The sequence below is a fragment of the Ovis aries genome, chromosome 20 (assembly GCF_016772045.2).
Source record: "Ovis aries strain OAR_USU_Benz2616 breed Rambouillet chromosome 20, ARS-UI_Ramb_v3.0, whole genome shotgun sequence".
NCBI lineage: Eukaryota > Metazoa > Chordata > Mammalia > Artiodactyla > Bovidae > Ovis > Ovis aries.
The window spans coordinates 8,644,656-8,766,551 of record NC_056073.1 but is presented as its reverse complement, the minus strand read 5'-3'; the positions used below and the strand labels follow the sequence as shown (position 1 = coordinate 8,766,551).

The 121,896-nt window shown below is 54.2% G+C and overlaps 2 protein-coding genes across 4 annotated transcripts; one reads left to right on the top strand and one right to left on the bottom strand.

Annotated features, from left to right (window-relative positions):
- Window positions 1–22,839: 22,839 nt before the first annotated feature.
- On the top strand, window positions 22,840–42,074 carry SPDEF (SAM pointed domain containing ETS transcription factor). The gene is made up of 6 exons (XM_027958937.3): window positions 22,840–23,245; window positions 34,376–34,834; window positions 37,078–37,275; window positions 38,961–39,008; window positions 39,124–39,270; window positions 41,404–42,074. The coding sequence occupies exons 2-6, from the start codon at window positions 34,399–34,401 to the stop codon at window positions 41,580–41,582; spliced, it is 1,008 nt and encodes a 335-aa protein (XP_027814738.1). The 5' UTR covers window positions 22,840–23,245; window positions 34,376–34,398; the 3' UTR covers window positions 41,583–42,074.
- Window positions 42,075–44,949: 2,875 nt separating this feature from the next.
- On the bottom strand, window positions 44,950–110,364 carry PACSIN1 (protein kinase C and casein kinase substrate in neurons 1). 3 transcript variants are annotated; one of them, XM_015102662.4, is made up of 10 exons: window positions 110,206–110,364; window positions 54,271–54,395; window positions 53,228–53,384; window positions 51,858–52,093; window positions 51,298–51,453; window positions 51,025–51,200; window positions 50,558–50,678; window positions 50,332–50,459; window positions 48,344–48,531; window positions 44,950–47,688 (listed from the first exon to the last, which is right to left on the bottom strand). In XM_015102662.4, the coding sequence occupies exons 2-10, from the start codon at window positions 54,331–54,333 to the stop codon at window positions 47,579–47,581; spliced, it is 1,335 nt and encodes a 444-aa protein (XP_014958148.3). In that variant the 5' UTR covers window positions 54,334–54,395; window positions 110,206–110,364; the 3' UTR covers window positions 44,950–47,578. The 3 variants fall into 3 exon arrangements, with proteins under 3 accessions (XP_014958148.3, XP_042092759.1, XP_042092758.1); XM_042236825.2 differs by lacking the exon at window positions 110,206–110,364 and adding an exon at window positions 77,607–78,633; XM_042236824.2 differs by lacking the exon at window positions 110,206–110,364 and adding an exon at window positions 74,624–74,821.
- Window positions 110,365–121,896: the final 11,532 nt, after the last annotated feature.

Below are 121,896 nucleotides of genomic sequence, written 5' to 3'. Positions count from 1 at the left end.
CCTGGCAGTTGAGCATGCTTTAACCAGGAACCACGAGGGGATGGGCTTGGGGCTGGGGCAGTGGTTACCAAGATAGGTCAAGATGGCTCTGTGTGTCTGTGTGTCTGTGTGTCTGTGTGTCTGTGTGTGTGTTGAGCCTCTGCCAGGCTCCCAGATGTGGGTCCTCCAGGGCTGATGAAGAGGTCAAGATGGCTGTGTGTGTGTGTGTGTGTTGAGCCTCTGCCAGGCTCCCAGATGTGGGTCCTCCAGGGCTGATGAAGAGGTCAAGATGGCTGTGTGTGTGTGTGTGTGTGTTGAGCCTCTGCCAGGCTCCCAGATGTGGGTCCTCCAGGGCTGATGAAGACACATCCCTGAGTGGGAGACGGAACATAGACGGGCAAAGTGGGCCCGGTGGGGTGTGGGGTAGGCTGAGTGTCCTGTGAGAGGAGCCCGCGCAGGAGGATCTAAGGGAGCCAGCCCTCCCTCCAGTGCCTTGGGTTGGGAATAGTGACCATTCAGTGTATCCCCAAAGGTGAGACCGGAAAGGGCCCAGCGAAAAGGGGCCTTCTCTCCCCAGGGGCCCCTGGCTACCCCGCCCTGGCTACCTCCAGGACACCTGAGCCAGCAGGGGAGCCAAGGTTCCCCGGGGAAGAGAGAGAATCTGAGGTTGGGAAGCAGGAAGTGACTCCAGCTGGCTCTGATCCCCAAGCCAGGCATCCAGGCTTGGGGGGTCCAGTGAGGCCAGCCATGGTGATGGTGGTTGGGCCCCAGGGGAGGCAGCCTTGGCTCTGGGGATTCATTTGCATGGACCAAAGTGGAATTTGCATCTTTGAGAAGTTCCAGCTGAGGGAAGGGAGTGGGCGCCAGGAGCTCTTAGTCAGGCCTTCCGTCTCCCACCTCCCTCTGGGTGGGGTGGGCATGGGGGAGCAGCCCCTGTGCCAGCCAGCCGCCACCTCACCCAGGGTGAAGAGCTCAGCTGAGTCCCAGTGCCCTCGGCTCAGCATTCAAGCTCTGTCCTGTGTGGAACACGGGTTCAGAGGAGCAGAGCCGTCTGCGCAGCTGCGCACGCATGCCTGCACTTGCAGCATGCGATCCAACGTACATGTGCAGTCCTGCGCACCACTCACGCGGGAAGGTGTCTTCACACAACGTCTGTGCCCTCCGTGTACTGACACAGGTGCAGGGACACGACCTTAGTTCACACAGAGACACACCCTCGGGGTCACGCCCTCTCACACCAGCATGTGCCCACACCAAAGTTCACACCTGTTTCCCACACTCATCCTTAATAATAGTTGATGGTTTTTATGTTTTCGCTCCAAGTCAGGCATGCTTGAAGTTCTATTCCATCCTCACAACAAACTTCCGCAGCACTGTTTTTCCCTTGTCATTGATGTATACCGTACACACAGTAAGAAGAACATGAAACTCGATGGGTTTGACTTGATGAACTCTTTTTTTTTTTTTTTTTTTTCACTTTAACTGTTTGGCTGCACCGGATTTCCGTTGCTGTGCACGGGCTGCCTTGCGGTGGCCTCTCTTGCTGTGGAGCACAGGTCTTCAGGCACTCGGGCTGCAGCAGTTCTGGCACACAGGCACGGTAGCTGCAGTTCTTGGGCTCCAAGGGATCTTCCCAGACCAGGGATCGTAAACGCATGTCCCCTGCATTGCAAGACGATTCTGTACCACTGGACCACCAGGGGAAGTCCAGTGAACTCTTTCTTAAGCGCACGAGTCGTAACTGTCATCTCACTCAAGATCTAGACCGTGTCCACTCCCCCAGGAGGCTCACAGGTGTGCCTTGTCAACAGCCCACACAAGAGAAGCCAACGTCCTGGTGCAGTGAGTGTCGTTATTATTCCCATTTAAGAGATGAGAAGACTGAGGCTAAGGCTTCTGGCCGCATACTAAGCAGTGGCCAGACTGGAGGCTCTGACTTCAGACCACCACACCATATAGATGGCTGTTCTTACACAGTGCACACCTCCCTGATAGAGGGCTGTGGTCGTAAGAGGGGTGGACGAACCTATTTTGTTTTTTCCACGAGGAAAGCAGTAGAGACAATTTAAGCTTTGCTTTCAATCTGCCCTTAAAAGGGCACAGCTTGGCTCAGGAAGGATCAAGGGATTGGTGAACTCAGCTCAGAGCTGCTGCTCCTGCCCTGGGGCACCGTGTATCCATGGGGCGGGAGATGCATTTGAAGACACTTCTGCCCCAAAAGAAACCACCTGAGCACTTTCTTCGTGCCTTCCATCAAAGGAGCACTCGTGGCAAAGCTTGATATTCATTCATTCATTCTGTGAATAGGTACGTAGTGAGTACTTACCTACCCGGTGCCCAGCCCTGTCCTAGGTACTGAGGATGCATCAGTGAAACCAACAGAATATGCCTGCATCACGGAGCTGACAGTGAAATATATGGCGTTTGGGGTAGGAGAAAGGGAGAAGCAGGACAGGATGGGGTAAGAGAGGGGAATGCAACTTCTTTTTTTTTTTTTGGCTATACCATGCAGCACACAGCATCTTAAGTTCGCTGACCAGGGATTGAACCTGTGTCCCCCTGCAGTGGAAGGACAGTCCTAAACCACTGGACCACCAGGGAGATCCTGAAGTGCAGCTTTAAATAGGCGGTCCCCATGGAGAAGGTGAGGTTTAAGGAAGGATACGAAGCAGCTTTGCAGCTATCTGGAAGAGCATTCCAGGCAAGGAGAATGGCCAAAACAAAGGAAAATAATGGCCCCCTTTTAGATGCCAGTTGTGGGTCCTGTGAAGTGCAGACTGGCATCTGAACCCCTCGCCCATCAGGGCCAACTCTTCCTCTCTGGGCTCCGTCTCTTCACCCACAAGAGGCGAGGCCTAGACAACGAGCTGCCCTGTCCGCCTGCACACTCCGTCCTCACGGACCTGCCCTAACCAGCAGAGGGGCATCTCTGCCCACCCAAGTCCAGGGCTGGCCACAGACTCTGGTCCGGGACCAGACACCGTAGATGCAGGGGCCAGGGGTGGCAGTCAGGGGGCCGCTGGCACAGTTCCGGATATTACAGCATTTCCAAACACTGGCTTTGTGTGTTTGGCTGAATGGGGTGGAGCTACTGGGGATTTGTGCGCCTGGGTGTCATGTCCCAAACATACGCCATAGGGTTATTTGCATATTTATTGTTGAAGGCAACAGTGGATGTGTCTGGGGTCCCTCCAGACTCCACCCTCCCTGGACACTCCCGGGCCTGGCTTGTCTCTGGAGGATCTCTCTCCTGGGGACCCCCTGACCACCTCCCAAGGTTGGCTTCATGTCTTGGCCCTGTTCTCCCTTCCTTCAACACCCTTAGCTTCGCAAAGTCCTTAAGGGAACTGCTAACCCAAGACCATCTAGACAAAGCAGGAAATGGCACAGAAGGAGACTCTGACAGGCCCTATTGAGTCATTTAGGAGTTGCGGCTAGCTCTGAGTAACAGACCTGAATGGCAGTGGCTTGAACAAGATAGGGATTTATTCCCTCTCCGTAGGAGGAAAGCCTGAGGCTAACGACAGGGCTGGCTTCTAGCCTCAAGGCCATCTTACTGGCAGAGCGTAGCCACCACAGCTCCAGCTATCACATTCCAGTTCCAGGCAGAAAGGAAGAAAGATGGACTCAGTCCCCTTTTAAAGGAACTGTCCTGGAATTCCTACCCAAGAACTTAATTTATATCCTGCTGGCCAGAATTTGGTTAACTTCCTTCTGTCTCCAAGTAATGCTGGTGTGATTTCATCCAAGGTAATTGGGATTCCGTTAGTAAGAAAGGAGAGAATGGATCCTGGGGAGACAGTTAACAATTTCTTCTCTGTAAACGCCCTGAACTTGTCCATCTCTTCCTTGAAAAACCTTGTGCTGGGACTTCCCTGGTGGTCCAGTGGCTAAGACTCCACACTCCCAAGGCAGGGGGCCTGGGTTCAATCTCTGATCAGAGAACTACATCCCACATGCCAACTAACAGCATTCTGCAAGTGAAGATCCTGCATGCTGCAACCCTGATCGAAGCTCCCGAGTGCCGCAGATGAGACCCAGCACAGCCAAATACACGCACACATACAAACTGCTCTTGCCTCTTCTGTGAAGTCTTCCATCCTTACCCCGCAGTCATCTGTTCTCTGGTAAGGAGCACACAGTACATTTTCTGAACTTACTGGGTTTGTCACAACAGAACGCTCCTGGGGGTCGCTCAAGTGAAAGGGGGAGGGTGGAGTTAATTCTCAGAACACAGAATACCAGCCCTGGCATCCATCAAGAGGAAGAGGCGAGGCCTCCCCACCCCCTGCTCGACAGGGGTCAGAGCAGTGGATAAGCCAGGCCAGTCCCAGCCTCCAAGGAGCTGACATTCTGAGGGAGAGAGACGGTCATCATACAGACCAAAACCTAACGAAGGTCGGTTCAGGGACTTCCCTGGTGGTCCAGTGGGTAAGACTCCACGCTTCCAATGCAGGGGGCCTGGGTTCAACCCCTGGTTGGGGAACTAGATCCCGCATGCCACGCAGCTGAGTCTGCATGCTGCAACTAAGACCCAGCGCACTCAAAATACATCAATTAATTACTTAAAAAAAGATCAGTTCAGACTGCCCTAAGTACTGAGAAGATAAACCAGAGAAAGGGGATAGATAGAGATTAAGCAGGTGGTCGGGAGCGTCAGGCACGCACTTAGTGAGTGTGTTGAAGGAAGCCCTCAGGAAAGTGGCCCCAATTCCAAAGGCTGTAGACCCTTGAGGAGCAGGGGATGAACACGGCTCCAGATGAAGAGCCCCAGGGCAGGTGTCAGGTGCTGGGACTCTCAGCCCAGGGGGCCTGGCCCAAGCCTGGAGATGAGACCAAAAAATCTCACGAGGGAGTGTGTGTGGAGGGGAGGTGTCCTGCGCGGTACCAGAGCTGTTTAGAAAAGCTAGTGGAGAGCTTCCCTGGTGCCCAGTGATTGAGATTCCTCCTGCCAGTGCAGGGGACGTGGGTTCCATCCCTGGTCTGGGAAGTTTCTGCATGCCTGGGAGAAGCTGCTGAATGAAGCCCATGAGCTCTGAGCCTGCGCTCTGCAACAAGAGAGGCCACCACAATGAGAAGCCCTCACGCCACAACTAGAGAAAGCCTGCACACAGCAATGAAGACCCAGGGCAGCCCAAAAATTAAATAAGTAAAATTAAAACACACACACACACAAAAACGCTGCTGGATCCAGACACCTAGTGAATGCTGAAAGTCCAAGGCCATGGTCCCCGTAGGTTCCCCTGAGTGGCCCTCCCTAGCAGACCGGGTCTTAGATGTGTGGCTGAATGGACTCCAGGAGGCCCCAGACCCTCGCATACCAGGCAGACCTCCTGGCAGCCCAGCAGGCTTGCATGGAGCCAGCCTACCCCCAAACCAGCCATGTAAGAGAAGCGACTTTCAGCACTGCGGGCAGAGATGCTGGGCCCGGAGCGCTCTTCTCCCTAGAAAGAGCGACCTCAGGGTGCTGGGGGAGGAAGGAGACCCAGCTGGCTCCCCAAGTCCCTTCCTGAAAACCCTGCTGCCCCTGACCTTGTCTCTCACATTACATCTCTGAGGCCCTTAGGAAGATGGAATAAACTTCTCACTAAGGAGCTAAGGGCAGACCCCGCTTAGGGGCGATGCCGTTATTGAGTCACAGGACACTGTTTCAGTTCAGTTTAGTCGCTCAGTCGTGTCCAACTCTTGGTGACCCCATGAACTGCAACACGCCCGGCCTCCCTATCCATCACCAACTCCTGGAGTCTACCCAAACTCATGTCCATCGAGTTGGTGATGCCATCCAACCATCTCATCTTCTGTTGTCCCCTTCTCCTCTTGCCCTCAGTCTTTCCCAGCATCAGGGTCTTTTCCAATGAGTCAGCTCTTCGCATCACGTGACCAGAGTATTGGAGTTTCAGCCTCATCATCGGTCCTTCCAATGAACACCCAGGACCGATCTCCTTTAGAATGGACTGCTTGGATCTCCTTGCAGTCCAAGGGACTCTCAAGAGTCTTCTCCAACACCACAGTTCAAAAGCATCAGTTCTTCGGTGCTCAGCTTTCTTTACAGTCCAGCTCTCACATCCATACATGACCACTGGAAAACCATAGCCTTGACTCAATGGACCTTTGTTGGCAAAGTAATGTCTCTGCTTTTGAATATGCTATCTAGGTTGGTCATAACTTTCCTTCCAAGGAGTAAGCGTCTTTTAATTTCATGGCTGCAGTCACCATCTGCAGTGATTTTGGAGCCCCCTCAAATAAAGACACTATGTTTATGATGTCTTTTCTCCCACAGGGGCTCCTTGGAGCCTTCATGGACCCCCTGCGAGAATGTTATCTACCCCCTCCACCTCCATCTGATGCAGGAGAAACACTGAGGCTCAGAGAGGAGATGGACTTGCCCAAACTTCGCAGAGGGAAAGGGGCAAGGATGGAGGTGGAAGGGCCTGAGCTACACTCTGCTGGCAAGGGTCTTAGATGCCGAGGTCGGGCTCTACCCTGTGGGGTCAGCCCCTGGAGACCAACGTTCATCCCGGGGACTGCTGTCCTCATGCACAAATACTGTCACCCATTTCTCCCACCAGTTGGCCCAGAAGGTGTCTCCATTTGACGGTACAGCAAAGGGAACGCTGTGGAGGTGGAGAGCCTGGCCCAAGGCTTCAGGGCATCTGGGCCGCGTCCTCTGGTTCCAGGCCTGCCCTTGACACCCAGCACTCCTGTGGCGGTGCTGAGAGGCGGGTGGATGGGTGAGACATGGGCTCCGTGTCACTTACACCCGGCCAGGTGTGATTTGGGGCAGCTCAGTGATCCGCTGGGCCTCAGTGTCCCCCGCCCGTGAAATGGGGCTAGTTCCTGATTCACAAGATCTGCAGACAGTGCCCAGCTCATGCCACCTGAGGCCCCCACCCTCCTCGTGGGGCCAGGCAACAGCTGGGGGGCAGCTCCTCAGTGTGCCCTGGTGCCCCCTCCCCTCCCTGGCCTGTGGCCAGCGAGGCCCGCCCAAGCCACATTGTCCAGATGGTACCATAAAGCTATCCCGAACCTGGGCTGCTCAGGAACAAACAGCCCTTCCCGGCCCCTCCCAAGAGGCCACACCCCACGGAGCCTCACCAGGAAGACGCTTCATCCCTGCCCCAGGGGAGGGCAGCTACTCAGGGCCAGCTGCCCACTGTTTTTTTTTTGTTTTTTGTGTTTTTTTTTTTCTAAGAAAGGGGAGGGAAAGCCAACCTGGAAGGCTGAGGCCAGGGCAGGGAAGTGTAAGGAGGAGGACCCCTGAGACCGCCCCCTCCCCTATCTCCTCTGCATCCTCCTTCCTCCTGTCCTCAGCTCCTTCCCCTTCTCAAGAGAGACCCACTTCCGCTCTGCTGTGTGACCTCGGGCACTTCACTGATGCTCTCTGAACTCTAGTTCCTCCATCGGTGAAGTGGCCCTCTCCCTGGGCGGGTTCTGGAGGCTGACGGGTGCTTCAGAAGGCATCTATTGAAGGACAGCCTTGGCCCCTCGTGTTGCCCGTGGCAGTTCGGAATGGGGGAAGGGTAGGCCTGCCGTGGATGGGCAGAGACTGGAAGCTTGGAGAGGTATAGGTCCCAGGCCAGGCAAGGAAGGCCCATGTCCCCTCCATCTGGCCCCCCAGGAACTCCTCCCTTCGGCTTGATACCCCCAGAGGGTCCTGCTGGACAGAGCTCAGGCCTCAGTTTTCACATCTGTGCAATGGGAGGGGCAGGGTTGGTGTGGGGATAGGGAGGTGGGCTAGGGTGGGGCCCCCGGTATCTCAAATGGATCAGGCACCTATATGGGGAGACCAGTGCCTCAACCCCGACCCACCCTTCCCAACCTCTTGGTCACTGGGACTCAGGCTTCCTTCTCTGAAACGTTGATCACCTCCCTGCTCAGCTTCCCTCGGGCACAGAGAGTTTGTCCTGTACAGTGAAATCCTCAATTACAGATCTCCTGTCCGCTATTGTTTTTCTTTGTTTCCTGGGTGCTGGGAGGGTTGGAGCACAGTGGTTTCCGGGCCAGGCTGCCAGGGTGCAGCCGTCACTCCGCACTTGCTGCTGTGTTACCAGGAGGTAGCGTGGCCTCCCCTCTCTCTCAGTTACCTGATCTGTAAAATGGGCTTGATGGTAGAAGTGCCCATCTCATAGGGTCCATGTCCAGCTTGAACGTCAAACGCGTAAACTGCTGGGGACCTACAGGGTCTATGCCTGGTCTCAGGCTTAATTTTCTCCTCCACCTGCTCGCAGAGGGCTCACTCTGATGCCCGCCACCAGCCCCTGCGTGTGGAACAGCTGAGCCGTGGGAAGTCGGCCCCAGGCGTGCATGGCCACCATGCAGGTGAGTGAAGACCTGGTGGTCGGAGGCCAAGTCAGTGGTGGACTCTGCCGGGCCAGGTGGCCACCTACTCTGGGAGGCGTGGAGATCTGGGCCCCTCATTCTGCCCACTCACCTCCCCTTGGCTGCCCCCTTGCCTTCTCTGGGTCTCAGACTCCTCATCTGTAAACAGGAAATAAGAACTTCCTCTCAGGGGTGTGTGGAGATGAGACGACGTGTGTGAAGAGCCTGCTGGTCATCGTGAGTGTTGCTGAGGACGCTGACACGGGAGGGGAGGGGGCCCGGGGGTGCCCTCCCACAATAGTGGGGGACTGCGTGCAGGTACAAGGAGGGCCCCCAGGTGGCTCTGGTGGTAAAGAACCCACCTGCCAAGGCAGGAGACGTTAGAGACCTGGGTTCGATCCCTGGGTTGGGAAGATCCCCTGGAGGAGGGCATGGCAGCCTACTCCAGGATTCTCGCTGGAGAATCCCCACGGACAGAGGAGCCTGGCAGGCTACAGTCCATGGGGTGCCAAAGAGCCGGACACGACTGAGGCGACTTAGCACAGCACAGCGCTAGGAGGGCCCACAGGGACCTAGTCAGCTTTCGGAAGACCAGGCTGGGGCCCAGAGAGGGAAAGGAACTTGTGGAGGCCGCACAGCAAGTCAGACAGAGGCGGGACTCCAGCCAGATCTCGAGCCCCCTGCCCCAGGCTTCCCACCCACACCTACCTCAAATGCTCTAAGACGCCTGGTTAGGTAAACCCTTGCTCTAAACAGCTCTGCTACTGCCCAGCTATGAGCAGGTCGCCTCAGTTTGTTTATCTCTAAAATGGGGGTAAGATGAGGACTGCGCAAAAGATAGTTGTGGGTGCCCATCAGGTGACCCCCTACAAACACACACACGTGTGTGCACACACACATGCACACACGGTACACACCCTACACACACACCCCCTACACGTGCACACACACACGACCCCTACACACACACTCCCTACACGTGCACACACACACGACCCCTACACACACACAGCACACACCCCCCACACACACACAGGTGACCCCCTACACACACACACAGTACACACACACACACCCTACACGTGCACACACACACGACCCCCCCCACACACACACACACAGGTGACCTCTACATACACACACACAGGTGACCTCTACATACACAGCACACACACACACACACACAGACACCCTACACACGCGCACACACACACACACACACACACAGAGGTGATCCCCTACACACATACACGGTACACACACACACAGTACACACACACACAAGGTACACAGGCACGCACGCACACATGCGTGTGCGCACACACACACACGTCTGTGCTGAGGCCCCGGGAGGTGGGCGGACTCGCCTAAGCTCACAACGCTCTTCTTTACCCCGTCACTCGTCACTCACGCATCTGCTCATGCAGGAGAGCAGAGCTCAGGGGGCCCTGGGAAAGTTCCACACCATCCCCCACTCCTCTCCAAGTCCTCGCCTGAGTCCCAGCCCCGCCCTCCAACCTCCCCCACCCCCCCACCCCCCCACCCGAATCCTTCCTGTCTGCCCGTCTGGGCTGCCGGCCTGGGTTCCCCAAGGGCATGGCGCTCAGCTGGGCACACAGTTAGGGCTGAGTAAGAAGTGGTGAGGGAGCATGGTGGGGGGGCTGGCGGTGCAGGGAGCAAGGGGGTGAGCCTGGACTCAGGGTGAGTGTTCCTGTGTGACACCTGAGATGCTGGGCGAGTCCGCTTCCTGCAGCTGCTGCCAATTGCGTCCAAGGCAGGGCGCGGGGATCCTAGCTTCCCCGACGTGACGCAGAAGCAGCATCCGGTGGCCAAAGGGGGCAAGGGTCACCAGTTGGGGGTAGGGTGGCTTCTGGGGGCCCCGAAGCTGCCGAGCCCAGCAAAGGGTGCACGTGGCAAGATGTCCACTAATGTGGAGGGAGGGTCTGGGCAGAATGACCTCCAGGGGGCTGACTGACTCTGGGACCCCTTGAATATCCCAGCCCGTGTACAGGCCAGAGGAACCAGTGATCAGATGCTGGGCTTGACTGGCTTTGCATGCTGGCTGTTTCTTACTAGATGTGTGTCCCTGGGTTAAGTAACCTCTCTGCCTCGGTTTTCTCATCTTCAGATGGAGGTGTGACACCTACCCCATCGGGTGATGATAATTAAATGACACTATGTAGAAAAGGCATCGTTCCCATTGCCTGCGCCACCGAGATCTTCCGCAAGTGCAATAAGTGACATTACTGTGTTTGTTAGTCACAGGCACAGAGACTACGACAGGGATTGAAGCCACACAGCAGGCGGAGCTGAGGAGGGACGAAGACTCCCGCTTGGTAACTTTAGCAAGAGGTGACAAAGTGCGGGGCTGTGCCTGAGTCAGGCTGACGGCCTGCAGCTTAGCCCTGCCACTCACAAGCTCAGTGACCTGAGGCAGCTTCCTAAGTTTCTCTGTGCCTCATGTTCTCCATCTGTAAAATACAGATTATAATAGTGCACCGGTCCCCGTAGGGTTGCTGGAAGGAGTTAATTTGTGTCCAGTGCTTGGAAGGGTGCCTGTATGGAGCACCGAGAAAATAGTTCAGGTAGTGCTGTGGGACCCTGAGTAAGTCCCTTCCCTCTCTGGGCCTCTGCTTCACCCCCTGTAAAACGAACCATTAGGCTAGTTCAGCCGGAGGTTCCTTCCTTCCGGCTTTGACGTCCGTCATTCTGGGGAGTGGAGGCACGGTCCCCAGAACCCTGCTCCCACTGTTTCTGCCCTCACACCCGTGAAGGCAGGGCCCCTCTTCAGCCCCGTCTACCCTTCTCCTCTCCCCTCTTCCGGAGAGACGCCAGAGGAGGGGGCAGTGTTGGCGGTGCAGGAGCAGCGAGGTGGCCCAGGCTGGGGCAGTGGGAGGGGATAGACCCCTCCGACCAGCCCTCTTTCCAGTTCCCACTGCCCTCCGTGCCCCGGGGGTGGGCAGGCCCCTGCTCCCCTCTGACCCGGGGGGCGCCCACCGAGGCAGGGCTGGCTTGCCCTCTCCATCAGGAGGGAGGAACCCCCAGGGGAGTGCCCTCCTTGGCTCAGCAGAGTCAGGCAGGCTTTGCCCAAGAATGAAGACAGCGGAGACCAGGAACCGAGCCCTGACAGCTAGGGGGCCTCAGGCTGGGGGACCCCCGATTCTCTGGGCCTGTCTTGGGGTCTGAGCACAGACTGGGCCATGTCTCGGGCCCTCCTGGACCTGGTGACACAGAGGTCACAACCCAGGGAGGTAAGAGCTCAAAGTTCTCGACTGGAAACCCCGGACCAGGAAGCAAATGCTACTCTCCGTCAGCCCTCCCCTGACCCTCCTCCCCGCACCTGCGGCCATTGTTTCCAAGGAAATCAGGCCTCAACCAGGAGGAGGGAGCCTCCCTTCCACCCTCCCCACACCCTCTGCCCTCCCCAGGGACGTTCCCAGGCCTCCCTCAGCCCCGCGCCATTTCCTTCCCACTCCCTGGCTGGTGCCCCCAGCTGCCCCTCGGTCCATCTTTCCATCCATCCATCAATCCCTTTATTCCGTGCATAGCTTTTTGCTAGACACTGCACTCGAGGCCAAGGAGGCCTAGAAAATCTGACACAGCTTCTGTCTCTATGAACTCCCTGCTCAGGGCGGGAGACGAGAAGCAGGACTTCTCCCAGGGCCGATCCCAGAGCCCCCGACACTGGCAGGATCGGGGAAGCTTCTCAGGGGAGCTGATGCCCGTGCTGGATTCAGTGAGTCAGCATGAGGGCACGTGGAGAAGTCTGGAAGCAAGTCTGTCAGCCCCCGAGCGCAGGGCCTGTTGCACTCGCTGTTGGTCACTAGTGTCTGGAACAGCGTGACGTGCAACCGGTGCTCCGTGTGTGTGTTGTGTGCTTAGTCGTGTCTGACTCTGTGTGACCCCATAGACTGCAGCCCACCAGGCCCCTCCGTCCACAGGATTCTCCAGGCAAGAGCACTGGAGTGGGCTGCCACTTCCTGCTCTGGTGCTCAGCAGGTGTTGGAACAAGTCACAGTGTTTGGGGACAGCGTCCCACGGCTCTTGAAGCTGAAGCAGCCACTGTGCCTGTGAGCTGAAGCATCGTGGGCGCTAGGGGACAGGACCACGTGGAGCCTCCGGGGCCCCAGAGACCCCCACACACTTGCTCTGAGGGCAGTAGGGGGCCACGGGGGCCATAAGCGGCCCAGGGACACCCGCCTCACCCTCCGTTCCCTTCCCCAATCTAATCCTCTGATCAGCCCTGTTGCAGCTGCCCTTTCTCTCAGCCAAGTCCATATCATCTGGTGATCTGTGGAAATAAGCACATGTTAAGCACCTACTGCATACCAGATGTCTTGTTGGGAGCTGGAGATGAACAGTCCTGCCCACACATTACCCACAGTCCAGGGCTGAGACTCTTCATAAGTATAGTTGATTTATGACGTCGTGTTAGTTTCCGGTATACAGCAGCGTGATTCAGTTTACATATATGTGTTCTTTTTCATATTCTTTCCATTATGGCTTATTACAGGATAGCGGCCACAGTCCCCTGTGCTATGCAGTAGGGCCTTGCTGTATCTGTTTTATACGTAGTAGTTTAGATCTTCTAATCCAAAACTCCTACTTTGTCCCTCCCACACCCTCTTTGGTCTTTTGTTACCGGAAATTACCACAGAACTCACAGTTCATGCCTGTGAGGCTGTTTCTGTTCCATAAATAAGGTCATTTGCTACCTATTGTAGATTCTGCATACAAGTGGTATTATAGGTTTATCTTCCTCTTTCTGATTTCCTTCACTCGGTATGATCATCTCTAGGTCCAGCCATGTCGTTGCAGATGGCATTATTTCATTCTTTCTATGGTGAGTAAATGGAAAAGAAAATGGCAACACACGCCAGTATTCTTGCCTGGTGGATTCCATAGACGGAGAAGCCTGGCAGGCTACAGTCCATGGGGTTGCAAAGAGTCAGACGTGACTGAGCTCATAGGACAGGACATGGTGAGCAATATTCCACTGCGTATACACATCTTCTTCATCCATTCATCTGTCGATGCATGTTTGGGTTGCTTCCGTGTCTTGGCTATTGTAATTAGTGCTGCAGTGAACATAAGGGTGCAGGTGTCTTTTTGAATTAGTTTTCTTGGCATATATACCCAGGAGTGGGATTGTTGGGTCATATGGCAACTCTGTTCCTAGAAGGATGGGGCCTCTTAATTTGGGGTTCATGGGGAGGCTGCAGGGGGTCTGTGAGCCCCTGGAATTGTGTGTGTATTCTCAAGTAGATTCTCAAGAGTGACCAGCTCCCCTCACAGGTCAAGACCCACGTGTGTATGGAAGAAGGTTGCTTCCCCAGCATTGTGTCTGAACTCTGCTGAGAGAGGTTAGGCCTCAGGACCTTAACCTGACCCTGACTCTGCCCAGGACCCCAGACCCTCCCAACCCTACGTCAAGTTGCTGGCCATTCCTGGCAGCAGGCGAGGGCCCCGAGCACTTCCTGCCTGGTGGTGCGGCTGCCCGGCAGGGGTGTGCCACCCACAGTCCCAGCCCCTGGAGCAGCTTCAGCTGTATCAGCTTAGGATGGTTCTGGGAACTCTGCAGCTGCCACTGTATCTGGGAAGTCACCATGGGGGAGGGGCAGGACTCAGGTCAAGGCCTGGGCAGCAGGATCTGAGGGTCAGATCCACACTCAGGGGCTCCCTGAGTGCAGCAGCTGGCAAAGGGGCATCTTTCAAGGCCGAGTCCTGCCTCAGGCTCCTCCCACCCCTCCCCCTGCGCTCTCAGAAATGTTGTGTGTTTTTCCCTCCATATCCCTTTGCCCCTTTTAGCATCTTCATTCATTCATTCACTTGTTCATTTCCTTCATTTATTCTTGGGCTCCCAGAAGGAGGATCAGAGAATGGCTGGGGAGCACCAGGCTCTTGCATCACCAAGCTGGGCTAGAGGGGGCTCGCAGGGGGTGGGGGGAGGGGAGAAGAGGCCCGCAGAGAGCATGGGGCTTCCCCAGACATCAGAGGTGGGGCTCTGCAGGGAGCTGGGGGCTGAGCCCATGGCTGTAACCCCCTGAGCTGAACTACAGAACGTGGCAGGGGTGGGGTGGGGGTCATGGGGAGACTAGTCATCAGGGGCTCTGGAGCCCAGAACAGGAAGTCAACTGGAAAAATGTATCCAACGAATCTCCAGCATCAGTGGACAGGATGTACTGAATCCTCAGTTGTGCCTCCATTTCCTCAGCTGTAAAATGGGGACATGTTGGGATCAAACGTCTGGGAGGGGGACTTCCCTGGTGGTCCAGAGGTTAAGAATCCGCCTGTCAATGCAGGGGACATGGGTTCAGTCCCTAGTCTAGGAAGATCCCCTGTGACATGGGGCAACTGAGCTGCTGCACCACAGCTACTGCGCTCACACTCCCAGAGCCCAAGAGCCACAGCCACGGAAGCCCATGTGCCCCGGAGTCCACGCTCCACAGCAAGAGAAGCCGCCACAGTGAGGAGCCCGAGCGTCCCAACTGGACACCAGCCCCCACTCACCACAGCTAGAGAAAGCCTGTGCGCAGCAGTGAAGACGCACAGCAGCCAAAAATAAAATATAAATATATAAAATTGAAAAAAATTTCAGTACAGGGGGATTAATGTGAGAAATACGTGAATAATTCAGTAGCATGGCTGGTAAAAACCTTGACCCTGGGTTAGCAGTTGGGTCCTTGTGTTCATTACATGATTAATAACCGAGAGGGTCTAGGGTGAGCGTGGGTCATAAACTCAGGATTATGGTCAATCCAATTAACAAGGGTCCTAAAGACAGCCTCTCAAGTGCTTGACACCTGCTCAATGCTCCCTAACCCTGGCCACCATCTAGGTGAGAGAGACTGAGGTCCCCACTGGGAGAACCTTCCACTGTCGACAGGTCCGGGCTGAGTGCCAGGCACTCGCACATTCTCTCGTTTGCTCCTTACAACATCCCTTTGAAGAAATTCTCGCTCCCCTTTCAGTGAGAAGAGAAACCGAGAGGCTGGGTGGGAAACTGACCTGCCCAAGGTCTCACAGCCAGCAGCAGCAGAGCTGGGACTTAAACTTGGTTTCCAGACTCTGCTCCTCCCAGATGCTTCTGCAGCACCATAAAAATGGCGCCCGAGGGTCTCTGGACCCTGCCCCCACCACCCCAGGGCCCTGAGCCCCCTCAGTTCCGCTTTCTCATCCGTTTCCTTAGAGCCTGTCGGGCCTCAGCCAGGCCCCGGGGTCCGCCCCTCCTGGACTGGCTGGGCGCTGTGCGGGTGGTCTGCGTGCCGCCCCTCCTTCCCTCCAGGCCACTCACCCTTCACCCCAGGAGCACGAGTGTGTGTCCTGAGGGAGCGCGGAGGCTAGTGGGGCTCCTCCTGGAAGGACTCACCCTCCAGGTCGGGCCATTGTGGACCTGGACATCCAGGGTCAGTGGAGAGCAGGGCTGGCGAGGGAGCCAGAGGCCCCCGGGCACTGGGCCGTCCCCACCACGTTGGCATCCACATACACCCGCGCCGGGCCGAGCCCTGACCCTCAGCTCAAACTCCACCCGGCGGGCCCCTGGTCTACAAAAGGCAGAGTCAGAGGGCTCCAGGCTCAGCCCCAAACTGTCTGGCAGGGGCCTACTGTCCTGCCCAGGGCCCCGGCACGGCCCCAGGCCAGGGAGCACGGGAATGCGGAGAAAGGTCCCGGCTGGGCTCAAACTGCTGCTGGCCCTGCTGCCACGGTGCTCTGTGACCTTCGGCATTTCATCGCCCTCTCTGAGCCTCAGTAAAAAGGGATCTCGGAGGACTGGCTGACCTCGCTCCTCTTCCTGGCTCTGCCCTCCTGTGGGATTCTAACCCCAGGGAGAGAGTTGGAAGCCTTCCGGTCTTGACTCAAACATCACCTTCTCAGACTCTCCCCGACCCCTCACCCCCTTTCACACACACACTTATAATTGCCCAACACTCCCCATCCTACACCCTTGCTTCGTTTCTGCCCCACTGCAGGGGTCATCACCTGCGGACACACTCTCTTACCTACTTATTTGTGTTTATTTACTGTCTCCCCAGCTCCAGGGTCAGCTCCGTGGGGGAGTGAGGTTGGTGTGTTCCTTCCGCTGGCAGCAGGTGCTCAGCAAACAAACATTTGCCGAGGGTGTGACGGGGGTCGGCGTGCAACAGGTGCCCCCGTCTGGGGAGGGGGTGAGAGAGTGGGTGCTGCAGGCGTGGGGTGCGGGGTCAGGGCAGGACGGGAGGGGCACCTTTCGGCCTGGGCGGTGGCGGGGGTCTGAGTCCTTGGTGGGGGGCGGCCCTTCCAGGACATGCCCCCATCCCCTTCTCTGGGCAGAGCGAGCGGAGGAAGGAAGGCAGCCTCCCGGATCCCCCCTCTGCCCCGCTCGGAAAGCGCGGCCCTGATAAGGTGGGTAAATTTCAAAGGGGCTGATAGCAGGCCCGGGGCGCTGCCAGCGGCCTCCCCGACTTCCCACCCAGCCCCCAGGACGGCCTGCGAGCAAAACAGGTTCGATTGTGCTCTTATCTGGGTCTGCGGTTTGGTCTGCCCGCGGCCCCGCACTAATGGGGGAAAGGCAGCGACTCGCGGGCAAGGGAGTGACGCGGGCCGCCGCCCCCACCCCCCACGACGGCGGGCCGGCCGGGGCGCCCCCGCGGAGCGGGCCGGGAGGGGCGACCGATGCCCGGAGGGGCGGGGGGGTCGGCCGCCGTCGGGGGGCTGGGCCTGGCTTGGTCTCCTGGCTGCCGGCTTCCGCGCCCTCGGCCTGCCTCAGTTTCCTCCCTGCGGTTTAACGCGGGCCACGGAGGGGAGACGTGATGCCTCTCAGGGCCGTGGGGACACTGCCGTTGAGTTAAGCGTGCAGAGAGCCAGGGTTAGTGCTGGGCAGGAAGGCCTGGGAAGCAAGGAGCCAAGACTCCCATTCCCCGCTGCCCTCTAGTCCCCCCTGCCCCGGGCCTCATCCCCCTCCTCTCCCTGTCCTCTGCTCCAGCCGCACCAGCCTCCAGCTTTGCCTCCGCCTGGAACACCTACAGGGCTCACATCTTCACCTCCTTCACGTTTTTGCTCAGATCTCACCTCTCCAAGGAGGCCTGCCCTGACCATCCTGTTTCACGTTGCCCCCCTGAGGCCCACCCAGCACCCAGGAGAGCTGTTTTCCATGGCCCTCATCAGTCCCTGCTGCTCTGTAATTCAGTCCCTAGCTGCTGTCCAATTCACGCCTTTGTTACTTTTCCTGTTGACCGTCTGTCTTTCTCCTCTAGAGTGTAAACCAACCAGAGTTCGCTGCCGTATCCCGGGGAGCCCTGCCTGGCCCACAGTAGGCCTGCAGCCCACATGTGTGCAGTGAATAGTTTCGGATGGCCCGGGGCCAGGCTGTGTCTTGGGTCATCACCCTGCTCTACCATCGCCGGGGCCTGGTGGGGGAGAAGCGGATGTTTCACGTGTATATACGTGTCTGTGTGTCGCCTGTGTGTGTAGCCTCTCTGACCCCCAGGGAGGCCTGCAAGTTTCCCCAGGCTTGGAGCCCATCTTTGGCAGGAGCCCTGTGTGACTCGGTTTCCAGGGAAGCTCTTGAGAGCTATGCGGGGTCCTGGGGTGGAGTGAGGCTTCCTCAGCTGCGTCCCAGGTGTGAATCGGTGATGGGGTGGATGGATGAGGCTATAGACAAGAGTGTGTCAGGGGGTGGGCCCCACAGACCTTAGACACAGGGGAGACTGGTCCATCTGCTCAGCCTCCGTTCACGGGAGAAGGTCTGGGGAGGAGGAGGGATGGCACTGATGAGGAAAAGCCTTTGGCGTCTCCTGTCGGTTTTTCCCAGAGTGGAGAGGGTCACGCATACAGTAGGTGTTCATGAAACCAGTGATCATAGATGGCTAGCCTTGGAAGAGATGCTGGAGGTAACCTGGGCCCTCCGAGGCCACCAGGCCTTGCACTCCTCCAGGACAGACTGTGCCCAGCCACCCTGCCCCTCGCACACGTACAGGGCCTGGCACAGAGTAGGTGCTCAGTGAATGCCTGCTGGCCTGCCTGGAGCACCATGTCACCACGCGGGGGCCTTGCATGCTCCAGGCGGTGGGAATCCTTGGATGCGTGGGCCTGAGGACACGGCGCCCCCGCAGCTGACCCCAGTCTATTTCTAGGCCTCTGGCCCCCCATCCAGCTTCAGTATGTGTCCTGGGAAGAGAATGCCGACAGACGCGGCCCAAATTCTGCCTCTGCCGCTTGCCAGCCTTGACTTTGGAGCTTGTGAGAAGGTCAGGGAAGCCCCCAGGTGCTTCTCGGTGAGATGAAATAGCGCATAAGCACGCTTGGGGTCTGGACTCAGATGCCACCCTAGTATGTGTCCTTAAACCTGTTCCCTAGCCTCTCTGGTCTCGGGGGCTTCCTCTGGACAGCACAGGCTGCCTGGTCTCCGGGTCCCATAAACCAGGCTTCCTGCCCACCCTGCCCTCACTGGGTGACCCCATTTGGGTGACCAACCTAGACTCTTCAGTAAGGGAGCCCCTCCCCCAGCCATTTCCCTTCTCATAGCGGGAGCCTGGGTCAGGGCAGGGCCTGGTGTCAGCCAGGCGGGGGAGGGCAAGGACCACTGGCAACCCTGTCTTTCTGTGGCTGACACGGGTCCTCGCTTTCTCCTCACTGTCACTCCCAGCCTACAGCTCCTAGGAGAGCGGGACCCAAGGGCATGGGAGCAGCAGTCTATTGACCAACAGACCAACAGACAGAGACAGACCGCCCACCCTTTCCAAAGTACATCCACTTCCTTTGTCAACTTTTCATCACTCATCACAAGGCCCCGCCAGCAGGATCAGCTGGGCAGGTGTTATTTCCATTTCACAGTGGAGGTGATGGAGGTCCAGAGTGGGCCAGGGGCTGGCAGCACCAAGCCAAGCCCTGGGCCCTGCCTCCCATCCATGCTATTGATTCTCTGATGGGCTTGGATGCAGGCAGGAAATCTCTGAAGCCAGCTCCTCCAGAAATCACGGACTGTGTTGAGTCTGAGGCTGCTCGAGCTGGGTGAAGTCCCTGCCCTCAAGGAGCCAGAGTCTTGGGAAGGAAAGAAACACTGGAAAACAGAGCAAAGAACTGGGACATGCGGGGTCTGTAGGGGCTGGACTGGACACGAGAAAACTCTCTGGAGTAGAGAGCTTTTGAGTTTGGGCTCAAAAGATGAGGATTCTTTCAATAGAAGTAGAAGAAACTCAACTCCATTTGAACAACAGGGAAAGGACTTTCCTGGTTCATCCGGGTGTTCAGGGGGTGATGGCTCCACCAGGCGCCTTCTCTCGCTGTCAGAGCTCACAGCCCGAGGGGGTGACAGCTCCCAGTGTACACGCTCAAGCCTGAGAAACCCCAGTGGCTGGAGAGAATGTTATCTCAGTAGGTCAGAGAAAAGTTCCAGGATGGAGTGGGCGTGTGTTGGACCCCAGGTCGGCAGCGGGTGGATGTGGGAAAGGCATTGCCCGTAATGGATGGGGGGGCGGGGAACAGGAGGGGGCAGATTTCACCCCCAGAGGGGCTGGCCTGAGGGGGGCTGAAGAGGAGACCAGCCTTGGGGAGCTGTGGGCAGGAGACGGAAACTCTAGTAGACCCGGTGAGCTATGCCAAGGACCTGGGACTTGACCCCAAGGGACTAAGATGGCTAGTAAGAGGGACTATCAGGCATAAGGTGATCGAGGAAACTTCAGATGTGAGCTTATATCTGATTCCCTTCTATAACCTCAGGCAAGGCATTTTAACCTCTGGGCCTCAGTTTCTTCACCTGGAAAATGGGCACAGTAAGTTACCTGAAAGGGCTGCTATGGGGAATAAGATGACATGGCTTTGTGGTTGGTCATCAGCAAGGCCCTGGGACAGGGCGTTGAGGTTTGCAGAACATTTTCACAACCTTATCTCACCCCTCACCACAACTCTAGGCTTCCCTGTTGGCTCAGATGGTAAAGAAACTGCCTGCAGTGCAGAAGACCTCCGTTGGATTCCTGAGTTGGGAAGATTCCCTGGAGAAGGAACATTTTAGTTTTCTTGTCCACTCTGGTTTTCTTGCCTGGCGGGCTACAGTCCAAAGGGTCGCAAAGAGCTGGACACGACTGAGTGACTAACACGGACTAACTAATGCCCCAGCTCTGAGAGTTCCTCAGAGACGGGGAAGGGGAGTTCGGTCGGTTCCAGCCAAAGTCGCAAAGGTGGAAGGTGACAGAACTAGGGTGTGTATTTGGGTCAAACCCTGAGCTGGTGTCAGAACTCCCTGCTGGATGGATCAAGGTGCGGGTAGCATGCGTGTTAGCCAGAGGCCCTTATTTGGCCCTCCCCCACCTGGAGCCCACAGGGAGGTTTGCCCCAGATGAGCACCCAGCCTGCCTTGAACCCACCACTGACAGCCCCCCAAGCAGCCTCTTAGCACTGCAGTCCATGTGAGCCCCAGCTAATGGATGGAGGGGCCTCTCCTTGCTACCTCTTAGGTCTGTCCAGCCTCCAAAGGCAGCTTTGTTTCCTTATTCCAGGCCTGGGTGGGTATAATCACTGTCCATTCTCAGCACAGCTTAGCCTGGTCCATCCACTCAGGCCCACCATTCCTGGGGACACCTGTGAAGTGCTCCTTTGGGCCCAAGGCAAAGCTGTATCAGCATTCAAGGAGCAGCCTTCCCAAGGTCAAGGTTTCCTGTGGTATGACCAGTTCCCTTCTCTGTGCCACCCAGCAGTGAAATGCCCTCTCTGGCTGCAAGAGTATTCTGTCTTCATCTATCTACCCATCTTCTGTTCTGTCTCATATAGAATCAGGCTTGGCTTTGAGTAATAAAGTCACCACTTAACAAAAACCGAAGGTCTGTTTCTCTCATAAAAGTCCTGAGGCATGCAATCCTCAGTATGGAGGTTTTACGCAGTCCTCAAAGACCTAAGCTCCTTCCAGCTCACTGCTCCACCGTTTTGTTTTCATGGTCCAAAATGGCAGCCAAGATTCCAGCCATCACAGCTGCATCCCAGGCAGTAACACAGAGGAAGGATAAAGAAGAAGGTAAATCATACATGCTAGTCTTTTTCTTGATAGTTTACTTTTAAGAAAGATTCATAGCAAATGACGCATGGCACTGCTACTTGGTCACAGTCACGTCTAGCTGCAAGGGAGCCTGAGATAGTCTTAATTCCAGATAGCCAAGTTCCCAGGTAAAGTAAGGGTTTGTGTATTGAGGAAAAGAGAATGGACATTGGAGGTAACTGTCTATGACATCCCATCCATTCAATGAGCATTTATTGGATGCTCCCTGTACTTACCCATGTTACAGTACTTATAATGTGATCAATGCTGTAGCGTCTTGTGAGCGATAAACCGTGCCTGGCACTTAGTAAGTGCTCAGTGACCATTACTATTAGTGCTGATATAAGCACAAGCTTCTGGGAGAATGGAGAGAAGGTCCCTCCTGGGAATGTTGGTGGTCTTTCTTTTTCTCTTGGTTCTGGAAGGCTGGGATGTTTGATGGTAGTCATTTTAGGAACTCGTGTTACCTCGCCAATTTCCATTCCATCCTAACTCCTTCTCAGGGAAATGACTCTGATAATTCCTCCTTACCAAGGCACCTGTGATAGCTAACAGCTAAGCACAAGCTCTCCAGGGTGAAAAGTGCAACCATCTGGAAGAGAATTCTGGCAACAGTTACAGTGAGGGGGCTAGTTCTGAAGACCTTGGAATCTTCCCGAAGCCCTAGAAAAACCATACTGTAGGTTGTCACACAATTGTGTGGCTGCAGTCACACAATTACTTCTGAAATGGGAAAATAACAATAAGTACTCTCTAAAACGCCTCCATCTGACACCGTCGGGGGTTGCAGATGCCAGGTGCCCTTCCAAGGTGATTTAGAGCAAGAGTCCCTGGAGGGCAGGGCAGCCCTCAACCCACCTGGCAGGATGAGGAAGAAGCTGAGAGCTCGGCTACGTGGCCTTGCTTGGTCTCTCGGAGGTGGAGGAGCCTGGGTGGGTGCTGGGGCTGGAGCTTCTGTGCCTCCCCCAATGGGGACTGTGGAGAACAAGCTGCTGCTGGCTGAGCGCCACTCCGGGCCTGGGAAAGCGAGCTACCGGTCCTTCCTGAGCACCAGGGTATGACAGGCCTGCGCCAGGCCCTGTGGAGCACACAGAACTTAGGGTGGGTGGGCCTATGAGCCTTGGGTCTCTTGCCCCAAAGCTCTCTCCATCCCTGACCTGGGGAGCCAGACAGCGCCTCCTCCAGGAAGCCCTTGCTGACTTCCTTTGCCAGATGCCCATCGTCACTGTTCTCCCACATTCCTCCACTGGGCTTTTTCCAATTCTGCCTGCTCATCTGTTCCCTGCCCTTAGCTGACCCCACTCGATATAGCCCCTGTACCTTGCACATAAGATGAACTCGGTAACGATATACCAACTAATGAATGAGTGGTGAACGCAGAGTTCCTGGGCTGCCAGGGGGTGGTTCCCCCAGCGAGGAGGGGGAGGCCTGCAAGGGTTAACCAGGAGCCCGTCTGTGGTCTGAGGTAAGCAGGGAGCGTATTTGTTCAGGTAAATACGGAAGGATTACTTATAATGGGAAATCAGGCTCCGGCCAACTCTTCATCTCATGCCGCCTAACTTCCTCCCAGCGCATTCCTGCACTCCGCCCGCGTCCACACTGCCCTGCAGACCCGGTGCCCTGAGCCCACTGCGGCCTCCCTCGTAAGCCCCCCGGCTGGGTCTTGCCACGGTGCCAGCAAGTGGCCCTGAGCTGGGGGCAGGGGCCTCCCTACAGGGCACGCAGCCCTGAGACCTCAGAGAGCTGCCCGTCGAGGGTGGCCAGGCCCCCGGGGGCCCACCCGAGTGCCACCTCTGCCCTCGGTCCTGCCGGCCCCTGGTACTGCCAGTGCCCCAGATGCCTGGCTGAGACCCAGCAGTGGTCCCAGCTGCCCGCGCCTCCCCCTGTCCCCCAAAGTTGGCACCGCCGCGGACGACTCCTTGGGCACCAGGCAGCTAACGGGTAAGTCGGGTGGGGGGCAGTGCCTGGCCATGGGGGCTTTCCCCTGCCAGCTCTGAGGAGGTGGGCGGTGGAGGGAGCTTTCAACGCAGGGCTCCCGAGTGTTGATGACTCTGATCTGGGTCCTTCACCCTCAGAAGCCCCCGATCCCTGTGTATGCTGCTGCCCGGTCTGCCCCCGACCCTGGGCTGACCCTAGAGCCCGGTTGAGCCCCTGGCCTGGGGAGGGCGGCCTGGGATGCCCCACCTCTGTGATGACCCCATCTGGGCTCCACACTGAGCCCACCCTGCCCAGCCTGAGGGGAGGCGGCTCTGCAGGTGCGGAGCCTCGGCCCTGAGACCAGGCTGGTTCTGCTTGGCTAGTGAAACACAAGCAGCCTTTCTGTGGCTGCCAGTGCGGCCGCTGTGCCAGGGGCAGGGTCTCTCAGAGCCTGGTCACGAGTGGGCAGGGCCCTGCTGGAACCTGGAGGCTCCAGGTCAGGGCTAGGGTCTGGGGTTGGAGCAGGGGCTATGGTCCCAGAGCCCACGGGCTTGGGGGAGTGGGGTGGGCGTTGTGAGCACGGGAACCAGGGGATCTAAGTGTTCGCCTTGGGTCCCTGGGGAGGCACAGGGCCTCTGGGCACGTGGGGAGAACAGTGCAGGTAGGGCAGGGGGGACCTAGAGGCGCCCCTTTCTAGGACTTGCCAGGTGCCTCCTGAGGGGAGGGAAGGACCTGGGTGGTGGGCATGACAATGTGGAGGGCTGAAGGGTCTTGGAGGCTGGAGCCTTCCCTGGAGCTGGACACAGTGTGTGTGCATGGGTGCATGCGAGGTGGGGGCAGTGCCCTGAGCTAGCCCAGGGCCCCTCTCCCCTGCAGCTGGGCCCACCCAGCAGCCCGTGGCCAGGCCTCAAGCGGGCTATCCCCTGCCTGACAGCCATGGCCTTTCTGCTCCTCTTTAGCCAGGGCTGGGACTTGGCCTCACTTCCTGCCCCTATCTCCCTGATAAGCAGCTTCACGGCCACCCCCTAGTAAAGCAACCATCTCCCCAGCTGCTCGCCTGAGTAACAGAGCAAACAGGCGCTGGGGCTGCCCCAGGCCCCAGGTGGCAGGCAGGAGATTACCCATCAGACGGGGCGCCCAGGCCAGGGCTCAGCTCAGCCAGCCAATCCGCTCACCCATGATCACTGGGGAGAGGGCTAGAGCCAGGGACTCCCCCCGCCCAGCTGCTCAGAGCTCCCCCCAAATTCAGAGGAGGTTGGGGTGTGGAGGAGGTGGTCTCTCTTGGGGTCAGGGACCACCTGCCTCTTTGAGAGCCGAATAGGCACCATGAGGGGCCCAGAGCTGAAAGCTCAGCGCCTGCCAGACTCGGGTATTGTGTTGCTGATTATAAAACACCTTGGCAGGTGCTGTCACTTGGTTGCCATAAGCCTCTGGATCACAGAAAACGTCTCTTGTCAACCAAGCCTGAGGAAATAGGGCAGAATTCAGTAGGTGCTCAATCAATGCTCAGAAAGTGTGACCCTGGCAGTGAGTAGAAGAACCAGGAGAGCCCACCTCCTGCCGCGGAGGTGGTTGCAGCCATAACGGGAATAACCCTGCAACAAACTAGAGCCCAGCTGTGTGCTGACCGATTTGGTGCAGCTTGAATGGAACTGGGGTCAAGGCCCTCTGGCGGAGGGCAAGAAGGGGCAGGTCAGAACCCGCAAGGTGTGACCTCAGGCAAGTCACTCTGACTCCCTGTGCTTGCAGCAGGTTAGACAAGGTGGTCTCCTCTGTGAAAGGAAGCTTCATGGAAGGAGCAACCTGGAGTGGGGTTTTGAAGGCTGTGTAGGAGTTGGTGGAGGCAGGCTGGCTGGCGGGATTTGCTGCTTTGCGAAACTTGAGTGCTTTCCCAGTCTGGTCTCCTAGGTTGAGGTCAGGGGAATTGGGGGCCTCTGGCTCGGGCTCCACCTAGAGGCCAGGGAGGAGTGAGTGAAGCCAGCAGCTGCCCTGGACCAGGCTAGAGAGCAGGCTGACCTTGGGGCAAGGTCCAGGCCTCTCCCATCACCATTTTCAACTCTCCCCCAGACTCCACCCTTTGGCCCTGCCCCTCCAGCATCACCACCTGCTTCTTCCTTTGTTCCCCTCACTATTCACCCTATTACCTTTCCCTCACTCTTCTCCAGCCCCATCCCCTCACCTGCCACCTTCCTGCATGCTCAGCCCATTGTAATTCACCAGGAATTTCCATCCACTGTCCCCCTCAATCTCCACAACCCCTTTAAGACCTGCTCTTAACAGCCCATTCAACAGACATTCAACTGAGTTTCTTGCCCCACTGCTGGAGCTAGGGTTAGGGCTCAAAACAGTGTGGGACCCTCCCCTGCCCCAACCCCACCTCCACCCTGTTCCATGCCCCACCCTGCACCCCCAGCCAAGAGAGTGGCCTGTCAGGTGGAACAACTCTTCCCAAAGCAAACTTTGCACAAGCTGAGTTGCCCTGGGCCCTTCCTGACATTTAATGCCAGGCTCCTTCCCCGGCCTCGTTTGCATGTTCCCAGTCCAGGAGGTGCCCCTGCCAGATTCTCCTCTCCCACCTCTCAGGGCCTCCAGGCTCCTCCAGGTCACTCCTCCTAGGCCAGGGCCTGAAGGGGGACTCTGCGGGAGTCAGATGGGCCAGAGCCCTCCCTGGGCTGTAGGAAGGGCCGATGAGGTCCATCCGGGACCGCCAGAATCCAAGGGGCCCTTCCTTTCCGCTCCAGCTCTGGGGTTGAGGAGAGGGGTCTGGGGGTGGCCGCCTGGGTCGGGTCCCAGCACCTGGACCTGGTAACAGGGTGGGGCCCAGGACTCTGCTCTCGGGGCAGCGAGTTGGCCTGAGGGCTGCTGGGACCAGTTCTTCCTGCCTCTGATGTCCAACCCAAGTCAGCCTGGTGGGCACGATGGAGGTCATGGGGTCACAGACTCCAGACAGTGTCTGGGGCAGAAGAGCTCTGGGAGCTGACTTACCTCCCAGGAGAACAGAGGAGGAGAATGAGGCCATGGAGACCAGGGGCTGCCCAGGGCCTCCGATACGGTGGAAACAGCAGATTATGAATCCCCATCTCCAGATGCTGAGGCCTCGAGTTCTTTCCAGGCCTCCCACCCCTTTGGAGCAAACTCGAATACAGGGGTGAGCTTGGGGCTGAGGGGGGGTCCCTGTACCTGCAGGCTTCAGGCATCCATGCCACCCAGAACCCCCAATGCGACTTTTGTGGGGCTAGCCCCGCAGGTAGCCTGGGCGAGGCAACAGGGGTGACCCTAGAAGTTGAAGGTGCCAAGACTTCAGCAGGAAAGAGTGCGGAGCTCAGCCTTGACTCCCAGTCCCTTCCCGGTCACCATGGACACATGCCCCCAGGCACTCACCGACCCTGCCTGTCAGGTGGGAACGATCCTGGCTGCCCCAGGAGACCGCGGGGGGGAGCCCAAGCAGTTTATTTATTTGGCCTTCACCTTGTCCCTGGAAGGGCTAGAAGAGGTGTCAGTGAGGCAGGATTGGGGGGGGGGCAGGGAACAGGAAGTGGATGCCTGTGATCCCCCCGTGCGGGAGCGAATGGGAGGTGGTGCTGGTACGTACTAACGCCTCGGGCTCCTGGCTGCCTATGGTAACAGTGGGCAACACAGAAAGTGAAGTTGCTCTGTGCGACCCCATGGACTGCAACCCACCAGGCTCCTCTCTTTCCCTGGGATTCTCCAGGCAAGAACACTGCAGTGGGTGGCCATCTCCTTCCCCAGGGGAACTTCCCGACCCAGGGATCGAACCCAGGTCTCCTGCATTGCAAGCAGACACTTTTACCATCTGAGCCGACCACAGCTCTTTGATGTCCCCAGACTCTTTTTGTTTCCCCCCCATCTTCCTGCTGCTTGGCCCTGACCCTACTCCCAAGTCTCCCTAGGCCTGTGGGCTGGCTCCCCAGGTCGGCCTTTTGCTCCTGCTAGTTGTTTCCAGCTCATTTCTTTCTTTCTTTTATGTTGGCCGCGTTGTGCGGCATGTGGTATCTTAGTTCCCTGACCAGGGATTGAACCTGTGCCCTCAGTAGTGAAAGCCTGGAACCCTAGCCACCGGAGAAGTCCCTGGATCTAGCTAGTTTGAAGAGCAGTCTCGGAGGGCAGGGGAGCTGCATTTTCCTGGGAGTGTAGCAGCTGTCCCAGGAGCAGTGAGGGGGCTGGACGGGGGCAGTGGGCAGGGTGGGAAGGGCCTGTCCAGGGGAGCAGGAAGGCTGCAGCCAGAGGCAGGGAGGCTTCAGACTGTAGCAGGTGGGCCCTGGGCGCTGGCCTGGGCAGGCCTGGGTTCTCTCCAAGGTGCTGACCAACAGCCTGGGGGTTGAGGGGACAGGCCCACGTGGCCCCTGCCCACTCTGCAGGGCTCCCAGGGGCCACACTCCTGAAGCCCCCTGATTCAGACCCATTCATGTGGACCCAGAGGCTGGGATGGAGGGAGGGAAGGGCCGACAGCGGTGGGGAAACCAGAGGCGGTCTGCACCCAGGTGCTGGATCGAGGAGCCTCTGGGAGGAGTGGCAGGCCTGTCACACCTTGTCCCAGCCCCTCCCCTCTCCTCCGAGGGCCTGCAGTCCTGGGCCCTGGGCAGACTAAGGCTGTGTCTCAGGATTGAGGTGGGGGCTCGAGGCATATTTCCACCCCCACCCCTCCAAGCCCACTGGGGGTAAGAGCTGAGCAGGATGTGAGAGACAGGCTCCACCCTCATGACCGCCCAGGCCTCAGTAAAGACCTCCTGGTGACTCCCTGGGGCCGTCTGAGCATCTTTCTAATGTCCGGGTGGCTCCGAGGGGCAGGAAACAGCTGCTGTAAATCTCTGACTTTGGGTCCCCCTGCCCCCTCTTCCCTCTCTGTCTTCCTGGGGGACCACGAGGTGTGGAGAGAAGGGGCCGAGGTGGTAATCCCTCTGGCTGTAGCCACGTGAGTCTGCCCTGTCTCTGGGCCTTGGTCTCCACCAGCTGTTACCAAACTTCTTTGTCTGGAATCAGAGGCAATGCCTCTTGGGCAGGAGGGAACCAGGACATGCTGAGCCTTAATCCAGAAAAGATCAGCTCGAGGTTTTGGGAGCTGGAGGCATCGCTCAGGAGACGGGCAGCCCCTTGAGCCTGGGCGGTTGGGAGGGACCAGGACCTGGCAGAGCCGGATTCGTCGCAGGACCCTAGGGCTCAGTGATCCAGGCTGTGCTGTGTGACTACGGATACCTCCCGGCCACTCTCTGAGCCTTATTTTCCCAGTGTCCCCATGTGGAGACCATCACCCACAAATGTCCTCATGGCTGAACTGCACAGATGGGGAGAGCTGAGAAGTCAGAGGAAGGGGCGGCTGGGGAGGACTTCGGGCTGAACTGTGATGAGAAGGAAGGGGCATTGTGGGCAGGGGGCAGCAAAAACAAGAGAAAATAGAGAAAACAAGGCGTGTCAGGCCCCCGGCTCAGGGTCCGAGGGAGAAACACCGCTCCCATCAGCCTGGATGTGTGCTTTGCCCCCGACCCTGCCCCTAACCAGTGAATAAATCTGTTTCCCGCTCTGGGCTCTGAGCTCCAATGCTCAGAGGCGGGCACCAGCCCCTGGGATCAGGCAGGGCAGGTGGTGGGGAACCATGGGAGGGTCTAGAGCCCAGGGCTGCCCGATGAAAGGGTGTTGGAGGGAAACAAGCTTGACCGTGCAGTGGAGTGAGCGAATAGGAGGCGCAAATGAACTCTGGAGGACCAAGCTGGCCAATCAGGAGGTGGGCAGGCCCTGGGGAGATGGGACCAGCCAGAGCAGGAGCCTCCGAGGGCACGTGGTACAAGAGCAGAGGCCGCCCATGACCAGCTGGGGCCATCAGGCAAGCTGCGTGGCCTCTGAGCCCTACTGTCCACACCCACACCCAGGGCGCCTGAGTCCCTGTAGGTAGTGAAAGGGTAACGTGTGCACACGCTCTGGTCACAGGAGGCACTTGATGTGCGTTCTCTGCCCTCCCGGGTCCAGCCCTAGAGCCTGGAGAAGACGCCAGCGTTGCAGGCTGGGCACACCAGCCCCCGGCTCATTGGCCAGAAAACCCAGGTCCCCTGGGCTGGCCTCAGCCTTCCACGCTGCGTCCCACCTGCAGGCCATGGGCTCTTTCCTCCCGCCACATGGTTAATCATTAACTTCTTTTTCACCAGGGAGGTGTTGGAGCTGGGACCAAGCCTTGGTTGAGAGCAGGTTCCTTGGCATTTAGGGGCAAGGTGACGGGGGGCTGGAATGTGGGGTGTGGAGGAGAAGGCGGGAGGTCTCTGCTGGTGAAGGCTCCCTGTGCCAAGAGCTGGGAGACCTGCTTCTGAGTTCTTCAGTTCTCTGCAGCAGCTTCCCCGCCACCGCGCAGGGATGGGCGCTCAGGCCCTCTCGGGAAGGGGGCGAAGGCGGGGGCTTCCGAAGTCACTTGACCAATGTGTCAGGGACGTGTCGTCATGTCCTCGCCTGGCCGATGCTGCCCCCAGCCCTAGCCATTCATCCTCACTGACCCCTCGCGCCACTGTGCCCCCGTCCTACCTGTGACCGAGGCCAAGCAAACAGGAGGGCCACGAGGGAGGCGATTTCTCCTGCCTGTTGGAAAAGATTCCGTCTCCCTGGCACACAGCCCAAGGTGTTGGCAGGGACTGCCCTAACGTGGCAGGTCGGGGAGTTCTGGGGACGTGGATGGGGCGGGAGGCAGGCAGGGGTGATGAGGGAAGGGTGGGGCTGAGGAGGCTCTCCAGCGGCGGGGCTCCCCAGGGGGTAGGGTGTGGGCACAAGCCGGGGTAGGGACCCAGGGCAGAGCGGGCTGTTGGCGCTGCCTGGGTAAATAATGTGGGCCCACAGCACACACGTGTGTTTGCACAGAAGGGCTTGAAATGATTCCAGGCCTGCCCTCTGTCCCCCGCAATCCTGGCCCCCCCATCCTTGCCCACCCCACCCCACCCCGACCTTTCCTTCCTTGTCACTTTTTAAAGGAACTTGAAAGGGAGACTTGAAATGAAAGGGAACACCTTTCTTTCTTGCTGGCTTTCTCTGTGCCACTAGGAAGAGCAGAGCTGCCAAGTCAGGTTGCGCAGGTTGGGTACTGCACAAGGGTAAGGGACAAGGGGGAGCTGAAGTTCCACTTGGGCTCCACTCACCGAGCCACACTACCCAGAGAGGAAAGGGCGTTATTTTCCGAGGGGCAAGCTGTTGCACTAGCTGCAGCCCTAGGTATAGAAGCCAGAACCTTCCAAACGGGGCTCTCTCTCTACCCCACCTGCACACTGCGGCTGAGCAGGTCTACAGGGCTTCTAGTAAAGCCTCCCCCTCATAATGGCCAGGTGCTTTCAAAGCAGCGGTTCTCAAACTTGAACCCCCATCACAATCAAAGGGCCTGTTGAAACACCTTGCTGGGAATTCCCTGGCAATCCAGTGGTGAGGACTCTCAGCTTCCACTGTAGGGGGTACAGGTTCAATCCCTGGTCAAGGAACTGAGTTTCCACAAGCGTGAGTGTGTGAAAATCTCTCAGTCGTGTCCGACTCTTTGCAACCCCATAGACGATACAGTCCATGGAATTCTCCAGGCCAGAATATTGGAGTGGGTAGCCTTTCCCTTCTCCAGGGGATCTTCCCAACCCAGGCATTGAACCCAGGTCTCCTGCATTGCAGGCGGATTCTTTACCAGCCGAGCCACAAGGGAAGCCCAAGCTCACACAAGCGTGAGGTGTGGCCGGAAAAAAAAAGAAAAGAAACGCCTTGCTGGGCCTTCCTCCCTACCCCTGAGCTTCTGATTCAGTAGCTCTGCTGTGGGCCTAAAAACCCGAGTTCCTCATAGGTTCCTAGATGGTGCTGATGCTGCTGATCCAGGCACATTTTGAGAACACTGTTTGCAGTATCAGTTCAGCTAGTTCAGTTGCTCAGTCGTGTCCAACTCTTTGTGACCCCATGACCGCAGCACGCCAGGCCTCCCTGTCCATCACCAACTCCCAGAGTTCACTCAGACTCATGTCCATCGAGTCAGTGATGCCATCCAGCCATCTCATCCTCGGTCGTCCCCTTCTCCTCCTGCCCCCAATCCCTCCCAGCATCACAGTCTTTTCCAATGAGTCAACTCTTTGCATGAGGAGGCCAAAGTACTGGAGTTTCAGCTTCAGCATCATTCTTTCCAAAGAAATCCCAAGGCTGATCTCCTTCAGAATGGACTGGTTGGATCTCCTTGCAGTCCAAGGGATTCTCAAGAGTCTTCTCCAACACCACAGTTCAAAAGCATCAGTTCTTCAGCGCTCAGCCTTCTTCATAGTCCAACTCTCACATCCATACATGACCACAGGAAAAACCATAGCCTTGACTAGACGGACCTTAGCCGGCAAAGTAATGTCCCTGCTTTTGAATATGCTATCTAGGTTGGTCATAACTTTTCTTCCAAGGAGTAAGCGTCTTTTAATTTCATGGCTACAATCACCATCTGCAGTGATTCTGGAGCCCCAAAAAATAAGGTCTGACACTGTTTCCACTGTTTCCCCATCTATTTGCCATGAAGTGATGGGACCGGATGCCATGATCTTCGTTTTCTAAATGTTGAGCTTTAAGCCAACTTTTTCACTCTCCTCTTTCACTTGCATCAAGAGGCTTTTAGTTCCTCTTCACTTTCTGCCATAAGGGTGGTGTCATCTGCATATCTGAGGTTATTGATATTTCTCCCAGCAATCTTGATTCCAGCTTGTGTTTCTTCCAGTCCAGCGTTTCTCATGATGTACTCTGCATAGAAGTTAAATAAGCAGGGTGACAATATACAGCCTTGACGTACTCCTTTTCCTATTTGGAACCAGTCTGTTGTTCCATGTCCAGTTCTAACTGTTGCTTCCTGACCTGCATACAGATTTCTCAGGAGGCAGGTCAGGTGGTCTGGTATTTCCATCTCTGTCAGAATTTTCCACAGTTTATTGTGATGCACACAGTCAAAGGCTTTGGCATAGTCAATAAAGCAGAAATAGACGTTTTTCTGGAACTCTCTTGCTTTTTCCATGATCCAGCGGATGTTGGCAATTTGATCTCTGGTTCCTCTGCCTTTTCTAAAACCAGCTTGAACATCTGGAAGTTCATGGTTCATGTACTGCTGAAGCCTGGCTTGGAGAATTTTGAGCATTACTTTACTGGCATGTGAGATGAGTGCAATTGTGCGGTAGTTTGAGCATTCTTTGGCATTGCCTTTCTTAGGGACTGGAATGAAAACTGACCTTTTCCAGTCCTGTGGCCACTGCTGTTTTTTCAAATTTGCTGGCATAAGGAGTGCAACACTTTCACAGCATCATCTTTCAGGATTTGAAATAGCTCAACTGGATTCCATCACCTCCACTAGCTTTGTTCGCAGTGATGCTTTCTAAGGCCCACTTGACTTCACATTCCAGGATGTCTGGCTCTAGAGGAGTGATCACACCATCGTGAATATAAATACCCCCAAGAAAGGACACTTATGAACTTGCCCCTATCAGGTTTATCTGTGTTACGGGGAGCGTGTACTTGTTGGTCATCTCCCACATCTGTCCTGACATGTTCTTGACTCTCAAGCCACGGAAGTGTCCCAGGGACCCCCAGTTCTTTGGTGTGCGTACACCTTGCAAGTCCCCTGCTTTATCCAAACCCCCAGTCTGGAGCTCCAGTGCTGGGCTCCAGTGTGGGGCTAGAGGAAAGGGTCTGCGGGCAGGGCAGCAGAGCCTGGGGACCGATGGGAGGGAGGCCTCTAGTTCGCGTTGAGGCCGAGCGGTGCCCCCTGGGTGGCCTTGGTGGGGCCAGGGAGAGTGGGGGTGACTTGCTGAGGGCCTCATTTGTCCCCGTGGGCCTCGGCCTTCTCTCCAGCCCCTGTAGTTGTGGGGAAAGTGGGCTGTTGTAAACATGCACGTAGGCACCTCCCACCTGGGAGCTGCGAGTTCCTCCAAGGCGTGAGGGGAGAGGAGAGGGCCCCGGGAGCTGGGAGAGGCCGTGGCAGCACTTTTCAGGGCAGGACGAGGGGGGCGGGTACCAGGAGCCTGGCCCTGAGTCGGAGTGGCACCACGCACACCCATACCTGTGCTGCTGGGGGGGGGGGGCCACCTCAGCAGCGTTGGGCTGGGAGTTTATCCATACTCTCCACATGACCCTGTGGGGCTTTCCTGGTGGCCCAGGGGTAAAGGGTCCACCTGCACTGCAGGAGACCCGGGTTCAATCTCTGGGTTAAAATATTCCAGTATTCCTGTCTAGGGAATCCCATGGACAGAGGAGCCTGGCAGGCTACAGTCCATGGCGTCACAGAGTCAGACACGACTGAACAACAGAACTCACAAAACTGGCCCTGTGCGAGGGGCAGGGGGCAGCCTACCCAGTCTGGAAGGGGCTTCTCCCTGCCACACCCTCACTTGCTCCTTGCTGTCTTCACCTGGCCCGTGGAAGATTTTTTTTTTTTTTTCCTACCTGCACTGTAAGCACTTTTAAGCCCGTGGAAGATTATGGTGACCTTTTCCCTTCCCTACCCTCTTCAAGGGCAGAACAAAAGGAAACAAGCTTTGCTCCAGCAGAAAAGATTAGGACTCTGCCTGCAGAGCAGGAGATCCAGGTTTGATTCCTGGGTAGGGAAGATCCCCTGGAGAAGGAAATGCCAACCCACTCCAGTATTCTTGCCTGGAGAATCCCATGCACGGAGGAGGCTGGGGGGCTATAGTCCATGGGGTCGCAGGAGGCGGACACGACTTAGCAATCAAACCACCACCAGCACCACAGAAGGAGCTTCCTCAACCAAACAGCAGACTGGGATCTGGGTGGGGGGCCAGTCGCCTTGTCCAGGCCTCAGTTTGCTCATCTGCCAAATGGAACTAATTGTGCCTTCCTTTGTGAGGACCGAATGAGATCAAGCACCTCAGGAGATTGTTTTAAACAGGTTACTTGTGTAAAAATACGCTGCTCCCAGCACCGCGGCTTCCCTGGGGAGTGAGGGAGCCGTCTGTTTGCAGCTCTGCACAGCCCCCCTCCCAGCCACAAGGCCCGTCTGCCCAGCCCTGTCTCAGCTGCCCAGTGACCCGGAAGCCCCGGCTCTCTCCCAGGCCCGGCCGCTGCCCACTGGGCTCCTCATCTCCGTAACCAGCTTAGCGGCCCCCATGGGGACAGGGAAGCAACCGGGGCCTGACTCTCCCTCCTCTTCTGCTTCTGTAGACACAGCCGCCAGCCCGAGGAGCATGGGCAGCGCCAGCCCGGGCCTGAGCCCCGGGCTGCCCGGCCGCCTCCTGCTGCCCCCGGACAGCGCGCTGCGAACAGGCCTGGAGAAGGCGGCCGCGGCGGGGACAGGGCCCGAGCGGCGGGACTGGAGCCCCAGCCCACCTGCCACCCCTGAGCAGGGCCTGCCCACCTTCTACCTCTCCTACTTTGACATGCTGTACCCTGAGGACAGCAGCTGGGCGGCCAAGGGCCCTGGGGCCAGCACGCGGGCGGAGCCATCCGACGAGCCCGAGCAGTGCCCGGTCATCGACAGCCAAGCCCCGGGGGGCAGCCTGGACCTGGCCCCGGGCGGGCTAACCCTGGAGGAGCACTCGCTGGAGCAGGTGCAGTCCATGGTGGTGGGCGAGGTGCTCAAGGACATCGAGACAGCCTGCAAGCTGCTAAACATCACGGCAGGTGAGCCCCTCCTCTGCCAGCGGAGGCCACCGGGAGGGGTGTGGGCACTGCCTGGCGCACTCTGGTCACCCCAGAGATGCTGGTGCTTCTCCACTTGCAGCCAGACCCTAACGCAGCAGCGGCGAGCCTGGGAGCCCAGGTTCTCAGCCTCTCTGCGCCCCGGCCACGCCAGCCTGGCGTCCCCACGTGGCAGGCTCCGGGTGAATGAATAGGAGCTCTGCACCATCTGGCCCACCTCCTCTCACACGTCAGTCCACGGTCCCCCGGCCTGTTCTGCTTCAGACTCTCCTGCCTCTGCCATACGCTCACACCTCCCGACCTTTGCACTCGCTAGTTCCTCAACCCGGAGTGCTCGTCCCTCAAATATCTACTTGGCTCACCCCTCACCTCCTTCAGGCCTTGACTCAAATGGCACCATCTCGATGAGGCCTTTCCTGACCCTTCTACTGAAACTGCTGCCCAGACCCCCACCTCTTATTCCTCCAACCTGCTCTCTTTCTCTGGAGGTTCCTACTGTTGGACATGCTGCATGTTTATCTTGCTCCCCGACTGTCTCCCTCACTGGAATGTACATGCCCCGAGGACAGGGATTTTCACTTATTTTGTTCACTGCGATGTCACTAGCTCCTGCTACCCCTGTGGCTCAGCGGCAAAGAATCTGCCTGCCAACTCAGGAGATGCCAGTTCGATCCCTGAGTCGGGAAGATCCCCCAGAGGAGGGCAAGGCAACCCACTCCAGTATTCTTGCTTGGAGAATCCCATCAGAGGAGCCTGGGAGGTCACAGTCCATGGGGTTACAAAGAGTTAGACACGACTGAAGCAACTGACCACGCACACACACACACACCCAGTTCCTTGGACTTAACAGATGCTCAACACACAATCGCTTAGTAAGCCCTTATCCCTTATATGGGGGATTCAGCGTGGACACAGCAGAAAGGCTCCTCTGTTCACGAAGCTGACGTTACAGTGACGAAACGGATCACAGATAAATAGATCAATGTGTCTCTGGTCCAGTGGGGATGCAGGCTTGAGGAGGCGAGGTGTGTGTGTGTCTGCTGGGGCTGGGAGGGTGTGGTTGTGGAGCTGATGCTGCCGGTTGAGGGGCTGCTGGGTCCCCATCCCCGTCCCGCCGTTGCCTCTCCAGCTTTGGGTGTGTCTGAAGCATCTCCTTGGCCTTCGGGCCCTGGCGTCTGAACCTCCCACATAGGAAAGGTCCTCAGGCCTGACTCCTCCTCCCCAAAGTCATCTGGGCCCAGCCCCTGCCCCACAATAGTCTCAGCTGGGGCTGCCCTTGAGGCAGCCTGTGCTCAGGGATACTACCCCCAGTGGCCCAGCGCTGCAGCCAGCCCCCACCCCGGAGGTTTTCCCACGGTGCCTCCGCTCCCACCCTGGACTGGGGAGGGCCCTGCCCTATGAACAATAGGGACAGAAACAAATGGCTTTGACCCTGGGGAGGAAAATGAGTCTATTAGGTGGGGGCAGGTCGGTCTGCAGGTCACCCGCTTAGAGCGTGGTGTTCACTTGGAGGCCCCATTGTGTCCAGGCAGCAGCTGCCCACCACCCCCCAGCGTCCTGCTGGGCTCACCCCAGGGCGGCTCCCCAGGGAGACGGCTGGAGCCCAGCCAGGGACGCCCCTCCGGGCCTCGGTCCCACGAGCACCCTGCCTGCGTCCTGCCCTTCACCCACTCGGTGCACGTGCGCTGAGCAGCGCCCTGACAGCCAGCCCTTTGTCAGGTGCTGGACGAGGGGAGGGAGCCCCCTCGGTGTCTTAGCTTCCTCCTCGGTGAAACATGATAGGAGGCGGTGGGTGGGGCCGATCCCTGGTTGGGTTTTTCTCTGGTCCTTTGAGGGTTTTGGGAAGGCAAGAGGAATCTGGGAAGAAAGAAGCTGGGGTGTCTCTGGTATAGTATCAATTTCCCCTCCAGGGCTGGGGCTCCCCAAAGGGTCCTTTGGAGGGGCTGGAGGGGTCTGGGAGGAGCTGAGGCCCAGGTGAGATGGAGGTGCAGAAGCTCCAGGCTCCCCTCCCCTGAGCCATGTTTGCTTTGGGGGCCCTGGATCCTTCCCCTCATCCCCTCTCTTCTTGGGTAATCTCCTCCACAGAACCCCTCAAGCCTCTGTCTGGCCTGGAGGCCATTCCAGGAGAGCATAGTTTCCCACGGGGGGCTCCATCAGGGCAGAGGGGCCCCTGGGGGCAATGCCTTCAAGCAGACTCCGGGGCTGAAAGAGTGTCTTTTGCTCAGACCCTGTGGACTGGAGCCCTGGCAATGTGCAGAAGTGGCTGCTGTGGACGGAACACCAGTACCGGCTGCCTCCCGTGGGCAAGGCCTTCCAAGAGCTGGGGGGCAAGGAGCTGTGTGCCATGTCCGAGGAGCAGTTCCGCCAGCGCTCGCCCCTTGGCGGGGACGTGCTGCACGCCCATCTGGACATCTGGAAATCAGGTGGGTGGAGCACTCCCCACCCCACCCCCAGGCTCCAAGCCGGGGACATCAGGGCTGAAGTTAGGCCAGGATGCCTGCCCGTGGGTTACAGGGGAAGCAGCCCCTTGTTCCAACCTGGGTTCTGTTCTGAATCCCGGCCCCAGTGACCGCTGCCTCCCTGGACCCTGGGTGAGTCCTCCAGCCCCGACCCTCTGCCTACCCTGATCAAGGCCGCAGAACCCAGGACAGAACATGCAGCAGGTTAAAAATATAACTCAGACTGTGAGGATGTAGGACACTGGATACTCGGAAGTCCTCCTTCCCTGTCCTTGTAAAAATTGTGTGTTTGTTTTGCGTTGTAGTTCATTAAAGCAGAAATAAGGCAATAAATGTACAGAATTTTTTTAAAAAGCAAACTGTTGTGAACCACAGTATACCTTGGGGGTACCCCTCCCTCGGCCCTCCCCTGGCCCCCCAATCCCCCTCCCTTGAGGCAACCACTGTGGCCCGCTTCTCGGGTACCTTGCCAAGGGAAGTCTATGCGTATACAAGCAAGAGTAAGTGTGACTTCTACCCTTTCCTAACACAAATATATGAGTATCACGCTGCTCTGTACTGGACAGTGTATATTGGACCTTTGTCCCCTTCTTTGTTTGTACAGCAGACCTATTTTTGATCGTTTTTTTTTTTTTGCGTGACTGCATGGCTTTTGGGATCTCAGTTCCCTAACCAGGGATTGAACCCAGGCCCTTGGCAGCAAAAGCACAGAGCTCTAACCACTGGACAGCCAGGGAATTCCCTTTTTTAAAATTTATCTGTTTTTATTAATTTTTGCTGTTGCCCTGGGCTGTCATTGCTGCCAGTGGGCTTTCTCCAGTCACGGCAAGTGGGGCTACTCTTCGTTGCAGGGCACAGACTTCTCACTGCTGTGGCTTTTCTTGTTGCAGAGCACGGGCTTGAGGGCACGCAGGCTCAGTAGCTGTGATACATGAGCTGAGCTGCCCTGCGGCATGTGGGATCTTCCCAAACCAGGGATCAAACCTGTGTCCCCTGCTCCCTGAGCCACTGCCCTGCCCCTTGGGGCCCAGGATGAATGAAGGGACAGGTCCCACTCTCATGGCCCGATCAGAGACCAGTGTCCAGCCCCCAGCCCAGGCCACTTGCCAGGGGCTGACAAGAGCAGTGGGCAGTGCCAGGCTGAGAGCCGGGTGGTGGCGTGGGCAGAAGGCAGCTGTCTCCGCCTCCCACTGCCTTTTCTGGGGAGGGAGGCAGGTGGGAAGCCGGTGGGGTGGAAGGGTGCAGGGAGTTGGCAGCCAGAGGGCAGGGAGTGTTTTTGTTATGCTGGGTTGTGAGTGGGACACCGTGCAGACCTCATCACCACGCTTCTGTGCAAGACCTGTGAGGGGTGTCCCAGGCCCGTTTCACAGGTGACCGGCAGGGCTTGACTTGCGCTCTCCTCTCTGAACCAGGGGCAGCACGCAGAAGGCCCCTCTCAGCTGCCAAATCCTAAACTTTCTTCCAGGAAGCAGCTCTGTAAGCAGCTGTCTCCCAGATTGGCAGGTGGGAGAGAGCCACAGGGCGGGGCGGGGGGGGGGGGAAGTGTCGGGGGGGGGACTTCTGTGACCCCACAGTTCTACCCAAACGCCCTCCTCCTCCCTTGGGGGGACGTCTCTCTGGGGTCCCAACTTCCCCTCCTTGCCCCGCAGCTGCCTGGATGAAAGAGAGGACATCCCCGGGGGCGATTCACTTCTGCGGTGAGTCGGGCAGGGCAGGGAGGCGCGCGGCCAGGGCTCCGGGTCTGGGGGGTGACAGGGTGGCGGCCACTGAGGACTGGGGCTCCCCGCTCACCATCACCTCTTGACGGCCCAGCCTCGACCAGCGAGGAGAGCTGGACGGACAGCGAGGTGGACTCGTCCTGCTCCGGGCAGCCCATCCACCTCTGGCAGTTTCTCAAGGAGCTTCTGCTGAAGCCGCACAGCTACGGCCGCTTCATCCGGTGGCTCAACAAGGAGAAGGGTGAGTGGTGGTGGGGTCAGGACGAGGAGGCTGTGAGATGCGGGGGGAGCTGTGGTCCTGCCAGGTGCTGGGCAGGGGGCTGCAGCTGCCCGCCCCCACCTTTGCCTTGAATATCACACACGCACTCTCACTGGACCCTGAACCACCCCAGGGTCTGTGCAGTCTGTGTCCACACCTGTCCCCTGCCAGGCTCTGCCTGCTAAGGGTCCCCAGCGGCCACATGCCCGGGACATAGCAGGGCCGTACAACTCCACTGAGCATGGGACATAGTCTCTGCCCTCAAAACATCAGCACTGCACTGAGGAAGCTGGTGGTGCCCCGTGATAAATACAGAGCAAACCACACAGGCAAGGTTAGATTTTCAAGTAGCCACAGTTTAAAATGCTTAAAAACAGGTACAGTTAATTTTAATAATACGTCTATCTAATCCAATATTATATGTTCTTCTAATCTCAACATATAATTGGTATAAAATTATTAATGAGATGTTTTATTAAGTCTTTCAAATCTGGTGTGTATTTCACGCTTACACTGCATCTCAATTCAGACTGGCTACTTTTCAAGGACTCACAGCCACAGGTGGCTCGTGGTAACTGCACTGGCCAGCACAGGGCTGGATGGTGTGCGGGTGTGTGTTTTGGAAAAGGCCCAGAGCCGAGAAACCTGGGTTCTAGGTCCCATTCTGCCGTTAGGAGCTATGGGTACCCAGACTCCAATCTTCGTATTTTTGAAACAGATTAAATTCAGTCATCCAACAAACCTTCGTTGAGCACTTCCTCTGGTTCCACACTTGCTCAGCCAACATTTATGGAGGATTATAGTGTCCTGGGGAGAAGGCAATGGCACCCCACTCCAGTACTCTTGCCTGGAGAACCCCATGGACGGAGGAGCCTGGTAGGCTGCAGTCCATGGGGTCACTAAGAGTCAGACACGACTGAGCAACTTCACTTTCACTTTTCACTTTCATGCATTGGAGAAGGAAATGGCAACCTACTCCAGTGTCCTTGCCTGGAGAATCCCAGGGACGGGGGAGCCTGGTGGGCTGCCGTCTATGGGGTCGCACAGAGTCGGACACGACTGAAGTGACCTAGCAGCAGCAGCAGCATAGTGTCCTGGAGCTGTGGGGAGGATTCAGTGACACCCCATCCTCTAGGGACCTACAGTCTTGTAGGAAAACCAGCAGTGAAATGAGCTGGTATGCAGAACGTATCTGACTGCGATGGGACCAGCTGTACCTGGGCTGAGGACCTCAGAGAGGAGCGACTCCAGGGCTGAATGCAGAGCTCGGGATGGGAAAGGGCTTAGGAGGGGTGGGAAGTTCCTACACGAGGTGTGGTGATCTCGTATATGTATTTGAGACAGAGTGAGCTGGTCCCTCAGGGAGACCATCCCACGATAGAGGACAGGGAGATCAGGGAACGCAGGGTGATCTGGGAAGCCTTCCTGGAGAGGGTGTGCGGACCTGGATTTTGCCAGGTGCTTTACACGGAGCCCTGGGGATATTAGTGAGTAATAGCCCCTTCCTCCTGGCTCTGCTCCAAGGACTTTCTGTGACCACTCACCAAGACGGTGGTCACCACAAACCCCTCTAACTGACAGGAAAAAGGGGGTCTCAGCTTCTAAAGCTGGAAAATGGCTGAGCCAGGATTCCAACCCAGGTGGGCTTGGTTCCCAATCCACTCTTTCAACCGTTTCTTACCAGTTCATCCTGCCAGAAATGGCTGCATAGGCCAAGGTGGCCGAGAATCCCACAGAGGTCTTGCAGGCTGGGAAACTGCACAGGTGACCTTGCGAAATGAACCGTGTCCGCAGCCTGGAGCCCCACAGGGCTTCAGTGCGGGCTGTTTAGAAGCCGGCGCTGGCAAGGCCCCGAGTCACCCACCGCAGGCTCACCCTGCACCCAGGCGCTCTGTGAGTCCACAGTAGGATCCCTCACTTCCCGGGACCCGTGCTACACCTCCCCCCACACATTGATTTAACCCTCAGCCCAGCTGTGGGAGACGGTCTGTGGTCCCACAGCCTGGCCCAGCCCTGGGGCGACCCCGGCTCCCTGACTCTGCTAGGCTGATCTGCTGGTCTTGGTCTCTCTCCCTCCTGCTCCGCTGGCTCTCCCTGGGCCCCCCGCTGCCCCAGGCATCTTCAAAATCGAGGACTCCGCGCAGGTGGCCCGGCTGTGGGGCATCCGCAAGAACCGCCCCGCCATGAACTACGACAAGCTGAGCCGCTCCATCCGCCAGTATTACAAGAAGGGCATCATCCGCAAGCCCGACATCTCCCAGCGCCTGGTCTACCAGTTCGTGCACCCCATCTGAGCGCCGGGTCCCGGGCCTGAAACGTGCCCTCGCCAGACCTCCCTCCTGCCTGCCCTGCTTTGGCCAGACCCAGAGCTGGGAAAGAGGGCAGTCTGTGGCATCCAGAGTTCAAGGTCAGGGAGGGGATGGCCCACTGTTCCCAGAGATGTCAGTGAGCTCTCTGGGAAAAGAGCCCCAGGGTCAGGCGGTGCTTCCTGCTTGGGCCTGACTGCTCCGCGGCCAGTCCACTGGAGGATGGAGGGAGGCAAGGCTGTCCTCGGTGCTCATGGCTCCCCAGGGAAGGGCCCTGCACTCTGTTGCAGCCTCTGACCTGAGATGTTCCAGAGCAGAGCCGACAGAATGGCAGTGACTTGGCCAAGGCCACTTGCCCTCCAGTGCCCTCTGTTGCCTGTCCAGCACTTCGCCTGGTGTGGTGCCAGGAGACATCTGGACCGCCGAGTTGGGAAGCCAGGGGTGCCCTGGGGATGGATAATAAAGATCCTAGGGAACTGATGTGGTCCCAGTGTCTGCAGTGAGTGTGAAGCACAGCCCAGAGGCCATCCACACTCAAGTCGTTATGATCACAGGAACCTGGGGTGGTCAAAGGAGGCTTCCCGGGGGAGGGGGCATTGAGCTGAGCCTCAGTGCTTAGGAAACAGGAAAGGGACAGCTGATGGGTAGAAGCAGTGGGAGAAAGACAGTGAGTCCTCAAGGCCCACGAGGAGCTGGAGGGGCCCTCGTCTCCCCTGGCCTGGTGTGGGCTGGAAGGAGGGGCTGGAAAGGGGAGCTGGAAGGGGGGTGGACTGGAGCTGAGGAGGGTCTCCCACGGGACTGGAGAGGTGGTGGCATCCTTCTGTCCTTGTGCTCTGTCGAGGGGTCAAGACATCCCCCCAGAAGGGCCGAGGGCTGCCCTTCCTGCGAGGGGACCCACAGCCTGGCCGCTGCTGGGCTAACCCGGGGGCTCTGGGATGGGTAGCCAAGCCGTGGGAGAGGCGGGCCTTCAGCCCTCCTCGTGGGAGGCCGGCCCTGCAGTGAACAGGGGAAGAGAGGCTGGCTTGTGGGCAGTTCCTCTCTCGAGCCCTCAGTGGTACTAAAGCTGTGAGCCCTGTGAGTGGGGTGTCAGGGGCCAGAGCTCATGATGGGAGGGGGCAGGTCTGAGTGTGTGTGAGCTGAGGGAGATGGGACCCTCTCTCTTGGGCAAAGGCACGCAACTTCCTCACACCCCGCCTCACGTTTATTCATCCAGCTCAGGTGTTCTGAGGGCCGACTAGGTGCTCCGACTGCTTTTTGCCATTTGTTGTCGTCATTCAGCTGCTCAGCTGTGTCTGACTCTTTGCCACCCCACGGACTGCAGCACGCCAGGCTTCCCTGACCTCCACCATCTCCCAGAACTGGTTCAAAATTGAGTCGGTGATGCTATCCAGCCATCTCATCCTCTGTCGTCCCCTTCTCCTCCTGCCTTCAATCTTTCCCAGCGTCAGGGTCTTTTCCAATGAGTCAGCTCCTTGCATCAGGTGGCCAAAGTACTGGAGCTTCGACTTCAGCATCAGTCCTTTCAGTGAATGTTCAGGGCTGATTTCCTTTAGGATGGACTGGGTGGATCTCCTTGCAGTCCAAGGGACTCTCAACAGAAACTGTGAGATTACCCCCACCTGCAACTTTGCAGCTGAGGAAACTGAGGCTCAGAGCAGTTAAGCACTCGCTCCTAGTCACATGGCTGATCAGCAGCAGAACCCGGACAGAGCCCACAAGGACAGGGCTCTCCCTGCCCCCCCTTGCCTCCTGCCCCTGCCCTTACCGCCTTAATGCTTGGCTTCCCGGGAGTCGGGAGTCTGGACGGGGGCCAATCAGGGGTGCCTCGACCACAGAGGGTTAAGCGCTGCCCTGTGCTGCGCCTTGCACCCTCAGTGACTTTATTGTCTCCAGAAGAACGTTTCCTTCTGGCAGTGAGCAAACAGCACCTTGGCATGTCAGCTGGGACTGCACCTGAGGAGGCGGGGGTGGGCGGCCTGCCCCAGGCCGGTGCCTCGCTGGGCCCCTGCTGTCTGCCCACCCCTGGGGAGGGGGCGGGCTGGGACCCCAGCCAGAACCCAGCTCGGCTTTGCTGAACTGGTTTTGTCTCCAGCCTTCCCCCGCCCCTCGCCCCCACCGGAGTCCCTGGAGCCACCTGCTCTCAGGTCCCTAGCGGGGCCTGGAGCACCTCCTATCGCAGGCTGGGGCCGGAGGGAAGGGGGGAGGGGATCAGGGCGAGGAGTGGGGAGCTGGAGCTGCTCCAGAATGGCACCCGCGCCGCGGGGGGCCAGAGGCCGCTCCCTGCTGGGTGGATCTGCCACGAGGCACAGAGGCACAGACGCATCCGGTGACACCCCGTGTGCTGGCAGCAAACTCCAGAAGCCTCTTCCTCCTGCACACGCACTGCCCGTCAGAGCCCCATCTAGCCTGGGACCTCCCCTGACCTTCTTCAGGGCAGCCCGCCTCCAGGGCTCTGCACGGAACAGCCTGTCCAAATACTTCGAGGTTAACTCGAGCCTTTATCCGAAGAGTCCTCTGTTCGACTCAAACCAGGGGCGTGTCCCTGGAGGTGGATCTGGGGATGAAGAATATGGGAGAAGCAGATAGTGTCCCCAGGTCAAATGAGCATGCCCTGAGGCTGGGGGAAAGCAGTGGGGGGGGGGGTGACGGGACTCTAGAACGATGACACCTTGAAGGCTGGTTTTGTGTCGGGACCCTGCCAGGCCGTTGGGGCCAGAAGGGCCTCAGAGAGACATCTAACCAGACAGGGGTAAGGGCCAGGCTGGTGACTGGGACACCGTGAACCGATGGCCAGACTGGGACTAGACCTGGGACTCCTGCCTGCCCCAGAGGGGGTCTGGCTGGAGTGGGGAAGGCTGGAGCAGAGACCGGGCCTGGAGCTGAAGCTGGGATGGAGTTAGGGACCCAGAGCCCCAATCCGGCCCCTGGAGGGGTCCCACACAGAAATGCTGTTCGAGGTCAGGCAAAGGTGCAGCGTGACTGATATTACAGGGAGCCTGGGACTGTGGATGGCCATGAGCCACAGGCATCCACAGTCACTTTTAGAATTTCACTTTAAAAACTGAACCTACTTGGGAGTCAAATTCACCCTTGAACCCTAAGTCTGGGACCCCAGATGCCCCAGCTCTCTTGGCCAGTGCTCATCACCAGGTGCCTGGGACTCTAAAGGCCACAGTCTTGGCGCCTCAGAGAGCATCTGGGGTGAGCTTCCCTGCATAGACAGGCCCCGGGGGCCCCCCACCTTGGTGGTCCCCCAGAATAGCACCCTGGGGCACCACCTCCCCAACGGACTCCAGCTGTAGAGAACTCACAAGAGCCTGAGAGACACACAAGACTCAAGAGGACACACGTCCAGCCAGGTTGACACAGTTCTGGACTTTATCCACAGTTGTACAATCACAACTTATATATATATATATCTGTATTTATACACCTTTAAATTACACAATCATGTACAAAACAGGTGCGTTGCTGAGACCACAGCACTTCTCGGAGGTTCACAAGTGTTGGACTAATGGAGTCAGGAAGCCTGGGGTGGCGGGCGGCGGGGCAGCCCCGGCTCCTCGCAGAGCTGGACCACAGAAATGGGGCTTCACTGGGGACAGAACACAGTACTCGCCACAGAGCCCTGAGCCCCGTGGGGCAGCCGGCGCGGCATCAAGGGGGTGGGCGGGGTGGGGTGGGGCTACAAGAGGCGGTGGGTGTGGGCACCCACGCTCGGTGTGGAGTGCCCGACGCCAGCACTGGCAGGTGGGGCTCAGGGGGACTTCGGGTGGGAGACCCTCCTTCCCTGGGGTCCTGAGGAGCCTGGGGATGAGAGAGAGGGGTCCCCAGTGGGCCCGTGGAGGTGGCTGCTCAGAAGGAAAGGGGTTTCAAGTCCCTGCCCTGGAGCTGGCAGCTGGAGTGTGGAGGGGGATGGGCCTGGGGTCCAGCCAGGGCCACAGCCCCACCCGGGTGCCAGGAGGCCGCGGGCATGGAGAGGGGAGCCCAGGCCCCAGGGCGCAAACGGGCAGGCCTCCTGCTTTTCGAGGACAGAGGCCCCCTGCCCCAATTCCTGCCTAGGGGAGAAGCTGAAGAGGCTTCACCTGGGGAGTTTGGAGGCCTGAGGGCTTCTGAAATCTTGCTTCAGGCTCTCAGGGGCCTGGGTCCCACCTCAGGCTGCAGCAGGGGCGCAGAGAGCAGACAGGGGCAAGAACAGGGGTGCTGGAAGTGGGGGGGTCCTCACACCTCCAGAGTCCCCTGCCCCCGAGGGAGGCCTGCCCCAGCGCCTCTGCCAGGGTCCTCTGTGCCCACAGGACTAGGCACAGGGCCTGGAGGCTGGGGTCTGGGACCTCCTGAGTGGGCTCTGGGCAAACGCAGCAGGGAGCAAAAGAAGACCGAGGGTGGCAGAGGGGCCGGGGGTCGTGTTGTTGTTACCTGGAGGCCAGGGCGGCCAAGCGCCACCCTGGCAGAGTGCATGGGGTGTCTGCAGGCCAGAGGCTCGGCGGGAGGCTCGGCAGGAGCATCAGCCCTGAGCAGCGGCCTCCCCTGCCACTGCAGGAAGTCTCAGGGCCTCAGAGACACCGCTTCCCGTCCTTCCCCCGCCTGCGGCTTCCCACTCTATGGGCCAGGCTGGTTGGGCCCTGGTACGAACACCTGGTAGGCCAGCACGGCCTCCATCCAACCACCTCAGCAGACACTGCTGCTCTCGGGAGGCCCTCGTCCCCTTCCCTCCCACGGAAGTCCTTTCCCTGAGACCCAGGCGTGCAGAGATGGGGGCCGCCAGGAGGAGGGGCTGCAAGGGGCCAGGGCTGGAGTTGGAGGGGGGCAAGAAGAAAGACCCGGTGACGGTGCTGTCCCCGGCGGCCAGGGCCCCTGCAGACCCAGGCCCTCCCTGCCGGCAGCAGGCTTTCCCCTGCCTGGTCCTCCGCGGAGTCTCCTTGGGCAGACCAGAGCAGGGGCGCGGAGGAGGGAGGCGAGGCCGGTTTAGCCAGGTGGATCTACAGTTTTCGGTGGACTTGGAGGGAGGGGAGGGAGGGAGAGAGAGGGCGGGCGGGCAAGATGCCCTCCTCCACAGGAAACGGGAGGAGGCTGCTACTGTTGCTGGCTTTGCCCTGGGCTTTGGGGCCCCCTCCCCACTGCCTGAGAGCAGGATGGGGCCTCTGCTAGTGACTAAGGGGCGGGGGTCTGGCTCTGGGGAAGAGACTGGGCCCAACCTGCCGACAGCTGGAAAAAAGGGCCCCAGTGGAGTCCCAGCCCCTCCCTGACCCCGTCCCTATTCACCCCTCCTCCTATGCCAGTGACGCTGTCCGCAACTCCAGCTAACGCCTCTTCTTGTCTTGAAGAGGCTAGGGACCCCAGAAACCTCTGTCAGAGAAGATGGGGGTGACTATCCCTCCTCCAGCCCCACCAGTCCTCAGGGACGAGGCTAGGAGAAGGGCATTCCCCCAGGCAGACTGGAAGACTAAAGGGGTTGGCCCCCTTCTCGGGGGTCTTCAGAGGAGGCCTCTGAGAGTAGGTGGTGGGAGGGGAGCAGGGTGGGGCAGGAGGCAGAGGGCAAGAAAACCAGGCCGGGAGACTGGGGCCAGGCGCTGGCAGCCTGAGGTGGGGAGGTAGGGATAGGGGTGGTGGGGGGGAAGGCTGGGGGCACCGAGGATGGAAGGGTCCAGGAGACACCCCTCTGGGCGCAGGAGACTCTTTGGTGGGATGTGAAGAGCAGATGTGATGATGTCGCTGTCGGGCTAAGTCCTAAACCCTCACCTGCCCTGGGGCCATCACCCCAAGTCCCACCACCCTGGCCTCCAGGCAGCCCTGCAAATGCTCCGTCTCTTTATATTTTTTGTTTTGTTCTGTTTTGACTTTTAAAAAAATAAAAGCTTGATCGGAAAATATGTCTGGAACTCTATGGCAGGGGTGGGGGTGGGGGGCAGGGGTGGGGAGCGGGAGGCGCCACGGAGGGGGGCGGCGGGTGAGGAGCGAGGGCTGGGGGGAGGGGGGCGGGGCCGCTAGACGGCCTCCACATAGTTGGCGGGGTAGAGGCCCAGCTGCCCGCTGTCCAGCCGCCCGCGGCACCAACCCTGCTCGTCCTCCTCGCCCAGCTTGGTGAGCTCGTCTCCTAGGGAGGGAGAGGACACGGAGGAGCTGATTGACCTGAGCCGGAGTGGGACCTCCACCCCCACCTTCCCCAGAAGCCCTCTGATTAGGCTGGGCCCACCCCAACACCCCCCCCTTCCCGCATTATTGCCCAAGTGCCGACCCGGGGACCAGCCCCACCAACACCTCGACATCCAGGTGCGGCCCAGTCACCAGCTAATCTGGGTCTCAGCTCCACCCAGGAGGCCTAGGCCGGCAGCGCCTCCAGCTTCATTTCCCTGCTCCAATCCCTCCCCCAGCCGCCCCTGCCTTCAGGCTCCCCCACAGTCCGCCTTCCGGCCCTCCCCCACCCTATTCTCAGGTCCAGATCCCACCCCTGGCACCCCGCTGCCATCCTTAGAGCCCGCCCCGGCACTCCAGTCCAGGTTTTGCCCCCCCCCGGGACACAGGTCACCCCCAGGTCTTGCCCCCGGAGCCACGGGTCACCCCAGGTCTTGCCCCCCGGGGGCACGGGTCACCTCAGATCTTGCCCTGGGGGCACAGGTCTCCGCAGGTTTTGCCCCCGGCACGGGCCCGCCCCTGGTCTCGGCCCCGCCCACCGGGCCCGCCCCTGGTCTCGGCCCCGCCCACCGGGCCCGCCCCTGGTCTCGGGCCCGCCCACCGGGCCCGCCCCTCACCGGCCTTGAAGCTGAGCTCGTCCTGCTCTTGGCCGTCGTAGTCGTAGAGCGCCCGCACACGCACTCCCTTGGCGTCCTCGTCGAAGGGGTTGGAGCCTCCGTTGGCCTCACTGCCCCCAAACGGGTTCCCGCTCTCATCGTCCGACCACTCGGTGGCGTAAGTCTGGCCCCTGTCGTAGCTGCTAACACTGAGGCGCAGGGAGAGGGCCCGGCCTGAGCGGCCCCTCACCTGGTCCCTAGGGCTGCCCCCTCCCAGCCAGGGCGCTGACCCCAACTCCCACGGAAGCCGGAGCAGGCCTTGTAAGAGGGAGCCCTCACTGAGGGCTCTTTAAACACACGGGAAGCAGGACTGACTATTAGCATCACTCAGCCCTGGAGTGAGGGGGTGCTGAAGGAGACCCCAGAGAACACCTGACCCCGCATCTGAGAGGGGCAGTACAACCCAGTGACCAAGAGTGAGCATTCCAGTAGAGGAGCAGCGTGTTAATTAATGTGCAACACGATAAATCAACACTGCTGTGTGTTATCTGTGAACATTAGGACAGTAAATCCTGAGCTCTCACCACCAGGAAAACAACTCTCCTAATTCCTTAACCTTGAATTTATAGATGATGATGGATGTTTTACTCAATTTAAGGTGGTAATCATTCCTGTCTATATGTCATGATGTCTGTAAGTCACATCATTATTTTGTACACCTTAAACTTAGTGGTGTATGTCAATCATATCGCATTAAAACTGGAAGAAAAAGATGAGCCAAGCTCATTTTTAGGCACTAAGTCATGCCCAACTCTTGTGGCACCATGAACTATAGCCCTCCAGCTTCCTCTGTCCAGGGGATTTCCCAGGCAAGAATACTGGAGTGGGTTGCCATATCCTTCTCCAAAGGCTCTTCCCGACCCAGGGATTGAACCTGAGGCTCCTGCACTGGCAGGTGGATTCTTTACCGTTGAGCTACCAGGGAAGCCATATATATACGTATTTAGTGAGTGAGGACTCTGGAGCCTGACCTCTTGGGCAACATATCTTGGCTCTGAGGCTTACTAAACCAGCTGTGTGACGTTGGGCAAGTCACTTACCCTCCCTAGGTATCGGTTTCTCTATCTGTAAAATGGGAATATTGACATACTCCACAGCGTGCTGGGAGACTTCAATGAGATAATTTATGGAAAACGCTTAGTTAGCACAGCGCCTCGCATCTCACAGGAGCTCTCACAGACTGGCTATCTCTATCTCTGAGAGGAGCACGAGGTTGTCCTAGTTTAAACCATTTCTTATCTCCTAAGGTAGGTGAATTCCGGGAGGTGGTGATGGACAGGGAGGCCTGGCGTGCTGCAATTCATGGGGTTGCAAAGAGTCGGACACGACTGAGCGACTGAACTGAACTGAACTGAACTCCTTGGAAGAAAAGTTATGACCAACCTAGATAGCATATTCAAAAGCAGAGACATTACTTTGACAACAAATGTCCGTCTAGTCAAGGCTATGGTTTTTCTTGTGGTCATGTATGGATGTGAGAGTTGGACTGTGAAGAAAGCTGAGCACCAAAGAATCGATGCTTTTGAACTGTGGTGTTGGAGAAGACTCTTGAGAGTCTCTTGGACTGTAAGGAGATCCATCCAGTCCATTCTGAAGGAGATCAGCCCTGGGTGCTCTTTGGAAGGAATGATGCTAAAGCTGAAACTCCAGTACTTTGGCCACCTCATGAGACGAGTTGGCTCATTGGAAAAGACTCTGATGCTAGGAGGGATTTGGGGACAGGAGGAGAAGGGGACGACAGAGGATGAGATGGCTGGATGGATCACTGACTTGATGGACGTGAGTTTGAGTGAACTCCAGGAGTTGGTGATGGACAGGGAGGCCTGGCGTGCTGCGATTCATGGGGTCACAAAGAGTTGGACACGACTGAGCGACTGAACTGAACTGAAGGTAAAACTCAGTGGCCCCAGTGTGGGGGCCCCCCAGGCAGCTCTGGAGGAGGCACTCACCTGCCACGGTCCCCAGCCTGAGACGTGGACTCCACCACGCCAGCAGCATTGGCCAGCGCTGCCCCCTCTGCCTTCTTGGGCTGTTTCTCCTTCTTGGCAGCAGTGTGAGGGAGGTCTGGGTTCCACTCCTGGGGGGCACCAGGGAAGGGGAGCAGTCAGGCTGGGGGGCTGCCCCCTGAGGCTCCTCCCAGCAGTTTCCCTCTACCCCATCCCCACACATCCTCACCTCAAACTGGGGCCAGTTCATGGGCATGCCAGGGCCGCTGGTGCTGCGGAACCATCTGAGGTCGTCCTGGGCATCGGCCCCCCGGATGGCCTGCTCCAGCTCCCGGTACACTTGGATGTAGCTGTGCGTGGGGGAGACGGGTGGCTCAGGGCAAGATGCACCTCAGCTTTGGTGAGGGCCCGTGCAGAAGAGCAGGGTGCTGGCAGCCAGGAATCAGGTGGTTTTCGAAGCATGATCTCTGAGTGGGCAGCTCCAGGCATGTCCTGTGGGCACCCTTCTCCATCCCCATCTTAGCCGCTTACCCATCCATCTAAGCACCTTTCCTGAGGGCCTGGTGTGCATCAGCGCTCACCCAGGCAGCCACCGGCCCCTGCAGCCCTGCCCTCCCTTCCTGCCACTAGAATGAGGGCCCAGGAAACCCTGCTGACCGCCCCCCCCCCCGCCCCTGCGCCGCCACCCCCAGCTACCTGCTGCTCTCGGCCAGGTTGAGGTGACGTTTGATGTCCAGCAGCACCTCCTTGAGGAAGACCAGCCGCTTTTCCTCGAACTGCTGGCACTGCTCAAACACCTGCTCCATGCCCTCCATGTACTGGGGCGTGGTCTTGCCCACGTCATCCAGTACCTTCTCATACTTCTCCTGCGTCTGTGGGCACCAGGGCAAAGGGGAAGTGAGACCCAGGCCTGCAGCTCTCAGCTGCCACCCACTCCAAGGGGCCCCGAGACCCTGGCCCGGCCACCACCTTCTGCACGTCCTGCTTGCACTTGTCCACTTTGTCCTGCAGCTTCTTCTGCTGCTCGGGTGTGACCGACTGCTCCGTCTTGCTGTTCATCTCCCGGGTCACGGCCAGCTTCTCCTCTTTGCAGGCCAGATGGTAGGCCTTCTTGGCTGCCTCTAGCTGTGAGGAGGGAGGTGAGGGGGCAGGGCGCCTACTCGTATGTAGGAGCCAACGAGATCACTGTCCTCCCATCCCTCCTGTCTGTTCTGCTGGGAGCTGCGAACACACACTCTCAAAAGGCAGAAGCGGTGCAGGCCCCGGCTCCAGGCATTCGGGGGCAGAGCCCACCCACCTGCGCATGTGGCCCTGCACTGCCAGCCCCCACGGACACCCTCCCGTTAGACCCTGCAGGGCTGGCCCCATCTGGGGATGCTTCCTCCTGGCAGGCAGTGCTGCTCCCTGGGGGCACAATCCCAGGGGGCAGCGCACAGCGTCTGCGGACGCCCTCTCGTGGCTCAGTCTCCCCCCCTGAGCCTGCCGCCCGACCTCGCCCCTTCCGTGGCAGCCGCCCGCCCAGCAGGCACCTCCTTCATCTTCTTGGCCCAGGGCTTCTGGGCCTTGCGGAAGCCGTCCTCAGCCTCCTTGGTCTCCTTGAAGCCGCCCATGATCTGCTTGTGGTAGGCCTCCTTCTGCCAGTTCTTGACCTTCTCCAGGTCCTCGTTCAGCAGGCTGTTCTTCATCTCCTGGTGCAGCTCGCTCACCTTGTCGGCCTCCGTCATTATGGCACCCCAGGCCCGCTCCAAGCTGCCATACTGTGGGCCTGAGGAAACAGCCCGGGGGTTCCCAGGTCCTCGCCACCCCCTGCCCAGAGGCCCCCTTCACGCCTCCTTTCTCTGAGGCTGTCCCCATACTTCCCATGGCAGCAGAAACGCCCTCCTCTGCTCTCCCTATAGCTTTATCCATCCTCCAGAACAGCCCAAGAACAGCCACTGCCTCCAGGAAGCCTTCTCTGAATACTCTATCCTCACAGAGCTCGGCCAGCAGCCCTCATAATTCTTCTTATATGTAGCATCTGCCTCTGGGCCTGCTGCCTGTCTCCTCCATTAGCTTGTGAGCCCCACGGGGGACAACTTGGACCCCATGAGTTCTCACAGCCCAGCTCTTGGTGCTCCAGGAATGTTGACGGAAATGTAAAAGTGAAGAACCAACTGGTGACGTAACAGGAAGCCACTGGAACCAGACAACCCACAGGATCTGGACCAGGGCAAACAATAGCTATCATAACATTTGCATATGGGTCACATTAAACGCCCTGAATTTGATAGTTGAACTATGATTACATAAACAAATGTCCTTATTCTTCAGCGATTACAGAAACAAATGTTCTTATTCTTCAGCAATACAGTGAAGGATTTAGGGTGAAGGGGCATGTCTCCAACTTAAATGGCTCAGAAAAGACATGCCTATAAATAGAGAGGGTGTGAGAAAACAAACCCGATAAAATATGAGCTGGTGAGTCTGGGTGAAAGGTAGGTAATTCTCTGTACTATTCTAGAAACTTTTCTCTAAGCTTAAATTATTTCAAAATAAAAAGTTTTGTAAGTTCCCTGGTGACCTCGTGGTTAGGATTCCAGGCTTTCACTGCCCCATGGACCCGGGGTTCAATCCCTGATCAAGGAACTGAGATCCTGCAAGCCCCGTGGCACAACAACAAAAAGTCTTTTTTCCCCTCTAAATTCAATCCAAAACTGCAGAAAGTGGAGTTGATCAGCGACAGAGAGGCCTGGGTAGTTTGGGAGGGGAAGAGTGCATGTGAGGGGCGGGGCTGGCAAAGGCCCAGTGATGGGAGGTTGCAGGAGTATCCAGGGGCAGGGTGCTCCCGGGACTGGGCAGTGGAGGGCCGGTTAGCTCCTGGGTGTGTGCTCGGGCCGGGCACGGAGGGGAGAGGGGGCACCTTTCTCGAGGAGCTGGCGCCAGCGCTTGGCCCAGTCGGTGAGCTGCTGCGCGTAGGCCTTCTCGATCTTGGCGCGCTCCTGTACGCAGCTCATCAGGTCGTTGCACAGCCGGTGCCCGTCATCGATGCGCTTCACCGTCCGCTTGTAGTTCCCCACCTGGTGGCGGAGTAGCAAGCATGACTCCCACGGGGCCCCCAGCGCCCCCCGGCCAGGCCGCCATTCCTGGCCACCGCGTCCTGCGTGGGGGTAGGGGGGGCCCCGCTCTAACACCCTGTGGGTCCGAGCCCTCACTCCCCACCATCTGGACTCTCTCCTTCGTCCCACTTTAAATAGAATTTCCTCGCTGTCACCAAGTGGGGAAGAATATTTATAATTTGGACTTGGACTCGGATGAATTATTCATTCTGTTCTTGCCATGCAAAATCTATTATATTTATATAGAGTCATATAAGTGTTGAGTTGAGCTGCAGCTTCTTGACATAATATTATGTTTTGTAGACATCTCATTAAACACTTATTAATTTAGGTTTGGCAGTTTGCGGCGCTTTGGGTTTTGGAAGCCAATGGAAAATGTCTTTCTGGGTCTCAAATACTTTCGGAGGCTCCAGTAATGCTGGCTTGTCTCCGCCTCTTGGCTGTGGGGTCCCCAGAGCTCACAACATGTGGGCACCAGTGCCCCGCCCCCTGCCCACAGCACAGGGAGGGTGGTGGGGAGGGTGGGGGTGTGTGTGGCTGTGAAACCCCAAGAAGCTGTAAAGTGCGCACTTGACTTTGTGAACTACTAGGAGTCTGAGCCAGGGGCCCCAGGGCAGGGTCAGGAGGGCCCTTGCTCCACACTGTGAATTCTACTGGGTCTCTGCAGGGGCAGCAGTGGTCTGTAGGGACCACTTCATGGCAACCACCATCTGCTAAACATGGAGGGCTCCCAAGGGGCCCCAAGGGCTTGAGGGTCAGGGGTTGAGGTTGTGGGTGGCTGGAAGCCTGGGTCTCCACGCAGCCAGGCTGTCGGGTGCCCGGGACCCACGGAGCACCTAAGACTCACCTCCCAGAAGCTGTCAGTGGTCTCTTCCGGAGCTAGCGAGGCCTCGTCATAAGAGCCAGACATGGTGCGGCCGTGGTGCGGTGGACAGGTGGGCGGTGGCAGTCAGCACGTGGGCTCCTCACGCGCTAGGAGGGCAGGAGAGAGTCCCCTGGAGACGAGGGAAGCGTCCCAGGTGCCCCACTCCAGGCCCAGGGCCCCAACGGGCTACGGGGACTCCACAGGCATGAGCCTTGAGTTGGCTGGGGGCTTCCTGTGTACAGACCGGCTCCTCGTCCCTAGGGTAACCCCAACATCCACCTGGTGGCAACCCCCGTGCCCACCTCCCAGCTGCTCCCCCATGAGCCCCTCACGTCATATCCTTCCCCTCTCCCCTTCCCCCAAGTCCATCCTCTAGCTCCAGTGTGGGCACCTCCTCTCAGAAGACTGCCTCCCCACCAGAACTGTGCTGTCCCAAGGGTTTTGTGCTCCTGGATTCTTAGTGATAACACCTCGGGCCACATAATTGCATATTCGCTTGACATAAATCTGCGTTTTGCTTCATAGACACACACAGCCCCTCAAAGCCAGAAAGCACATCTATTTTTGTGCACGTCCTACACCCCCTCCCCAGGACTGGACACCTGTTAGGGCCCCCTGGGACTCAAATGAACCCCAGAAGGCTTTTCAATATGCCCCCTTGGCACTGCCCACCTGGCACAGCTGAATCCTTGCACCGGGCCCAACAGACCCACCTCAGCTCCCCGTCCCTGCCCTGCCTCGCCATCCCCGATCAATGCAGAACCCCTGGTCTCAGCCCCTAGCATCCCTCTGAACCCCTACCTGGTACCTGGACCCAAGCCTGTCAGGAAGCCTGGTAGCAGGCCACCTCCCTCCTCGTGCCCAGGCTCAGCACCTCCTCAGTCCTCTGAGCTCCAGGGCTCTTGGAAATGCCCTTCTGGCTGCTCTGGTGCCCAGACTCAAAGCCTCCATTAGCCACTTATGTGTCTCCTAAGAGTCCTGGACATGTGGCTTTGGGCCCACAGTTCAGACCACTGTAGTCTGTGCAAACGCTGGGTGGCTCTGTGTGCCCTGGATCTGCTGGCAGGCATCACGGCTCTCCAATCTAGGCCGTGTGTTGCCCCTGGGCCAGGCCAGGCGCTGCCCGACTCCCACCCCCACCCAGCCCTTACTGCCACCTCTAACAAGCACGGCTCAGCAGTCAGGAGACAGGACACAGAGAGCCAGGGGCCTGGTCTCCAAAGGGGCAGCGAGTCCAGGACGGGCCTGACCCTGAAACAGAGCAGGACCCTCTGATCCTTGACCCCCATGTCCCCAGCCTGCCCTCTGTCTGTGGAAAAACTTCAGTCAACGAATCAGTTTAATCAGAGAAACAAGAAAATGCAGAAAATCTACAAGACTAGACAAGTTCAACAGACTAAATAATAATCATTTAGTCTTTAAGCAAAGTCAGAGTCATATAGCTCCTCCTCAAGGGCTATATATAACACTCGGAGCCATGTCCTGTGAGCTGTCTTATAGACGCTTACTGTAGCCATGACCTGCTGCTGCTGCTAAGTCTCTTCAGTCATGTCTGACTCTGTGCGATTCCATAGACGGCAGCCCACCAAGCTCCTCTGTCCCTGGGATTCTCCAGGCAAGAATACTGGAGTGGGTTGCAATTTCCTTCTCCAATGCATGCACGCATGCTAAGTCGATTCAGTTGTGTCTGACTCTGTGTGACCCTATGGACAGCAGCCTACCAGGCTCCTCTGTCCACAGGATTCTCTAGGCAAGAATACTGGAGTGGGTTGCCATTTCCTTCTCTAAGCTATGACCTAAGCTGCGCAGTTCCAAGAGTTGGACTCAAAGAAATGGGAATAACCTGATCCTGGAACTGAAGATTAGCTGTACTTAAAACAATCAAGATGACACTGGTCAGAACACCACATGACCAACTTCAGGATGACTGTCAGAGCTGACTGTGTTGTTTCTGCAAGTAGCCCCCTCCTTGCACCTGTAAAAGTTTTCCCCCACTGATTGTCAGGGGTGAGGAATCAGCCTTTGGATAGGAGTCTGCCCTCCCCGCCAGTTTGCCGGCTCAGAAATACGGCAAACTTTCCTTTCTACCAGCCTTGCCTCTTTACTGTCTTTAGAGCAGCAAGCACCCAGAGCCCTACATTTGATAACAGTTTTTGGCCCCCAACATGGGGCCGCTGCACTCTCACAGTATCTGGCTCCCTGGGGTTCTCCCATGACCACACACTGGGGTGGCTGTGAGGAGCCCGCTGCTTGTGGCCAACTGGCCCCAGGAGGTGGGTCTGGGGGGACATTCTTAGCAGCTGCCAAAACCATGTGTTTCGGGGATCGGCCCTATTTCTCCCCTGCTCAGCACTGGCTGCCAATGTACGTTTTTCCTGGGTGGAACAGGCATCTAGACCAGCTGAGAGGCTCCAAGACCTAGAAGTCCACCAGTATGCACCCAGGCAAACTTCTCTTTTCAGCTCGAACTACTATTTGGACATTTTGCCAATTGGTTCTGACATGTGTCTGAAGCTGAGGACAATTTGTGCTGGGAAAGTATTTATTTGGGACTCCATGTCATCCTCTTGGAAGATCTGTGACAGTTCTGTCTTCTGGTGTGTGAGTGTCCATGTGTGTGAACAGAAAAGTTTTAGCAATGAGGTTACTAAAAGGAAAAGATAAAGTTTTTTGTTCATTTTAATTTGTATTTTTAGGAAAAAGATAAATGTTTTGGCCACACCATGTGGCATATAGGATCCCAGTTCCCCAATGAGGAATCAAACCTGTGCCCCCTGGAGTGGAAGCACAGAGTCTCAACCATTGGACCATCAGTAAAGTCTCAGAATTGTTCAAGAGATGGGAATACCAGACCACCTTACCTGCCTCCTATGAAACTTGTATGCAGGTCAAGAAGCAATAGTTAGAACCGGACATGGAACAACAGACTGGTTCCAATTTGGAAAAGGAGTATGTCAAGGCGGTATATTGTCGCCCTGCTTATTTAACTTGTATGCAGAGTACATCATGAGAAGTGCCAGGCCGGACGAAGCACAAGCTGGAATCAAGACTGCCATGAGAAATATTAATAACCTCAGACACACAGATGACACCACCCTTATGGCAGAAAGCGAAGAACTAAAGAGCCCCTTGATGAAAGTGAAAGAGGAGAGTAAAAAAGTTGGCTTAAAACTCAACATTCAGAAAATTTTATGAAGATTATGGCATCTGGTCCCATCACTTCATGGCAAATAGATGGGGAAACAATGGAAACAGTGGCAGACTTTATTTTCTTGGGCTTCAAAATCACTGCAGATGGTGACTGAAGCCATGAAATTAAAAGACGCTTACTCCTTGGAAGGAAAGTTATGACCAACCTAGATAGCATATTCAAAAGCAGAGATATTACCTTGCCAACAAAGGTCCATCTAGTCAAGGCTATGGTTTTTCCAGTGGTCATGTATGGATGTGAGAGTTGGACTGTGAAGAAAGCTGAGCACCGAAGAATTGATGCTTTTGAGCTGTGGTGTTGGAGAAGACTCTTGAGAGTCCCTTGGACTGCAAGGAGATCAAACCCATCAATCCTAAAGGAAATCAGTCCTGAATATTCATTGGAAGGACTGATGCTGAAGCTGAAACTTCAATACTTTGGCCACCTGATGCGAAGAACTGACTCCTTGGAAAAGACCCTGATGCTGGGAAAGACTGAAGGCAGGAGGAGAAGGGGACGACGGAGGGTGAGATGGTTGGATGGCATCAGCCACTCAATGGACGAGTTTGAGCAGACTCTGGGAGCTGGTGACGGACAGGGAAGCCTGGAGTGCTGCAGCCCATGGGGTCGCAAAGTGTGAGATTGAGTCAGACTGAGAGACTGAACTGAACTGAAAGTCTCAGTTTTTAATTTTTTAAACAATATATGACAATAGTATTCTTTCCTCTGGATAAAATTGGTGAGATGAAACTCTTTTGAAATTCCAAAAGAATTTTGAAATTGTTCTTTTTGCATATGTAGTTAGAGAAAGCTAGCTTGATGAAATACTGTTTTCAGAATTCTGACAAAATTCTGAGAGAACAAAAATACGCCTGGGAGAAAACTTGAAGTTAACTCTCATCATGTCCTTGAAATACAAACAAACCCCACTTTGCCTGAGACTTCAGCCTTGGGTTAATTAGTGGAACTTCAAAAGATGTTGGGTTTATTAAACATGTATCTTGTACCATATTAAAGAGAAATTAGGTTATGAGAAAAATGTAAGTTCTTAGAGGTTATGGAATATGTTCTTAAGTTTGCCAATCAGTAAATGCTGGTATAACAGTTCAATTATTTGTTTGTAGGCTTTGTTAAGGTTTTTAATGGGTTAAAAATGGAAATATGTAATGAAAGCTACTAAAAATGAAGCAGTTCAGTCTGTAAAGCAAGTAGGATATCTGTTGTCAATGAGAAAAACCATAAAGAATGCAGATATTTTTGTTGAAGGAAAAATTATGATAATAGCTTTGTCCTAGAGCTAGTTGTTTCCAGATGGAGAAAATAAGGGATGAATCATATGGATACAAAAAGTGATGAAGGATTTGCAGGAAAAAGTGGAGGGGGAACTTGGAGAAAAGACTTTTGTATGCTGTCAGGAGTGATTTAAGATTAGATTGGATTTAAATGAATCTTTGTTATTAATAGTAAGCTGGTATAAAACTAGACTTTGGTTTTTGTTCTCCCCCAAATTTTCCTAGAATATCGAGCTCCTTTGAACAGACTTCAAGTTTCTTTCTCTAGCTAACTCTGAGTATTCCAAAGGGCTCCTAGACACTCAGAAGAAATAGTGAAGTAATCAGGGTTTGTCATGCTTAGTTGCTCAGTTGCTTCAATTCTTTCCAACCCCATAGACTGTAGCCCACTAGGCTCCTCTGTCCATGGGATTTTTCCGACAAGAACCCAAGAACGTCCATCGGTTGCTATTTCCTCTTCCAGGGGATCTTCCTGACCCAGGGATGGAACCCACGTCTCCTGCATCTTCTGCACTGCATGAATCTTCTTTACCCGCTGAGCTGTCAGGGAAGCTCTAACTAGGATTATTTGGTAAGTTAAATAATATGGACAACACTTAATAACTTTCAGATCATGTTGCTGAACTAGGCAAGAAATTTAAAGAATTCTAATGGAAAGCTGGGATTCCCAGATGGCTCAGTGGTTAAAGAATCCGCCTGCCAATGCAGGAGACACAGGTTCAATCCCTGGGTCAGGAAGATTCCCTGGAGTAGGAAATGGCAAATCACCCCAGTATTCTTGCTGGGACAGAGGACAGAGGAGCCTGGCAGGCTACAGTCTGTGGGGTTGCAGAGAGTCGGACACTACTGAGCACGCACAATGGAAAGTTATTGTTTTGCTTCAAACCATATTTTTGACCCCAATGTTCAGGATGGAAAAAATTGTCTACTGGAGTTATCACAGAGTACAATTACTTATGATATGTATCACTGCTGGGTTTAAGTTCAAACTACCACACAATTGCACTCATTTCACATGCTAGCAAAGTAATGCTCAAAATCCTTCAAGCTAGACTTCAACAGTATGTGAACCAAGAACTTCCATATGTTCAAGCTAGATTTAGAAAAGGCAGAAGAACCAGAAATCAAATTGTCAACATCAACTGTATAATAGGAAAAGCTAGAGAATTCCATAAAAACATCTACTTCTACTTCACTGACTAGGCTAAAGCCTTTGACTGTGTAGAATCACAACAAACTGTGGAAAATTCTTAGAGATGGGAATACCAGACCACCTTACCTGCTTCCTGGGAAACCTGTATGCAGGTCAAGAAGCAGCAGTTAGAAATGGACATGGAACAATGGACTGGTTCAAAATTGGGAAAGGAGTACATCAGAGCTATATATTGTCACCCTGCTTATTTAACTTCTATGCAGAGTACATGATGAGAAATGCCAGATTGGATGAAGCACAAGCTGGAATCAAGATTGCCGGGAGAAATATCAGTAAACTCAGATATGCAGATGACACCACCCTTATGGCAAAGTGAAGAACCAAAGAGCCTCTTGATGAAAGTGAAAGAGGAGAGTGAAAAAGTTGGCTTAAAATTCAACATTCAAAAAATGAAGATCATGGCATTTGATCCCATCACTTCATGGCAAACAGATGGGGAAACAATGGAAACAGTGAGAGTCTTTATTTTGGGGGGTTTCAAAATCACTGCAGATGGTGACTGCAGACATTAAATTAAAAGACACTTGTTCCTCGGAAGAAAAGCCCTCACAAACCTAGACAGTGTATTTAAAAGCGGAGATATCACTTTGCCTACGAAGGTCCATCTAATCAAAGCTATGATTTCTTCCAGTAGTCATGTACAGATGTGAGAGCTGGACAATAAAAAAGACTGAAGAATTGATGCCTTCAAACAGTGGTGCAGAAGACTCTTGAGAGTCCCTTGGACTGCAAGGAGATCAAACCAGTCAGTCCTAAAGGAAATCAATCCTGAATATTTATTGCAAGGGCTGATATTGAAGCTGAAGCTTCAGTACTTTGGCCACCTGATGTGAAGAGCCAACTCATTGGAAAAGACCCTGATGCTGGGAAAGACTGAAGGCAGGAGGAGAAGGGGATGACAGAGGATGAGATGGTTGGGTGGCATTATCAACTCAATGGAGTTTGCACAAACTCCGGGAGACGGTGAGGGATGGAGGCCTGGCATATTGCAGTTCATGCGGTCACAGTCAGGGATGACTGAGAGACTGAACAGCGAAAACCAACTAAAAGCGTATGTTCAGTGCTGTGTTACAGCTGAGTGTTAGTGCTAACATGTGTAGCCTGTCAAATGTTTCCCCGTCAGCACACCTCTGTTCTTGTTTGTTGGATCCGATTAGTTTTCCCCCATCAGGGATAACTAGGCCAATATATAAACAAAAAGTAGGCCTAGCACCAAGGGACCCGAAAGGACCCAGTGCAGGCAACTGAGCCACGTCCGGCAATGCTGGAAAAATATATTGATTATCAATGCTTTCTATGGAAAGATTGGTAATTAAAGGGGGAAACATACATTGTGTATCTTGTAAACAAACACTGTATATATGTTTGATATACAAACAAACATTGTATATCTGCTTTAACCATTAAGGGGAAAACAACACATTCAGAGAATAATACAAAGATGCATTTTGATTATCACCCTCATTGTAATACGTCTACTGATTTTCAAATGTTTGTCCAGGTATTATGACAAAGTAACCAAAGAGAGAGGTAATGGTTTCACAATACAAAATGTTGATGCTAAGTTTGGAAGTTGAGATTATTTCCAACTCTGTGTCCGTTCCCCAAATTACGGAGGACGATGCCCCACTTTGGGCTTTCCCCTTGGCTCAGATGGTAAAGAATCTGCCTGCAATGCAGGAGACCCTGGGTCAAACAGATCCTCTGGAGAAGGGAATGGCTACCCACTCCAGTATTCTTGCTTGGAGAACCCCACGGACGGAGGAGCCTGGTGGCTACAGTCCATGGGATCGCGGAGCTGGACATGATGGAGCGACTAATGCTTTCCCTTTCACACCCGCCCCACTTCAGTAGAAAGTCTCCATAGCAGTTGTTAGCCCATTCCCGCAAAGCTTTGGGGAAAACTGGAACAGAAATGGAGCTACAACAGAGTTCCTCTGCCAGGTCTGTGATTAACCTCTTTGTCCAAAACTTTATTCTCTTTCTTCTTCTGTACCTGTTCCTCCTCAAGACTGAGGAGTATCAAGGAGAAGAGGGTGCTGAAAGGCAGCAGAACCCTATGGTTTTTGTCCCGCATGTCCTCAGCCTGCTTTTTGTCTTCCAAAAAACTTTAACCAATGAGCAAGTTTAATCAGAGAAATGAGAAAATGCAGAAACAAAGGAAAACAGTCAACAAGTTCAACAAGACTAAGTAATAGTGGTGAAGTCATTAAACATAGCCAAGGACCATTAGCTCCTCCTCAAGGGCTATAGATAATATTCTGAGCCATATCCTGTGAGCTGTCTTATAGACACTTACAGATAAAGCCCCCACCAGGTGGAAGAAGTTAACTACATGATGACCGACTGTAGCCATGTCATAAGCTGCCACAGTTTCAAGAGCTGGCCTCAACGAAAGGGGGACAAACTGACCCTGAAGCTAAAGATGAACTGTACTTAAAACAATCAAGATGCTCTATGTCAAAAAACAAACAACCCAATCGAAAAAATGGGCAGAAGATTAAAATAGATATTTCTCCAAAGAAGACATACAGACGGCCAAAAAGAACACAAAAAGATGCTCTACATTACTAATTATCTGACAAATGCAACCAAAGCCACAATGAGGGGTCATCTCACGCTGGTCGGAACGGACTCATCAAAAAGTCTACAAACAGTAAATGCTGGAGAGGGTGCGGAGACAAGGGAACCCTCCTACACTGCTGGTGGGAAGTGGTATAACCACTGTCAAGTATAGGATGGAGGGGCCTTTAAAAAGCTAGGAACGGAACTGCCACATGGCCCAGCAATCTCAATCCTGGGTATATATGCAAAGAAAACCGTACTTCAGACACGTACATGCACCCCAATGTTCACCGCAGCGCTACTTAGTCAGGACATGTAAGCAAACTAAAATGTCCATTGACAGGTGAAGGGATAAAGACGACGTGGTGCAAATATACAACGGAATACTACTCAACCATAAAAAGAACGCAGTAATGCCATTCGCAGCAATATGGGTAGACCCAGAGACTGTCTCGCTATGTAAGTCAGACACAGAAAGAAAAATACATAACTCATATGTGGGATCTAATTTTTAAAGAATTATACAAATGAACTTATTTATAAAACAAAAGCATACTCACAGAGTCCTAAAATAAACTGAAGGTTACCAAAGGGGAAACATGAAAGGGAAGGATAAATTGGGAGCTTGGGATTAACACACACACGCTACTATACATAAAACAGACAAGCAGATGCCGGCAGGCCAGTGGTTAAGAACCCACTTGCCAATGCAGGGGACCCGGATGGAACCCTGGCCCGGGAAGACGCCACACGCTGCGTAGCAACTACATCTGTGTGCCACAGCTGTGGAGCCGTGTGCCCTAGAGCCTGAACGCCGCCGGGAGGGCAGTGCCCTCTCGCCACGACTAGAGAAAAGCCCGCCTGCAGCAATGAAGACCCCGCACAGCCAACAAGTAAAACAGAATCAAATTTTTAAAAATAAAAATATATCGTTTATTTAAAAAAAAATAACAAGGACCTACCATAGGAAACTATACTCAATGTTCTGTAATATGAGTGAAGAATCTGAAAAAGCATAAATATGTGTATAACTGGTCACTGTGTCACACACCTAAAGTTGGCACAACAGTAAGTCAACTACACGCCAACAGCAAATAAAAAAACAAGATGAGCTGATTAGACCACCGAATGACCAGTTTCAAGATGACCGTCAGAGCTGACTGCACTGTTTCTGCATGTAGGCCCCTCCCTCCCTCTATAAAAGCTCTTGGGAGTCAGCCTTTGGACAAGCGTCTGCCCTCCTACCGAGCTTGCCAGCCTCCAAAATAAAGCAAATTTTCTGCCAACCTTGCCTCTTTAGTGGCTTTAGAGTGGCAAGCAGCCGGACCCCCATTTTCGGTAACAACCCTATTAGCAGCTGTGAACCTTGAGCAGGGCACACCTCGGACACTATGAGCCTTGGCCAGTGAGGACTGGGGGGCAGGCTAGTCTCTACAGGCTTCAGCGCAGGGTGGCCCTCCCCTTTCGGGGCCTCAGCCTCCCCATCTGTCCAGAGCCTGGTGCTCTTTTCCCAGTAACCACCCAGTATTGCCTCCCTACTCCTCACAGGCACTAAATATATCTTGTTCCTTTCACCTTGGCAAAGCCTCAGACATACTTCCCTACACTCATGCACAGCAGCGGTGGGTGGGCGGGAAGGCAGCTGAATTCATCAAGGGACAAAGAAATGAGTCTGAATTTTTTTCTTCTTAATTTGGCACTTTTCACTTAGAAGGCAGTACTTGCTTCATAAAGAACATTTGGAATTTAGGTTTGGAGCAGTAAAGGGCAGGCATGTTTAATGAAGGACCCTCAACTGGGGTAGGTAAATGAGTATCCTGGGATCAGAGCCCACCTAGAACCCTTGGAGTCATTGAGCTCTGCTCTTTGGGATCCCAGCACATACAGCTGTCAGCAGCTGGAGGTGGGGTCAGGGATGGGGTCAGGGGTAGGGACATCCCATCGTAGGAGCAGTTGGACCCACCCCTGGTGGTGGGGACTCAATACAACCTGGTTGGAGGGAAATGCACCACCCCTAAGCATTTACCTTCCAGCTAGCTAGGTGAACTGAAGCCGCCCAATTTGTTTACTGCAGCACTGCTTGTAGGAACCAAAGGCTGGAAACATCCCAAATGCCTGGCCACAGGGGATCAGTTAAGTAAATTACGATGCAGGCCTGCAACGGAATGCTCTGGTCTTGAATGGAAAGAACCCTCCAAGCCATGTCACTAAAGCAAAATGAGCCAGGCACCGTGTGCCTGGATGCTTCCATTTTTATGGGGGGAAATCTAGGAGCAGAGCATATTTTTGGAAAGCTGAGTAATGGTTGCCTTCGGGGAACTGGGTGGCTGGGGGATGGGAGCGGGCATTTTCACCAAGGGTCTTCTTGTGCCTTTTAGGTTTTGCCTTGCATAAACTGCATATTCTTTTTAAAAAGCCTCCAGCCTTGCAAGGGAGGTGCAGACACAGAGAAGAGACTTGTGGACACAGGAGGGGAAGGAGAGGGTGAGATGAACGGAGAGGGTAGCATGGAAACATATACACTACAAATGTAAAATAGATAGCCACTGGGAATGTGCTGTATGACTCAGGGAGCTCTGTGACAACCTAGAGGGGCAGGATGGGGTGGGAGGGAGGTTCAAGAGGGAGGGAACATACGTATACACCTATGACTAATTCATGTTGATGTATGGCAGAAACCAACACGATATTGTAAAGCAATTATCCTACAATTTAAAAAAAAGCCTCCAGGCTCCAGGGGTTAGAGCAGAGCTGAGTAAGCTGGGAGCCAGGACGACGTTGTACGTGAAGCGTGGAGGGAGGGGACAGCAGTCAAGACTTGGCAAGTCAGGTTAGGAGGGAATGCACGAGAGCAGAGGCCACTCTCCCCCCTGTCCAGTCCAGGGGGGTGGAGCTGGCTGTGGTCCCACCCTGGGTACAGGCAGGGGCTCCTGGCTCCTGTAGAATGTGCAGTGAAAACAGCTCTAGCCTTGGGGTCCCTGCTCTGCACCAAGTTGCTGTGTGATGTCGGGCAGTTCACATGGCCTTGCTGGGCCTTGCTGGCAAATGGGAGCAATGCAACCAGACTGAAGGATTAGATGAGACGGGGGGAGGGTCCAGCCCAGTCTAACCCCAGGACAGACCCGCAGAGCTGGCCCAGGAGGCCAGGCAGGCAGTATCAGGACAGGGAAGGAGGAGGAGGCGTGAGAGCCCCCAGCACCACGTGGCCAGACACACGACCCCAGCTCACTCCTGCTTCCTCCAAATCGGCCTTACACTCCCACCCAGGGTGCAGGCAGGCGGCCTCACTCTGGCAAACCCTGGGGCCTTCCTGAACGGCAGCCAGGGGCTGCCGCCACAGAGCACGGCATCTCTCAGGTCAGGAAGCCAGTGTGGCTGCAATCCGCTGCTGCTGGTGGGTGAGCCCCATCCGCGCTCAGCGCTCCTCAGCCCATCAAACAGACACAGCGCCCATCTGACCTTCCTCACTGAGGCTGTAAAGCTGTGAGGCCCAGAAAGCCCTTTATCCCTAATGACAACAGTTGGCATTTGTGGAGCACAGACTTGGGGCCAAGGCCTGTTCGCACGTCTCGACAGCTCCAACCCCAACTGCAGTCCTGGAAGGCAAGGGCCGCCGTCACCACCACGGTGCAGACAAGCGCCCAGGGGCTGAGACCTGCTTCCAGGAGCCTGCCAGCTCTCACCACTGATTAGTCACCCCTGTTGCTGGAATGGGGGTGGGGGTCCCTTTCAGGGTGGGCCCTCTCTGTCTGCAATGTAGGAGACCTGGGTTTGATCCCTGGGTCGAGAAGATCCCCTGGAGAAGCGAATGGCAAACCACTCCAGGATCCTTGCCTGGAGAATCCCACGGACAGAGGAACCTGAAAGGCTGTGCTCCATGGGGTCACAAAGAGTCGGACACGACTGAGCAGCGTGTCTAACACCAACACTAACCTCTCTGTGGACCAAGGGAAGGTGCCAGGCCTTTTCCGCCCACAAGGATGGTGCAGCCCTTGGCACAGGTGCGGCATCAGGGTGAGGGGCTCTGGCCCCAGCCTGACTGCTGACCAGTGAGATCTCAGCCAGGTTGTGCCATGGGGGTCCCGGTTTTCTAACTCATATGATGAGAAAACAATACTTGAGCCTTCAAAGATCAAATCATAAAAGAGCAGTAAGCTCTTTTTGAAAAGCAGACCCCTGTGAAAATCTGAAGTTTCAATGCTGCCCTTGACCTCACCTTTAGAGAAAATGGAGCCCCAGGGTGAAAGGTGTCCCCCATCAGGCACCAAGCCCACTGCTAGCTGCCTTTAAAAGACCTTGAGGGCAGAGACTGTGGTCACGTTCCCTGAACCCCTGACTTGGAGAAGGGACAGAAGAGTTAGACATGAGCCTCGGAGGGTGGAGTAGGGAGCGCAGGCCTGGTGTGGACGGCTCGGTGTGGACTCGCACAGCTTTAGCCACTAATGACCACAGGCCTCGGAGTCATCCAGCTCCGCTTTCTCCTCCCACCCTCTACCCAGCCCAGCAGCAGGGCCTGAACCTTACTCAGCCACCCTGGCCCCAGCGCCTCCACCTCCCTACAGTAGCCTCTTCACTGGTCCTCCTGCCTCTGACCTTGTTTGTCTCTCCCCAACCCTGGTCTGTTCCCCAGGCATCAGACAGAAGGAAACTGGTAAAAGCTAAATCTGATTCTTCCAGCGCACTACTCACGTTCCTCCCAGGGCTCCCCATTTCTGCTGAGGAGTCCAGTTCCTTGCCAGGAGGCCCTGCGTGACCTGCTGGCTCTCCCCTCGCCCCTCTGGCCTCACCTCCTACCGTTCTTTATCTCCTCCAGCTCTACAGACTTCCTTGCTGTTCTAACCCCAGGGACTTTGCACCTGCTAGGAATGGTTCCCCACCCTCACCCCCAGGTTTCCAGTTCTGCTCGAATGTTCTGACCTCCCCCTATTTCAACTCTCAACTCTTTTCCCACGCCGGCTCGCCTCCTCGCTCCCTGTCCTCCTCACTTTTGCAGTCTACATAACACTTGTCCCCACGCGACAGCCTCTCAGCACAGCGGTCATCGTGCTTACTGTCCTCCTCTCCCGCTTAGAACATCAGCTCTGTAAGCCCAGCGATTTCGTCTGACTCTCTGCTATATTTTATCAACATCCAGGGCAGTGCCTGGCACACAGCAAGTGCATAATACTTATTTACTGAATGAATGAAAAAAAAGGTCAACCTTTTGGAACATTCGTTCAGTAAATAGCAGAAACACTGAATTCTGTACTTCAGTGTCAAACACAGTCATTTGCACACAGTTGATGTCCAATAAATGACGAAGGCGCAACCGAGGGCCAGCATCCTCCCAGAAGAGTGGAGGTCCCAGATTCCTCCCGTCCTCTGTCTCTGGCCCACTTCCTCTCCTCCTGGTCAACCCTCAGGGTCCAGTTCCGCAGTCTCTCCTCCTCCTTGATTCCCTGTGATGATTCTGCCCTTGGGGTGGTGCCCTCCCTCCTTAGGGACCCGAAGTGCAGACAGAATAGGTGTCAATATTCTCAGGCGGTCACCCCCCCATCATACCAACCACAACCATTTTTGAGTACCTACTGTGTGCCAATCTCTTCATACACTCTTATTTCTAATCCTCATAACAACCCATTAAATATATAAATGAATCATAACCCCAAAATATATACAATGGAATATTACTCAGCTACAGAAAAGGATGCATTTGAGTCAGTTCTAATGAGGCAGATGAAACTGGAGCCTATTATACAGAGTGAAGTAAGTCAGAAAGAGAAACACCAATACAGTATATTAACACATATATATGGAATTTAGAAAGACGGTAACAACAACCCCATATGCAAGACAGCCAAAGGGACACTTTTAAAGAACACACTTTTAGAGTATGTGGGAGAAGGCAAAGGTGGGACGGTAAGAAAGGACAGCACTGAAGCATGGATATTACCGTACGTGAAATAGACGACCAGTGCAAGTTCAATGCATGCAGCAGGGCACTCAAAGCCAGGGCTCTGGGTCAACCCAGAGGGGTGGGGTGGGGAAGGAGGCGGGAGGGGGGTTCAGGGTGGGGGACACCTGTACACCCATGGCTGATTCATGTCGATGTATGGCAAAGCCACCTCAATACTGTAAAGCAATTAGCCTCCAATTAAAATAAATAAATAATTAAAAAAAAACACACATTGAAATAGGTGGTGACTTCTCTGCCTTCTCAGAGACTCAAAGACTCAAACACGTCCAAGGTCACACAGCAGGGAGGAGGCAGGGTCAGACGCAGACCCAGGCGTGAGTCCTTCCTCTGCCCCTCCCTGCCCTGGTGCCCAGTCCAGAGTCATTCCACGAGTGTCACCCTGGCACTCCTGGCCTAAGGGACCAGCTCAGCTCAAACCTGGGCGGGGCCCCGGGAAGCCAGAGCTGCGTGCCCTCACCCAGGGTGGGCCTCAGCTTCCACAAACGTTCCCACAGCTCCCCAACCCTCAGGTCACCCAGACATGGACGAGTTCACTGTGCCTGGCCTGGGGCCACACAAGGACCCTCACCAGCCCCTGGTGGGGCTTCTGAGGCAGCAGGAAGGGTCCAGGTCAGCTGGAACAGGCTGCCTCTGGCCCTCCCTGGGACACCACCCCCAAGCTGACTCCAGGTCCTGTTCACACCTTCCCTGCTGCCTGTGGTGCATGCCGTCCTCCTTCCCACGATCGCCTCTCCCCAAAACTGCCCTGTTTCCCTTCGAGGCCCACCTCATCCCACACCCTGGTGCAGCTCCTTGGTACCCCCGGCCATCAACCACGCCTCGCCGTCTCAGGAGGCAGCCTGCTCTCCCCCAGGGCAGCACTAAGAGCAGGCTGGCTACGGGCCCTGCCGCAGGGCTGGACAGGGTGAGCAGGTTCGAATCCTGGCTTTGCCACTTTACGGGCGGTGTGACTTTGGCAAAATGGCTTAAACGCTCTGTGCCTTAGTTTCCTCATTTGCAAAATGGAGGTGATGCTACCCTCAACCCCATGGAGTTGGTGTGAGTTCACCGTTATTATTACTGTGGGTATTATTACCCGTACTTTCCAGAGCGTCAGAGCTTTCAAACCAGAAGGCTGTCTGGGTGATCTCCCTGGTGTTAGTCCCTCAGTCGTGTCTGACTCTTTGCGACCCCATGGACCGTAGCCCGCCAGGCTCCTCTGTCCATGGGGATTTTCCAGGCCAGAATACTGGAGTGGGTAGCTGTTCCCTTCTCCAGGGGATCTTTGCCACCCAGGGACGGAACCCGAGTCTCCCACATCGCAGGCGGATTCTCTACCCTCTGAGCCACCAGGGAAGCATCTGCCCGGATGCCCTCACATCTCTGTCTCCCCTCTATGGACTAACATCCCCGTAGACTTCTGCTAGGGACTGAACTGTGTCCCCCTCAAATTTATATAGTGATGCTCTATCCCTGCGAAGTGACTGCATTTGGAAACAGGCTTTCAGGAGGTGATTAAAGTTAAATGAGTTCACGCGCTAAGGTCCTAATCCAACAGGATCGGCATCCAAGTTAAGAGGAGGAAGGGCAGGCTGTGCCCTCTGCCCAGGCTCCAGCAGAGCAGCTGGAGAGGGGGGTGGCAGATGAGGACGCAGCAGGAAGGCCGCCATCGACAAGCCCCAACAGGCCCTCGATATCGGACTTCCAGCCTCCAGACTGTGAGAGATCAGTGTCTGCTGTTTAAATCACCCAGTCTGTGGTGGTCTGTTACAGCAGCCCAGCTAAGACCGCTTTCCATGAGACGGCTGGGCTTCATCTAGAACCCCAGGTCTCCAGGTGGGGAAGAGAAGTTCCCAGACCTGGCTTTGTCTGGCCTTCTTCTCTTTGGATCTAGAAATCAGACTACCCAACCTCCATCTCCTGTGAGGTGGGTGCCCCGGACAGTCCCCAGAGGGCCTGCCTACAGGAACTATAAACCCCAAGGTGGGGAAGCAGGAAAGGGATGGAAGCAAATGGGGAGACTGAGCGGGGCAGACCCCCAAGGGACATGGAGCTGAAGGAAATGGGTGGGCTCACCCCAGGGGGAGAGGGTGGAAGGGATCCACCCAGCCGCCTGTGGCTGGCCTCCCCTCCCCGCCTCCCAGCTGCTCCTAGGACCCCAGACTTCAGCTCCTCACCCTCCCCAGCCTTTCCCCTCTTCCTCCAGCCCCACCAGGCCCCAGGCCCCAGGCCCTCCCTCCCACTCTGTGCTCCCCGCTCCCAGGCCAAGTGGGTGGGGCGACATCTCATTAGGCCCGCACATCTCTAGGGAGCCTGGAAGCCAGTTCTGGATGCTGCAGGCTTGGCAGAGAAGGGGACCAGGCTTGACCAAGCAGTGGATAAATATCGCTCATTAGATGATTAAGGAACAACAGTTAAAGAAAAGCAAGCAGGGAAGAGGGAAGTTGGGGCAGCCTCAGGTAACGACCAGCTGACCTGGTGGACACACACCCTGGCTCCCCGCCTTCTTGGGGGCTCATCTGGGGCACGTCCTACACTGCTTCTCTGAGGGGCCTGCTGGATGGGGCCGCCGCTGCCCACAGTGGGAACCTGCTTAATCAAGAACGATTCCTGCCTCACCTCCACACACTCAGTGTTTTCAGGGACCACCTCCCAGTGACCCACTCTAATCACAGCCCTGACTCAGGCTCCACAGACGGGGTGGGAGCTGGTGGGAAGACAGGGGCCCGTCCTCTCTGCTGTGGGTGCGTCTCCTCGAGACCACTCATCCCACAGGCAGACGCTCTGTCCTGACAAGGTGTGTCCTGTCCCGAGCCCTCCGCATCTCCAGTCTGGAGGGGCAGGAACCAGGTCTGCCCGCCCTGGGGGTGATCCTCCTGGGGTGTGCACCGCAGGTATTCCCAAGGGCACGGAACTCTGACCAGGAAGGAGGGGCCCTCCACCCCGAGCAGCAGCGGGGGTGGAGGGCACACAGCTCGCTCTCCGCCCCTTCCTTGCTGAGAAGAGCTCTCCCGGCCACGGCCACCGCTAGGCCAGAGAAAGGCAAGAAGCCCACACTCAGTCCTTGAAGAACATCTTGTCCCACTCGACGCCCTGGGGCAACTGCCCAGTCCAGCTGGGGGGCAGTGGGCATTGCATCCCTTCCCTTGTGAGGCTGAAACCCACCTCCCCGTCACCTTGCAGAGGCACGGGGGCCAGCCACTGAGCCAAAGACTCCTGGCTCTAATCGCAGCCCTGAACTTTTTGGTGCAGCTCTGATGGCTCAGATGGTAAAGCGTCTGCCTACAACATGGGAAACCTGGGTTCGGAAGCCTGGGTCAGGAAGAATCCCTGGAGAAGGAAATGGTAAGCCACTCCAGTACTATTGCCTGGAAAATCCCATGGACAGAGGAGCCTGGTAGGCTGCAGTCCATGGGGTTGCAAAGAGTCAGACACAACCGAGCGACTTCACTCACTCACTTCTGTGCTACAGTGTGAGCAAGCCGGAAACCCCGGGGCCTCAAAGAGCTGATACTCTGAAGGGCTGGCAAGACAAGAAACTGGACGAAAAAGTAAATGATCAAGCGTGTTAGAAGGTAACCAAAGCTCTGGGGACGAACAGGGGACAGGGAGGGATGGTGGGGGCTGAGGAGTGGTTATGTTTTACTCAGGCTGGTCGGAGAAGGCTGTTCTCAGAAGGTGGCATTTGAGCAGAGTCCTGAAGGAGGTAATGGAGGGCGCCACGCAGATATCTGGAGGGAGAGTGTTCAGGCCACGGAAACAGCTGGTGCAAAGGCCCTGGGGTGAAGCACAGCTGCCAGGGTTGAGGAACAAGAGGGCCGTGTGGCTAGAGCAGGGCAAGAGAGCGGGAAGGCTGAAGTCAGGGAGGCTGACTGGAAGGTGATGCAGACACGTGGCAGCTTGTAGGTCAGAGGAGGGCCTGTGACTTCCCCCCATCGAGTGAGACCGGAGCCACTGCAGGGTGTGAGAAGAGGTGGGGTGTGACCTGACTTAGGTTTCAAAAGATCCCTGGCTGCTGGGGGAGGCGAGGGGGAGCGTGTACTACAGGGGGCACCTGCTGGCAGGCAGCTGCAGCCCCCCACCACCCCAGTGATGGAAGATGGGGACTCAGAGCAAGGCAGTAATGCCGGAAGCTGGCGAGAGGTCCTTGGAGTTGGGAGATACTGACTTTGGGGCCAAGAGGATTTGCTGATGGATTGGATGTGAAAGCGAGGGGTCAAGGTGGTGCTGGGGTTTGGGCCTGAGGGCCTGGCATGGGGGGTGCTGCTTCCTGAGATGGGGAACACAGAGGGAGGACCAATTTAAGGAAGCCTGGAGCTCAGCTTTGGAGCTCTGAGAGCCACGTGGAGATGCTGCTTCCTCTCCCCAGACCTCCTACGCTGGGGGCACGCAGGGAGGGCCAGCCCAGGCCAAACTGTTCTAGTCCCGGGGCCTCTGAAGCTCCTACAGCTGCGCTTCAGCTCTTTCTGCTGCAGGGAAGGCTGAGGGGGTGGGGCCGGAGTGCCCTGGGCTGTGAGCCCCCTGGGTGTGATGGGATGGGACTTCCATTCCTATGCGATGACTGCCCCAGAGTCTGGGGGCAACAGTGTAGGAGAGAGACAGAGCGAGCAAACACAGAGCCTAGGACGCATGGGACAGAGGAAATGGTGGAGAAGGGGACTGTGGCCTAGAGAAGGCCAAACAGGAGCGGGAGTTCTGGGGAAGGGTTGGCTCCTTCCAGCTTCTGCCAAGATTCTGCCCTCCAGGCCTCACTGGTTCCTGTCCTGATGTGGATGGGATGAAAACTGGTCGGAAGGAGAGTGCCAGGACTCAGAGACAAGGGGGTGCACACGAGCTACTGGGTCGCTGGCTTCTGAGCGAATCTGCACCTCCCCACCCAGTTCCTGCCACCCCCAGGCCCACCCTCTCACCTGGGCCTGTAACCCCAGAGTAGGAGACCTCTGCACCTACATTCAGCAAGTGCAGCCATGGTTTGCAGAAACGAATGAATGAATGAATGGAGCTTCTCAGCACGCTTCCCCTGACCCCAGCACCGCAGCCCTGTCCCAGGTCCTCTCGCCCCGGAGGGTCCAGGGAAGGGGGAGCTCCAGTGTGGTGCCGAGACCCAGCCAAGGAGCCAGCCCAGCTCTCAGGGGCTGCTGGGGACAGAGGGCAGGCGGGAGAACGGGGCAGACCCTTCAGGTCCTAAGCCCCTGGGCAGGCTGGAGGTTGACACGCCACCCCCTGCCCCCTTGGGCTGAGATCTCCCCCGACGCTGGCCGAGGCCCTTCAGCTGTGGCCCAGGGCTCCCCCTAATCCCCGGGCCAGTGCTCCGTGCCCACTGCTCTGCCGCAGGCCCTCCTGCCTGCTCTGTGCCCACAGTCAGGCAGTGCCACCCAGCTCCTCCCCAGGCCCGGCCCCACCCCCTCCCGGGCAGCAGCAGAGGCTCCTCCGCAGTGCCCCAGCTCCCCTAGCAGCGTCTGAGTCCATCCCGGGAGCCACGCTGCAGAGGGACAGAGAGAAGGGAGGGCCTCGGGCACCCCACCCCATCGCGGCCGGCTCCTACTCAGCATGGAGACCCTGGGCCTGCTAAAGGGGCAGGCGGGACAGGGCCCTTTGGGAGATCTGGGGGAACTGGGTCTACAGGGAGAGCAAGGAGGGGAAGGGCCTGAGCTTGGGGGAGAAGAGAGGTCTCCTCCCTGACCCAGGGTCTAGCCCAGGCCCTGAGACCACGGGGGGCTGCTGGTGTTGGGGTAGAAAGTGGGCCTGCTGGTTCCCTATGGCCAGGGCCTAGGGCTGCCCTGAGCTGGGGTGGGGGACATCCTCACCCCCCGACCCCCACCTCCAAGCCTCAGCCTGGGAAGCAGCACCACGGGCTCCTGGAAGCTCTGGTGCCCTGGGCCCACTCTGCGAGGGAAGGGGCACTTCTCTGGTAAGGACCTGTGGCAGGACGGAGCGCAGAGAGGGGGCAGTAACAGGGACAGTCCTCCTGATCGGGAGGACCCAGCTTCTGCAGAGGGCCTCTGGGGACGCAGGCTGCGCCCCACCAGGTCCACTGGCCCCAGGGCTTGCTGCCGGGTCCCGCCGGTGGGAAGGCAGGAGCGGACGCTGGCCCCAGTCTCCGGACAGCCTGTTCCGGCTGTCCCCATCGAGATGCCTACCTGGGCCCGTCTGGGCACCAAGCCCAGGGCACGGAGGCGCGCGCGGCCCCCGCTGGGCCAGGCCGGAGCCGGAGGGGCCGGCTGCCCTCCTCCTGCTCCGTGGCGGCGGGCGGGGAGAGGGCCTGGCGCCTGGGCCGGGGGCTCTGTCCTCCTGCGTTCCCTCCAGCACTCGCTCGCGAACGCGGCGGCTCCAGGGCTGCAGACGCCGGCTCCCTGCCGCCCGCCGCCGCCTCCTCCCTGTCCCTCCTCCCGACCCGCCTCCTTCTCCTGCCGCCCACCTCCGTCTGCTCGTTTCCATGGCAACTGGGCAAAGCTGGCTCAGACTGCCTCCCTCCCGCGGACACCAGGGGACGCCCGCCTCCTGCGCGGCGCCCGCTCCCCCCCCGGCGGGCACGCGCACGCTTCACCTTCCCGGGCTCCGGCAGCCACGCCCCACGGCGGGGCGAGGCGACGGGGTCCCCAAGACCCTGCCTCCCAAAACGCCTTCAAGACTCTGGAAGTTGCGTCCTTTCCACATGCTCCCCGCAGGTCCTGAAAATGCTACAAAAACCATTTCTACTTGCTTAATCATTTATTCTCATTCAATCACTTCTCAATTTCAAACTTTTATTTTGAGATTTTTCTGGGTCAGGCCAAGTGTGAGATGCTCCTCTACGATCTCATCCCAAGAGATTCCATACCCATTTTACAGATTGGAAACTGAGGCCCACAGTAGTAAAACCACCTGTCTGGGTATCCAAGGCTCCTGGGCTCCTTATTGGCAGCCAGGCCTTGTGATTCTAATTCTGGTGCTGCTCCCGCAGACCAGAGCTGTCCCACACACCCCACAGCAAACATGTACTACACGCGTATGACCCATCCACACCAGTACTTGCCTATGCACATGTGCATGCCAATGACACACATATACAAACACTCATTACCTGTATTTGCACATGTGCACTTCCACAAGTCTGTACACACATATACGTGTACAGATAACACACATACATATACTGTAACACTAATATCAGTGTACACATATCTTTGGCCTGTGTACACACATCTACACGAATCCAGAACATACAATGCATAAACTCTTCCCCCACAAAATCGCAGCTGTACACACAAGCCCCCAACCCTGGCCTCATGGGAGGGGACTGGTGACACAAGTGAGTGTCCCAACCAGGGGACTGAACAACGAGCCCCTTCCTAGGAGAGGATCTGTCTGCTCCTCTGGACACTAATCTGCCTGCGGTCTCTCAGTCTGCTACTGGGGGGCCTGCAGGGGACTGTGGGAGGGTGGGGAGACGGGTCCACCTCCCCCACTCCCTCTCTCTCATTCTGAAAGTCCTCTGCCTGGTCCAGACTAGATCCCACCTACAGCCCCTCAGCCTAGGCAGCTCACAGATATCCCTCCATCCCCCTAGTTGTTGTCCAGTCCTGGTACCTGGAATTAAGACAGGATTGAACAAAATGACCCCCTTCCCCAAAAAGAATGCCAGACTTCAGAGAGCCCTGCCACCAACCAGGAGGGATAGATAACATCCAGTGGGGGCCAGGGGAGGGGGTCAAGAAGGGAAAGGGGCCCAGGACACACAGTGTTCCCCATAGGAGCGCTACCCTCAGCTCAGGACAGCCTCAGAAAGACCTCAGGCAGGGTCACTGCAGGCCCTGTGCCCCAGGGCAATACTCTGGAATCCCACACAGCCCAGAGAGGGCACACACAATCAGAAAGAAGTGCAGACCCACCAAAAATTAAGCCAAAAAGTGCCTGTTAATACAATGACAGCCTCTTCCATAGTTCATCCCATCTAAAACCCTCTCGGTCATAAGTCTGCTGCCAATTAAAGCAAGACATGCTATTAATATAGATCGTATGAAGCATCCTAATATCAGTGATGTCAAAATTGAGGGGCAAATCATCTTGGAACAGATGAAATGGGGCACTTCATTCATTCACCGGACATTGACTAGGTACCCACTGTTTGCCTGGGGTTCTACACGCTGGGATGCGGGCCACCAGCAAAACAAAGTCTCTGCCCTCAGGGGTGAAAGGCTAGTGGATGTACTGGACCCTTGTTCTCTTGCAGCATCTCTGTGAAGCTCCAGGACTGATGAGGAAAGAGGCTCTGAGTGGTTGAGCAATTTGCCCGAGAGGACAAAATGCCTGGGCTGAAACCTGAACTCCCTGCCTGCCAGGCTTATACCATGGGTTCCATTAGGAAAGATCTGATTGGGAAACATAGTGACAGCCACCCATTTTCTAAGAGGATGCTTCTCATCCTTAGATCAAGGCAAGACAGGGTCATATGTACTCGAATATGTCAGAGTGGGCATGAGTGAGGATCCCCCCAAATGACCTCAGAGGCGACTTCCAGCCTGGCCTCCTTGGGCCAGAAGCCTGATGCTGGGTGTCCCCAGACCTGGAGGTCCTCAACAGTCACTGAGGTCCACACCCAGGCCAAGAGTGTGGGGATGCCTGGTGCCTGAGAGCAGAAGTTCCCAGGAGAGCTAGGGGGCAGGGAGGGATTGAGCTCCCAGGCCCTGTAAGCAGAGCCCCGGGCCCGCCTGCCAGCCCCCAGTCTCAGATCATCTTTCTCCTAAGCAGCCAGCTCCAACCAGGGATATCAAAGGCAGCTGCCCCCCACCCACCTCCATCAGCCTGATCTGGCCCCATCTGCTGTTGGGAGGGTCCCCAAGAGAGGTTCATGAGGAAGGAAGACAACAAGATTGGACAGACTTAGTTTTTCTCAAAGTTGACATTGATAAGAGACCCCCTAAAGCAGCAAAAATACCGGTAACAGGTTACACCTGTCAGCCTACGCCCTTTGAAACTGCCCCATCTTTACCTCCTACCTTCCTTGTCTCCTTCTTCCCACGTGGACCCCCATTCAGGGGAAAATTGTCCTCTGCCAATTTTTTTGTCTTTTGGTGTTTTGGTTTTTTTTTTTTTTTTTTTTTTTGGCCTGTGGCATCTCAGTTCCCCAACCAGGGTTCGAACCTGAACTCCCTGCAGTGGAAGAATGGAGTCTTAACCACTGGACTGCTGGGGAAGTCTTCTCAGCCAGTTCTGTGGCAGCTTTCCTCTGCACGTTCCACGAGCTAGAAAAACATCACGGAGTTGCCATCTGCAGCCTCCACTACTGTACTTGTAGGCCCCAGACAGGCCCAGGGACACTCCCCAATCCACACACACACCCGTGTACACACACACACAGACACCCTGTGCCCGGCCTCCTGGACCTTGATCATGTTCCAGGCCCACAGGTTGGATCAGCCTACAGATAAGGACCCAGGCCATAGGGCAGCTGCTCTCGTGGCCTCTGGAGAAGCCAATCCCTTTTGTCACTGCCTCCTTCTCCAACCCAAAGAGCATCATGGTCCCCAACCCCCCAACCCCCACCCCTGCCCCAGCCCCGCAGTAATCCTCCCTGTTCCCCAGTGCTGCGCAAACACAATCAGGGCTCATTAACTTCTGCTTTGCACCTCATTTGCATAATGTCCCCATGACTGTCAAAGTACCAGAATCCTCCCCTAGCCTCTGCCCCTGACAGGTGGGGCTGGCCAGCAACAGAGAAATAACTTGGACAAGGCTCTGCTGAGGGTTAGTGGAGGGGACCAAACAAGAGGGGATGGGGACGATCAGAGGGAGAAAATCAACAGTCGCTTCAAGTTTCAGACCCTGAAAGCCCCCAGAGAAGGGGCAGTTGAAACTTACTGAGAGTGTGCTAAGGCCAGGCACCATCCACCTTTCACACATCACCACTTGCTTTCCACAACGATCAGGTGTGAAAACCAGTTCAGAGCAGTAATGACCTCACTATTCAAAGCCTGGGTCTCAGAACCCACAGCCTGGGCATCCCCTGGGAGCTGGGAGGACAGCCAGCCTCTCAGGTCCCACCCCAGACCTCCAGATCAGAGTCCGCATTGTCACAAGCTCCCAGGAGATTAGAGTCCTGGGGACTTGGCCTGTGAAACAGCTTGAAGATGATGCTGGTGTCAGAACAGAGGCATCCACCCAGATCCCATGTTAGTGTCTTTAATATGTTTAACAAATGTTTCCTAGCACCTACTATAATGCAACACAGCTCTAGGCAGTGGGACACAGCACAGAACCATGAGATAACCCCATGGATGTCTCATGCCAAAGCAGGAGACACACAATAAATACAGTAAAAGTTCAAGTGGCTCTGGGTACCATCAAGAAAAATAATGTGAGTAGAGGAATAGAGGATGAGTGGGGGCCATTTTAGAATCCTTTTTTTTTTAAATACTTGACTTTTAACTTAATTTTTTAATTTTTAATTTTTTGGCCGTGTCATATGGCATCTGGGATCTTGGTTCCCCGACCAGGGCTCAAACCTATGCCCCCTGCAGAGGAAGAGTGGAGTCTTAACCACTGGACCACCAGGGAAGTCCCTAGAATCTCTCTTTGAAGAGGTAACATCTGAACAAAGACCTGTGTAAAAGGGAAAGGGAGCTGTGTGATGGTTTGGGGGAAGAGTATTTCTGGCAGAGGGAACAGCACGGTCACATTGTCCTCAGTGGGAGCGAGCTAGGCACACTGAAGGCACCCAAAACTGAAAGGATGGGGAGGGGTGGGTGGGTAGGGGTAGGAACAGAGAACAGGCTGGGGCTAGGTCCTGTAGGGCCTTGTGGACCACGGTGAGGATCTGGATTTCATTCTAAGCAAGAAAGGAAGCCACTGGTATTTTTGAGCGAGGGTGGGGAAGAGATCCGGTTAATGTTTTCAAAAGATCACTGTGGCTTTGACGTGGAAAACTGACTAGAAGGAGGCAACAGCTGAAATGAAGAGACCCGTTGAGAGGCTTTTGCAATAATTATTCCCAACAGGAATGAGTATGCGTGGTCACTGAAACCTATGACCAAGAGCACTTGCAGCAGCTTTGCTCATAATAGCTCCAAACTGGACCAACCCAAATGCACATCCACAGAGGGACTGATCGATAAATCATGGGGTCACTGCACGCAGTTGAGATCATCTGCTTTTTCACTGCTGTCTAGGACTCCACAGTGCAAATTCTCCTGTGTGGTTTGCTTGCAGAGTTGACTACTATACAGCAGTGAAAAACATCCAGCCACACACAGCTACATGGAAAACATCTCAAGACATTATGACGAGCAAGAGAAGCCAAACTTCACAGAGCGCACTGAACGGATTCTATTTATATGAAGTTCAAGGACAGGCAAATCCAGATTTCTGGTTCCTGGGCAAGATGGGGTAAATGCACTTGCCCCTCCTCCTTCTGCAAAGTCCAGCTAAAAGTCCCGGACAGAAACAAATTTAGGAAGACTCTAAAAGGGGAGAAAAGAAGACAGGCTGACTAGAGAGCTCAGAACCCAAAGAATGACAGGACAGTGAGTTCTCTGGGTTTTCTTTTCACCCAATAGATCACAGGTGTGCGGCTGGAGAAGTCAGCAACCCAGAAAGACCAATGAGTATGAACAATAACAGCCCTAAGAAAAAAGCCTCCTCTCTTCAGCCAAAGAATTAGGAGAGGTGCAGTTTAGCAAGATAAAAATCTTTAAAACAAGAAATGCCCTACTGTAGCCAAATGCCATGGGAAAAAAACTGCACCCCAGCCCTACCCACCCCCACAAGCAGGGGTCAAGTGGGGAGCCCTGCCTGGCAGTAACCAGCACCCCAGCCCCTGAGACAGGCTGGGATCCGGGACCCTTTGCTGCTGCGCTTCAGGGCTTGCACCTGGACGCACCTCTCCTTGGGCGACAAAATACAATGAAACTGTATGGGACTTGGGGCAAATTCTGGACCCAAAAGATACAAAGAGACCAAAAAACCCACCTGTGACTTTTGAAGAGCCTGAAGCAAAAACAGTGTTGGGCGCAAAAGCAGTTACTATGCATGCTCCCTGCACACACCACCACCTAAGGGTGGGCCAAACACCTAAGTGAGCCCTCTGGCCAGGCCCCTGGACATAGCCCCACCCTCGCCCCATATAAGGGACAAGCTCACCGCCCTCAGGGAGCAAACAAGCAAGGGAACCTGTTGTTTGTTCTTGCTGCCCCTCTCTGCTGCAGCAGAGGCCCCCATTAAAGCCTTGTCTGAATTTCTTGTCTGGCCGCTAGTCGATTTCTATTGATTGGGGAAGATCAAGAACCCTGGTCACTAACACCCCACCACGAGGGTGTGAGTTGGCTGGGTTCCACTGGGTGGTTCACTTCCATATGCCTCAGCTGGGGCTGGAATGTCCAGAGCAGCTTCTTCATTCACAGGACTGAGATGCCGGGATGGCCGGCCGCTGGCTGAGTACCTGTCTCTCCCCCTCGCCCCCCTCCCCTCCCTGCCCTTATCCCCACATAGTCTCTCCAGCCGAGTACCTCGCCCTACTTATGTGGTAGCTCAGGGTTTCAAGAGCATACAGTCCAAAAGGACAAGTTCCAACGTGTGCGTGTGTCGTGTCCAACTCTTTGTGACCCCAAGGACTGCAGCCGGCCAGGCTCCCCTGTCTATGGAACTTTCCAGGCAAGAATACTGGAGTGAGTTGCTATTTCCTACTCCAGGGAATATTCCCGATCCAGGGATCGAACCCGAGTCTCTTGCATCTCCTGCACTGGCAGGCGGATTCTTTACCACTGAGCCACCTGGAAAGTCCTCCAAGGTGTGAGCATTTAGCTCTCAAGCCTCGGCTTCCATCATGCTGGCCAACATCTCACTGGCCAAAGCAACTCAATGGCCAAGCCCAGAGTCCATGCAGGGAGGTTGGTGAGGGTTACACCAGCGTGTGAGTAACATGAGCTGAGGTTTCCAGATGGGGGTAGGGAGCACCAGGGTACCAGGATAGGTCTATGATGGGATCCAAGACTTTGCATTTTTTTTATGACCTTCTTTCCGGGTAGCTCCTCACTATGATAGTCAGCCTGGGGAGCACACCTGGAGCATTGCTCCTAGCCTGTAAAGCCTGTTCCATGACACTGTGATCAAAGAGGCTTTTACATCTCCCTAATGTCTGCACAGTGATCAAAGGGAATGCCGTAGTCACAATCGCTGTTCTAGGGGGCGGACAGCCCAGGGCAGACACACACACACACTGGGACACAGGAAGGCTGTTCACATACTGGCCTCTCCCATCAATCTGAAGCTCCAGCTTTTGGTCCTATCTTGGCCCCATTCCAGCCCAGAGACCTGACGTGGGTCTCCCCTCTCTCCACAAAGTGAGGGGGTTGGACTACCTAACCTCTGCACCACTCAAGGACCTTTTACAAGGAAACCCCCATTTTGAAAGACTTTATCGAACAGACTGCACAGGGTTTTCAATTGGAAAACAAGTTTACTTTTTACTCAATTATCAGGTCGAGTTTCTGACCGGTGTGGCATAATCAACATTTCCACGATGAACTGAGAAAATTCTCACCAAAAGCAAAGAGCTCTGAAGTACTGGATGGGCTGGGTTGCCTCAACTGGGAAATGCTCAACAAGGTGACAGGTTTTTGCAACATTCAAAACAACCGAGCCTCAGAAATTCCCCGACAGTTTAGTAGTTAGGACTCCGTGCTTTCACTGGCAAGGGGCCGGGTTCGATCCTAGGTTGAGGGAACCAAGATCCCACAAGACTCACAGCAAGGCCAAAAAAAACCCCAAAATAACCAAGCCTCAGGACTTCCCTTGTGGTCCAGCGGTTAAGAATCCGCCTTCTAATGAAAGGGACGTGGGTTCCATTCCTGGTCAGGAAAGTAGGTCCCACGTGCCGCAGGTTAACCAGGCCCACACGTGGCGACTAGAGAAAGCTCGCACACCACCACGAAGACCCAGCACAGCCACGATAATAATAATTTTTTAAAAAAGAAATATGTTTTAAAAAAAATAACCAAGCCTGTCTCTGGAATCTTGGGCTGGGGGGCGGAGTGCCAGCTGAGATTGGCTGGATGGGGAGCCCTCTAAGTAAGAATCCATCCAACTCCAAGCAAGCTGTGTGCTCAGTACCTCTCGGAGCCGCCACGAGCCAGCACACTGCTGAGCACCATGGGAACAGCTCAGGGCATCTAAGGTAACATGACAGTGGCCACGTGACAGTGGCCACTGGTGCCATTTGACTATTCAAATTTAAGTTAAATGGAATTAAATACATTTGAAAACACTATTTCTAAAACAACAACAAAAAAATAATTCCTCAGCTGTACTAGCCACATCTCGCGTGTTCAACAGCCGCATGTGGCTAACAGCTACTGCCTTAGTGTAGAAGCTGATCACATGCACCACTGCAGAAAACTCAGACAGAGCTAGAAGGTCTGGTTTATACAAAATGCGGTGTGCCCGGCGTCACACACTTGATTGCTGCTGCTGCTGAGTCACTTCAGTCGTGTCCGACTCTGTGTGACCCCGTAGATGGCAGCCCACCAGGCTCCCCTGTCCCGGGGATTCTCCAGGCAAGAACACTGGAGTGGGTTGCCATTTCCTTCTCCAATGCATGAGAGTGAAAAGTGAAAGTGAAGTCACTCAGTCGTGTCCAACTGTTTGAGACCCCATGGACTGCAGCCTACCAGGCTCCCCCATCCATGGGATTTTCCAGGCAAGAGTACTGGAGTGGGGCGCCCCTGCCTTATCCAACACACTTGATTGGGGCCCCCCAAAACGAGTTCTCTACATGTTACAGTCTAGTTGCTCCCCTGCTCCTATGACACAATGGGGCTGCATTTCTCCAACAGAAAAAAAAAAAAAAAAAAAAAAAAACCTGGCTCCAAAGTCCTGCAAAAATCACACTCAGGGATGCAGCCAACCTTTAGAATTATGTGCTACGTTTACAGAGAGATGATTAATCTCCTGACAAAACTGCATTGCCAGTAATATTTGGAATAAACCACCAAGTATGATCCCTGTCAACATCCCCCCGCCAGGATCCCCCGCCTCCCCCCAAAAAAAGGAAGGGAAGGAGGGGCTGGGTGTTTGCTCACACTGACATATGGAAACCTTTTTGACTCTGCCAGCCCCATACTTGGCATTCTGTAGCGTCTCTCTATTTCTAAAGAACGGGCTTCTCCACAAGGGGGTAGGGTGGGAAAGCTGGAGGGGATGTCTGATTCACTGTGAAAGTGATTTCCAGGAGCAGACACTGTTGGCTGTCTAACCAACAGCCATTCCTCCTTGGCTCGTGCTGACCAGAATCCTGATTACATAACAAGTGACTCAGAAGAAATGATGGTCGGCCCAAGGCAGGGGCCCTCAACTTCGATGCCACTGACATTTGGGGCCAGATCGTTCTTTGCTGGGGGGCTGTCCTATACATTGTAGATGCTGGGTAACACCCTTGGCCTCTTCCCACTAGACGTCAGTAGCGTCTACACTCCCCCACCCTCCCCACTCCCCCCACCCCACTCCCCCTACCCCACCCCCAGCCACTATAACAACGAGAAACTTCTGCAGACATTGCTGAATGCCCTCTGGGAACCAAAATCAACCCAGGCTGAGAACCACTGGTCCAAGATATACACTCTAAGCCAGGGGTTCTCAGACTTGAACACTCATCAGAATCACCTGAAAGACTTCTTAAAACACACATTGCTGGGCCTCAGCCCCAAAGTTTCTTTCTGATTCAATATGTCCGTGGAGGGGCTCAAGAATGTGCCTTTCTATTGAGTGCTCAGGTGAGGCTGATGCTCCTGGTCTGGGGACCCTACTTGAAGAACCACTGTTCTGGGACCTCCCTGGTGGTCCAGCAGTCAAGACTTCGCTTTCCAATGCTGGCAGTGTGGGTTCGATCCCTGGTCAGGGAGCTAAAATCCCACATGCCTCATGGCCGAGAAACTAAAACATAAGACAGAAGTAACACTGTAACAGATTCCATAAAGACTTTAAAAATGGTCCATACAAAAAAAAAAAAACAAAAAACCCTTTAAAGGAAAAGTAACTCCCCACTCCCCGCCTTCCCTCCAGCCCCTGGCAACCACCATTCTACTTTCTATGTCTATCAATTTGCCTAGTGTGAGCACCTCATATTAAGCGGAATCTCCACTACTCGTCCGTCTGTGCCTAGTTTCTTTCACTCAGCATGATTTCAGTGTTCATCCATGATGCAGAATGTATGAGAATTTCATTCCTTTTGTTTGTTTGTTTGTTTGTTTGGCTGTGCTGGGTCTTTGTTGAAGCTCAGACTCTGTAGCTGCGGAGAGCGGGGACTCCTCTTTGCTGCAGCGCGCGGGCCTCTCATTGCGGTGGCTTCCTCGCTGCAGAGCACGGGCTCGAGGCGCGCGGGCTCAGCAGCTGCAGCGCGCCGGCTCAGCAGTTGCAGCGTGCGGGCTTAGCTGCCCCGCGGCATGTGGAATCTTCCCCGATCAGGGATCAAACCCACGTCCCCTTGCACTGGCAGGCAGATTCTCATCCACTACCACCAAGAAAGTCCTTCCTTCCTTTTTAAGGCTGAATACTTTCTTGTCACGTGGATGTACCACACTTTGTCCATTCATTCACCAATGGGCACTTGGGTTGTTTTCACCTTTTGGCTATGGTTAATAATGCTGCTATGAACACTGGTGTTTCGGTATCTGTTTCAGTCCCTGCTTTCAATTGAGTAGAGACCTAGAAGTGGAAATTTTTTTTATCATATTCTGTGTTTAATTTTTGATGAACCATCAAATTGTTTTCCACAGCAGCTGTACCATTTTACATTCCCATCAACAATGCAGAAGGGTTCCAATTTCTCCACATCCTCACCAACACTTGTTATTTTCTGCTTTTTTTTGATAATGGCCATCCTAATGGGTATGAAGTGGTATCTCATTGTAGTTTTGATTTGCATTTCCCTAATGATTAATTGGGGAATTATTGAACATCTTTTCATGTGCTTATTAGCCATCTGTATATCTCCTTTAGAGAAATGTCTATTCAAGCCCTTTGCTTATTTTTTAAAATTGGTTGTTTGGTTCTTTGTTGTTGAGTTGTAGGATTTCTTCATACATTCTGAACATTACTCCCTGGTCAGATACATCATTTGCAAATATTTTCTCTCATGCTGTCAATTGTCTTTTCACTCTCTTGATAGAGTTTTATATTTTGAGAAAGTCCAATTTATGTATTATTGCCCTGGTAGCTTAGCTGGTAAAGAATCTGCCTGCAATGCAGGAAACCCGGCTTTGATCCCTGGATTGGAAAGAACCTCTGGAGAAGGAAATGGCAACCCACTCCAGTATTCTTGCCTGGAGAATCCCATGGACAGTCCATGGGGTTGCAAAGAGTTGGACTGAGCGACCAACACTTTCACTTTATGTGTTTATTTTTTCTTTGGTTGCCTGTGTTTTTGGTATCATATCCAAGCAACCACTGCCAAATCTCATGTCATGAAGACTTCCCCCTACATTTTCTTTGAAGACTTTTTTCACGTTAGTTCTTACATTTACGCCTTTGATCCATTTTTGTACATGGTGTAAGGCAAGGGTCCAACTTTATTCTCTTGCACGTGCATGTCCAATTTTCTTACCTAGGACACTTTGAAAACAAGTCCAGCCTCACCCTAGACTCTCTGTGGTGGGGCCCGGGCACCAGCAATCCCAAGGTCCTCAGGTGGTGCCCAAGGGCATCCCAGGCTGAGAGCCACCGTCCTACTGCATTTCTTGGTCCTTCTTAGTCCCAGGTCATCCTGTGTTGGTCTGTCTGCCCGCTTTCTAGCACAAGGCATCGCCCATGAGGTATTCAACGGGGTTTATGCTGGGCCTGGTGTGGGAGATCATAGCCTTGGAACTTCCCAGACACGGGTTCCATGCCCAGGGCTGTGAAAGGTACATCTGAGGAGATGAAGCAGAATCAGCCGCAGGCTCAGCCCCAGGAAGCGTGGGTGGCCTTAGGAGAGATTACAGAGTCTGATGGTAACCGACTGCGGGAGGGTGTGGGACAGGCTGTCCGTGCTACGAAATAGAGAAGTCTGGCTGCTGCGGGGAGGGCTCCTGGGGACAGAGCTGGGAGGGCCAAGGAGGAAAGGGTGTTTGGGGAGGAAAAGCTTGAGCAGAGGTGCAGAGGTGAGTGCGTATGGAGCGGATGGGGGAGCCTCGCTGGAGAAGCCTCCCAAGGAGCATAGAAGCAGCAACCTTAGGGGGTTCCCTGGGGGTCCAGTGGTTAGGACTCGACACTTTCACTGCCAAGAGCGCAGGTTCAGCCCCTGGTCGGGGAACTAAGAGTCTGCAAGCTACGTGGTGTGGCCCCCCAAATTAAAAAAATAACAAATAAAAATTTTTAAAAAGGAGTAAGCTCAGCAGCTGGGAAAGACTGAAGGCAGAAGGAGAAGGGGATGACAGAGGATGAGATGGTTGGATGGCATCACTGACTCGATGGACATGAGTTTGAGCAAGCTCCAGGAGTTGGTGATGGACAGGGAAGCCTAGCGTGCTGCAGTCCATGGGGCCCCCAAGAATCCGACACGCCTGAACTACTGAGCAACAACTAAAAAGCTTAGCAGAGGCTGATGGCTATTAAACAGACGTCTGCTTTTCCATTACGTTTACCCATCATAAACTGGGGATGAGGGCAGCACCAACCTCACAGGGCAGCTGAGGGGGGAAGAAAGGCCCCTGTAACCATACCTGACACAGAGGAAGCACTCAGTTATGTCAGAATCCATTGCCACAGCTGCCTTCAATCTCAAAAATAAAACTAAGAGACATCTACCATTATCTCCATTTTTTAAAAAAGAGGAAAACTGGGGTCAGAGAGGTGAAGTGAGCAGCCCAATGTCACACAGCAGGAATGAGCCACGATTCAAACTCTATTCTGACTCTAATGCCCATGCACAAATCTTCCATAAACCTGGGGGGCCAAAGGCTAGATTCCTGGGATCCAGATCTAAGAGGGCCTCCCAAGGCCACTCTGTCTGGCCCAACTCCTTTGTTCTGCAGAGAAAGACACCCAGAGAAGGGGGGTAAGAGCACAAAGCCCCACAGCATGTCAGGGCAGAGGGATCTGGCTGAAGCTTCTAGATAAACGATTGGGCAGAATGGGTCGCTGAGGCCACCAGCAGTCACTGCTCAGCAGGTCAGTGAGTACTGCATGCCCCATTCCCAGCCAGCTCAGCAGGAGAGTGCTGGGGAGCTGGAGCACCACCCGGGGTGGGGGGAGGCTGCCACCTCCTGCCTCTCCCCTAGAGCTGCTAGAGATCACCCGGAGTGGCTCTCAGCCCCCATGCCCCTCAGTGAGGGCCCAGAGTCCAGAAACCCCCTGACAGGCTCCTACCGCAGCCTCGTACCCACCACAAGGAGGAAACGGGGCAATTATAGATGACCTTTGCAGGGAGCAGAGTATAAACTGGAATCCATTTGCCTGAGCAGTCTTCACCATTACCGCAGCAACTATTCACAACAAGCCACTGTGACCGAGGCTTCCGCGCAGGTGCTCTGGCCCCTGCCATCCCCCTCCCAGGCTGTCCTCTGTCCCATGGCATAATCCCCTGCATCCGCACAACCTGCTTCCTCTCCACTCTCCAGTCACAACTGCAGAGCGGGCGAGCAGTCAGTCATCAACCCAGGTTTGGGAAATGTTAGAGGGTACAGTAAAGAATTCCTGAATATTTCCTGTTCATTCCCTCATTGCCAACTTTTCCAATAGCTCACAGCTCCTTTCCCACCCCTACATCTAAATGACCACTGGAAGAGTTAAGGGATGAGATGTGAGTCATTCACACTTTAGTATAAATAAGTTTACTCAACCAGCTTTCTGCCTGATGCCTAGCTGAGATCCTGCCCATTTTTGGGGTTGGGTGGGAATTAGGAGTGTTGATAGAAGAGGAAAGAGAAGAGAGCAGGAAGAGGGAGGGGGAAGAGGTGCTTCTGAGAGAGGTATTAAGAGTAAGGGACTTTGAACTAGCCAAATGGCTTGGATGGTACATCTCATAATAAGAACTGGAGAGAGGCTTGAACTTGTAGTAACTAACACTCATGCCAGAGTCCAGACAGTAATGAACCAGTGTCTGCCCGAGCTCCATGGGACATATCAAGCATAGCAGAGAGACCTGCCTATGCAGCGCTCGGCTGGATATCAGTCTGAATCCTCACTACTCAAAGTGTGGTCCGTGGGCCAGCAGCACTGGCACCCACTGAGAGCTGATGAGAAACGCAGATTTGGGCCCATACGGCCTCCTAACTCAGAATCTTCGAGCAAGGTCCCCAGAAGACTGCTGAGCCCATCAAGGTTGGAACAGTTAGGCCCAGAGAGTCCCTGGAATTCCTGCTTCTAAGAGTACTTTGATGGGCAACAGGCTGGGGGCCGGGATGCTGAGGTGCTGGTCCTGAGCTGCTTTCTAAAGGAAGGGAGGAGCCACAGGCCAAAGAAACTAAGAAGTAAACTGGGGCCCCGGACTTGGAATCCACCGCTGGGCTCGTGGCCACTTCGCACTAACTTGCTGCATGACTTTAAACAAGTGACTGGCCCTGATTTCCCCTTCTGACCCAGGGAGCTGACACGATGTTCTCTTGCTGTCTTTGGGGGCAGCAGTGAAGCCCAGAGGAGTTCAGATGAGAAGCATTTTGGAAACCATGAAAACACTGGACAGGTGCCTCCCTGTGGCTGCTGCCAGCTGTCCTGAGATTCATAGAAGGTGGCCTCATGGGCAGCGAAATGCACCTGTTTCCTTCCACAGCCCTTTGGAGCTGGTCTCTCAGGCTGAAAGGAAATGGCTAAACCAAGTCACACGAGGATGTTACTATCTGATGACCTTTTAATGTATCCACCAGGATCTGGTTTTGGCGAAGACTCTTGGAAATGGATATCAGGTATAGTCAAATGGGGTGGTCCCAGGGCTCTCCAAGTCTCACACCTACCACACACCACGGAGCAGTGGCTTCCCACCCTGACTGCACAAAAGAATCACTGATGTTTCTGGTAAAGCCATGAATTTATATTACCATAAAATAGTTCCATAAAACACCACTATGTTCATTTGAAAAAAATTAAACAACAACAAAGACTATATACCCAGGCAAGGAACAAGATTTTAAAAGTAAAAGTCTGAGAAAGAAAAAAAAAAAAAAAAGAATCACTGATGCCTGGACCACCAGAATGGCTAAAATAAAACAACAGACAATATCAAGTGTTGGTGAGGCTGCAGAGCAACCAGAACTCTGGAACACTGCTGGTGGGATTATAAAACAGCGCAGCCACTTTGGAAACCTATTTGGCAATATCTACTAAAGTTCACCAACCCTGCCACTCTCGAGTGGCCACCCAACAGTAAGGAGTGCTCACGGCCACCAAACGGCATGTACATAAGGGACTTCCCTGGAGGTCCAGTGAGTAAGACTCAGTACTTCCACTGCAAGAGAGGGAGTGCCAGTTCGTTAGATCCAAAGAAAATAAAAGGCGGGGAGGCATGTACCTGAATGCCCAAGGCAGTGGGATTCACACTGGCCCCCAAACAACCCAAATATCCACCGGTTCATGAAAAACTAAATCCACTGTGTGCTGGGCTGTATGCTACACCACCCAGAAGCCCTGCCTCAGGACAAGCGTGTGCCCGAGCTGTGAGGAATGTTTACTGCTGATGAGTCTGAATCCTTCCCTAAGGACTGTCCTCCACCTCACAGCCCCCTCGCAGGGGAAGCTCACATTCAATAACTGGCTCTTACAGGCCTGGATCCCTGGATCTTTAATGCAGGACAATCTTGACATGCCGTCTCAGCCTTAGCACTCCTCAGGGGATCAAGTGAAGCCGATGTTAAAAGTGCACCGTCAGGGACTTCCCTGGCAGTCCAGTGGTTAAGATTCCACACTTTCAATGCAGGGGGCACGGGTTCACACCCTGACTGGGGGAACTAAGACCCCAAGTGGCGAGACCAAAAAATAAATAAAGGAAAAACCTAGGAGCACTTAAAACAGAAAAAGTGCACCGTCGATTCAGCCTCTCCTTCTCTCTGCCCTGCTCTGCTTCCTTCACCTCATGTAAGGAAAACAAGACCCTCAGACCTTCCTGCACAAAAACCATTTCAGAGCCTGTCTCCCCAGGAACCCAGCCTGAATCAGCATCAGGAGCGGCTCTGGGAAGCAGCCCCTGAGCCTGCGGATGGAGCTGGGTCACCCACTGCCGGCCAGCAGTGAGGACCACAGCTGGGGCAGCAAGGCCACCGGCTAGCACAGCAGTGGAAGTGCGAACCCTTTTCCAGGTTGGACAGGAGGGGAGCACACTGCAGCGCTGGGCAGTCTCTCCAGAGTTGAGACTGGGGCGGGTGGGCTGGTGATTAATGATAAAGCCCATGGAATGGGCTGGCTGTTGCTGGGGCTCTCATGTACTGGAGAAAGACAATTCTAAAAGGCTGAGTGATTAATCACTAATTTAAGGCCAAGTGTGGAACCCAAGGGCCTCCTTAGCTGCATATAAATTCTCCTCTCCTGCAGCTGGAGGGGAGGGGAAAGCTAAGGAGCAGGCGCGGAGCTTAATTATAAGCAGAGCAGAATGTCAGGGAAGGCGGAAGTCTCAGCCCAGGATGAGTCTTCAGCACCAAGGTCAGGTCCTGCTCAGGAAAGAGCAGGACCCAGAAGTGTCCCCTCGGAGTCCAGAATGCACCCTGCTAGAGGATGACGCCGGGATCCTGCCTTAGAACTAGCTCGTTCCTCGCCTGACCACCAGAGCAATGGCTAAGGTAAGTCACACCTCAGCTGGCTGCCCGAGGGAGCCCAGTGCTGGCAGAACCAGAACAGGGCAGACGCCATGGGGTGGGGGTGGCGCTGGGTCAAGGCGGCGGGGCACAGAGTCCGATAAGAGAGAGTTAATTCCACACACACACACTGACAAGGACCCTGAAAGATGGTACTAGCATGGTGCTTGGCGAAAGTGGTCACAGGGGACTCCCTGGTCCAGTGGTTAGTGGACCACCACTAAGGACTCGGTGCTTTCACTGCCAAGGGCCCCAGGTTCAATCCCTGGTCAGGGAACTAAGATTCCAGAAGCTGCATGGCTCAGCCAAAAGAAAGTGGTATCCTGGCACAAGAGGCAGAAATGCCCAGGCTGCAGACAGTGGAAGAAAAGTCAAAGGCTCAGAGAGGTGAGCACGTCAGGTGAATACAGCGTGTCAGGCTGGAGAACACACCAGGTGTCCATCTTCCGCAGGACAGTGTCACGGAATCGCCATCTGCCAAAGCCGTAGGAAAGTGCTGGCCGCAGGGTGGTGAGCCTGACAAGCTCAGGGGTGTGTCCTCTGAGAACCTGAGACCAGGGGCCGCCAGGACAGAACTGGGTGCCCTGATGCAATGATGGTGAGAGGGTCCCCAAATAAGAGGCCAGGTGACAGCACTGACTGGTCAGAACAAGGTGGGCGGTGTTATCACAGCTCTTGGGCAGGTCAGAGGGCAGCTGGGAGGGCCTGACCCGCAGAGCTTTGGATATGGGAGATGGTTACCAGACCAGGTGTCTCATGGGGCAGCCAGGACCCAGCCCACACTCTGTAATCAAAAGAAACCAAGGCGTGATGACCCCTGGGCTGCACCCCCAATAAAACGTCATGATCTCTTGCCCAGTTTCCAGACTTGAGCAAGGTTTCAGGTCCAGCTGATGAAAGGAGAGGCCAGGTGCCTGGGAACAAGTGCCCTGCGGCCCCAGAACAAGTATATACGGTAATGCTCCCACCAGACCCTCCCCAGAGGGGCTGACACAGCCATTTATCAGGGAAAGAGAACTGGGCAAAGAGAAATCCACACATACCCAGGCATCTCAAGGACTATGAGACACAGGGGCCCCGACAGTCATCACAGCCCCCCCGTTAGAATAGGACCATATGGGAACCACGAGATAAATGGATTCCTGGCCCAGGTCCGGCTCCCAGGGTGTCCCATGGGTCCACCCCAGGTCCCTCTGTATGACGTGGGGGCAGTCACCTCCCTGTCTGGCTGGTGTGTGCCCTGCAGGTGAAAGGCTGCCCTAGGCAGGGAAGCCAGGGGAGTGGAATGTACACACATCCTGAGATCCAGGCCACCCTGTGAACACCCAGAGTGTCCTCGGAATCCACCAGACCCCGCTGAAAAGCCCAGTCCACCCAGCCCCACCCCCACCTGCTCCCCATCCCCCGGGCTCTGCCTCCCTCCTGCTGGCACCAGCTGCCCAACTGCATCACCCCAACAACAGCTCTCTCCCTCCCCCACGTGACCCAGTTTTCCCTCCATATGTGACCCTTCCCATATGGAGAGAGGGCAGTGTTTCTGTCCCACGCTGCATGCATGCTGCCCTCAGCTCCTGCCTGCTCGGCTTGCTCCCTGGCGTGTGAGGACACCCACTTCCTCCTGAAGCCCTCCAATCCGGCTCTGGCCTCCCCCAGTCCCCACCCTCCTCCTCCCTGTGCTCAGCAGTCACTCCTTGGTCTCTCCAACCTCTGTGCCTGCACCCTCAGCCCAGGCCTGGGGTCCCCCCGCTTCCCCACCTACGCCCACTCTCGGGCGTTCATTCGGCCTGTGGCTTTAAACCTCACACCAGTTTCCAGCCTCAGCTCTGCCACTGAATTCCAGCCTGTAAACCCAACCACCTTAATGGCTCCCCCGTTTGGATGTTAAACAGGTAGGCAGACATGTTCCAGCAGAACTCTTGATTGCTCAGCTCTCTTCTCCGTCTTAGAAAAGGACACCTCTGTTCACCCACATGCTCCAACCAAAGTCCTACATTCCTCTCCTTCCCTCACCCCCACAGCCTACGATTCTCCCCTCACCAGACCCAGAATCCAGCCAGCCTGCTCCCCTAGGGGGGCAGTGGGCCCACACCACAATCTCTTTCCCCTGGAAGACGTGTCGTTTCCTAAAAGGTCTCCCTGCTTCCATCCTTGCCCCTTCGTCCATCTGCCTCACAGTCATCTTAAAATAGAATTTTGACGTGTCCCACCCCTGCTGAAATCCCCTAGTGACTCACGTTTTACTGAGAACAAGCTGCCCGGGACCTCCAGACCTCCAGGCCAACATGGTGGGTGCCACCCTGTCTGTCTTCACCTCCAGCCCCTCGCTCCCCTCCTGCATTTGCCCTTGCTGCGTCCCTGACACAAATCAGGCCCTCGGCTGCCTCAGGGGCTTTGCGTCTGCTGCTGGACAGCTCTTCCCATGCCGCCCACGGGCTTGCTTCCTGCCTTGTTTAGGTCTCAGATCAAGGTCCCTGACCCCCGCCTCATCTGAAACCGCCGTCACTCCCTAGTCCCTACCCCTGTTCCATCTTTCCATTGTAACACTTATCACTCCCTAATGTTACTTTTTAAAATTAATAGACTCTTTTTTGGAGCAGTTTCAGGTTCAGGAAGAACTGAGCAGAAAATAGAATTCCCACACAGCACCCTTCCGCTCTGACACACACACATACACTCCCCTACGCTCAGCATCCCTCATCAGCGTGGTTCATTTGGTGCAATCAATGAATCAACACTGACACATTATCATCAACTAAAACCCATCATTTACACCAGGGTTCACTCTTGTTGCACAGTCTATGGATTTGGGCAAATGTATAATGGCACGTAACTACCACTTTAACCTCATATAGAATAGTTTCACTGCCCTAAAAATCCCTGTGCTCCATTTATTCATCCTTTTCTCTCTCCAAACCCCTGGCAACCATGACCTTCTTACTGTCTCTGCAGTTCTGCCTTCTCCAGAATGTCATATAGTTGCAATCACATCGTAAGCAGCATGTTCAGAATGGCTTCTTTCATTTAGTAGTATGTCTTTTAAGGCTCCTCCTTGTCTTTCATGGTTTGATAGCTCATTCTTTTCATCATGGAATAACATTCCATTGTCTGGGTATATCACAGTTTATTCATTCACCTGTTGCAGGTCATCCTGGTTGCTTCTGGGATTGGGCAATTAAATTCCTTAATGCTCACCATACACAGCAGCAAGCTAAAGGCATGGATAGGTCCTGCAATAAAGAAAACTCTTTCCCTTGGTTGAATTTGCTTTTTCCCAAATTGAGGCTTTCAAATTGTGGTGTTGGAGAAGACTCTTGAGAGTCCCTTGGACCACAAGGAGATCAAACCAGTCGATCCTAAAGGAAATCAGTCCTGAATATGCATTGGAAGGACTGATGCTGAAGCTGAAGCTCCAATACTATGGGCACCTGATGCGAAAAGCTGACACATTGGAAAAGAGCCTGATGCTGGGAAAGACAGAAGGCAGGAGGAGAAGGCGATGACAGAGGATGAGATGGTTGGATGGCATCACCGACTCAATGGACATGAGTTTGAGCAAACTCCGAGAGATAGAATGTGAAGGACAGGGAAGCCTGGGGTGCTGTCCACGGGGTCTAAAGAGCTGGACACGACTGAGCGGCTGAACAACAACAATCACGTGTCCAGGTGCAGCTTCCCGCCTGCTGGAGCTCACCCCAGGAGGACCCCTCTGGGCTAGGGCAGCCAGGAAGGGTTTTCCTTGAAGGAGAGGAACTGAGAGCAACAAAACAGTGGGAGGCACCCAGGTAAAGCAAACAGTTGAGTTTGGGGGCTCGGAGGATGTGGACTGAGCTGGAATGAAGACCCCAAGAGAAGCTATGGAAACTAAACTGGGGCCCTGACTCTGGTGCCCCACAGCCGCACAGCAGCTGGGTGTCCCTGGGCAGGCCACCTCGCTCCTCTGTGTCTCAGTACCACTGTGAGACGAGGCCCTATTCCCTAGAGCTGCTGAGGCTGTAAGCGGGTCGTTAGGTTGGTTTCTAGAACTCAAGCAGCCTAATGCTTCCAACACTCAGACTGAGTCTCTAAAGACCATTCCCCAGTAAATGGGTCCATAGGGAAAAGACAACCCATAGAAACGGGGAAAAAATATTTGCAAATCATCTATATGATAAGGATCCAGTATCTGAATACAGAAAGAACTCTAAAAACTCAACAATAAAAAGAAAATTTACCCGATTTAAAAATGGGCAAGGGTATGAAAAGACATTTCTCCAAAGAAGATACAAAAGTCCACTAAGCACAGGAAAAGATGCTCAGTATTATCAGTCATTAGAGAATGTAAATCGGGCCCACATTAAGGTGTTACTTCCCATGCACTAGGGTGGCTATGATGGAAAAAAAAAAGGACAATAACAAGTGTTGGTGAAAATGAAGAGTAACTGGAACTTTCATACGTTGCATGGAGGGAATGTCTATGTCTAGAAACAGTCTGGCAACTCCTCAAAAAATTAAATATACAGTTACCACATGATCCAACAATTCCATTCCTGAGTATATATCCAAGAAAAATGAAAACATCTCTACATAAAAGCTTGTATATAAATGCTCATAGAAGCATTATTAGTAATAACCAAACAATGAAAACAACTTAAATGTCCATCAGTGACCGAATGTGTAAACAAAAATGTAATCCACTCCATGGAATATTATGCAGTCACAAAAAGGAATAGAGTACTGTTCAGCTCAGTTCAGTCGCTCAGTCGGGTCGGACTCTTTGCGATCCCATGGACTGCAGCATGCCAGGCCTTCCTGTCCATCACCAACTCCTGGAGTTTACTCAAACTCATGTCTGTTGAGTCAGCGATGCCATCCAACCATCTCATCCTTTGTCGTCCCCTTCTCCCGCCTTCAATCTTTCCCAGCATCAGAGTCTTTTCAAATGAGTCAGTTCTTCGCATCAGGTGGCCAAAGTATTGGAGTTTCAGCTTCAGCATCAGTCCGTCCAAATGAATATTCAGGACTGATTTCCTTTAGGATAGACTGGTTGGATCTCCTTGCAGTCCAAGGGACTCTCAAGAGTCTTTTCCAACACCACAGTTCAAAAGCATCAAATTCTTCAGCTCCCAGCTTTCTGTATAGTCCAACTCTCACATCCATACATGACTACATATACTGTTATATGCTACATATAACATGGATGAACCTTATAAATATTGTGCTAAGTTAAAGGAGCCAGACACAAAAGATATAATTCACTTATATGAAATATCCAGAATAGACAAATTGATAAGAGACAGAGAACAGATGGGTGGCTGCCAGTAGCTTGAGGAAGCGGGAATTGAGCAGTGCCTGCTAATGGGTTTCTTTTTGGAGAGATGAAGATATTCTGGAGTTAGATAGTGGTGGTGATTGTGATAGTGGTGATTAGAAGCAGTGATTCACAACTTTGTGAATGTGCTAAAAGCTGCTGAATTATACATTTTAAGAAGGTGAAAATTATGGTGTATGAATTATATCTCAAATTTGTAAATGTATACGTATGTATTGGGTTGGCCAAAGAGTTTGTTCAGGTTCTTCTGTAAGATGTTATGGAAAAACTTGAACGAGCTTTTTGGCCAGCCCAATATAATTGTATGTATATCTCCATGTATAATGTGTTTTCTGGGTCCTCAGAAATGCAATCAGTCATTTCTCCAGATCTCTGAGCCCCTCCCACGCCTCCTTGGACCCCCTGCCTGCCCCACCCACAGGTTGCATTGCTCAGCTGAGCTGGGCAGTGATGGGTGGAGTGCTGTGGTCCACAGGGAGACCTGCGTTCCCAGCAGTGGCTGGGGGGCAGGAGAGCCCTGAGAGCTGAGGCTGTCCCACCTCTGCTGCAGGTGAAAGCCAGCTTTCCATCACATTTTTCTCCCCCACCAGACGGTGAGTTTTCTAATTTGATCATTTTGTTTTCCAGACTTCTATAAAGAAATTTTCCTCTTCACCTTTTTGTTATTCTGAAATCTGGCGTATACAGTAGGATAAAGGCTTGATTCCTTCCCTTGATCGTTCTTCTAGAGAAATGAGTTGGTGCTCTAGCAACCTCTAAAGGTGACCAATGAGTACTTTTTCTAGTTTTAAAATATTTAAGTATATAAAATAGGTTATATATTTTAACAAGTCAATATAAAATCAACAATTCAGTTCAGTCACTCAGTCGCGTCTGACTCTTTGTGACCCCATGGACTGCAGCACAACAGGCCTCCGTGTCCATGGCCAATTCCCAGAGCTTACTCAAACTCATGTCCATTGAGTCGGTGATGCCATCCAACCATCTCATCCTCTGTGGTCCCCTTCTCCTCCCGCCCTCAATCTTTTCCAGCATCAGGGTCTTTTCAAATGAGTCAGTTCTTTGCATCAGGTGGCCAAAGTATTGGAGTTTCAGCTTCAGCTTCAGTCCTTCCAATGAATATTCAGGACTGATTTCCTTTAGGATGGACTGGTTAGATCTCCTTGCTGTCCAAGAGTCTTCTCCAACACCACAGTTCAAAAGCATCAAATTCTTTGGTGCTCAGCTTTCTTTATAGTTCAACTCTCACATCCATACATGACCATTGGAAAAATGATAGCTTTGACTAGATGGGCCTTTTTGTTGGCAAAGTAATGTCTCTGCTTTTTAATATGCTGTCTACGTTGGTCATAACTTTATAGAAGAAAAGCTATAAAGCCAACAGCCACCATTAATATAAAGTCACCACAATCTAGGTCAAAAACAGAGAACTGCCAGGGCTCCAAAAGACCCCCATGGACACTTCCCTACCACAAGCCCTTCTTGTGGGTTTGTGGGAGAGCCTGGGGGGACCAACCATTCTAAATAGCTAGGGTTATTAGCTGCTTTGTTTTGGGTTTGACCACAGGTTTGACCATCCAAAACCAAATAGTTCTGTCTCTTCTTGAATTTTAATTAATGGAAAGATGTATTATTTTATTCCTGTCTTTTTTGTTTTGTTTTCAAAATCAACATTTTCTTTTCATTATACAACTAGATTATTCTTTGCAGCAGTAGTCCCTTAGTTTTTTGTTTTTTTAATCTTTGCACAGTGTTCTGATATGTGAATGTATCGCGATTTACTTATCCAGTTTACTGTTTGTAGACATCAATGTTGTTTTCTTGTGAAAAACGATGCTTGGAATATTCTCATCCGTGTCTTTGGGTAAAAATATGCATGCGTTCTGCAAGGTGGATTCCCAGGAGCGGAGCTGCTGGATTGCCGGGAATGTTTGCTAGCATTGCTAGATAGTGCAGCTCACAAGCAGTGTGTGCAGGAGCCCAGGCTCCCTGTTTTTGCAGACAGTTGGTTATTAGCAGACTTTTCTGTTGTTCGGAGTTTGTATTTTTTTTAACGTTTTGATCATCATCATGGATTTTTGTAAATTTGATGAGTCCCAGTCCTTCAGTCATTCTCGGTGATGCTCAGATTGTCCTCTCTTTGGTCAGTGGGAACCTCCCGAAGTTGACTCTGGGATCATTCATATGGTTTTGGAAGTGTCCTTGCTTCCTGGAATGGCGTTTTACGGCTCCTCAGAGCTGCAATCAGTCATTTCTCCAAAGAGCGAGAGGAGCAGGGGGCAGGCAACTCCGATCTCTGGAGCTGATGCAGGCTGTGGTGCTCACCTCCCCCCTATCTACTGTTCCAAGGCAGAGGGGTCCCTCCCTACCCTTACCCTCCTTGGGTGGAAATGTTGTAACTTGATTTCTCCCTGCTGAGCTTCTCTTGGCCCTGTGTGGGGAAGCGTGAGTAGGGAAGGAAGCCTGCTCTGATCTGCCCCCCGCCCCCTACTCTGTCCAGGGGCGCCTGAGCCAGCTTTGCAGCTTACTAGGGCCAGCTGGTGTGAGAGCAGAGGGGCCCCCAGTGCCCAAGCCCAGCTGGAGCTGCCAGAAGGTCCCACCCAGCCAGCTGGGGCCAGTGACAAAAGTAGTGAGAAGGGGTGTGAAGGCAGGGATCCTGGGCCCCGGAGGGTGGGGAGGCCTCCCATCAGAAGTGCCCCACCTGGGGCAGGGCCAAGTGGGGCAGGCAAGACGGCAGCCGGTCACCCAACACCCGGTGAGCAGGCGGCGGCGGCAGCCTGGCGTCCATAGCCTGGTGTCCGATGGAGCTGCTGATAGAGGTGACACCAGATATCCTGCTGTGGGGGAGGCAGGGGGGAAGGGGCAGGGGAGGCAGGAGCGAAGAGAGCCGTGCTCAGGGGCGGTTTGCATCCCAGCTCCTGGAAGGACCTGGGCTTGGAGCCGTAGGGCCCTCTGCAGCTTCAGCTTGCCCATACAAAAATGGGGTGCTGGGAAGGTGAAGCGAGCTCATCAACACAACGAGCCTGGCACGGTGCCCGGCACACAGGAAGGGCTCCACAAACATCACGCGTTCTCATGACTGAAGTTGGCGTTACTGAGGGCTCAGCAGGGGTCAGCAGGGTGGGGGGCTCAGCTAAATGCAGGAAGAAGCACAGAGTGAAAGCTCCAGGGGGCAAGGACGGGGTGGGTTTCATTCACCACTGAATGGTCGGTGCCCCTTTCAATCTGGGCACACAGCACTCAATACATATTTGTTGAATGAATACGTGAGAGTAAAACAGTGACCCGGTAGCCACTAAGACACTTTATCCACTAACGAGGGCATCCCAAGTAAGAATCCGAAAGCGAATCCCAGGTCTACCCCGATGGCTGTGCAACCCCAGGCAAGTCATCCCCATCCCAACCTCAGCTTCCTTACTTATCAAAAGAGCAATAACGGTAACTAATAAGTGCCTTCCTCATCAGCTCATGGCAGGGCTCAAAGCAGAAACTGGATGTGAAGTGAGGGTGGAGCTGTCAGAGCCCTATATCGATGGGGTACCCACCCCTGCGCCACTGCAGGTGGCTTACAGATGCCCCCTTCTCCAGAGAGTTGTTCTTTTTTATTGTAGTTGATTTTCAATATTAGTTTCAGGCGTACAGCATAGGGTTTCAGTATTCACACAATTTACACTCCATTAAAAGATATATCCAGATAATGGCTGTAATTCTCTGTGCTATATGCTTGTGCTTATCTATTTTATACATAGCAATCTTTATCTCTTAACCCCGTGCCCCTCTCTTGCCCCTCCCCGTCCCGCACAAACTCGCGCACGCACACACACACACACACACACACTCACGCTCATTTGGTAATCACTAGTTTCCCCTCTACATCTGTGAGTCTGTTTCTGTTTTCCTTATACATCTGTCTGTTTTCCACATGTAAGTGATTCTATACAGTATTTGTCTTTCTGACTTTATTTCCCAAACCATAATGTTCTCTAGGTTCATGCACGTGGCTGCAAATGGCAGAGTTTCATTCTCTTCTGTGGCTGAGTAATACTCCAGTGTGTCTGTGTGTGTGTTTGTGCATGTGTGTGTTGACACACCACATCTTCCTTAGCCATCTGCTATGGGCACCTGGGTGGCTTCCATATTTTGGCTGTGGTAAGTAATGCTGCTAGGAAAACTGGGGTGCGTGTGGCTTTTCGAATTGGTGTTTGGACCGCAGCTTTAGGTGGGCAGCCTCAGCTAGGGGTGTTTTGGAGGTCACGCTCTCCCCTAGGCCTGAGAAGAGGCTCCAAAGGCCTAGCCCCTTACCTCAAAGGAGGACAGCCCTGCACTTACTGCTCCCATCCCAGGGCTTCCTACGGGACCGGAGCGGGACTCAGCTGAAAGCACCTTTCCCCGGCTCCTTCCCGACCCCATCAGACGCCCTCTCTCTCTCTCCCTCCTGTGCGCACGCAGTCCACAGTCCAAGAATCTCCTTCTTAGGTACAGCTTCCAGGGACTCTGACCTAAGACAGGAAGCATTTTATAAACTCTGAAGTGCCCCACACAAGTCCAGGGTTGTTTAGCTTTCCAGAAAATGCTGGAAGGAGATGAGCTGACAGGCAGGGAATATGTGGCGGAGGAGGTCTGCTCCTTGGGCAGAGTCGCGCTGCCCTGCTCGCAGGGAACTCACAGGCAGATAGGGGAGACAGCCCAGAAACAACAAGCAGAATACGAGGGATGCCTGAGTGCGATGAAGGAAAACAGAGCAAGGTCGGCGGTGGAGAAGGACAGGGGCTGTCTTAGGCTCTCTGGGAAGGCCTCTCTGAGGAGGTGACGTGGGCAGAGATGCGGACCTCTGCGGCCAGGCACAAGAGCAGAGCAAGGGCCCTGAGGCAGGGGGATATCTGATATGCCCGGGAAATGGCCAGGAGCCCAGCGAAGAGGGGAAGGCATGAGATGAGGTCGGCAGGACCTGACAGCCAAATCACACAGGGCCCTGCAGGCCGCCAGAGGACTCTTTACAGGACTTGAGATTTTATTCCAAGTAAGAGGGAGCCAGTAGAGTTTTGAGCAGAGGAGGAAGATGATCTCATTTAGGTTTTAAAAGGATCTCTCTGGCTGCTGGGGCAAGGGGGATGCAGGGAGACCAGGGAGAGGCTGCTGCAGTAATCTGGGAGAGCGATGGAGGGGCTCAGAGGCGGGGGAGCAGTGTAGGTGGTGAGAAGCTGTGGGACTCTGGGGATCTTGGCGACAGAGCCCGGTGACTGCAAGAGGAGGGCCCAGAAGATGAGCTCAACTACCAAGGTACACAGGGGACTGAGGGACATGTTAAGCTACACCACAGGGATGCAGCCCACAAACTCCACACCGCGGGGAGTCCTACAAGACAAACAACCCAGCTTCTCCAACGGGTAAGTTGCCAAGGACAAAGAAAAAGATGGAGGGGGGAGTATGGATTAAAAGAGACCAAGGCTTATCCGCCTGTCACAATGAGTGTGGGTCTTACTTGGATCTTGAGTCAAACTAGATGTGAAAAATGAAAAAAAAAAAGAGAAGTCTGACAACCAGGAATGTGAATGCTGAGTGGACATTTGACGATATAAAGAAAATGATTTCTTCTTAAGTGTGATGATGGTATTAGGATTATGTTAGGAAAAATCCTTATCTTTTAGAGACACAGCTTGATAGACTTGTGATGAAATCATGCCTGGGATTTGCTTTGAATTATTATGGAGGGGAGGGGCACAGAACTGAAACATGAGTTTGGCCATGAGTTGACAGCATTTGAAGCTGAATGTTAGGGACAATGACGGTTCATTATACTATTCTACTTTTGGAAATGCTTATATTTTTCCATGATAAAAAGTTTAAAAAGAAAAGGGATGAAAATCAAGTCCAAGGGGAGGTGCTGAACAGCATAAGGCCCCTCCATACGTGTCAGGCCTGAACCTCAGCAGGGGCGTCCCAAAGCCCAGCCCTTGCCCCATCCCACTTCGGCGGCCTTTCTGCTCTGGAGGTCAGTCAAGGCTGGATCCAGGCAGGTGAGGGATAGAATGTGTGGCCCAGAGAAAGCCCAGGTGGCACAGAGTGGGGCTGGGGCAGATGGGCCTCTGCCAGACCCTGCAAGGAGCGGGGAGAGCCCTGGGCCACCTGTCCCAGCCAGTCCCGTGAGGCCGATCACCTGCGCAATCCAGCCCCTGGCTCTCCTACCAGCCTCATCTCCTGCTTCTTCCTCTGGGCTCCTGAACTGATTTCCTCCCCCGCCCCTGTGCCCAGCTCTCAGGATCTGCCACCCTTCCCTTCCAGGTCTGCTTCTACAGAAGACCATCCACAGTCAATCAGCCCCAGCCTTTGGGAGCACAGCTGCAAAGGACGCTCCTCACTGGGAGGAGGGGTCACTCTGCATCCAGACTGCACAGGTGTGAATCCTCCCTCTGCCACTTGCCTGCGAGCGTGACCTCAGGCAAGTCACTTGACCTCCGTTCCCACCTTTGTAAAATGGGATGACTTCATAACGTTACTGAGAAGACTAAATGAGTTAATAAATGTGGGCAACCAGAACAGCGCCTGGCCTATGTCAGAGGCCCTCAGGACCCCTGGCACTGCTCTTCAGGGCCTGCCTCACTTCTCCATGCTCTCCTGACACCACAGTTACCTCCTCTCCCATCCCAGCAGGTTTCTTTTTTTATTAACTTTCCATTTTTTATTTATTTCTGTCACACTGCATAGCATGCCGGATCTTAGCTCCCTCACCAGGGATCAACCCTGTGCCCCTGCAGTGAGTGGAAGCACATATTCTCAGCCACTGGACAACCGGTGAAGGGCCCAGCAGGTTTTGTCCACCCCAGGATTGGAAGGAGGAAGGAGAGGAGACACAAGCCCATGAGGAGACCAGTTAGAAACCAGTCACAGGTGAAAGCAACCTAGCTATCCATTGACAGATGAGTGGGTAAAGAAGTTGTGATATAAATATGCCATGGAGTATTACTCAGCTATAAAAAGGAATAGCTGCCCTGGTGGCTCAGAAGGTAAAGCGTCTGCCTGCAATGCGGGAGACCCGGGTTCGATTCCTGGGTTGGGAAGATCCCCTGGAGAAGGAAATGGCAATCCACTCCAGCACTCTTGCCTGGAAAATCCCATGGATGGAGGAGCCTGATAGGCTACAGTCCATGGGGTGGCAAAGAGTCGAACACGACTGAGCAACTTCAATTTCTGGAATGCATCTGAGTCAATTCTAATGAGGTGGATGGAGCTACAGCCTATCACGCAGGAGGTCAGAAAGAGAAGAACAAATGCCGTATATCAGCACGCGCAGATGGAATCCAGAAAGACAATACTGAGGAACCTATTTGCAGGGCAGCAAGGGAGGCAGAGACAGATCACACTCGTGAACACAGTGGGGGAGGGAGGGGGTGGGACAAATGGAGAGAGGGGCATGGAAACACGCACATCACCGCACGGAAGACAGAGAGCCAGTGAGAAGACGCTGTGCGGCTCAGGGAACGCAAATGGTGCTCCACAACAACCCAGAGGGGTGCGAAGAGGTGGGCCGGGGAAGCGAGGTTCAAGAGGGAGAGGATATATGTATACCTATGGCTGACTCATGTTGATGTACGGCAGAGACCAACATAATGTTGTAAAGCAATCATCTTTCCATTAAAAATAAATAAATAAATGAATAAAAACAAAACCTGTTACAAATAAAAACTCTTCAGACCAAAAGTAAGCAGCATCTGACTCCAACGGCATCAAATTTGCATTGGAAGGGAGTGTAATTTAAATGCTCATTTTTTTTGAGACTGCTAAGAAGAATCCCAGGTATTATGGTGCAGTTTATGTTTTGTAAATTATGTTTTATAGAAGTGATGACAACTGTGGTATAAATGCAAAGAGCACAGGGTGCTAAAAAGCAACCACTGGCCTTCTCGCCGGGCACTTGACCCCCCAGTACTTGCCCAAGAGATAAACCATCGGATGTGCAGCTTTGGGGTCACTGTTATGCAAATATGCACACAAGATACATATGTACATTTCATTTTTGGCCGAGTCGCATGGCTTTTGGGATCATCTAAAGGTGCCCCCCCCCCCCCCGGCAGTGGAAGCACAGAGTCCTAACCAGTGGACCACCAGCAAAGTCCCCCTCTGCATTTTTTGAATGGCTCATACTGCACGCGTGTTCTACAAAGCCATTTGCTTTGACTCGCCAATACAGTCTGACCATCTTTCCACCCTCATACTGAGCTCTGTCCAGTTCTTTCCTCTGGGTCTTCAGCACCTAAAACAGCGCCCGGCACACAGAAGACATTCAGTCCACATTCATTGACCAAACGACAGAAAAAATAGCTACCAAAACTCACAGCATCTCCTCAGGTCCTAATTATGTCACCAACCCTCCTGATGGACTTAGCTTTGCCACATGGACCATTCCACCCAGCTCTGCATGCCAAGAGGGCGCCTATAGGAGAAGCCCTGGGGCATGGAACGGCCCCATTAAAACCTCACCCGTGTATTCTATTGTACGAACAACTGATTGAATCACAGTATATTTCAACAACAGTTTCTGAAACAGCAAGCTCTCAGCAAGTACTTGCTATTATTATTTATAAACATACAAATATTTCCATATTTCCTAATTTATATCTTCTCTTTCCTAGAACTGTTTATTTGCATTTCTCTTGTTTTTCCTTTTTCTAAATTTGCTGCAGTGGGCCTTGGTTGTGTCACGTGAGATCTTTCAGTGCGGTGCTCGGACTCTCTTGTGGAACACGGCCTCGGTAGTTACGGAACGTGTGCTTAGTTGCCCTGCTGCACGTAGGGTCTTAGTTCCCTGCCCAGGGATAGAACTCAAGTTCCCTGCACTGCAAGATGGATTCCTCACCACTGGGCCACCAGGAAAGTCTCTCTCTTCTTATTTTAACGTAAAAAATTCTAGAACTATGTGTATTTGAAAGAATAAATGCTGGCTTTAAAAAAAACTTGCAGCTATTGCCAAAAGAGGTCGAGCCAACCTCAGCTGATGGGAGAGTTCCAGTTTCCCACAGCCTCTGCCACCTAAGAGCTTTCTTATGATGAAGACTTTTATTTCTCAAATGGATTATTCTTATTTAGTGACTCCACTTTCGATCATCAGACCTCCTGAATAAATAATAGGATGGATCATTTTATTTCTAACAGCACTAGGGAACCAAAATTCACAAATGGACAATTACTTTCTAGATAGCGAACAGAAACAAATGCAAAAATTTTTTCAATGGACATCTTAATTTTTTCAAACTGTCAACTTCAAACAAGTGTCCCTCAATACAAAACAAGAGAAAACTAGAAGCGCTAAGCTCCCTCCCCGCCTCTCTGCTCTTCTCTCCCGCCACACTTCAGCCCAGTCTAGGGCACCCAGATTTAACAAATGAAAATACAGGACACTAAGTTAAATCTGACGTTCAGATAAACAACATACAAAATTTTTAGCACCAGTATGTCCCATGCAATATTTGGGACATACATACACCAAAAAGCAAACAAACCAAAGCTAACCAAGTGTGTTGTTTCATCTGAAAGTCAGATTTAACTGGGCATCCTAGAGTTTATTTGGCAAGTAGACCACAGCTCCTGCCCAGTGTCTAAAGATCGAGTGATTTTTAAATAGGAGCCAAGACCCTCTTTGCCCTCGCAGTCTTTAGTCAACCTGCTACCCCAAGCTCGAGGTCTGCACAGGCATCCAACCCACCCTTACAGAAATGCTCCCCACCCAGAGACGCCCCACCAACTTCCCTGGGATTAGAGTCCCTGTCCCCTAGAGCCATCTGGGGTTAGGTTCCTGCTGGTGTTTTCCCTTCAGCCCGTCTCACACCTTCCCATCCATCCTTTCTGTCAGGGGTGCTGGCAGTCCCTTCGGGATGGTGGCTGCTTTGGAGCCACCTGCCTAAGGGCACGTCCTGAGCCATACCCAGTGTCAGAGGGATGCGGAGGTCCTCAGGCCCTGCCATTCCACAGCAACTCTGAAGGGCCCCTGCAGCTCCAGAGCGCCCAAGCCGTGGAGGGGCTCTCTGCTGGGCCTGCATCAGAGCTCCACTTTTAGGTCTATTTTTTACTCATTCATTGTGGCTGTGCCACACAGCATGCGTGATCCACCTTAATTTCTGGACCAGGGATCGAACCCGTGCCCCCTGCAGTGGAAGCGAGGAGTCCCAACCACTGGACCACCAGGGAATTCCCAGAGTTCCGCTTCTCTCTCCACTCACCCTGCTTCCTTGCCCTGCAGTCCACAGGCCGGGAATCACTCCCCTGCCCACCCCACCAGACCTGTCCCCACCTCCCCGCCCCGGTCCACAGGCCCCTGACCAGAAACCAGCCACTAAGTGTCCACAGTGGGTCGGTCTGGAGCTGGCTAATGTATCTTTTTTTAATTTGGGCTTTCCAGTACATTCTAGATTTTTCCACACAGGTACATATTACTTTAGTAATACAATAATAAAAATAATAATAAAAGCTTTTTTTTCTTTAAGAAAAATGTAAAACCAACCCAGCAGCCCTCCTCCTCTCTGACCTGCCCACTCCTCCCCCATCCCTCCCACCTGCTTCCCCAGGGAGGTCTCCCCGCGAATCAGCGAACTCCCACCCCAGATGCCTCCTCAGTCCTGCCAGACCCACAGGCGGTTTCACTTCTCCACTGAAGGCTTTCTGCCACCAGCTCATCCTTGCTGGGGGCTATATGCAAATTCTGGAGGGGTCCTCAGTGCTGGTTGGGAGCAGGAGGCTAAGTCCTGAGATTGGAGAGAAAGTGTAAGAGGGGAACCAGCATTTGCTAACTCCGTGGGGTCCTCTGCACCAGGCTCTGGGGGCCATGGGAACAGGACGCAGACCCTGCCTCCTAGGGCTCCACAGCTGGAGGGGCAATGGAAAGCCAGAGAGGACACTGTGTGAGGTCAAGTGGGCCAGGTGTGGGGAGGAGGAATTCATGGAAGCTTCTGGAAGAAGGAAAAGTCTCAGCAGATCCCTGAGGTGAGAAGGACTGGGTAGGGAGGCAGGAGGGGGCCCGGCTCTAGCAAGGGGATCAGTCTGTGCACAGGCCTGCAGGTGAGAGGAGGGTGGTTTATTTGAGGAACTGAAAGCAGTTCAGAGCAGCTGGAGGGCAGAGGATGGAGAGGAAGCCCAGGCCCGGAGAGGGCAGCGGGGCCACGGGAGGGAGACTGCGCTCTGTCCTCAAAGAAACAGGGAGCCGTCGACGGACGCAGAGCAGGGGAGGGACAGACTCAGGTGGGCGTCCTATAAACATCTCTGCCTGCCACACAGCAGGAGCTCAAAGAGTTTTCATCTTGAGCCTCTGAAACCATTACAGTCCCACCTAATCAAGCACACACTATCTGCCACGTGGGAGTACCTAAAACCTGTGTCTCCATGGAGACACAGCCCCAGCCCCAAGGTCCACAGCCCTCCTGCTCTTGCGTTAGGGAATACGTTAGGGAATAACGGACTCTGGAGCCTCGGTTCAAATCCAAGCTCCTCCGGTTTCAAACCATGTAACCTTGGACAGATGACCTCTCAGTGCCTCAGTCTCCTCATGTGTAAAATGGGGATAATAACAGCATCCAATTGGGTTGAAGTGAAGGTTGAGTGACTCAGTACAGAAAAAGTGGCTGCCTCCTGGCTCCTGGCAGATGCTGTACACTGCTGGTTTCTACTGTTTTTTCTGCATCCCTGGGCCAACCACTTGCAGGCACTAACCAAACTATCCCCCATATCCTCTCCCAGCCCTGAACATCGCACCCTTCCTTTCTCCATCACTGGGGGTGGGACAGAACCAGACGCGATTGAGGACAACCCACTGACCTGGGCCTGGGGCCTCGCCCCAGCTCCCTCGAGTGCCGTGGACAGAACACTGGACTTGGAGCCAGGAACTGTGTCCTGGGCTGGGCTCTGCTGCTGACCCTCAGACTCCCGCTCTGTGAGATGATGGCAAGGACATCTCGCTGTCTTATCAGCATGGCTATCAAAGGAGCAACGAGGGCTGCAGACGCCCTGAGAATGACCATGTCACAGGCACGGCCTTGCGGCTGGACCAGAGCTCGTGCTGGCAGCGTCCTCCTCTGGCCTACACTGGCTCCTCCACACAATCGTCAGATCTGTTCAGAGCTCGCTGTGAGGACCCCAGAGGCTGAGCATGGCCTGCCTCGAGCCTTCCCAGATGCCCTGATGCTGTCCGGGACCCTTCTAAGGGCTGGGACAGAGACAGAGAACCTGGTATGGGCTCAGTACCCTGGGAGGCAAGTGCCAACCCAGAGGCTTGAGGCAAGTCAGACCTTCACCAGGGCCTTCCAGCAAGCCTGGACCAGCCAGGGACTCAAGCCTGGTGCCCAAAAAGACCCTCTAGAGCCATTAGGACCCCAGTATCTATCTCCAAATGCCGTAGCTGCTCATCACCTCTAGGCCAAGGAAGGGCCTGAATGGGAGAGTCTGTTTTCAGTAGCTCTTTGGCCCTGGGGGATGGGAGGAGAGCCCAAGATGGGGTTCACCCCCCTCCTTCAGGGTGCCAGCTATTTCTCAGGGTTCACGTGGATTCATTCACTCATTCCACAAACATGTACTTGGTGCCAGACCCAGGTCAGGTGCAGGGGCAATGACAGATGAATCACACAGACTTCTGTCTTGAAGCACTTCCGGTCTATGGGCCACGGGAGAGGCACAAGGCAGGCTAGGCTGGAGAATGCGGGGCAGGCGGCACGGGTCTCACCTGGGATAGCAGGAAGCTACCTGGAGGAGGGCGCGTGAGTGGCTTATGGACCTGTGATGGGAAGGCCGGGTGGGTGAGGGATGGAACCTCCAAGACCATTGACAGTCCTGTTTGCACCCTCGCCAGGCCAGAGCCAGGACAACGTGAGTTATTTATGGTTGTGCCCAGAGAAAAGCGGGCACATGTGTCACTGCACGTGGGGTGCAGAGCTGGGCGGTAGAGAGTGGGGGGCGGCTCGGGCTTGGAGCTGGGTCGTGGCCAAGCTCTGTGGTTTGCCACTGTGTCCCTCACACCCTGATGACCTTTTAAGCTTTTCAAGGCCTCCCATAAGGCAAAACTAAGGAGGAGAGAGAATTCCAACCGGCAGCAAGTGGCCTGGGGGGTGGGGAAGGGAGCAGGGCCAAACAGACCTTGGCCTCTGCGGTCTGTGCAGGCCATTTATCCTCACCTTCTCCTCCTCTCCCACCTCCCATCTCAGCAGTGGGGAAAGGGGGCAGACAAGACAGAAAAAAATATCTTTCACTGTAAACCAGACAGGACCGAGGGCGGGCATCAGCTGCTGTATTTCTCCCCAGCCAACTCTGGTCCACAAACAGCCTACGCACCAAGCTGGCATCAGCCTACCCACCCTGTTGGGACCGGAACAAGCCAGGCCAGAGCCTCGGATGGGACCTGGGGCCTGGGTCCCACCTTCCCACGGCACCTATTTTCTGCGTTTCCCCCCCCCCCCCCCCCCCCCGCCCCTCGGGTGAAGGCCTCCGCCAGGTCCGTCTCCCAGGGGGCCCAGCTCAGGGACATCCTGACACTGCCCCGGGTGATGCTCAAGAATCCCGGCGCTTGCAAAGCACCCGCGGTCGCACGCTCACCTCTCTGCAGGTAGCTGTCCGATCCTCCCCCCTGTCCGCCTCTGCGCCCGCCCCCAGCACGCACCCCTAGACTGGAGCGCTCCCTCCCTACCCCGTACCCAAGGGCCAGACCTCTCACCTGGGGGCAGGGGCGCCCGGCACCATCGGCGGCGCCGCGGGGCCAAGCGGGGCGTCTGGGGGCCCGGCCTCAAGCCCGGCCGACTTCCCGGGGGGCAAGAGAGCCTGCGCCGCCGCGTCCCTCCGGACCTTGCCCGGGGCTGCGCGAAGGAGGAAGGTCAGAGCCGAGGAGGAGGGGAGGCGGCGGGCGGAGGCGCGCAGATGGGCGCAGATTAGCGAGGCATTTTTAGCGAGCCAATGGCGGCGCGGCGCCGGGCGGAGCGGTGGCTGCGCAGGTGGAGGCGCCGCGCTGCTGAGGCGGCAGCTGCCGGCTTAGGAGGTGCGGGGGGGGCGGGCAGCACCCCCAGCGCCCGGGCCCGCGCCCTGCTCCCCCTCCCAGGGTTGCTCCGCGGCGCCCGGCCGAGGGGCTCTGGCTGCGGCGGGCGGGCGCCGAGAGCGTCTCCCGCGCGCCCTGGTCCTCGGCCCCCTGCGGGAGCCCCGGGGACCCCGGGGCGTCGCTCCCCTCCCCCTCTCCGCCCGTTCCTCACTTTTTTAGGTCTGGAGTCTGTGTGTGTGTGTGTGGCAGGGGGGTGCTCTGGAGTGAGGACACCTCCTCCCCCAGCACCGCACCCATAACCCCCGCACCCCGCACCAGCTTCTTCCAGAAATGCCCAAACTGGCCCCACGGGGAAGTCACCCAGGCCACCTCCTAAGGGGCTCTCTGAGCGACTCGTTGGGACCCCCGATGCACTCTTCCTGTCTTAAACCCTGCACGCTTCCGGAAACCTAAACGCTATGAAGGGCGCTGGGGCAGCTCTCTTCACTGCAGATTTGTAAGCGGCTGTCTTGGATTTATAAGGAGGGTTTATTCAACACCTATCTACTGAGAACCTGCTTCCTGCAGGGCACTGATGAGCGGCTGGACTGTAGCAGAGTACGAAACAGACCAAATTGGGGTTAGGGGGATAAATTGGGAGACTGCGATGGACATATGCACACTGCTGTGAATAAAACAGAGAGCTAATAAGCATCCAGTGTAGAGCACAGGACTGGGATGTCCACATCACACCACTATATAAAAAATAGAGAGCTAATAAGCTTCCAGTGTGGAGCACAGGGAAGTCTACTCAATACTCTCTAATGCCCTGTATGGGAATAGAGTATGTATATGTAATGGGAATATGTATTTGTATGGCTGATTCACTTTGCTGTACAGCAGAAACTAACACACCATTGTAAATCAACTATACTCCAATAAAAGTTAATTTAAATTAATTTATTTCTTAAAAAAAACGCTAACCATAAAAAAAAAACACACATAGACAAAATCTCTGCCCTCAGGTGCTCATGTTGTGAGGGACAACAGATGTTAAACGTGATAAATAGTATATAGAGTATGCTTTAGGACTTCCTTGGTCATCCAGTGGTTAAGAATCTGACTTCCAGTGCAGGGGATGGGGGTTCAGTCCCTGGTTGAGGAACTAAGATCCGCTTGCCACAGGGCAACTCAGTCTGCATGCTGCAGCTAGAGAAGCCGGTGCCACAGCTAAGACTCAATGCAGCCAAATAAAGAAATATTTAAGGTAAAATTAAATAAAGTCCTTTAAAAATAAAATGATATGCACAAAGTAGAAAAATAAAGCTGGAGAAAGGGAAAGAAAGTGAGGAGGGTCAGGGCGAGAATAGGTCCCAGCCATTCGTGGGGAGTGGGAGTGACTGAATTTGATGGTAAGCCCCTCAGGTAAGCATGCAGACTCTAGTGTGCTGCAGACCTCACCACTCCCTAATGTCGGCACCTGAACACGTCACACATTTGTATTTCCTGCCCTCCCTCACCTTCCCGCCTCACCAGAGGCAATGAAATCCATGACCCCAGTGACCCAGGGGAATGCCCAAGTGCAGGGCCTATTCATTCAAAAAGAATTTTCCCACCACTTATCACACATTAGGTGTTAGAGCCTAAAGGAACTCAACACCTGGTTGGAAGTCCAGTTGACAGTACTTACCCCAAGGATGAACAGGACTGCCAGGTGAGTGAACAATGTTCCAGAGAAGGTCAGATGGCTCTGGGATAAAGGAATCTAGGACGCTTCCTGGAGGAGGCACCATTCCAAGGAGGTGCTGAATGACGACTGAAATCCTGAACAACAGCTGGAACAACCAGATGGGGCAGGAGCCAAGGAAGGATTACTAGGAGAGGCTCACAAAACCAGAGGACTTCTGGCAGGTGTTTGGAGCTGGGGTCCTGAAATATTCCTGGACACCCTCCATGCCAGGGATATGCTGATGTCTGGAGCTGACAAAGTACCCCTCCCATCTAAACCCTAGTAGTTCCTGGTCCCCAGCTGCCCTCACCTCAACCTAGAATTTTTTCTTGCTCCAGGAGGAGGCATGATGAGCATATAGGGGAAAGACATATACTTTCCTCAATCGCTTGTTTGCTGGGTGAAGATGAGCATGTCACTTAACCTGTGTTTCAGCCTCCTCGTCTTAATAGTTGTGTGACAAGTTACTTAACTGGTCTGTGGCTTGATTCCCTCATTTGGAAAATGCAACAATGACAGCTCCTATGTCAAGGGTTGTGTATTACACAAGACAATCCAGGTGAACTGCTTAGCATGTAAGAACTTAGTTAATTTCATTTTCTTTATTATAATTACACGTCTCACTGGTTGAATTGGAATTCAATATTAGAATTGGATATTGATATCCAGTTGGAATTGGAATTTGATAAAGAATGTGAAGCACCTTGCATAAGCGCCTAGAACCAAACAGTTGTGTAATAATTGGTGTCTATTATATTGTCTCTAACTGCTGCTGCTGCTGCTGCTGCTGCTAAGTCACTTCAGTTGTGTCTGACTCTGTGTGACCCCATAGACGGCAGCCCACCAGGCTCCCCCATCCCTGGGATTCTCCAGGCAAGAACACTGGGGTGGGTTGCCATTTCCTTCTCCAATGCATGAAAGTGAAAAGTGAAAGCGAAGTCGCTCAGTCATGTCCGACTCTTAGTGACCCCATGGACTGCAGCCCACCAGGCTCCTCTGTCCATGGGATTTTCCAGGCGAGAGCACTGGAGTGGGGTGCCATCGCCTTCTCTGGTCTCTAACTGCGTGCACCCTCAAATCTCTCCCTTTTGGTCTCCTCCAGTGCTATGAAATTCCTGTTAGACAGAACTTTCATAGTGTGAAAGGCTAATTCCCCAAGAGGGTCTTAGAGTGCAACCAGGATGGAAAGTCTAGAACAGCTGCTCCTCCCCTGCTGTACATGTGTCATCAGGGGGTCTGGTGTGGAGGGAGCCCGGACCGGGTAAGTTTTGAAAGGCAGTGAAGTTAGGGGCATGGCACACTCAATGTCCCTTGGCAGCTGGGCATTTGGTGGAGGATGGCAAGAGTGGGAGGGGCACTGGCATTCAGGAGAGGTGTGCTCAGAGAGGCTGGAGGGTCGCAGAAGCTGAGCCAGCTTGGAGCAGTCATGGGACGGGTCATGGAGGGGGAGACCTGATCAGGCAGATTATGGGGGGGTGGGGAGCTACTGGGGAGAGGGGATGACAGAGTGGATGAGCTGGACTTACTCCATTTGAAGTTAAAGTATGCATTAAATGAAGACCTTAGCAGCCCCAAGCCCTGAAAAAAATGAGTGTGGAAAACACACACACAGATACACACACACATGCACGAACACACACATACTACATCTGTTGCTCATGTGTAATCCAAAATAAAGTGTTATTTTGGAAACTGACACAGAACTTCCATGCTTCCTAAAATTAAATTAGCTTCTTTCTAGATTTTCTGATCACAAAACTTAGGTTCATCAAAGTTAACTAACTCCCTCCCCATCTTCCTCTTTTATTGTTTTGTGCCGCATCCAGAGACTAAGACTTTCTCCCATTTTCATAGTTCTTTTCAGTTTCCTTTTTCTCTTTTTGTTTTGGTCCTGTGGTAAGGCTTGCAGGATCTTAGTTTCCTGACAAGGATCCTCAGCAATAAGAGCCCAGAGTCATAACCACTGGACCAACAGGGAATTCCCTCTTTTCACTTTTCAAGGTGCTTTTCTCTGATCTTCCCCAAAACTCACTATTTTAAGTTTCATTAAGTTCTGGACCATCTGGGATTCCATGGGACCTTCATTTCCCACCCAGAGCCCCAAACCATCCCTCAGAGGCTTCCTCTGCTAGACTCTTCATTTGGAGCAAGGAGGCAGGCATAGTCCACCGCAGAGGTGTTTTGCAAGCAAAACAAAAAGGATATGTAGACAGGAAGGCTGACCAGCGCTGAACATGACTGTGGAAATCAATGAATGAGCAAACTGGTGGTTAATTACATATGTTTAGCCTGGAAGAGATGGAGGCAAGGTTGAATTCCCTTTTGTTCTATCCATTATGGAAGGCTTCCAAGAGGAGGGGATGTTTTGAGGAGTTCCTCTCTTCTCACATCTCTGGTTAGAAAGGAAGGGCAGAAAGTGTGTCCCAGTTTTGGCAGAGCAGGACTCTGAAGCCCAGAGAGGAAACATGACTTGTTCAAGGTCACACAGCACATCAGTGACAGAGCTGGGCTAAAAACAGATCTGACTTCTGGTCAGGTGCTGTGGTCACCAGATTCCTCTACCTCCCCCGCAGATCTGCATGGAGGTGGGGCCCCATGGATCAGAAAAAGTGATTGGCCCAGTAGCCCCAGGGTGTTTTATTTTCTGAGCTGCCTCCCAACAAGAGACAGAGGTGAGCAGAACACCCCCAAGGGACAAAAATCCTCCCCTCCTCATCTTCCCACAGCTGGCTTCACACTTGCAAACTGATTTCCATCACCTGCCTGGTGGACAGAGGCTGTTGTTAGCTGTGTCTCAAATCCAGAGACCAGGGTGTCAGGAGTCTTGGAACTGTGGCTTTCTCTGTCTGTGACTCATGCTAGGAGAGTTAAAAATGCCCCGAAGACATATGATCTTGACAAGGAGGTGCCCAGTGTTAGACTAGGTGAGTATGTGTCTCACCCTTAGTATGTGTCTGTGTTCACATGCATAGACAATGGCAAACTCAGAGTACATTTCTTGGACCAGGCACTTCTAAGCACCTTACGCACATTACATATAAACTGCCAAGGGTAGGTACAATTACTAACCCCATTTACCAACAAGGAAACTAAAGCCCAGAGAGGCTAGATAATTTGCCCAAGGTCTCACAGCTGGTAAGTAGTGGAGCTGAGATTCAAACCCAGGCAAAGTGGTTTCAAAAGGCAGGCTCATAATCACTCAGCTAGGAAAGAAGCAAACTGCAACTGAGTGTCTTACTGTGCACATGAGTATTTTACATGATCTTAGTACTATCATCTCATTATACCAATGAGGAAACTGATGCTAAGTGGGCCCTTTGGTGAGGCTGCTGCTGCTGCTGCTGCTAATCGCTTCAGTCATGTCCGACTCTGTGTGACCCCATAGACGGCAGCCCACCAGGCTCCCCCGTCCCTGGGATTCTCCAGGCAAGAACACTGGAGTGGGTTGCCATTTCCTTCTCTAATGCATGAAAGTGAAAAGTGAAAGCAAAGTCGCTCAGTTGTGTCTGACTCTTAGTGACCCCATGGACTGCAGCCCACCAGGCTCCTCTGTCCATGAGATTTCCCAAGCAAGAGTACTGGAGTGGGGTGCCATTGCCTTCTCCTTTGGTGAGGTGAGGTGAGGTGAGGTGAGGCGATGTGAAGTCGCTCAGTCGTGTCCGACTCTTTGCGACCCCGTAGACTTCTCCGTCCATGGGATTCTCCAGGCAAGAATACTGGAGTGGATTGCCATTTCCTTCTCCAGGGGATCTTCCCAACCCAGGGATCGAACCCAGGTCTCCCGCATTGGAGGCAGAGGCTGCAGCTTTAAGTATAAATAGGACTTTTGAGATGATCCTTAAGGAATCCGCTCTGGAAGGGCCCTCAGGATCTGCACACCATTGCCACCTAGTGGCATTATACCTTAAATGCAGGCAGAATACCTAAGCAAGTGCTGGGTGCCAAGTTCCTCATTGAGAATATTTTCTGGAGTAAATCGTATTAAGACAAGATCATCTCTCGAGCAATTTCCTATAGCACATGGTAAAAAATTTTCCTAGTCTCTCCTTTTGTCCTGATGGCCTGGTGGCATCATCAGCACCATTTCTGGTCATGCTGACCACATGCCCTGTGCCCCTAAGCTGCTGCTATTCTTCAGTCGCTCAGTTGTGTCCAGCTCTTTGCAACCCCATGGACTGCAGCGTGTCAGGCTTCCCTGTCCTTCACCATCTCCCGAGGTGTGCTCACACGCATGTCCATTGAGTTGGTGATGTCATCCAACCATCTCATCCTCTGTCAGCTCCTTCTCCTGTGTTACAGGTGTACAATATAGTGATTCACAGTTTTTAAGTTATACTCCATTTATAGCTATTATAAAATATTGGTCCTATTGTACAATATATCCTTGTAGCTTATTTTATACCTAATACTTTGCACCTCATAATCCCCTGCCCCTATATTGCCTCTCCCTTCCGTACTCTCTTGATAGCATCATTGGTGCACAAAAGTTTTTAATTTTTATTCATTTACTTGGCTGTACTGCACAGTTTGTGGGATCTCAGTTCCCCAAACAGGGATTGAACCTGGGTCCCATGGCAGTGAAAACGCAAAGTCCTAACCACTGGACTGCCAAGGAATTCCCAAAAGGTTTTAATGTTGATGAAGTCCAACATACCTTTTTTTTTTTCTCTTCTGTTGCCTGCGTTTTTGATGTGACAGCCAAGAAATGATTGCCCGATAATCCAATGTCATGAAGATTTTCCCCTGGGTTTTCTTCTAATAGTTTTCTAGTTTTGGCTCCTGTGTTTAGCTCTTTGATTCATTTTGAGTTAACTTTTGTACATGGTGTTAGATGGAGGTCCACCTTCATTCTTTGGTGTTTGGATCTCCAGCTTTCCCACCCCATTTGTTAAAGAGACTGTCCTTTCTCCACGGTGCAGTCTTGGTACCCTTGCCAGAAGTCATTTGACCCTGTCTACAAGTGTTTGTTTCTGGGCTCTCTCCTCTGTTCCATTTGGCTCTATGTATTTATGCCCGTGGGCTTCTAGGTGGTGCTAGTGGTAAAGAACCTGCCTCCCTATGCAGGAGACCCAAAGAGACGTGGCTTTGATCCCTGGGTCAGGAAGATCCCCTGGAGGAGGGGATGGCAACCCGCTCCAGTATTCTTGCCTGGAGAATCTCTTGGACAGAGGAGCCCGGGGGCCACAGCCTGTAGGGCTGCAGAGAGTAGGGTGTGACTGACTGACTTAGCACGCGCTTTGGGCTAGTTGCTGAGCCATCTTGATTACTGTTACTTCACAGTATGTTTTGAAATCGAGAAATGTGGGATCTCCAACTTTGTTCTCCTTTTTCAAGATTTCTTTGTCTGTTTGTGATCACTTGAGATTTCAGAAGAATTTTATGATGAGTTTTTCTGTTTCTGTAAAAACACAGTTGGGCCCTAACTAGGGATTGCACTGGATCTGTTTATCATGAAGTGCCTTTTCTTACCTCTTTGAGGCTCCCCCTCCAGGATAAGCCTGCACATCTTTGGGCCCAGGCAGTTCTGAGCCCTTACCCCAATTCTGCCACAGGCTGACTGAGTGAGAGGGAGCCTGGGCTGCAGCGGATTCCCCCCCAGGCTCAGCCTTCCCATCTGAAAAATGGACCAAATGGGGTCACTTTGTTGTGTTGTCAGGAGGATGAGCAATACTAGGAGGACAGAGTCGGGGCTCCACAAACAGTGGGTGGAGGCACCTCCACCTCCTGAAGGAAGGATTTTTCTCCTGGAAACTTGGGGTCTGGTCTGGAAAGGGGACTTCCTTGGTGGCTTAGACGGTACAAGCATCTGTCTACAATGAAAGAGACGGGTTCGATCCCTGGCTCGGGAAGATCCCCTGGAGAAGGAAATGGCAATCCACTCCAGTACTATTGCCTGGAAAATCCCATGGTCTGGGAAGGAGAGTGTGGCACTCTCTTCTCTCTGCTCTGCCTCTGGGGTCCTGTTCCCCGATGGCCGAAGCTGTAGCAGCCTTGCAACTGGGCAGGGCACAGTGGCGGAGCCCCATCTTCCCCTTCACCCCACTTTGTCCCCTGCGCCCCGCATGCAACAGAGCGAGTCAAGGAAGGAGCTGAGAACTCTCGACCCTGGGCCTGGCCCCCAGGGACCGAGGCCCCCATGACTGTGGCCTGGGAGGCGGCTCCTCCTGAGGCTGGCGCTGCATGGAGGAGAGAGCTCAGACTGGGCACCTCCCTAGCCTCAGTTCCATTCACGTAAAAGGGTTATCCATGATTTGGATAACCATGATATACACAGGGATCAAAAGCTTTGTGATTATTAACTAATTGAATCCTCACAACACTCCCGTGAATCCCATTAGGCAGGTGAGAAAACCAAGGCACAGAGAGAGCAAAGTGTTTTTCCAGGGTTGCTTTGGTTGCCTGACAGTTTGAGTTCAAGCCTGTTTTCTTTTTTCTTTTGTTTAAATATAAATTTATTTTTATGGATTTGGCTGCCCCAGGTCTTAGTTGTGGGGCCTTTAGTTGCAGCTGCAGGATCTAGTTCCCTCACCAGGAATCAAACCCTGACCCCTGCACCAGGAGCATGGAGGCTTAGCCACTGGACCACAAGGAAGCTCCCTTCAGAGCCAGTTTTCTTAAGCATGACCTCTAAGACAAGAAATATTACTGGGCTTAAGAATTATCTGAGGATTTGTTTAAAAGGCAGCTTCCTGAGGCTCTTCTGTAGGGATTATGATTCTGAAGATCTGGCAAAGCCCAGGAATCTGCCCCCCGCCCCCAACCTTTTTTTAATGTTTGTATTTCCAAATGGAAATTAGCTCCCTTTAAAGAAGAGAGAGGAAAAAAAAAACAAACGTTGTGGTAAAAACACACACACAGCATTAAATTTACCATCTTCATTAAGTGTTTTTCAGTAGTGTTGAGTATGTTTACACTGTTGTGCAATAAATCTCGAGAACTCTTCCATCTTGCAAAACTGAAGCTCTGTACCTGTGCACATGTGCTCAGTCGTGTCTGACTCTTTGTGACCTCATGGGCCTGGCTCCTCTGTCCATGGGATTCTCCAGGCCAGAATACTGGAGTGGGTTAGGTTGCCATTTCCTTCTCCAGGGGGTATTCCCAACCCAGGGGTCGAACCCAAGTCTCCTGCATTGGCAGGGGGGTTCTTCACCAACTGCGCCACCTGGGAAGCCCTTGGCAACCACCATTCTATTTTCTGTTTCTATAATTTTGACTACTCCAGGTACTTCCTATGAGAGGAAGCATACACTATTTGTGCTTTTGTGACTGGCCTAATGTCCTTGAGGTTCATCTGTGCTACGGCACGTGACAGTTTCCTTCTTTTTAAAGCTGCGTGATATCCCGTCGCATATATACTTACCACTTTTTCTTTAGCCATTCATCCACTGATGAACATATGGGTTGCTTCCACTTCTTGGCTATTGTGAATGATACTGGAAAGAACATGAGTGTACAAATGTCTCTTTGAGAGCCTGGTTTCAATTCTTTTGGGTATATGCCCAAGAATAGGATTGCTAAATCATAGGGTAATTCTATTTTTAATATTTCGAGAAACCTCCATACTGTTTTTCCATAGGGGCTGCCCCATTTTACATCATCACCAACAATGCACCCGGGTTCCCATTACTCCACACACATTGTTGTTATTTTTCTTAAAATAGTAACCATCCTAATGGGTGTCAGGTGGTATCTCACGGTGAAATCACATACCTCACATAGGGACTTGAACCCACGTGCCAGGACTCGAACCCAGCCAAAACTCGGACTGGGACTTGAACTCATGATCTTTTCATTAGAATCACTCACCTGATGTCTGGACTGACTGAGGCTCAGGTTCTTTGTGTCTCAGTGCAGAAGGAACTCAGCAAGAAGCAAAGTGATGGGAGAAAATTAGATTTATTAGCATAAGACTCTCACACGAGATGCAAGCAGGCAGGCTAGGGAGCTCTGCTCCGAGGATTATGTGGGCTGCAATTTTATAGTAAAAGGAACATGGGGGAGCGGGAAAAGACTACCTCTGTGAGTAGACGTCAGGCCTACATAGGGCTTGCCAGGTGGCCCTAGTGGTAAAGAACCTGCCTACCGACGCAGCAGACGTAAGAGATGTGGGTTTGACCCCCGGGTCTAGAAGATCCCCTGGAGGAGGGTATGGCAACCCACTCCAGTATTTTTGCCTGGAGAATCTCAGGACAAAGGCACATGGCAGGCTACACAGGGTTGCAAAGAATTGTGCATGACTGAAGCAACTTAACACCCATGCACGCAGGCTTATATCACTATCTCCTCCTTTGTGTTGGGCAGGAGAGTGTCTGACCTTAGGTCAAACTAGGATTATTATAGCATTTACTCAAATCAGTAGAAGGGTGGTGACATTTTTCTTTCATGGATGGAGGAGCCTGGTGGGCTGCAGTCCATGGGGTCACTGAGAGTTGGACACGACTCAGTGACTTCACTTTCACTTTTCACTTTCTTGCATTGGAGAAGGAAATGGCAACCCACTCCAATGTTCTTGCCTGGAGAATCCCAGGGACGGGGAAGCCTGGTGGGCTGCCGTCTATGGGGTCGCACAGAGTCAGACATGACTGAAGCGACTTAGCAGCAGCAGCAGCAATGGGACTTACCTAGTGGCTTAGTGGTAGAAAATCTGGTTGCAAATGCAGGAGACGCCAATTTGATCCCTGAGTTGGGAAGATCCCCTGGAGAAGGGAATGGCAACCCACTCCAGTATGCTTGCCTGGAGAATCCCAGAGACAGAGGAGCCTGACAGGCCCCAGTCCACAAGGTTGCAAAAGAATTGGAAACAGCTTTGAGACGAAAGAACAAAAAATATGCGCTCAGTTGCTCACAGTCGCTCAGTTGTGTCCGACTCTTTGCAACTATAGACCATCAGACTCCACTGTCCATGGGATTCTCCAGGCAAGAATACTGGAGTGGGTTGCCATTTCCTCCTCCAAAGGATCTTCCCAACCTAGGGATCGAACCTGCGTCTCCTGTGTCTCCCGCACTGGCAGGCAGATTCTTTACCACTGAGCCACCTGTGCTATGCTTACTCAGTTGTGTCCAACTCTTTGTCACCCCATGGACTGTAGCCCTCCAGGCCTCTCTGTCCATAGGGATTCTCCAGGCAAGAATACTGGAGTGGGTTGCCAAGCCCTCCTGCAGGGGATCTTCCCAACCCAAGGGTTGAACCCAGGTCTATCACGTTGCAGGCGGATTCTTTACTGTCTGAGCCACCAGGGAAGGCACCTGAGAAGCCCCAAACAACAGCAAATGGCCTGGGGCATATCTCGTGCTTTTATTTATGGCTTTATATTATAATTAAGCAAGACTGCTTCATTCCGCAACATTCCTGTAGCTTTCTTTAGTGAAGTCGCTCAGTCGTGTCTGACACTTTGCGACCCCATGGGCTGTAGCCTACCAGGCTCCTCCCTCCATGGGATTCTCCAGGCAAGAGTACTAGAGTGGGGTGCCATTTTCTTCTCCAGGGTATCTTCCCGACCCAGGGATCGAAGCCAGGTCTCCCGCATTCCAGGCAGACGCTTTAACCTCTGAGCCAGGGACCATTAACTCACAGCGGTCTCCCAAAGTTCTCTAGGCTTCCCTCTTAGTCCCCTCCTGGGACTTCGGCAGCTACCTGTATTCTATCCCTTTCCTTGGTGGTTTTGATT

What these genes read in the sequence shown, in the direction of transcription:
- PACSIN1 (XM_015102662.4), bottom strand. Translation starts at nt 54,333, where the DNA reads ATGTCTGGCTCTTATGACGAGGCCTCGCTAGCTCCGGAAGAGACCACT. An exon ending in GCGCCAGCTCCTCGAGAAAG is followed by an intron (nt 52,094 to 53,227) that starts GTGCCCCCTCTC and finishes CTGTTTCCTCAG; the next exon opens with GCCCACAGTATGGCAGCTTG. An exon ending in CAGGCTGGGGACCGTGGCAG is followed by an intron (nt 48,532 to 50,331) that starts GTGAGTGCCTCC and finishes CCTGCGCCTCAG; the next exon opens with TGTTAGCAGCTACGACAGGG.
- SPDEF (XM_027958937.3), top strand. Translation starts at nt 34,399, where the DNA reads ATGGGCAGCGCCAGCCCGGGCCTGAGCCCCGGGCTGCCCGGCCGCCTC. An exon ending in GCTGCTAAACATCACGGCAG is followed by an intron (nt 34,835 to 37,077) that starts GTGAGCCCCTCC and finishes TCTTTTGCTCAG; the next exon opens with ACCCTGTGGACTGGAGCCCT. An exon ending in GGGGGCGATTCACTTCTGCG is followed by an intron (nt 39,009 to 39,123) that starts GTGAGTCGGGCA and finishes TTGACGGCCCAG; the next exon opens with CCTCGACCAGCGAGGAGAGC.